General features: G+C 49.6%; 6 protein-coding genes across 6 annotated transcripts in view; 5 read left to right on the plus strand and 1 right to left on the minus strand.

The window, feature by feature from the left end:
- The window catches only part of LIG1 (DNA ligase 1), a gene marked incomplete at both ends in the record, with an annotated part of 6125 nt that extends 1550 nt beyond the window's left edge, over positions 1–4575 (minus strand). Inside the window, 16 exons of the mRNA XM_079547701.1 lie at positions 1–18; positions 120–215; positions 303–418; positions 493–578; positions 1053–1152; positions 1226–1317; positions 1407–1483; positions 1555–1721; positions 1799–1971; positions 2472–2528; positions 3247–3333; positions 3413–3627; positions 3959–4034; positions 4157–4198; positions 4291–4445; positions 4543–4575. The exon at positions 1–18 is cut by the window's left edge and continues 93 nt beyond it. Coding sequence (XP_079403827.1) covers positions 1–18; positions 120–215; positions 303–418; positions 493–578; positions 1053–1152; positions 1226–1317; positions 1407–1483; positions 1555–1721; positions 1799–1971; positions 2472–2528; positions 3247–3333; positions 3413–3627; positions 3959–4034; positions 4157–4198; positions 4291–4445; positions 4543–4575 — 1590 coding nt within the window. The remainder of the gene's footprint in view (positions 19–119; positions 216–302; positions 419–492; positions 579–1052; positions 1153–1225; positions 1318–1406; positions 1484–1554; positions 1722–1798; positions 1972–2471; positions 2529–3246; positions 3334–3412; positions 3628–3958; positions 4035–4156; positions 4199–4290; positions 4446–4542) is intronic.
- A 26873-nt stretch (positions 4576–31448) lies between these two features.
- SBK3 (SH3 domain binding kinase family member 3) lies at positions 31449–33342 on the plus strand (the record flags this gene model as incomplete). The annotated part of the gene is made up of 3 exons (XM_079547698.1): positions 31449–31620; positions 31847–32049; positions 32587–33342. 3 exons carry the CDS (start codon positions 31449–31451, stop codon positions 33340–33342), a joined length of 1131 nt encoding a protein of 376 aa, XP_079403824.1.
- A 20901-nt stretch (positions 33343–54243) lies between these two features.
- LOC306956431 (scavenger receptor cysteine-rich domain-containing protein DMBT1-like) lies at positions 54244–78567 on the plus strand (the record flags this gene model as incomplete). The annotated part of the gene is made up of 10 exons (XM_079547702.1): positions 54244–54298; positions 55999–56179; positions 57338–57422; positions 57543–57603; positions 58051–58365; positions 59462–59776; positions 61190–61438; positions 73683–74030; positions 74940–75272; positions 78227–78567. The coding sequence occupies 10 exons, from the start codon at positions 54244–54246 to the stop codon at positions 78565–78567; spliced, it is 2283 nt and encodes a 760-aa protein (XP_079403828.1).
- Positions 78568–84501: 5934 nt separating this feature from the next.
- On the plus strand, positions 84502–103892 carry LOC306956425 (scavenger receptor cysteine-rich domain-containing protein DMBT1-like; the record flags this gene model as incomplete). The annotated part of the gene is made up of 19 exons (XM_079547697.1): positions 84502–84616; positions 88035–88364; positions 88477–88806; positions 89578–89907; positions 90291–90605; positions 91154–91483; positions 91855–92184; positions 92715–93053; positions 94209–94538; positions 95270–95599; positions 96248–96571; positions 98002–98331; positions 98515–98844; positions 99555–99881; positions 100567–100899; positions 101781–102137; positions 102462–102791; positions 103508–103624; positions 103750–103892. The coding sequence occupies 19 exons, from the start codon at positions 84502–84504 to the stop codon at positions 103890–103892; spliced, it is 5670 nt and encodes a 1889-aa protein (XP_079403823.1).
- Positions 103893–130554: 26662 nt separating this feature from the next.
- On the plus strand, positions 130555–133093 carry LOC306956432 (sulfotransferase 2B1-like; the record flags this gene model as incomplete). Its single annotated transcript, XM_079547703.1, has 6 exons — positions 130555–130720; positions 131046–131254; positions 131671–131797; positions 132368–132462; positions 132546–132726; positions 132951–133093. Exons 1-6 carry the CDS (start codon positions 130585–130587, stop codon positions 133091–133093), a joined length of 891 nt encoding a protein of 296 aa, XP_079403829.1. The 5' UTR covers positions 130555–130584.
- Positions 133094–140272: 7179 nt separating this feature from the next.
- LOC306956433 (scavenger receptor cysteine-rich domain-containing protein DMBT1-like) overlaps positions 140273–142680 on the plus strand; it is a gene marked incomplete at both ends in the record, with an annotated part of 18163 nt that continues 15755 nt past the window's right edge. Inside the window, 2 exons of the mRNA XM_079547704.1 lie at positions 140273–140351; positions 140920–141243. Of these exons, the coding sequence (XP_079403830.1) occupies positions 140273–140351; positions 140920–141243 (403 nt within the window). The remainder of the gene's footprint in view (positions 140352–140919; positions 141244–142680) is intronic.

Here is a 142680-nt window from a genome sequence, read left to right on the forward strand (position 1 = left end):
CACACCGGGCTTCAGCACCTTTGAGGCAATCCCAGAGCTCAGTACTGCATCACCACTGTCCCCAAGTCCCCCATGTTTTCCTTGGTACCCTCACACTGCCCCTGGAGACCCCAGCTTGCCTTGGGGATGCGCTCAACGAGGTCAGGGTATTTGGCTGTTGTGTTCTCCTGGTTGCGGCTGTAGATGAAGACGGCCCCACTATCCAGGACATGGATCTAGGGGTAGACACAGAGGTGACAGGAGGGTGACAAAGAGGGTGACAAAGGGTGAAAGGGTACCCTGTGACTCCCCCAAAACTCTACCTGGGTTCGTTCTCCATCATATTTGTACTCGCAGGTGAATGCAGCCTCCTCAAAGCGCTTCAGCAGCTCACTGACACAGCGAGCAGGTTGGGCCAGCATGGGCTTCAAGGGAACACCTGGGGACAAAAGGATATTGAGGATGATGGGGACAGGATGGGGCTGGGACCACCCACCTCTGGCCTCATGGTACCTGGAGTGATGCCGCAGTGCTTGGGGAGCTGCTCCAGGCCGTGCTCCAGCAGCACTGGGACAATGGCAGCATAGTCTGGCAGCTCACTGCAGGGACAAGGGGACAGACCTAGCACGCCCCTCTGTCAACATGTTGCCAAGATAGGAGATGACTTGGCTCTAATGAGCTCATGGGGTGGTTATTAGACCCAGGGAGTTCAGTGAGTTGGTAACATCACCCAGCACCACCCACAAGGAGCAGGGACTTCTTAAAACTAAAAGGTACCAATGTGGACACCAAGAACGCAGAGACACTTAAGAAACAAGGATCAAGGGGAAGCATGCAGAGAAAGGGGGATATAAAGGCAACTGAGATGAGCAAAAGGAGGATGTTGGGGGACAAAAAGAGACTCCAGGAGAAGGAACAGGGACCCCAAAAGAATCAAAGGAGACTCCAGGTGACACAAGAGGATGGGAATCTCAGGAGAACAGCCTATCCAAAGAGCAGGTACCCCAAATAAACAAAGAGGACCCAGGGGACCCAAGGGGGACCTACAGGAATCCATAGGGCACAGGCCTCACCAGAAAGTCTGCTTGAGGATGCGGCTCTGCTCCTCCAACCAAGTTCTGCGTGCATCAGGTGCCATGCTCTGCCCAGCATCCACCACAGCCAGCGGCCACTCTGCCATGTGACACAGCCCCAGCGTCACCACCCCATATCCCCACACAGCCCCCAGCATCCTCACGGCTCTCACCTTGCCCTGGCGGGGTGAGAGCAACGGCGTGTGCCAGCGCAGTGAGCACCGACTGCTCGGCCAGCCCAATGCGTAGCTTCCCACTGAGCGATCTGCATTAGGGGACACCAAGGGACACCAGTGTCACTACGTCACTATCAGGTGATCCTACAGCACTCCAATGGCCCCTTCTTGTCCTCACCGGACGAGGTATCGTGCCTCCGAGTGCCGGCAGGCAACAAACAGCCCCTTGATGATGTCAATCTTCTTGCTAGCAGACTGCAAAAAACACAGCAACGTCGGCACAAAAGGAAGGTGACAAGTGCCACCCGCGTGGTCCCCAAACTCACTGCATTGCCTGACATGGCGGCCATCTCCCGCAGCTTGCCAAGGACACCGCTGGCACTCAGCGGGGCCGGTGGCACCACCGTGCGTTGGGTGCAGCGGCTGCTTTCGGCCACCAACCCCAAATCCCCTTTGTCCTGTGCTTCACTGCGAATCTGAGCCAGCTGGCGGCCTGTGGGGATGTCAGTGCCATCATCAGCACCTATGCCATTGTCAACGCCATTGGGCATCCCCACCCCTGGGTCCTACCAGTGGCCTGAGCGAGGGCACGGGTCAGCAGGGTCTCGCCGATGCCCAGCTCCAGCCCCTCAGAGGCGGCTCCGGGACGGTTGAGGCACAAAAGAAGGCAGGGGAGCAGCTCGGAGGGGGACAGGGCCACCACAGAGCGCAGGAAGTTGGTGAGGATTTCAATGATCTTCAGCCTAGAGGGGGGATTGAGGGCGGGGACACCAAAACTCAAATCATTGGGGTTTGGGGTAAGGGTTGGGGAAGGAGGGGAAACGAAGCTGTCTCCATAAATCCCAAGACCTTTGTAGTTTGTGGTAGGAGTGGAGAAGGTGTCATGCCCCCCAGCCTAAACTTATTGGGGTTTGGAGTGAAGGTGAAATGGGGTCATCCTCCCCATCTAAAAACACTGGGGTGAGGAGTCAATGTTAGGATTAGGTGCAGATGAGGTCATTCTCAACCCAACCCAACCCAAAATCACTGGGGTTTGGGGTAGTGTAGATTATTTGGGTTTGGGGTAGGGGGGAGGTGGGGTCATTGTCTCAACCCAAAATTATCAGCGTTTGGGACAGAAGGAGGAAATGAGATCATCCCACAGACCCAAAATCATTGGCCTTTTGGGTATGGGGTCAATGTTGAGGTCTGGGGAAAGATGGGGCTGTGCCTTCCCAGATTAAAAAAAAAAGTGGGGTCTTACCGGGATGAGGCCTCCTCGATACGCTCAAAGGTGCGAGCCACCGCCAGGTAGGGGACACTGAAGGGGAGGGGTTGTGACCTCTAGATCCACCCCAACCCCCACACCCTGTCCCCCCATCACTCATCACGATCCCAATGTCCCCACTATGTCCTCCATCATTCCCAACCATGAATCACCCCAAAGTCCCCTATCACCCCACCAAAAGCCCACATCCTACTCCAACGTCCCCCACGTCACATCCTGATGTCTCCCATGACCCAACATCCCCCATCACTGCACATCCCACCCTGTGAGCCTATCACCCCCAATGTCACATGAGTCCCTTATTACCCCACATGACTCCATGTCCCACCTCGATGTCCCCCCACCAAAGCCCCCTGACCCCATATCCCATCCCAAAGTCCCCCGTCATCCCATCAACCTAAGTCCCATCCGAATGACCTCCCACGACCCAATGTTTCCCACCATCACTCATCACACCCTGTGACCCCAACATCCCCCATGATCCTCCCAAGGCTCCCAGCACCCACAATGACCCCACATCTTCCATCTCCCCCCTCGAACCACCCCACATTCCCCAGTAACCTCATTTCCTACCCTAGGTCCCACCCTATTACGAACAACCCTATGTTGCACCCCAGTGTCCCTCATAATCCCCCATGATCCCACATCTCTCATCACCCCACATCCTGACCTGTGACGAACCCCCCCCCCCCCATGACCCACCCCACATCCTCCACCATTCCCACTTGAGGTTCCTCCCCAAAGCCCCCACCTGTGTCCATGCCCCCAGCACGCATCCTGCACTGGGTGGTACCCACTCCTGCTGGGGTCATACTGGGATGGCTCCACTGGTATACAGCTGCGGGGACAACAACAGGAGGACACAGTGGTGGCACCACCAGGGACCCCTGTGTCATCCCACCAACACTGTCACCCACCTGTTGGAGGCCGGAGCTTTGTGGGGACGGGGAGGTTCCTTGTCCTGGTTGCTGGATGACTGACGGCAGCGCTTGGATGCGGGGGGAGCACTGTCCCTATCCCCATCACTGTCTCCATCCCTGTCCCCTGGCTGCTGTGGGGATGGAGGACAGCAGGGGGCACGAGGGGACGTGGGGGGTACAGGGGCAGAGCTGTTGCCAGGGAATGTGGGATCCTGTGGGCAAATATGGAGCATTAAGAGGGACAGTGATCACCAGCACAGGACTGGGAGGCACAAGAATGAGGCTGATGCAGGACCAGGGGGCACCGTAGCGACACTGCGAGATACTGGGTGACAGAGCAGGACCACAGCTAGACTGGAAAGCACTGGGAAAGCAATGGGACAGGAGAGGGAGACAAAGGGATGGGACTGAAGGACTGGGAAGGAGCGGGCGGAGCACTGGGAGATACTGGGGTAGGACTGGGAGATACTGGTGTGACAGAGCAGGACTGGGGCTGGACTGATAGGCACTGGGAGGAACCGGGCAGGCACTGGGGGCTCTCACCGTGCTCCCATCGGGGTCCCGACGTTCCTTGGGGGTCTCTTCGGGGGGGCTCAGCTCCAACTTCTGCACATGTGCTCTGCGAGGGGAGGAAGCTCAGGGCGGGGGTGTGCGACGAGGGGGGCGGGGAAGCACCCCTGATCCCCCCCCCAAGTAAAAAAAACTTCCCAATCCCCCCCAGCTCATCCCCGCCCCACTCACGGGACGGCGCCATCTGCAGCCCTGGGAGGGGCGAAGAAAGACCTGTGGGGAGGGAGGGGGGAAGAAAGAGAAGAGGGGCGTCACTATGGGGGGACATGTGGGGGTAGGGGGGGTCCCGGTGCCGCGCTGCTCACGTGATCCGCCGCTGCATCGCTCCGCCGCCGTTTTCGCGGGGAAAAATCCGAGTGGGTGACGTCACTGTCGGCGGCCGGAAGCTGGGAGGGGTGCGAGGCGCGGGGGGTGATGGGAAGTGTAGTTCGGCTGAGACCCGCTCCTGCGCGGTGGAGTCCTAAAATACACACACACACCTGCATTAACAGCTGCACACACACACAACTACGCACACATACAGCCACGCACATCCGCATACATGCACACACGCCTACATATGCGCGCCCAGCTCCACACATACCTGTCATGGCGCCAGCGTCGCGGCGTGATGACGTTACGGCGCAATGGCGTCACCTTCCCTTCAGACTCCAAGATGGCGGCGGACCGGACTCTATTTCCCAGGCGGCTCCGCGCGGCGGCCGCGCCCAATGGCGTTGCGCGGAGGGGGCGGGGCCGGAGCCGTGCGCTCGGCGCGGCCGTTGCCGTGCGCGCCGCCGCCGGGGGCGGGCGCGGGCGTCGGGGCCGCCGGGAGGGCCGGAGCGGGGTCGGGCCCGTGCGGGAGGGGCCGGGCCGGACCGGGCCGGGCCGTGGAGGCGCGGGCCCTCCCCGCCCAGGTGAGCGGCGGAGCGGGGAGGGGGGGGACCGGGTCGGGCTGGGCCGCGGCGGCGGAGCCTGCGCCGGAGGGGGCGGGGCGTTAAAGGGCGCGCGGCGGTGCGTGAGTGGGGAGGGCCGGGGTCTGCGCGGAGCGGTGGCCACGCCTCCTTTAGGCCACGCCCCCCTTTGGCCACGCCCACACCGCTGGTCGCGCCCCCTGGGCCACGGCCCCGTCCTCTGCGCTCCGTCCATCATTCAGGCCCGGGCCCTGACCTCCTCCCCCGGGCTCCTTCCGTGGGTCCGTCCCCATCCGTTGTGAACCGCCCCAGGCTCTGACCTTCTCCCCGTTCCTCAGGGTCAATCCTTGTAGCCCAGCTGGGCCCTGTTCCTGCCCCTTGGGTTCAGTCCTTCTGTTAAGGTCAGGCCTTGTTCCGTTCCCATCCTCCCGGTGTCCGGGACAGGTCTTGTCCCCATCCCCAGCCTCCACGTGTTGGTCCTCGTGGCCGTGCTCTATCTCCATTTCCATTACTTTGGGGCTCTGTCCGCAGTCCCTTATCTGTGATCTTGTTCCCATATCCCAGAGGCAGGCCCTGTTGTTCAAATAGACCCTGTTCCCATCGCCTGGGCTCCATCCTTCTATCAGGACTGGCCTTGTCCCCAACCCTATTACCTTGGGGTCCTTTCCTGCATCTTGTTCCCATCTCCTCTGTCCAGTCCCCCTCTCCTGGCCTTCATTCTCTGTCTCCTACCAGGCTCTTGGTTGTGCTCACTCCTCTCTGTCCCCTGGGTTCCTTCCTGTGTCCAGTTGTGCCTCCTGTCCACATCCCTTGGCTTCCATCTTTCTATTTGGGCCAGGCCTTGATCCCATCCCTCTCCTCCTGGAGAGTCTTTCCTTGTATTTTGTCACCAGCCCCTTTATTTTGGGGTCCTCCCCTGGGTTCTTTCCCCCACCTTATGGACCTCCCTCTCTTGGCCAGTCCCCCTCTCCTGGGTCTTGTGCCCATCCTCCTGCATCTTGTCCCCATCTGCTGGGCTCTGTCCTTCTATCAGGACCAGTCCTTGTCTGCATCCCCATTAACCTGGGGTTCTCTCCTGGGTCGTGTCCCTGGGGTCAGCCCTTGTCTCATGTATGCGCGTGTCCCCATCACACCCTGTGTCCCTGCAGGGCAGCAGCTATGGTGGGTGCTCAGCAGCTGGAGCTGGCTGCGGGCCGAGCAGCGCCAAGCACCGGGGAACACCCTTACGAGTGCTTGGAGTGTGGCAAAGCCTTCAGATGGTCCTCACGCCTCGTCCACCACCAGCGAACCCACACAGGCGAACGGCCCTACAAGTGCTCCGAGTGCCCCAAAGCCTTCAAGGGCTCCTCAGCACTGCTCTACCACCAGCGCAGCCACACAGGTGAGCGGCCCTACAAATGCTCCGAGTGTCCCAAAGCCTTCAAGCGCTCGTCGCTGCTGCAGATCCACCAGAGCGTGCACACGGGGCTGCGCGCCTTCAAGTGCGCGCTGTGTGGTCTGGCCTTCAAGTGGTCCTCGCACTACCAGTACCACCTGCGGCAGCATACGGGTGAGCGGCCCTACAAGTGCACCTCCTGCCCCAAAGCCTTCAAGAACTCCTCCAGCCTCCGCCGCCACCGCCACATCCACACAGGCGAGCGGCCCTACGTCTGCTCCGCCTGCGGCAAGGCCTTCACCCAATCCACTAACCTCCGCCAACACCAGCGCACCCACACAGGAGAGCGGCCCTACGCCTGTTCCCATTGCTCCAAGACCTTCACTCATTCTTCCAACCTCCTCCTCCATCAGCGAACCCACTCCAGCACCCGGTCCCACAAGTGCCCGACTTGCCCCAAAGCCTTTGTCTCAGATGCCTGCTTGCAGAAGCATCTGCAGAGCCATGCCGCATCCCCGTTGTTGCCATCCCCGTTGTCCCCGTCCCAGCTGTCCCCACCACCACTGCTCCTGGAGGCGGTGGAGATGCTGTGGAAGTGCGCTGAGTGCCACCTGGCTTTCCCCAGCCAGGAGCAGTTGCTGGGCCACCAACGCAGCCACCCACAGCCAGCAACACCAGGGGACGTCACCACAACGGCCACCCATCGCTGCCCCACCTGTGGCAAGACCTTCAAGAACAGCTCAGGGTTGGCGCGGCACCGGCACAGCCACGGTGCTGAACGGCCCTACAAGTGCTCGCAGTGCCACAGGAGCTTTGGGCAGCTGGCTGGGTTGCTGGGCCACCAGCGGGGTCACTCGGCGGAAACACCGCATCCCCCTCCAGCGACCCCAACCCCGACCTCCGTACCGTCGGAGCGTCCCTACCAATGCACCGAGTGTGGCAAAGCCTTCAAGGGCTCCTCGGGGTTGCGTTACCACATGCGGGACCACACAGGCGAACGGCCCTACAAGTGCTCCGAGTGCCCCAAGGCCTTCAAGCGCTCTTCACTGCTCGCCATCCACCAGCGGGTGCACACGGGGCTGCGTGCCTTCAAGTGTGCCGAGTGCGGCCTCACCTTCAAGTGGTCCTCGCACTACCAGTACCACCTGCGGCTGCACACTGGCGAGCGGCCCTACGCCTGTCCCGACTGCCCCAAGGCCTTCAAGAACACCTCCTGCCTCCGCCGCCACCGGCAGCTGCACACAGGCGAGCGGCCTCACGCCTGCCCCATCTGCGGCAAGGCCTTCACCCAGACCTCCAACCTCCGCCAACACCAGCGCACCCACACGGGCGAGCGGCCCTATGCCTGTTCCCACTGTGGCAAAACCTTCACCCATTCCTCCAACCTCCAGCTCCACCAACGCACCCACTCCAGTGCCCGGCCCCACCAGTGTCCCCTCTGCCCCAAAGCCTTCGTCATGGCCTCCTACCTCCAGCGGCATCTCCGCACCCATGCAGCTGGCCCCAAAGGGTCCCCTCGCCCTGTCCCGGCACCGCAGCGTGACGGCCCCGTCCTGCAGGCTGCCCTCAGTCTGGAGGTGACGGCTCCTGATGCCCACACCTTCCTGCTGCTGCAGACGCCACAGGGCCTCCAGCTCATCCCCAGCCCTCCACCGGCCCCACAGAAGCTCATCCTGCTCCCCACAGCTTCCCAGCCTCCCCCCAAACACCAAGGGGAGACCCCGACCCCTGGGCAGAGCCTTCTGCTTGTGCCCAGCACGGGGACCACGCTGCCCACATTGCGGCTACAGGCAGTCACGGCTGTCCCACAGGGGACGGGGACCGGTATCCTCGTTCTGCAGGGCCTCCCCGAGCAGCCCCTGCACCCAGCAGGCATCCCGCAGGGACAGGCAGCTGTGGGGGGGGCGGCTGTGAGGCTGCAGGCCAATGAGGTGACAAATGTCCAGTTGCAGGCGCTGCCACAACCCACAGATGTCACCAGCATTCCGCTCCAAGCTACTGATGTGACAAATGTCCAGCTGCAAGCCCTGCCACAACCCACAGATGTCACCAACATCCAGCTCCAAGCCACTGAAGTGACAAATGTCCAGCTGCAAGCCCTGCCACAACCCACAGATGTCACCAACATCCAGCTCCAAGCCACTGAGGTGACGAATGTCCAGCTGCAAGCCCTGCCACAACCCACAGATGTCACCAACATCCAGATGCAAGCTACTGAGGTAGCAAATGTCCAGATGCAAGCTCTTCCACAGCCCTCGGATGTCTCCAACATTGAGCTGCAGGCTGCCGAGGTGACAAATGTCCATCTCCAAGCTTTGTCACAACCCTCTGAGGTTGCCAACATCCAGCTGCAAGCTGGTGAGGTGACCAATGTCCAGCTCCAAGCCTTGCCGCATCCCTTGGAGGTCACAAACATCCAGCTGCAAGCCCTGCCACAGTCCACAGATGTCACCAATGTTGAGCTGCAAGCCACTGAAGTGACAAACGTTCAGCTGCAAACCTTGCCACAACCGTCGGAAGTGACCAGCATCCAACTGCAGGCCGCTGAGGTGCCCAACGTGCAGCTCCAGACCACAGAGGTGACCAGTGTTCAGCTGCAGGCCACTGAGGTGCCCAACATCCAGCTCCAAAACACGGACGTAACAAATGTCCGTCTTGAGACCACGGATGTACCCGATGTCCATCTTGAAACCATGGAGGTGCCCAGTGTCCATCTTGAAACCACGGAGGTGCCCAGCGTCCATCTCCAAGCCACTGAGATGGCCAACATCCAGCTCCAAGCCACTGAAATGGCCAGTGTTCATCTCCCAGCCAACGATGTGGCCAACACTCATCTCCAAGGCACAGAGGTGACCAATCTCCATGTTGAGTCCACCGAAGTGCCCAACATCAATCTCCAAGCCACTGATGTGGCCAGTGTCCATCTCCAAGCCACAGAGGTGACCAGTGTCCATCTGGAGACCTCAGAGGTGCCCAGCATCCACCTCCAAGCTTCTGATATGGCCAACGTCCATCTCCAAGCCACCGAGGTGCCCAGCGTCCACCTTGAGACCATGGAGGTACCTGATGTTCATCTTGAGACTGTGGAGGTGCCCGATGTCCATCTCCAGACCACTGAGGTGACCAGTGTCCAGCTTCAAGCTGTGGAGGTGCCCAACATCCATCTCCAGACCACCGAGGTGCCCAACATCCAGCTCCAGACCCTGGAGGTGCCCCCAGTCCACTTACAGCCCCCATCGGGAGCCCAATCAGCCCCTCTACCCTCCAGGGTGTCGCTTCCAGCGGGCCCAGAGGTGCTGCTGGTGCAGGGAGGGCCAGAACCGGCCATAGGGCTGGGTGTGCTGCAGACATCTGAAGGGCTTCGCAGTGTCCTGGTGCTGCAGGGCTCCAGTGACCAGTCCCCAGTGCCCACCCCAGCACCCCCAAAAGTCCTGGTCCTCCGTGGGGAGCCTCGGCAGGGGGGAGTTAGTGAGGGTCCTGCTGTGGTGCAGCTGCTCCCTGGCTCCCCGACCCCCCACCTGCCAGTTGTGCAGGGGGTGCAGGTGCTGCCAGGGGCGCAGCTTGTGCATACCTTCTGAGGAGGAACACAGACCCCACAGCCATGCCACCGGCTCCCATGGCCACCCTATGGCCCCCACAGTGACCACATGGCCTCTTCAGCGACACAGTGGCTGCCCCAGGGCCATCCAGAGGCCTCCACGTGGCCCCCACAGCTGCTAGAACCTCTATAGCTACCCCATGCTCTCCTCTAAGGATCCTACAGACACCTTAGGGCCATTGCAGCCACCCCATAACATCTCACGGCCCCCTACCGGCCACCTTGTAGCCATTGCAGCCATCTCCTAGCATCTCCTGTCCATCCCACGGCTGCCTCTTGGCCACCTTATGGCCACTGCGGCCATCCCACAATGGCCATCTGTTGGATGCTGTATGATCACTATAGACATCCCACAGCACCTGCTGGGCACCTTATGGCCACCGCAGACACTCTACAAGACTCCAGAGCCAACTGTTGGCCACCACAAACATCCCACAGCACCACATTACCATCTCATGGCCACCACAGACACCCCATAGCTATTTATGACCACTCCCTACTGGAATCCACAGCCACCTCCTGGACATTTTATGGCCACCCCTGCTACCCTACAGCCCACCAGAGACGATTTATTGTCCGTCTCATGGCCACCACTCCCATCCCATAGCCACCTTATGGCTACTGCAGCACCCCACGGCCACCCAGTGGCTGTCACACCAATCTTCTAGCACCTCATAGCCACGCCATATCCACCTCTTGGCCACCTTGTGACCACCACAGCACCTCATGGCCACCACACCCATCCCATAACCACCTCATGGCCACCACAGCACCCTACAGGACTCCACTGCCACTTATAGGCCACCCCCTTAGTCGCTTCATGGCCACAACAGCGTGGGGGCGAGCAGCACTGCGGGCCGGTGAGCAATGGGGTGCGGGAGCCGGGGGGGCGGAACAGATGTAGCACAGTTTCCGCCCGAGCCGGATTAATAAACGGAGCGTCCCGGCGCGCACTTCCTCCTTCCGACGCGGATGGAATGGGCGAACCCCATTGGTCGCCGCGGGGGGCGGGGCCTCGGCAGGGGCGGAAGCAGCGGAAGGCGCTTGCGCAGTAGGTGGTGGGCGGGTTGGGAGGGGGGAGGGAGCGGGGCGGGCCGCGGCTGCTCATCGGGAGGGGGAACGGGAGCGCCTGGTGTCGGCTGTACGACCCCGCTGGGTCCAGTATGCCCCCAGTACAACCCAGTGCAGCCCAGTACGGTACGTGTGACCCTCAGCGTGTTCCCAGTGTTACCGCTATACCCCAGTGTGGCCCCAGCACATCCCAGTATGGTCCCATTATAGTTCCGTCTGACCCCGCTGTCCCTCAGAACGCCCCTATTAAACACCAGTGTAGCCCCTAGTGCCTCCCAGTGTGCCCCCCATGTCTTTCAGGATGCCTGCAGCATGCCCCCAGTATGGCCTTTGGGCCTCCTCCGGTATGTTCCCAGTAAAAATCGATATAATCCCAGCATGCCCCAGAGTGCCTGCAGTATACCTCGTGTTCCTTGGTGTGGCCCAGTGTCCCCGTGTGTTTCCTCAGTGTGGTACCGGCATACCCCAGTATGGCCACTGTATATCCCATTATAGTCCCAGAATGCCCCCAGTCTGATCCCATTGTTCTTCGCAGTGCCCCCAGTATGGCCCCCAGTATACCCCAATAGGGGGTATACCCTCAGTGTCCCCTAGTATGGCTCCTGAATACCCCAGTGTGGTCCCAGTATATCCCCACTGTTCTCCAGAATGCCCCCAGTCTGATCTCACTGTCCCCCCAAAATGCTTCCAGTTTCCCCCATTATGGCCCCCAGTAGACCTCAGTGTCCCCTAGAATGCTCCCCACGTCTCCCAGTATGCTCCAGCTGTCCCCAATACATCTCCCAGTGTCTCCCAGTATGCTCCCAGTGCCCCCCTTCCCCCAGCAGACAGTGGCTGCCCGTGTGTGTGTGTGTATGTGTGTGTGTGCCCACAGACCTGCAGTGTCTCCCATGCACGTGTGCAGCTGCTCACACGCGGCCCTGACTCCATGGCCACGTGCAGCCCTGTTCCCCCCCACCCCCCCGCAGTGCCACGTGGGTGCGTGGGTGCCTGCACGTGTTAACCCAATCCCCCCCCCAGCATTAACCCTCATCTTCTGAGGACTCCCCTCTGTGCCTTGGTTAATGGGGGCAGTGCCCAGGAGACCCCACAGCAGGACCCCACACACAGACCAGATGTCCCACCGCAGGGCTATCCCGTGCCCCCCATCTCCAGCCCCCTCCATCCTAGCCAAGGGGGGGAGCGAGCGGCTGCACTGAGTCATCCCTGGCCTCGCCGCCTCCATCCGGGCCTCCTCCATCCTGCACCAGCACACGCCATGGCCCCGACCCTGCTGCTGCTGGGTGAGCACATGCTGCATGGCACTGCATGGCACTGCATGGCACTGCATGGAGATGGCATGGCTACGGCATGGGTATATCCTGCATACGGTGTGGGAACTGCAAGGGGAGCTGAGTGCTGTGCTGGGCACTGCATGGGCACTACGTGGGCATTGCTCTCAGCACTGCAAGGCACTGTGCTGGGCACTGCATGAGAACTGCGCTCAGCACTGCATGGACACTGCATTTGGCACTGCATGGGCACTCTGTGGGCCCTACATGGCACTGTGCTGGACAGTATTTGAGCACTGCATGGGCACTGCACTGTACGGGTGCTGCACTGTGCATTTCATGGGCACTGTTCTGAGCACTGCTTTGGGCACTGTGACACCGCGTGGGTACTGCATGGGCACTGCATTAGACATTGCATGGGCATTCCATTAGCTCTGCATGGGTGCTTCTCTGAGCACTGTGTAGGCACTGCACTGAGCATTGCATGATTACTGCATGGGCACTGCAATTGGAACTGCAGAGGTGTGCACTGGGCAGAGCGTGGGCACTGCTTTGAGCATTACATGGGCACGGCTCTACGTGTTTTGTGGGCACTGCACCGGGCATTGCATGGGGCTGCCCTCTACGGCAGACACCACGTGGACACTGCAGGCAAGCTGGACACTGCACTGGACACTGCACAGGCACTGAGCATGGTGTGGGCATTGTAAGGGTCTGGGCACTGCGACAGGCACTGCAAAGGGCAATGCAATGAGGCTGTGCACTGCAGGATTACTGCAAGGACACTGCACACACAGCAGGGAAATTGTGCTGTGTTGGGCACTGCAGGGGTGCTGCAAAGTTTCTGGGCACATCAGGGGTCTGGGCTCTGCATGGGGCACCGGGCAGTGCATGGGGTATTGTGGTAGTGCTGCAGTGGACATCAGGCAGTGCAGTGGGCGCTGCAGCAGAGTGGGTGCTGCAAGCTGTGCTGGGTGCTAGACACTGGGCTGTGGGTAGTGGGAAGGCTGTGGGTGCACTGGGCAGGGCACTGGGTATTCTGTGGTGTGCTGGGCACTGGAAAGGGAACTGAACACTGGGAAGGGAAATGGGCACTGGGCGTGGGGCAGTGCTTATGGGGCAGATAGCAGTGGTCTGTGATTGCTGAACACTGAAATGGTACTGGGCATTGAGCACTGGTCATGAGGAACTGAGAATGGGAGTGGGAATTGGGTGCTGAAAAATGCTTACTAGGAACTAGTCAAGGGTCACTGAGCAGTGGGAATGGGACAGTGGGACACTGGGAATGGCACTGGGAATGACGTTGGGATTGGGATGCTGGGAATGGCACTGAGCAAGGAACTGGTCATGGGGCACTGAGAATGGCGCTGGGATTGGGACACTGGGAGTGCACTGAGCATGGAATTCGTCATGGGGCATTGGGAATGGTACTGGGATTGGGACACTGAGAGTGGCAGTGGGCATGAAGCACTGGGAATGACGCTGGGACTGGGACACTGGGAAGGGAACTGGTTATGGGGCAGTGGGAATGGAACACTGGTCATGGAGCACAGGTCATGAAGCGCTGGGAATGGATCTGGTCTTGGGGAACTGGGAATGGCACTGGGAATGGAACTGGTCATGGGACAGTGGTTGTGGAGCATTGGGAATGGAATTGGTCATGTGGCATTGGGAATGGGACACTGGGAATGGAACTGGTTATGGGGCACTGGGAATGGCGCTGGGAATGGGACAGTGGGAATGGAACTGGGAATGGCACTGGGAATGGCACTGAGAGTGGAACTGGTCGTGGGGCACTGGGAATTGAATTGGTCATGAGGTGTGTGGAATGGCGTTGGGAATGGAACTAGTCCTGGTCACTGGGAATGGCACTGGGATGACGGTGGTCATGGGTCACTGGAATGGGGCACTGGTTGCTGGTTGCTGGACTCCGGGTGCTGAGTCCTGCACCCCGGGTAGGACCCCTGGCTCCAAGCTCCTTGTGGCTCCATGGCTCCATCCTGGGGGTCTTGGAGGAGCTTGGGCAGGTGCAGCATCCCCTCACTTCCTCTCTCGTCTCCAGTGGGGCTTCTGGCCTTCCCTGGCACAGGTACTGGCACGGGGCTGGGTTGAGGGTCCCTGCCCCACAGCATTCCTGTCACTGCCACTGCATCCCAATAGGTTCTAGTAGGTCCCAGTAGGCTCCGATGGGTCCCTCTAGGTCCCAGTAGGCCCTGGTGTATGCACATGATCCCAGTGCATCCCAAAGTACACAGCAGTCCCACATACTGAGGGTCCCATAAATCCCAGTAGATCCCAGCAGTTTCCAATAGATCCCAGCAGGTCCCAGTGGGTCCCTGAGCATGCAGGGGTCTTAGCAGGTCCCAGTGAGTCCCAGTAGATCCCAGTGGGTCTCAGAATGTCTCAGAGCACTCAGTGGTCCAAGTAGATCTCAGCAAGTCCCAGTGAGTTCCAGTGGCTCTCAATGGGTTTCAGAACATCTCAGTAGGTCCCAGCAAGTCCCACCCGCTTCCAGTAGATCTCAATGGGTCCCAGAGCACATAGTGGTGCCAGTGGCTCCCAGTGGTTCCCTGTGGGTCCCGCTAAATCTTGGTGGGTCCCAGAGCATGGGAGGGTACCAGTCATTCCCAGTAGGTCCCAGGCAGTCTCCACAGATCACAGAGCATGTGGGGGTCCCAGGAGGTCCCAGTAAGTCCCGAAGGGTCCCAGAGCACACACTGGTCCCAGCAGATACCAGTGGGTCCCAGAGCATGTAGGATTCCCAGTGGATCCCAGTAGATCCCAGCTGATCTTAATAGATCCCAGAGTATGTGGGGGTCCCAGGAATTCCCAGAGGGTCCCATCAGTTCCCAGTGCATCCCAGTTGATCCTAGAGTATGCAGGATCCCAGCAAGTCCCAATGGGTCCCAGAGCACACAGTGGGTCCCAGAGCAGATCCCAGTGGGTCCCAGCAGGTCCCAGGGTCCCAGAGCATGCAGGGTTGCCAGTAGGACCCAACAGTTCCTAGTAGGTCCCAGTCGGTCAGCTTAAAGTATCTCAGAGCACATGGGGATCCCAGAAATTCCCAGTGGGTCCCAACAGTTCCCAGTGGGTTCCAGTAGGTCCCAGAGCGTGTGGGGGTCCCAGAAATTCCTAGAGGGTCCCAACAGTTCCCAGTAGGTTCCAGTAGGTCCCAGAGCATGTGGTGGTCCCAGAAATTCCCGTAGGGTCCCGACAGTTCCCAATGGGAACCCAGAGGGAACCCCAGAGCACGCAGGTGTCCCTGTGGGTTTCAGCACATCCCAGACAGTCCCAGCAGATTCCCAATGGGTCCCAGCAAGTCCCAGAGCACACGGTGGGTGATGGTGGGTCCTGGTGGTGCTGGTGGCCCCATATCCAATGGCATTCCTCAGTCTCATTCCCGCTGCGTCTGGCTGGGGGCCCCGGGCGCTGTGCGGGGCGCGTGGAGCTGCTGCACGCCGGGAGCTGGGGCACGATCTGCGATGACGACTGGGGACTGCCGGACGCGGCGGTGGTCTGCAGGCAGCTGGGCTGCGGGACTGCGTTGGCTGCCCCATCGGGAGCCTGGTTTGGGGAAGGCTCCGGCCCCATTTGGCTCAACCACGTGCGGTGCAGCGGCGATGAGCAGCGCCTTGTCCAGTGCCGGCACCGGGGGTGGCACAGCCATGTCTGCGCCCACGAGGAGGATGCCAGCGTTGTGTGCTCGGGTGGGCAGCGGGCGTGAGGGTGAGGGAGGGGAGAAAAGAGGGAGCCCCCCCATCATGGCGTGCATCTCTACAGCTCATCCCCTGCTGTCGCCTGGAACCACGGAGCCCACTGGCACTGCTGGCAGCACCCCAACAGATGGTGAGTGTTGCATGGCCGTGAGTGTTGCACGGGGTTCAGGGTGCGGTATGGGATGCACAGATGCAGTATGGTAGGTGGGACTTGTGCAGGTATGATGTGCAGGGCTGCATATGGTGTGCAGACATGGTTATAGAGTGCATGGGTGCAGCATGCATTAGGATTGGGTGCAGGGTTTCAGGCTTCACAGCATGCACAGAGCATGCACGGGGATGTAGGGGTGCATTGGAACATATGGTATGGGGTGCACAGGTGACAGCATGCACAGGTATGGTTATGGGGATGGTGAGGGGATGGAGTGGGGGTAGAGTGGGGATGGCATGGATGGTGATAAAATAGTTTAATAGGACAGCAAAGGAGAATAGGAGGAGCTGGAATGGAGATAGGATGGGGATGAGATGGATTTGGGAAGGATCATGGAAGGAGAAGGGGTGGATGGGATGGAAAAGGGAAGGGGAAAAGGATGGAGTGGGAAAGGAGCATGGAAAGAGCAGGGATGGAGCCAGAAGAAATAGGGATGAAGATGGGATAGAACTGAGATAGAGAGGGGATAGAGCTGGAATCAGAAGGGCTGGAATCAGAAGATTCCATAGAATGAAAGACTCCAGAATGGAGAAAGATAGAGAAGGGAGTGGAGAAAGGAAGGGGGGTAGGAGGGAAGGAGTGGGGATCAAGCAGGGAGTGAGATGGGGTGGACGTGGAATCAAAAGAGATGGATGAAGATGAAGAGGGGATGGAGATGGGAAAGGCAGGAGCTAGGACGTATCAGGGAAGGAACTGGGGATGGAGCCAGGTGGGAGCAAGTATGGAGAGGGAATGCAGTGGGGATGGAGAGAGATGAATAGGGAATGGGTTGGAGGTGGATTAGAGATGGACTGGGGAAGGAGATGGGAAGGGAAGGAGAGTAGAAGTCTCTGGGATGGAGAAGACATGGAGAAGGGATGGAGTAGTGAAGAAATGGGGATGGGAATGGAGTTGGATAGGTGCAGATAGGTGGACAGAAGTGCAGAGGGAAGGAATGCAAATGCAATGGAGGTGGAGATGGGATACTGCAGGAAAGAAGCAGGGATGGGGAGGATTAGACAGGGAGACAGCTGGGACACATGCCTCATCCCCAAACGCAGCAGCAGAGTTGGTGCCAGCAGCAATGTGGGTGCCCTATTCCCCAGCCCCATACCCACTGCGTCTGGCTGGGGGCCCTGGGCGCTGCGCGGGGCGCGTGGAGCTGCTGCACACCGGGTGCTGGGGCACAGTCTGTGATGATGGCTGGGGGCTGCCGGACGCGGCCGTGGTCTGCAGGCAGCTGGGCTGTGGAGCTGCACTGGTTGCACCTGGTGGGGCGTTTTTTGGTGAGGGCACCGGCCCCATCTGGATGGACAATGTGAGGTGCTGGGGGAACGAGTCGGCATTGCTGCAGTGCCCAGCTGCACCATTGGGCATCACCGACTGCCACCACCGGGAGGATGCGTCTGTCATTTGTGCAGGTACACGCCCGTGCATCGTGCATGCAGCCTGGCGTGCTCCCTGCAGTGCATGCAGCTCTGCAGAGCTGTGCGGTGTGCTCCCAGTGTGCATGCAGTACATGCATTTCTATAGAGAAGTGCAGTATGCTCCTGGCATGCATGCAGTTCTATGCAGTCATGCATAACGTGCACACACCTCACTGTGCTCTTGTCCATGCATATGGCGTAGAGAAATGCAGTGTTTATACAGTCTGTATGAAGTCTCCATGCTCACACAGTGCTCCTGAGGCAGTGCATGTGCAGCTAAATTGCAAACAGGGTGGCAGCAGGGTGCGCTGCACGCAGCAGCATTAAAAGGTGCAGTGCATATGCTATGTGAACACATGCAGAGAGCAGTGACCATGTGAGCTCATGGGGTCAGGTGCATGCACAAGGCAGGTGAGCACAGTGCACCACCAGGCTCACGCTGCTCTCCTGCCTCCCCCAGATGAGCTGACTGGGGTAGACCCCATGCAGCCCCCTCCCGAACAGCTGCCCACCAGGTCACTGCTGGTGCCCCCTTCTGCTGTGCCACGTGTGAGTGTCCGGCCCCACAGCACCACCTCCCCTCAGCCTACACCAAGCAGCTGGCCCATAGCAGGGACGTCGCAGACAGGTAGGAGGAGAAGGGATGGAGTGGGAATGGAGATGGGATGGAGATGGGATGGGGTTGGGGATGGATTGTGAAAGGAGAGGGGATGGGGAAGGGATGGAGGAGGGTGGTGAGGGGAATGGGGATGAGGTGTGGTGGAAGAGACGTGATGGAGGGTTTGGAGACAGATGGAGAAGACATGGAGAGGGAATGGAATGGAGATGGAGAAAAGATAGAGTGGGTGTGGAGAGAGGATGGAGGAGGAATGGAGGTGGGCTGGAGGGGAGATGGAAAGAGGATGAAGATACATCAGGGATGCAGCAGGGAAGATGCAGGGATGCAGCCTCCATCTCCAAAAGCAGTAGCTGCGTTGGTGCTGGCGGTAATGCGGTGCTGGCTGTTCCCCAGCCCCGTTCCTGCTGCGTCTGGCTGGGGGCCCTGGGCGCTGTGCAGGGCGCGTGGAGCTGCTGCATGCTGGAAGCTGGGGCACGGTCTGTGATGATGGCTGGGGCCTGCTGGATGCGGCTGTGGTCTGCAGGCAGCTGGGCTGTGGGGCCGCACGCAAAGCCCTCCGCAGCGCCCACTTTGGCCCTGGCATTGGCCCCATATGGCTGGATGACGTGAAGTGCAGTGGGACAGAGGCTGCACTGTGGCACTGCCCAGCTGGGCCTTGGGGCAGGCACAACTGTGACCACCAAGAGGACGCCGCTGTCATCTGCACAGGTAAGGTGTACCTGGTAAAGGGCAGAGATCCTATATCCTGTACCCTGTCACTTCTGTGGGCGTAGACTACACGGTGCATGCCTCTTCCTGCTGGGGTCCCTTCCAGAGCTCCCAAAAACATGTCCCCAAGGGATGTCCCAGCCTCTTGGGTGCCTCTGGGGCTGGACACTGTCCCCAAGAATCACACTGGTGAGGGGAAAGGGAGGACTCCGACAAATAGAAAGGTTGTGGGAAGGGGACTGAATTTTTCCCACTGCTTTCAGGGCCAGAAGACTTGTCACCTGTGGCGACCTCCCCATCTCCCCCAGGATGGGGTCCAGCCAGTACCATCCCTCGACGTCCTCTAGGACAGATTCTGACCACAATCATTCCCATGCATCCCCAGAGACAGGATCCAACTGTGAGTGTCACTAGAACCACTGCAAGAGCCACAGGACAGGATCCACACACCAGTGTCCCCAGCACTACCTCACGATCCTCAGGAGAGTATCCTACCACCAGTGTCTCCAGCACCATGACACGATCTGCAGGACAGGGTCGAGTCAGTGCCACCTCAACCAAAGCAGGGAGAGATCCCATCCGTATCATCAGGATCACCCGACTCAAAGCAGAACAGGATCCAGCTGGCATCATCCAGAGCACCAAGCCCAAGGCAGTTGGCGTCACCAGGCTGAAGGCAGGACGGGAGACTGGTGGCCCCACCAGGTCCAAAGTGGGATGGGATCCAGCTGGCACCAATAGGTCCAAGGTGGGACGGGATTCAGTTGGCACCAACAAGACCAAAGTGGGACTGGATCCAGCTGGCACCAATAGGTCCAAGGTGGGACGGGATTCTGTTAGCATCAACAAGACCAAAGTGAGATTGGATCCAGTTGGTATCAACAGGTCCAGGGCAGGACAGGATTCTGTTGGCATCAACAAGACCAAAGTGAGATTGGATCCAGTTGGTACCAACAGGTCAAAGGTGGGACGGGATTCTGTTGGCATCAACAAAATCAAAGCAGGACAGCATCTGGTGGGCATCAACAAGACCAAAGCAGGACGGGATCCGGCTGGCATCAACAAGACCAAAGCAGGACAGGATCCAGCTGGCAGTAACAGGTCCAAGACAGGATGGGATCCAGCTGGCACCGTCCGCATCACTCGACCCAAAGTGGGACGGGATCCGCTTGGTACCGTGTGGATTGCCCATCCCAAAGCAGAGCGGGTTGTTGTGGGAGCCAACCAGAGCACCAGGCGTTGGGTTTTGGTGGGGATCACACCAGGCACCAAGCCTCAAGCAGGACAGGTTCCGGTTGGTTCCACCAGGAGCACCCAGGGGCTGGCAGGACGGGATGCTGTTAGTGCTACCCAACGCAATATGGGACAGGAGACTGTTGTTGTCACACAGAGCACCAGGTCTAATGCAGAGCAGGACTTAGCCCTTACCATGAGGCTCCAGGCAAGTGCTGCCATATGGAGTAACCACAGCCTGGGAGAGCCAGGTCCAGGGGATCCCATGGGGAGCACACTTCCTGTAGTAGTAGCAGCAGATCCAGAAGTTACCACGAAGAGTGAAGCTCCTACAGGAGAACCAAGTCTGGAAGGGACCTCTTGGGTTTCACATCCCTCAGCAGAACTGGGTTCTGAAGGTCCCGTAAGGAGTGCTCAACATGCAGCAGAACTAGGTCCTGAACGCACCATGTGGAGCATATATCCCACAGCAGAGCCAGCTCCAGAAGGTACCGTGAAAAGCACAGATCCTATGACAGAACTGAGTCCAGAAGGTACTGTGAGCATGCATCCTCTAACAGAACTGGACCCAGATGGTAACATGGGAGGTGCACATACTTCAGTAGAACCAGACCCTAGAGGTGGCATGAATAACACAGGTCCTACAGCAGGACTGAATCCAGATGGTATCACGGGGAGCACATATCCCACAGCAGAACTAGGTCCAGATCGTACCATGGGGAGCACACATCCTGCAACAGAACCAGGTCCAGAAGGTACCGTGGGGAGCACAGGTCCTACAGCAGGACTGGTTCCAGATGGTATAATGGGGAGCACATATCCCACAACAGAACTAGGTCCAGATCGTACCATGGGGAGCACACATCCTGCAACAGAACCAGGTCCAAGAGGTACCATGAGGAGCACAGGTCCTACAGCAGAATCAGTTCTAGAAGGGACCACACCAGAACTGGGTCCAGATGTTACCATGAGGAGTACAAGTCCTGCAGCAGAACTGGATCCAGATGTTACCATGAGGAGCACAAGTCCTGCAGCAGAACTTGATCCAGAAAATACTGTGTGGACCACACATCTTCTAGAAGAGCTGGGTCCAGATGTTACCATGAGGAGCACAAGTCCTGCAGCAGAACTGGGTCCAGATGTTACCACGAGGAGTGCACATCCTCTGGCAGAACTGGGTCCAGATGTTACCATGAGGAGCTCAAGTCCTGCAGCAGAACTGGATCCAGATGTTACCATGGGGAGCACAAGTCCTGCAGCAGAACTGGGTCCAGATGTTACCATGGGGAGCACAAGTCCTGCAGCAGAACTGGGTCCAGATGTTACCATGGGGAGCTCAAGTCCTGCAGCAGAACTGGGTCCAGATGTTACCATGAGGAGCTCAAGTCCTGCAGCAGAACTGGGTCCAGATGTTACCATGAGGAGCTCAAGTCCTGCAGCAGAACTGGGTCCAGATGTTACCATGAGGAGCACAACTCCTGCAGCAGAACTGGGTCCAGATGTTACCATGAGGAGCACAAGTCCTGCAGCAAAACTGGGTCCAGATGTTATCATGAGGAGCAGACATCCTGCAGCAGAACTGGGTCCAGAAAGTACTGTATGGACCAGACATCTTCCAGAAGAACTTGATCCAGATGGTACTATGCAGAGTGCACATTCTTCAGCAGAATTGAGCTTGGGTGTTAGCATATGGAGTGCATATCCCACAGCAGGTATTTCTACCTGGAGCACACGTTCTGCACCCAAATCTGATGCAGAAGGTACTGCATGGGACACTCATTCTTCAGCCGATTTTGATCTAGATGGTACCGTGAGAAGCAAACATCCTTCAGCAGAAAAAATTCTCAAAGGCACAATGGAGAGTAAATATATTGCAGCAGAAACAAGTCTAAGAGATCCCATGTGGAGGACTCATCCCACAGAAGAACTAGCATCAGATGGAATCAGGAGGAGAACACTTCCCACAGCAGAATCAGGTTCAGACTACTATATAGGGCTGCGAGATCTTGAAAGTAATGTTAAAGAAAAGAACAAAGTGTTGGAGGGTTGGGGTGGATGGACAGCAAGAAGTCTGCGTGGTTGGGCAGAAGGGGGAAGGAGAGTTTGAAATGACAGAAAAGGAGAAGGAAGAAAGAATAGAAAGTTTGGAGGGGGGTGACTGAGTGGATAGAAAGATATCAAGGAACAATAAATGGGGGAATGGATGGATGGATGGATGGATGGATGGATGGATGGATGGATGGATGGATGGATGGATGGATGGATGGACGGACGGCCGGCCGGACGAGTGGATGGATGGATGGACGGGTGGATGGATGAAGTGGCAACAATAGATTAGGAGGAGGAGGAAGGCCGAAGCAATGGGCTGGCTGTAGGTGGAAGTGTTTGAGAGGGAGAGGAGAAGCAGAAGGGGTGCAGGAGAGGAAGGAGGGGCAATGGATGGCTGAGGAGTGCTGGGGGGGATTTCATGGGCTGTGTCTCCTCCCCAGGTGCTGGTCCAATGGGAATCTCTGCTCTGCCCACTAGAGTTTCATCACCCTCTCCATCTCTGGGCTCCACCCAGGGACTAGCTGTCTCTCCTGCCATTGCTGTTCAACTGAGTCCAGGCTCTGGCACCCACTCACAGCACCTCACAGAGGCCCCCAGTACCCAGAGACCCTCAGAACCTACCCAGTACCCTGAGATCCCCAACACCCAGGGATACCCAGCATCCATCCAACACCCTCCAGAGAGCCCCACTGCCTCGACAGAGCTTGTGCTCTCCCAACCTTCCCCTGCAGAGCCCTCTGGTTTCTGGACACCCCCAGACCTCTTTATCCAGACACCATCAAGGAACCCCAGCCCTCAGAGCCCCCCAGTACTCACTGTGCGCCCCATAGATCCCACCAGCCCTTACATGAATGCTGCTAATTTCAAGCACATCATGGATATCCCCAGACCCCAGAGCCTCCCAGCACCCTCTGAGGACTCTGTTAAAACCCTCAGTACCCAGAAACCCCCAGTATCTGCCCAGCATCCCACAGAGACCCTCAGCTCCAAGAGTCCCTCAGCACTCTCCCAATATCTAACAGAGATCTTCAGCACACAGGTCCCCCCAGCACCCACCCAACACCCCATGGAGACCTCTGATAGTCAGCCCCCTGTAGCACCCACTGAACAATCCACTGAGATCTTCAGCACCCGGAGGCCCCCTGCATTGCCCCAGCACTCCACAGAGCCCCCCAGCACCCAGAGGCCCCCATCAACACTACAATACCCTATGAATACCTTTGGCACCCAGAGCCCTCCAGCATCCCTTAAGCATCCCATGAAGTTGCTCAGCACTCAGACCTCCCCCATATCCCACCAACACCCCAAAGAGCCCCGCAGCACCCAGACACCCCCAGGATCCTTTAAGCACCTCACAGATCCCCCCAGCACCCAGATTCCCTCAGCACCTGTCCAGCATCCACTGGAGACTTTCAGCACTCAGACTCCCCAAGCACCCCTCCGGCACCCCATGAAGTTATTCAGCACCCAGACCCCCCCAGCACCCACAGAGACCCTCCGCACCCATTCTGCAAGCTCTGTACTGCCTGGACCCCCATGTGCAGGTAGGTCTTGGGGTTGTGGGTGAGGCTTGGACCCATGAGATGCAGGGCTTGCACATGCTGAGACCACTGGCTTGGAGAGAGGAGGGATGGGTGCTGGGGGGGGTCCCTTGCTCTGAGAGTGGTTGCCCTGGGGGAGCAAACATACGCACACAGAGGATTTAGGGGGTCTCTGCTTCTCGCCCCACAGGTCCAGCCCAACCAGCACCACCGGTGCCAACACTCTCTGCACTATGGGATCGGGGGGGATCCTGTGTGGCCCCTGCCCTGAGGGCACTGCTGTGGGAGGTGCGGGAGCTGCGGGGGCAACTGCGGGCCCTGGCCCGCAACCAGCGGCGGGGAGCTCAGCGCCTGGAGGCCGTCACCCGCCGCCTGGGCAGGCTGGCTGCTGTGGGGCAGCACATCCTGGAGGACCCCCCGAGGCTGTACGGGGGTGTGGGCATCCAGAGAGGGGCCTTGCACAGGAGGCAAGGGAAATAAAGCTGGGCTGGTTCACCAATCTTGAGTGTTGAAGAGGGAGAGGGAGGGGGAAGGGGAGAGGGAGGGAGAAGATAGAGGGGGAGGGGGAGAGAGGAGGTGAAGGAGAGGGAGGAGATGGTGAAAGAGGGGTGGGGAGGTGAGAGAGAGGGAGAGAAGGACTCATCCCATCCTGGCGCCTGCTTGGCTGCTGCGGGGTTCCTGCTCTCAGCTTTCGATTCCTCCCCTTGCCCCCCCTCTGAGGCCACCTTGTTAAAAGGGTGGCCCCAGTGGCTGGGGAGGCCCTGCTGCCAGCATGGGGGGGCTGCGTAGCCTTGGACTGTGCCTGGGTGAGGACATGGGGGATGCAGAGCTGGGGGAAATGGAAGGTGTAGCGATGGGAGGCAAATGAGGGGCACAGAGGTGGAGGCACATGGGGAGGCAAAGCTGGGATGCGTGGTGGGCGGAACTGAAGGAAAAGGAGGGGTACAGAGCTGGGGGCACACAGAACTGGGGGGAAAACATTTTATGTTGTGTGTCAGTGGGCTGGGGTGTCCTGAGGGTCTTGGATGGTCTGTGGATGTCTCTGTCTCTTTCCAACTCCTACTTCTCTCCCCCTCAGCTTTGTGCTGCGGTGCCGTGATTGGTTCTGGTATGTTGGGTGTCACTGGGTGTCAGTGGGGTTCACTTGGGTGTTACTTGGGGTCATTGAGTGTCCTGGATGTCAGCAGGGGTCACTGGGCATCACGGGGGGTCACTGGGTGTCCTGGGATGTCCCCACATATACCATTTGGGTGCCCGGGGGACAGCAGTTGCTGGATGGGCAGGCACGAGGGCGTGGGCAACAGGTGGGATGGTTTGAACTGGGCAGACTGGAACAGTACTGGGCAGTCTACTGGGCAGACTAGAACTGTACAGGACAGACAGGCTACACAGGGACTATGCTGGGTCACCATAGTGGGACTGTGCTGGGCTGACTGGGGCTGTGTTGCAGCTGTGATGGGGCTGTTCTGGGCACACCGGGACTAAGCTAGGCACACTGGAGCTGTAGTGGGGCTGTTCTGGGTAGACTGGGCCATGCTGGTGCTGTACTTGACAGACTGAGACCAAATTGGACAGACAAGGGCCAAGATAGGAAGACCGGGGCTGTGCTGATGCCGAGCTGGGGCCAAATGAGGCAGATTGGGAGTGAGACCCAGAGACCCAGACAAGAGCTGTGCTGTGGCTGTGCTGAGCACACCGAGAGTGTGGTGGGAATACTGAGACTGAGCAGGGCAAACTGGGACTGAACTATGCAGTCTTGGGCTGAGCTGGGTGGAGTGGGGCTGTGCTGGGACCATGCTGAACAGACTGGGGCTGAACTGGGCAGAGTGGGGCTGTGCTTGGGCTTTGCTGTGACTGAGCTGAGCAGACTGAGACTGAACTGGGCAGTGTGGGGCTGAACTGGGCATGCTGGAGCTGGGCTGGGGCTTCGCTATGACTGTGCTGAGCAGACTGGGTGCTGTACTAAACAAACTGGTGCTGCACTGGGCAGACTGGGGCTGTGCTGGTCAGGCTGGGGCAGCACTGGGAAGGCCACACTTCACTCTCCTGCTCTCCCCACCAGTGCCTGCCCAGCTCTCCGGTGGCCATTCCCGATGCCAGGGCCGTGTGGAGCTGCTGCAGGCTGGCTCCTGGGCCTCGGTCTGTGCCGTGGGCTGGGACCTTGCAGCTGCCCGCGTCCTGTGCCGCCAGCTGGGCTGCGGCCGCCCCCGTGCCGTCCCGGTGCCCTGCAGCCCACCCATGGCTGAGGGGAACGCGGTGGGTCTGCGTCAGGTGCTGTGTGCAGGGCAGGAGCTGGACTTGGAGCACTGCGAGCTGCAGCCAGGTGACGCTGCATCCTGTCCGTCCAACCACGTGGCTGCTGTCAACTGTGAGGGTGAGCATGGGGCAGGACCGGGCTTCGCAGCCTAGCGGGGATGTGGTGGGGCCTGGGGTCATGGCAGGGCATGGCGTGGGCACAGCGAGGCCTTATGGGGTTACAGTGAGGCCTGGTGTCATGGTGGGAGGGAGACAGTGAGGTCTGGTGAGGACACAGGGAGGCCTGGGGTCACAGCAGGGCCTGGTGGGGACACAGTGAGGCCTGGTGAGGACATCAAGGCCTGGGGTCATGGTGGGGCCTAATAGGGACACACTGAGGCCTGGTGAGAACACAGTGAGGCCTGGTGTCATGGCAGGGCCTGGTGTCTACACACTGAGGCCTGGCATCATGGTAGGGCCTGGAGGGGACATGATGAAGCCTGGTGTCACGGCAGGGCCTGGAGGGGACACAGTGAGGCCCACATCACATCAAGACCTTGTGTCACTGCTGTGTCCCCGCAGAGCCCTTCAGGCTGCGGCTGGCCGGGGGGCCCAGGCGCTGTGCGGGGCGGCTGGAGGTGCAGCGAGCCGGGCGCTGGGGCACGGTGTGCGATGACGGATGGAGAGGGGCCAACACGGCTGTGGTGTGCCGGGAGCTGGGCTGCGGTGAGGCGCAGGGCATGGATGGGAAGCGGCCACGTTTCGGGCCCGGCGTTGGACACATCTGGCTGGATGACGTCCGATGCCGAGGGCAGGAGAAGAGCCTGCAGGACTGTGCACACCGTGCGTGGGGATATCATGACTGCACCCATCGCGAGGATGTCGGAGTTGTATGCCAGGTGTGGGGCTGCCGCCACAGCTTGGTGATGGCCGCGGGGCCCTGTGGAGCAGGGTTCAGCCATGCTCAGTCTTCTCTCCTTACAGGATCCCTGAGCATCATGGCGCTGTCCCCACTAGTGTCAGGAACTGCATCTGTCCCTCCTGCAGCGTCTGTGTGAGGAACCCAAACGGGACCCCGAGCCCAAGCAGGACTGCAACTCAAACAAATCCTGAGTGCAAACAGGATCTAAAGCCAAACAGAACTCTGAGCCTGAGCCGAACTCTCTGCCCAAACAGGACCCAAAATACAAACAGGACTCCCAAAACCAGACAAGATCCACAATCAAAAAGGACCCAGAGCCCAAACGAAACCGTACATCCAGCCAAGACCCAGAGTCTAAACAGAACCCAAACCCAAGCAGAATCCAGAGCCCAAACAATATCCTCTGCCCAAAAAGGATCCTGAGTCCAAACAGAACCCAAAACCAAACAGGTCCCCAAGACTAACCAGGACTCAAAATATAAACAGGATCCCTGAACTCAGGACCCAAAACAGAACAGGTCCTTAAGCCCAAACAAGATCCCACATCCAGACAAGACCCAGAGCCCCAAAAGAGTCCTGAGCCCAAACAGGACCCGAAACCAAACAGGCCTTCATCCCAAACAGAACCCAAAATACAAACTCCCAAACCTAGATAGGACCCAAAAGCAAAAAGGACCCAGAGCCCAAACAAGACCCCACATCCAGACAGGATCCAGAGCCAAACAGAACCCCAAACCAAATAGGAGAGCACAAATAGAGGAGCACAATCATGATTCCCTGTCCAAAGAGAACTCCCAGCCCAAAAAAGACTCAAAATGCAAGCAAGACCCCCCAAATCCAGGCAGGGTCAAAAATCAAAAAGGATCCAGGTCCTCAGCCCCATCCGCTGCCACCCCCCACCCCAGCCCTATTCCTTTAATAGTGTCATTAAAAGCGAGCAGCATCCATGAACATGGAACCTGCCTAGGGCTGCAGGGATTAGGGCAGTGGGGTGACACCGGGATGGAGTGCCGCACTGGGTGCTGGGGTCCTGGCAGGCCCAGGTGTGCTGCTGAAGTCCCCCTGTCTCCCCCTCCCCCCCGTGGCCTCTTGACCCCATTATGAAACTACTCGTTAGTGCTAATCCTACCAGCCACCTGTCTGCTGCCGGCACCTGCTGCCAGGGCATGGGTTCGGCACCCAGCCAGCAGCTCTGGGATGTGGGGCTGGGGCCAGTCCCTGCTGGGGGGGCTGCTGGGGGGGGCAGCCAGAGGGGAGATGGGGTGCGAGTGGGTGGATATGGGGCAATGGGAGACCATGAGGTGGGTTATGGGGTGAAGGAAGCCGTTGGTTTGTGGAAGGGCAAGGAGTGGGGGTATTGGGAGCTGTGGGAAAGGAAGGGAGTGAGGCAATGGGGCTGGGAGGGCACATAATTGGACAGTGGGGGTAACGGGGGCAGGGTTTACAGATGTCACAGCATGGAGGAGTGGGCAGCAGTGCAGCAGCTCAGCAATGGGGGCATTGGGGTTTATGGAAGGGGGAGTGGAGTTTGCCCCCAGCAGAAAAGGGATGTGGGGGTCAAGCCCAGGGGCACTGGGCTGGCCTCAACTACTGAGACTCGGCACGAGGCCAGGTCCTGGCTGCATCCCCAAGGCTGAGCTCTGCCACCTGGCCCTGGCTATTTCTGTGTCCCAGCAGCTGTCGGTGCCCCCGCCCCCAGCCACCCCCGCAGGGCTGGATGCCATGGGGTTGGCGCTGGGCCTCGTCTCTGCTTTGGGCTCTGTTGATGCTTTTCAATGGGGCAGGATGGTGACGGAGCAGTCAGCCCCACACCCGCTGCCCCATAGCAAGGGGACACCCCCACCATCAGCATCTGCTCTCTGTAATGGGGTTGGAGAGGACAGGGTGAGAGGTGCAGCTCAGTGACCTTTCTACGTGCCAGCAGGGCCTGCTAATGTGCTGTCAGGTGTTAATTATGTGTCAGGGGTTAATTATGGCCCAGACAGCTGGGGTCAGGGCAAGCAGCTGGGATAGGGGAAAGAGCAGGTGGGGAGGGAGAGGGAACAGCTATGGGGAGAGAGGGAAGGATGGGGCTGTGGGAAATGGGCTGGGATGTGGTCTTGGGAAAAAGAGGGTGTGGGAAAAGGGGAGAGAGTGGCAAAAAGTTGAAGGAAGGGAGGGGAGAGAGAGTGATACAGTCATGGGGACTGGGGAGAGGCAGGAATATGGCTGTGGGAAAAAGGAGAGGGAGAGATGGCACAGTGGGAAATAGGGAAGAGGGAGGGATAAGGATGTGAGGAAAGGGCATAGGAAATGGGGAAAGAGTAGGATATGGTCATGGGAAATGGGAAGAGGAGGGATGAGACTGTGGGAAGGAAGGAAGGATATAGGGATGGGAAAGATAAGGATGTGAGGAATCATAGAATGGCACAGAATGGACTGTAAAGCCCATCTAGTTCCACTTCCACTACCACAGGATTAAAAGGAGAGGAAAGGATGTGGGCATGGGAAAGGATGAAAGAAAAGGGGTGGGAGAGAGATGTGGATATGGGAAATGGAAGAGGAAGGCATAAGGATGTAGGAAAAGAGAAAAGGAGGAGAGATATGGGTGTGGGAAGTGGGGAGGAGGAGGGATATGCCCATGGGATAGGGGGAGAGGAAGAGATAGGACTGTGGAAAAGAGAGGGATTATGGAAAGTGGGGAGAGGGAAGGCATAAGGATGTGGGGAAAAGGGGAGAGAGAGAGATGGGGCTGTGGGAAATGGGGAAAAGGGAAGGGTATGGATGAAAGAAAGAGGCAAAGAGATATGGGCATGGGAAAAGAGAGGAATGTGGATATGGAAAATGGGGAAAGGGAAGCATAGGGATATGGAAAAAGAGGGCGAAGAAGGTAAATGAGTGTGGAAAAAAAGGGAGAAGGGTGATACAAGGATGTGGGAAAACGGAGAGGGAAAAGTATGGATGTAAGAATTGGGGCTGTGGGAAATGAGAGATGGGGGATATGGAAGACTGGAAGAAGGAGGTATAGGGATATGGGAAATGAGGAAGAGGAAGGGATATGATAGAGAAAAGATAGAGGAAGGGATATGGATGTGGAAAAGAGGGAAAAGGGAGGCATAAGGATATGGGGAAGTGGGGAGAGAAGGATATAGAGGAAGGGATATGGATGTGGAAAAGAGGGAAAAGGGAGGCATAAGGATATGGGGAAGTGGGGAGAGAAGGATGTGGATGGGGGAAGTGAGAAGAAGGAAGGATATAGGGATGGGAAAAGGGGGAGAGAGAGACATGAGGATGTGTAAATTTGGGGAGAGGGATGTGGTCGTGGCAACTGGAAAGATGTGGTGGTGGGAAACAGGGAGATGAGGGAGGAAAGCCTGGGAATTCGAGGGGGAAAAATGGATGTGGGAAAAGGGGGAGAGACAGAAATGGGCTCTGAAGCAGACGGTGCAGCTCCACACCTTTTCGTGGAGCAGGGGCAAGTTTGATTTTGGGACACCAGGCAGCCCACACTAAGAGCAGAATAAGGGGGGACACGCAGCTGCATCCTCTATGTTCCCCTCACCCTGAGCCTGAGTAAATCACTAAAACTTATAGAACAATGATCAGTATTAATAAAGGTAATCCAATGTTTAATAATATTGAGTTTAATCTAATTAGCCTTTCTTTAACCTTTAGAACACTGGGACATACAACCTCCTTATCTGTGGACTTAGGAGAAGCTAAATTTTCACTCCATGCTGTTTCATGCTCTGGCTGTCTGTTTGTCTGCCCCACGCTGCATGCTCTCCGTCTGTCCCCACACAGTGCCCTCGCTCTCTTTGCATCTCATGCTGTCTCTCTGTCCCCGTGCAATGCTCTATCTCTTTTTGCATCCTGTCTGTCTGTCCACACACCGTGCCCTGTCTGTCCTGCCCCTTCCTATCTTTGGCTCTCGGCACGCCTTGTGCCTTGCACATGTTCCCAATCCATTGGGACAGATTAACACGGCCCAGCGCTGCCCTGGGTCCGGCGGTGTTGGAGTGCGCAGGAAAATCTGAGTCACGGCCACGGGCGCCGTGGGGCTGGTGGCACAAAGCTGTGCTGCAGGGACGCTTCAGGGACTCAGGTGAGGCTGCTTGCTTGTCCCTGTGCAACCCTGACCTGTGTTTTGCTTGTGGCTTCCTTACAGCCCTGCAGCAGGGCTATGGGGGAGCACAGGGTTCTTGTTGCTGTCCCGTATATCTGGTAGTGGCAGTAGGTCAAAGATCCTGCTGCACAGCTGGGGATGGAGGAACGTGGAAGTGGCAGAGCTGACCCACTGCCATGCGGTGACATGGGGTGAGATGTGGGGCTGATATGGGGCAGTGTCACAACTCTGCTTGTTCCCCTTTGGGATGCTCCCTACATCTGGACAGGGATTGGACTGGGCTGGGGTGCACTGATCTGAGTTAGACTAGGCTGAATTGGGCTCAAGTGGGATGAACTGGACAACGCTGGGCTGAATGGGCTCAACTGGGCTGGACTGGGCTGTTTTAGACAAGATTGGTCTGAGCTGCACTAGGCTGGGCCAAACTGGTGTGCACTGGGCAGTGCCATCTGGGTACTCCCTCTGCATGCCCTGGGGCCATTGCAGCATGGTGTTGGTCTCTGCAGGGCCATGGCAGAGCCGGAAGAGGATGAGGAGGACAATGCGGCAGCTTTGGAGCAGCTAATGGTGCAGGCAGGCCGGGCACTGCAGTGGCAGGAGCTGGAGGAGCAGTTCTGCGTGCTGGGCGAGCTGGGCAGCGGAACCTATGGCCATGTGGTGCTCACTGAGCCCCGGGATGGTGGTGAGCAGCTGTGGGGTCTTTGCCCCAATGCTGCACCTCATGCTTGTGTAGTGCATGAGGACATCTTTTGCATTGGAGTTGCATGCTCACAGTGTGTGTGGGAACACATTTCACAGCAGGGTTGCATGCTTGTGATGTGAATGGGGACACCCTTTGCATTGGAGTTGCATGTTCATGATGTACGTGGTCCCGAAACCTTGGTGCTGACCCTCTCCCTGCATCCCAGGCTCGCCAGTGGTCCTCAAGCTGATGCTGAAGGAACGGACAGAACGACGGGCTTTCCTGCGGGAGTATTGCATAGCCCGGTGCCTCTCTGGTCACGCTGCCTGCATCCATGCCCTCCCCCTTGCCTTTGAGAACTCCACGCATTTTGCCTTTGGGCAGGAGCTGGCTCCCGCTGGGGACTTGTGCAACCTTCTCACACCAGGGGTGTGTGTGCCTCAGGGCTGGGGGGCACAACAGTGTGCTGGGGAGGAGAAGGGGCTGGGAGGGTGTTGCAGTGGGTACAGGGAGGGGGTGGGGAGCAAAGCGGACCTTGCGGTGGTGTGAAATCGTGGGGAGGATGTGTGTGCATGGGGGGGCTCTTTACCATAGGGAGCATGTTTGTGTGATGCATGGGGACATCGTTTGCAGTGGGGTGTGTATCTATGGTGTTCACGGGGAGGCCTTCTGCAATGGGGCAGATGCTCATGCAGTGCACGGGGACACCCTTTGCAGCAGTGTGCATGCCTCTGGTATTCCTGAGGAGATCCTTTGCAGTGGGTTCCACAGCCACGTATTTTTCAGTATGGTGCATGCCCACATTGTGCATGGGAACACGCAGCGCATGCAGAGTGTTGCATGGACACCCTTTGCAGTGCAGTGCAATCTCATGTGGTGCACCAGGAGCCCCTTTGTGGTGCAAGGGTACCTCTGGGGGCTGCTATGGAGTGTGTCCCATGCTGGTGACATTGCTGCCTTTCCCAGGAGGGCCTGCCTGAGGTGCTGGTAAAGCGCTGTGCCTCTCAGCTGGCCGAGGCACTGGATTTCATGCACAGCCGGGCCCTGGTGCACCGGGATGTCAAGCTGGACAACGTGCTGCTCTTCGACCACGAGTGCCGCCGTGTGAAGCTGGCTGACTTTGGGCTCACCCGCCTGCAGGGTTCGGAAATTGGTGCCATGTCTGGCGCGCTGCCCTACGCTCCGCCGGAGCTCTGCTTGCTGCAGGGCTCTGACACACTGGAGCTGGACTCCAGCCTGGATGTTTGGGCTTTCGCTGTGCTGCTCTTCTGCCTCTGCACTGGCTGCTTCCCTTGGGCTGTAGCTGCCAGCCCTGACCCCCAGTTTGAAGCCTTCAGTGCTTGGCAGGGTGACACGGTGGGACGGGAGGCACCAAAGTCTTGGGGTGGCTTTGAGTGTGGGGCACAGGAGATGTTGCAGCGCCTGCTGCGGCTCGACCCTGACCGCCGCAGCCCAGCCATCGAGGTGCACAAGTACCTGGCCGTGCCCTGGCTGACAGCACCCAGCAGCAGGGATAGGACCGATGGCGCTGATGGGCCGGGGGCGGTGGATGGTGATGGACGTGGAGGGGGGGATGGTGATTCACACGGAGTGGTGGATGGTGACCCTCAGTCACCCCTTGCTAGGGGTTCAGGGGATGATGGGGAGTGCAGTGACAGCAGTTATGGGGAGGGGAACAGCGTGCCCACAACACCCGCCAGCGCCATGGCCCTGTGCCACTAGCTGGCATTTCCAACATGGCAGGAAGGTGTCCTTGGGGTGTGGGTCTTCTTCTTCTTGGAATGCAGCACAGAATGGAAGTGGAGCTGGATCCAAATGCACGTGGAGAAGATCCAAAGGAGGCCACAAGGATGCCCGGAGGGCTGGAGCATCTCTTCTAAGGAAAGAGGCTGAGAGAATTGGGCTTGTTCAGTCTGGAGAAGACGCCAGGGAGATCTCATTGCAACCTTCCAGTACTTCAAGGGAGCTTATAAACAGGAGAGGGAATGACTTTTTGCACAGTCTGATTGTGACAGGACAAGGGAGAATGATATTTAACTAAAGAGGGAAGATTTAGGTTAGATGTTAGGAGGGATTTCTTTGCTCAGAGGGTGGTGAGGTGTTGGAACAGGTTGCACACAGAAGCTGCAGTTACTCTATCCCTAGAGGTGCTCAAGGCCTGTTGGATGTATTCCTGAGCAACCTGGGAGGCAACCAGCTTGTGGCAGGGAGTTGGAAGTAGATGGGCTTTAAGGTCCCTTCCTAGCCAAGCCATTCTATGATTCTGTGTTTCTTGTGAGCTGGAAGCCTTGGACTCCACTTGGTCCCCTGGGTGAGAATATCAGGGGCAGGAAGCCAAACCAGGAGCATGCTGTGGCAGGGGGAGGAGAAGAAACACCTCAGGCTGTATTTGGAAGAGGTCAGGGACCCCAACCCCACACTTTGCACCCTATTAACACATACAATGGCAAAGCACCCGAGCAACAAATGAGCAAGAGAAAGCCAAGTAAAGAGCAGCCAACAGGACACAGAGAAATGGGAGGAGAGCAGTCAGTTAAAATTGTTAAGGCTGGTGCAACAGCTTGGTGGAGGTGGGTGGTAAAACTGCTCATCAGTTCTGCAGGGGAACCCAGAAATGGATCTGACATTCACTCCTTTCATACGTGTGTGAGGAGGATGTCAGCCTGCTGTGATTAGTTAAGATGCCAAAGGATTTCCTTGGGATTAATGAGGTGAGGAGACAAATGTAAGCACTCCAGGCACACAGATAGGTTGGGAAGAGCTGTGGGGCAAATTCCTAGTGCTTGAGGGAGAGATCAACCTGGAATACAGCTCCCTCTGAACAATTCATGGCTCTGCCAAAAGTGGAAAATTTGCACTGAGAGGATGGGATGTGGATATACAAAAGAGATAGAGGGAGAGCATATTGGATTGGCTCTGCATGTGAAAGATGCTGGCATGTGAATGAACTTCAGGGTCCTGAAGGGATTAAGATGTTCTTAGCACTCCTTTACCAGGGAATATAGCGATGGGACAAGGTGTAATGGCTTTGAATGGAAAGAGGTGAGATTTAGGTTAGATATTAAGAAGAAAGTTTTTGGGATGAGGGTGATGAGGCACTGGAACAGGTTGTCCAGAGGAATTGTAGATGCCCCTTCCATGGAATTTCTCAAGGCCAGAATGGATAAGGCTTTGGGAAATCTAGTGGGAGGTGTCCATGCCCATGAATGGGCTTAGAACTGGATGGTCTTTAAGGTCTCTTCCAACCCAAACCTTTCCATCATCTCTGTGATTCTATGGCTAGAATTTCATGACTAAGCTTTATGATCTCAGGCTAAGCAAGAAGAACACTGTTGCACAGTGGAAGGGGAGCTGGAAATCAGCTGAAATGCTGAAGCTTAATAAAACTCTCTGTGTTTTGCCTTTTTTTATAACTGTTTTCCCACAAGACAGTGGCAGGACAAAGAGGATTGATTTTAAAATAAAAGAGGGAAAATTTAGGCAATATATTAGGAAGTTTTTTTTTTTTTTTTTTTTTTAAAGTCAGAGGGTGGTGAGGCAATGGCACAGGTTGCCCAGAGAAGCTGTGGGTGTCCCATTCCTGGAGGTGTTCAAGGCCACATTGGACGGCGCCCTGGACAGCCTCATCTAGTGGGTGGCAACCCTGCCCATGGAAGGGGGGTTGGAATTGAATGGGCTTTTAAGGTCCCCTCCAACCCAAGCCATTTTACGGTTCTACGATCTTTAATGTTCCTTCCAATATAAACCTTTGTGTAATCCCATTACCTTTAAGATCCCTTCCGACTCAAGCCATTCTGTGATATTTACTGTCCTTTCTAACAAAAGCCATTCCACAGTTCTATGAAGGAAGGGGACAGAGGAGGCACAGGGACGCGGAGGCAGAGCCCAGCAGCTGGGCTGCACGCCAGGCGCCTGAGATCGGTAGCCGAAATGCGTGCGGATGCTTTTCATTTACACCTGCCTCTCCTAAATCACAGCCTGAGGGCTCTTGGCCTGCAGGCAGTGACGCCAGGCTGCAGGAAAATCTCTCATCCTGCAGAAAAGCTTATTAATTTGAGGCTTCACAGGCTGAGATTTCACCTCTGCAAATTTCAGTGCCCAAATCCCGGTGAGGTGCCCACAAACCATCTGCAGCCAAAGGGATGGGGTGGATTCCTGCAATCTGTTTCTGAGTTCATCCCATGCAGCTTGGCTTTGCAGGTGCAGAATCCCCCCTGAGCATCATGGCTCATCATGCTGCAGCCTGCATGGGAAGTGACATCTCCTTAAGTTCTTTACAAGGAGAGTGGTGAGGCCCTGGAACGGGCTGCCCAGGGAGGTTGTGGATGCCCCGTCCTTGGACGTGTTCAAGGCCAGGTTGGACGGGGTCCTGGGCAACCTGATCTAAATGTGTATGTTTGGTGGCCCTGCTAGGCAGGGGGGTTGGAACTACATGATCCTTGAAGTCCCTTCCAACCCGGGTGATTCTGTGATTCTGTGATTCCGTGACATTCAGTGGGCAAGGGAATGTTTGCAACAAGTATTGCATGGAGGAGTCTGCAGCACAAAGACAGACCTACCAAAAGAGATCTATGACCTGGGTTGAATGGGGCCCTGGCCAGCCTGGTCTAGTATCAGATATGGAGGTTAGCGGCCCTACTTGCAGAAGGGGGGTTGGAGCTTGATGGTCCTTGAGGTCCCTTCCAACCTAAGCCATTCTATGATCTGCATGAATGTGAGTGCCAAGCAAAATACACATGAATGTCAAGCACAAAGATGTGACCTACTGCTCCTCAGTCACTGAGGCGGAACCAGCAGGAGGCTGCTGATGCTACGTGCAACGGAGGTGCAGGATGCTGCAGGTGATGATTCCTTGAGCCACCTCCTAGATTGTGCTGATCAGTTCCTTTCGCTGGGATTTGCTCCCTTATGTGCAAAAAGGAGTAAGAGGGGGTGATGCAGCCGGGCTGCAGAGCTGCAGGATTAAAGGAGAGCTCCACAAGGGATGGATGTGCCCCACGTGATCCAAAGGAGGGTCCTGAGGACCTCTGGGGGAATGCAACTGTGCAAGAACACCTGGCATCAGCTGCAGGTTGGAATGGTTGTAAATGGTGAAAGCAGCACTGACCTTATGGGGCCAGGATAGGGAAAGCCTCACGGACCCCTAGACTCAGCTCTAGGGTTCCTGTTTTAGGGTGGGCTGTAATAGCAGAAAGAAGATAGGAATAAAACTGGGATAGATCAGGTGGAGAGCTACAGCTGGAAGGACCACAGCATTACCAAGACACAGTGCAACATAAATTCAAGCTTTTAAGTGTTCCCAAATCACCCACAGAGAGTTCTGCTCCCTGAATGTCCCCAGTCAAAGACCAGACCTCTGGGCAAAGACAAAGCATCCACTTTTCTTTGTCCCTCTATGAGGTGAGGCACGCAGGGATACAATCATCCCTTTTGGAAAGCTGCTTTTTGGAAAAAATGTGCCTTGAGGAATGAAAGTTATTTACAAGCTTTGCTCAGCTTCCAGACCTTCGTGTTTGGAAGAAATAGCTGATTTCCCTGCCCATTGCCAGGGAAACGAGCAGACATGTTGGATTCCAAGCTCGCTTTTCTCAGCAGGAGAAAGTTCTCAGACCTCAGATATTAATGGTAAAATTAATACTTAATATTTTCACTGCATGAAAATGCTGAAAAGAAAGTCTTTCACCACATGTTTATTGCCATTCAGGCTGCCCTTATGGGATCCTTATGGGACGGTGCAGAGTTACAGAGCTGCTCTTTGTGCCCTCAGAATTTCTTGAATGGGTTACTGGCAAGGCCAGTGATTCAGTGCCATTTTTCTCGATTATTTTTTATTAATCCTAATCTATTCATAGTGTTTCTCCTCCTCAAAGGATGTGAGTGGTGCAGATAGAGCAGTGTAATGCCTCCTGAAAACAGAGACTCTTCTTCAGAATGGCAGTGGGTTACTGCAAAATCCTATTATATCAATATATTAAGTTATATGAAGTTATTATAATTTAGTATTGTAATATACATAATATTATACATATATAATATTATTATATTAAGAGTTATATTAAGGATCTGGTGATTCAGGTCTCTGGGACTGTTTTATGGGATCATGTTGAAACCAGCCCTGCTCTGACCGTCTTCTTGGTGCTTTTCAGATTCTGAACAATATCCTTAAACCCAGCTGTGAGCCATCTCCTTGTCATCAGTGACAACCAGGAATGGCTTATTTTAAAAATCTCATCATTCATTAAAATATCTATCAAAATATTTTATCAAAATGTTATTTTTTTAATCACTGCAGGGGGGGGTTGGATAAAGACAGTGTCCTTTCTGTTTCCTTTGGTGTTACACAGGCTCCCCCAAGAAGCACAATGTCCCAACAAGTTCTAAGAAAAGGAGCTTTGGTGCTCAGCATCCCTGTCTCTTCCAGGCTTGGAGATGGAAAGAAAGCAGTTGTGCATGGTGTGGAGTGCAATTGTAGGGAAAACACGCTGACTTTTGCAATTTTCATCCTTGCTAAACAAAATTGTGAGAGACAGAGATGTTATGATTACTGCTGAAAGCCACGAAGGCGATATTCTACAATTTCTCCATATTACTGTGTTCTTCCTTATGTTTTCAAGCTTCAGGCTATGAAAGTGCATGAAAAAAAGCTGATTAATTTCCCTCATAAGCCTTCTTCTTTCCCCGAAGGAGAGAAGAAGCCAAAACTATGAACTGACTGCTGACTAAAAGGTAGTGAAACTGCTGATTTCTTATTTTCATTGCTCGTGGGTGCTTAGTGACCAAGTTACAGAGAGAGACCTGGAAGAGCAGAGACACCTTCTGTGCCTTTATTTACCCCTCCTGGTGAATTCAAAGGGCTCTTTTTGAATCTGGATCCAAGGAGAGCTCACCACCACTAACTGCAGTTCACAGTGCTGAGATGCATTTTACACTTGCATTTCTTTCACTGTAACATAACTCTTCCATTTTAACAATTTCACTGTGCAGAAAGGAGGAAAAAATTAGGGGTCTATTTAGAGGACTCACATCAGGACTGTGAATAACAAACTCTGCTGTCAACTGTGGGAGACTGGGTATTGCATCTACTGGGCTATGTTGCAATCTGGTGAGAAAAGCAACGCAGCAAATGAGTACAAAGGTTGCCAAGCTGTGCTGAAATTTAATTTCTTGTCTTCTTAAAGCTGGAAAGTTCTCTTTCTCATTTCCTCACAAATATCACAGTTATGGAATCACAGAACAGCTTGGAAGGGTTTGGAAGGGACCTAAAATGTGATCCAGTTCCAATCCAAGTTGATATGCATTAGACCAGGCTTCCTGGGCCCCCAGTCAACCTTGAAGGTCTCAAGGGATGGAGCATCCACAGCTTCTCTGGGCATCCTGTGCCAGGGCCTGTCCCTTCTGATTAATGCACCATAGAATTCTTTCTTTTTTTCCACATCCCTCACCAATTTCCACTATCTGTACGTGTCCTTATCCCCCAGTTTGACCAGCAGGTCTTAGCCCAGCCATGCAGATTTCCTGCCTCCTCTGTTAGTTTTCCTATACTGGGGACAGAGAGCTCTTGTGCTCTCAGACAGGCATCTTTAAAGAGTTGCCAGCTTTCCCCTGCTCCTTTGTTTATAAGGACAGCTTCCCAGGGGATCCAACTCAGTAATCCATTAAATAGTCTGAAGCTTTCACTCTAAGGTCCTGACTTTATTTTTTTCCCAGGACCATCCTCCTCAAGATCACAAACTCCATCAGAGCATGGTCACTACAGCCCAGAGAGGCCTCCAATCTTAACGTCCTTAATGAGCTCCTCTCTGTCAATGAGTACCAAGTTCAGAAACACTGCTCATCTCTCCTTATCATCAAAGCACTCCAGGAGTCTTTGGGATTGCTTAAAGACTGCTACACTGCTTTCCCAGCCACTGAAGTGCTTGAAATCCCCATCAGGATGAGGGTCTGCAGGCACATTTCCTGCAGCTGAAGCAATAAGCCCTCATCCACAGGCTCCTCTGATCAGACAGCTGTAGTAGAGCCCCAGATGTCCTTTATTGGTCTGGTCCCTGATTTTCACTCACCAGCTCTCAACCTGATCATGGCTGTTTCTCAGAGGCAGCTCTTTGCACTCTATTCCACTCTATCCACTCTGTCCAGCTCTTAACACAGAAGTGGATATGTCCCCCTAGTCTGTACAGTGTGTTTGAATTGAACATGCTGTAATGACAAAAATTGGCATGCAATATTGGTTTGCAAAATTGGCATAGATGTCCAAGAATCTCTTCCTCAAAATGTGGCTACACATGAACTGAGCAAGAGATGGTGATACAAGATCTAAAAAATAACATATATTCAAGGAAACTACATGGAGCCTGGGAGAGCTTGTACAGTGTCCTTTCAGAGCTGGTGAAGATGCATAACCACCACCGTGGTTTGAGTAGGCCAACATCCACTAATTGTGAGGTGCCAGAACTTGTGGATGTAGTCCTGAGTCTCTGTGTCGTGGGGCTCACTCCTGGACTGCGTTCCTTTTTACCAGGTTATAAAGTTATATTAGAGCTGTTATATTAGAACCTACAATATGTACCTTCCAAATCTCCAATGCCCTTTACACAGCACGTAACTCCTATTTAATTCTCATATTCGGGTGCCTGTTGGATTCCTTGGAGTACTTCAGCGTCTGTTTTTCTCCCACCTTTCCATCTGATTCCCTCCAAACTTTCTTCCTGAGCAGATCCCTGTTTCCTTCCCTGAAGAACCCAGACCCAAAGTACTGCAGATGTGTTGTGACCTTGTGCACAGACTGTTTGCAAGTTTTGCACAGAGGTCACCCAGGAGGACATGGTCCACAGGTAGCACAACAGCGACCTCCTCTGCTAATTTTAATGTTCCCACCTATTTAGCCGGTGCAGTATGAGGCAGTACCGGAGCATTGCAGCAGGCATGAGAGATACTGTAGGTTTGGATTTCTCCTCAGGATGCTCTTTTTCACACTCTCTGGCTCTCCTGCCTTTACTTTCTTAAGTCACCGAGTGTCACTCCCATTCCCTGATGCAGATCCCACAGGACTATGAAGAGATAATGAAGAAACTGTGCACCATTGCTGTACAACAGAAGTTGCCAGCCCATTTCAGTAACTCGAAGACAGGCATGTATGTAAACATTTTCCATCATCTCTTACATTCAGCAGTGACTGACAGTGCTCCCCAGTTTCCTCATTTTGCTCTCTCCTTTTGCATAGAGACAGGTTGTCTCTTTTCCATTGCGTTCACTTCAGCTGAGACTCTCCCCTGGCTTTCATCTTTCGTGATGCTTATTCACTAGGAGGATAAACCTCTTGGATACCAATGCTATGTAAACCTTAATGGCTAAGACTAATGAACGCAATACTGTGCTCCACAGCCTCTCTGGCAACCTGTTCTACCACTCCCTCACCTGCACAGTAAAGAAATACTTCCTGATATTTTGTTTTGTTCCAGTTTGTGCCCATTGCCTCTTCTTGTGGCCTGTTGCACTAAAAAAATCCTGGCTCCATCCCCTTCCCACTATCCACTTAGGTATTTACGCACACTGGTAAGATACCCCCTGAGCAGTCCCAGCTCCCCTACCTTCTCCTCATAGGAGAGGCGTTCCAGTTCTTTCATCATCTTGGAGGCCAGGTCTCTCTTGTATCAGGGGGGGCAAGAATTGGACCCAGAACACCAGGTACAGCCTCACCAGTGCTGTGGAGAGGGAATCGTTCAACTCTCTTGACCCGCTGGTGATACTTTGCCTAATAAAGCCAATAAGATCATTGGCCTTCTTAACAACAAGGGCATGTTGCTAACTCATGACTAACTTGGTGTCCACCAGGACTTCCTTGATTCTGTTCTGCCATCTGCTTCCAGTTGGGTGCCCTTGCATGTCATCATGTGCTGGGATTGTTCCTTCTCAGGTTCAGGACTATGCATTTCTCCTTGGTGAACTTCGTGAGATTTTTGTCTGCCCACATCTCCAGCCTCTTATGGAGCAACAGAACCACAGAATCGCTTGGGTTGGGAGGGACCTTACGTCCCACTTGGGCTGGCTGCTACCCACTAGATCAAGTTGCCCAGGACCCCCTCCAGCCAGGCCTTGCACACCTCCAGGGATGGGGCATCTACAGCTTTTCTGGGTCACCTTGTCTGAAAAGCCTGGTATGCAATACAATCATCACACACTCAGGAGAGGCACTGCATACTTATTTCAGGATTGTGCTAGCCTGAGTGCTCGGTGGTTTCTCACAGATGAAGCACATGTCAGGCTGATCTAGTGACTGGCAATCCTGCCCACGGCAGGGAACTTAGAACTAGATGATTTTTGAGGTCCCTTCCAACCCAATCCATTCTGTGATTCCATGAATGTTCCTTTCAAGGCCTACTGCCACCAGGAAGTCCCTGAGGTACCCTGTTCATCACTGACCTCCAGGTAGACTTTGCACCACTCACCGCTATCCTCTGGGTCCAGCTGTTCAGACAACTTTTGATCCACCTCTCTGTTTGCTCGTCCTGTCCCTACCAACACCTTCCCTCTTAGGGTCTTATGGGTGAGAGTGTCAAAGGCTTTCCTGAAAAACAACATTCACATAACCCACGTCATCCATTGGAGAAGGCTGGAGGTTTCATCATAAAAGTGTCATAGGGCAGACATGACTTCCCTTGGTTAATCCAGGCTGATAACTCTTGATGTTTTTCTCTGTTCTGCAATGGTGCAGCATTGCCTCGAGCACTGTGTGCAGTTTGGGTCCTACAACATCAAAAGGACATAAAACTATTCGAGAACATCCAAAGGAGGGTTATGGAGTTGGGGAAGGGTCTGGAGCATTAAGTGTGTGAGGAGATGCTGAGGGCACTTGGTTTGTTTGTCCCGGAGAACTGGAGATGGAGGAGAGGCCTCAAGGTGGCCTGTAATTCCATGACTCTGACTCTGTGACTATTATTTATTGACTCTGGGACTCTATAGTTCTATGGTTGTCTGAATCTATGATTTTATTATAACTTCATTGCTTTACAACACCGCTGTAGGGCCACAGCTCCAAGGTGCTGAGCTACATCTACCATATTCCTTGTTCCTCCCACCAGGAGCATGCCCCCACCAAGTACCAGTGCTGAGGGGCCCTGATGGGAATGCAGTGAGAGCCCACAGTGCCTTTCAGCCTAGCCCTGAACATGCTTGCTCACCCCAGTGTCTTCCAGTCCTACCCCAGTATCTCCCAGTGTCCCCCTGGTCCTGCCTGTCGGGTGCCAGCCCCATCTCACTGCCTCTCAAGCCTATCCCAGTACCCCTACAACTCCTCCATTTCTCCCCACAGGACTCCACACCCCCTGTCAGCAAGGTGTGATGGCAAGAGTGAAAGGAGGACAGAGCGAGGGGACTGAGGAGGCTCTAGAATGTCACAATGCCCACTCTGTACTCCCACAGTGTCTGCTACCTGGTGGTGGCTTCCATCTTTGTGTGCACCGAAGAAGCCTCAGCCCAATGAGACCCCACTAGATTTCTTTTTAGGGGAGCACAACCCCATCAATCCCCATGACCCAACACTGATCCCACTCAGCCTCCCATCCCAAACCCCAATTATTTTGAATTAGGTCATGCAACCCCAAACCCCAAATCTCCCCCACAAGTTGAAGATCATTGAGAGCCTCACAAACCTCCTGGACTCCATGATGGCCCCATCACTCTATAAGCAGCTCTCCTGCCTTCTTCTGTGCCTTAGTCACCATGGTGTCACCTCTGAGGAGCTGGAGCAGGGCATCTGTGATATCCTGCTCACCTATACCCTTGCCCAGGTCACCAGTAGAACCCAGGGTTTGAAGATGACACGATGATGTTTATGTTGATGATGATGTTGACAATGAGACAGAATCAGAGTTGAAGGGGTCAAAAGGGACATCTGGAAATCATCTAGTCCAGAATTCCCTTGATTAGTTTGCACTGGAAAGCAACTAAGCAGGTTTTGTTTATCTCCAGAGGAGACTCCAAAACCTCTCTGGTTGCTCCAGAGCTTGCTCCACTGTTCAATCACAGTGAAGAATTTTTTCCTTATGTTCATATGGAACTTTCTGTGTTCCAGTTTTTGCTCACCACCCCTAGTTCTGCTGCTGAGGCAGAAAAGAGCCTGGCTCCATTCACTTGACTCCTGTCCTTTACTTATTTACAAGTACTGACCAGGTCTCCTCTCAAGCCTTCTCTTCTCCATGCTGAACAGTCCCAGGTTTTTCAGCCTCATCCAGGGCCCTCATCATCTTTATTAGCCCTCCCAACCCTACTCCTACCCCTAACGCTACTCCTACCCCTAAACCTACCCCTAGCTCTACCTTTAGCCGTTATCCTAACCCTAATTTTAACTTTCACATCCCACTGGAGCTGCTCTCCACCAACATTTATGCTGACCTAAGACATCCCAAGCAGAGCCAGGACACCAGAACAGAGAAGGACACAGCAACACCATGGTGTCACTGTGTCTTGCCATGATGCTGGCTGTCAGAGTTTTCTCCATGCACTGAGTCATTCTGAAAGAATATATGCAACTTGTGAGGGTTAGAATATGTTTATTGTTTATCATATGTAATCATGAGTTAGTTTGCAAGCTATAGAACACTGTTGGCCCTGCAGCAAAGCCATGAGGTGGTGATTCCATTTCCCATGGGATCCATCATCACCATCCACCTCCATCCAAAACCACTGGAGAAGCCTTGCTGCATCCTTGCTGAATATCTCCCAGGGGATCCTTTTGGCAGCAGTGGTGCCCTCACATGACTTTGTTGTAGGGTGGTGGATTCATGTCTTCAACCTGGACTTTCAGGATGGCTTTCTGGTTGTTGGACATCTTGGCTTGAACACGAATGTACTCGTTGGAGACTTCCAGGGTTCCATGCTCATACCCCAGCGCGGCTCGCTGGAAGAGCGAGGAGCCGCAGTATGGTTTACTCTTCATCGTCTTGGAGAAGATATCACTGAGGATTCCCAGGTGGTTCTCCTCTGTGAAGATCTCCAAGGCAAACTCAATTTTGTAAAGGATGTAGTCAAAGGGGTTGGAGAATGTGATGGCCAAAAAGAAACCGTCAGCCTTGCAGACCACAATGCCCACGCTCCCTCGCAGGCTGTAGGGAGTTTTTGCAAAGGCACATATTCCTTTGGAGTTCGGGCCAATTTGAAAGGGTAGCGTGGTCTGGATCTTGCCACTGAAGCAATAACTCCTGTAGAAGGAGGGTTGGTGAGAAAGGGCAGCTGGAGCCCAGCGGATGGAGGCACAAGGGCAACTCATTTGCAGAGGTGCTGAGTGGGACTCAGAGTTCTCTAGAGAGCAGGCAAGCATTGCCAATGCCAAGCATCCCTGAGTCAGAATTACCACTCCCAGAATCACCAGTGCACAGCACCACCAGAGCAGGCATGACAGAAAGGGAGCTCAGTGTCCCTACCAAGCCTCTTTGCCCTTTACCTTGTTGGACCCAAGCTGTGCCCTCTGTGCACATGAACCTCATGCAGTCCTACAAGAAGTGCAGGTGCAGCAGCTGGGCAGGAGTAACTCCAGCACTGGGTTATGCTGGGGGCACCCAGCTGGAAGCAGTGGCAGAAAAGGACATGATCTGCAATGTGCCCTTGATGCCTATGGGGCTGAGAGTGCTGTGGGCTGCATCAGGCAAAGCACTGCCCAAAGCAGGAAGAGATCCTGCCCTTCTGCTTAGCACAGCTGAGCTCACACCTGGAGTGCTGTGTCCAGTTCTTGCCCCCAGGAGAAGGGAGACAGCGTAAAGAGTTCTATAGAGGTCTGCTGAGATGGTGAAGGGATAGGAGAATCTGTCCCCTTGGGAGAGCTGGGACCACTGACACAGAAGAGGAGTGGCTCAAAGGATTCTTATATAGGTATCTGATGGGGGGGAAACAGCAAAAGAGAAAGGAGCCTTAATGCTTGCATGGTTTGAATGTGTGCTCATGACTGGCTGCTCCAAGCTGGAAGGGACAAGAGCTCACTCTGATGACAGCAGGGAATCTAAGCAAGGCCTTCAAGGGAACAAGGGAAGAATATAGACAAAGAAAGAATTGGATAAGGATGGGGACAAGGAAGGAATTTCTTGAAGTGTGTGCAGCTGTACAGTGCAAACTGAGGACGGTCCACCACAAGATGGAGGAACATGCTGGAAATTGCTCCAGCACTTGGCACTGAGCCTCTCCATTGTTCTTCTAATGCCAAAGGTATTTCAGGGATGTCCCTGATCCTTCCCAGGGATGTCATAGGCAGGGTGGCAGAAAGCAGCAGGGGACAGAGGGGTACCCACCTGAACTCCTTCAGTGTCACTGTCTTGGTCCTGTTGATGATCTCCAGGCCCACGCTGCGGCACACATCAATGTTCTTCATCAGGCTCTCCACACTCTCCCCCAGTTGCCCAGGGTTACAGTTGTCATTGCAAGGCTTCTCCTTTTCTTTTTTCTCCTTTAGTGGCATCTTCCCCACTCAGTCCTGGGAGCAACACTGTGGAGCTCCAAAAGCGCTGCAGTGGTGCAAAAACAGCGAAAACAAAAGTGGTGGCTTCCTATGGGAGCTCAGAGCAGGGCATGCAGTGCTCCTCCCCCACATCCTGTCGGGCTTTGCAGGTCTCTCAAAGGACAGCTTTTACACAAGGAAGTCCTGGGGGGAGCGATGCAGAGGGCTGTGTTCTCCTGCTCCATCCCCAGCTCTGGTTCTGGAAGGATCCAGCTGGAAAATATCCAGAATTCCAGGGCTGAGGTTTTGCTGATGCTCAGAAAACAATAAATGCTCCTCCCACATCCTGCCCATGGTGGAGTTATTCAGGGTATCTGCTAAATACAAATGTAGTTATCCTGTCCTTGGTTAGTCCTGATACTTTTTGTCCCAGTGTTATTTGTTGCACAGCTCACATTAAGCTATAGGTTTACACGTGGAAGTGGAAGGGTCACAAGCAGCTGTGAATTCAACTGCTCCATGCAAATTTATTGCTGAGCAGCTGTGTAGCACTGCAACAACACGTTTGCAATGCAACAGTGTGTTTGCAATGCAGTGCAACCCAAAACTCATTCAGAGTGATTCTGTGTGATCTCTGTGCACTGTGGGAAGAAGTGGGCTCCAAAGCTTTGCAAGGATGAAGATAAAGTGCTGAATTAGACATCACTTATACAGGAGATGCCCCAGGCCACTCATCATCTTTGGGCCCAGTTCCTTCTCTGCCTTGAGCTGCGGTGCCCAGAATTGGACTCAGCACTCCAGATGTGCTCTCCCCAGGGCAGGGTAGAGAGGGAGGGTCCCCTCCCTTGACCTGCTGACCTTGCTCTTTGTAATGGCCCCCAGGATCCCTCTGGCTCCTGGTCAACCCATTGTCTGTCATTCAGAGTCAGTCTGGGTTTGTGAAGGGAAAAGTCCAGCCTTGGTAATTTGATCTGCTTCAATGACAAGGTTGAGCCTCTTGTTTAGCAATGCTTTTGCCTTCTGAAAATAAGTATTAGAAGTGGAGTGTTGCAGGAAAGCTTCCAGTTTCCGAGGTAAAAGAGAAGCAGGAGCCACTGCTGAAATGGCATTTCTCATGGGAATGCATCTAAAATGGGGATCCATTGCTCCTGTGTTCCAGCAGCAGCTGCCATTGCAGAAGGGTAACACATTAAGCAGCTGAATTGCCCCAGTCAGTCTGCTGGACATTCCTTCTCCTAAGCTTAGGTGGTTTGCTTTTAAGATATGGCCAGATATTATGACTATCAGCCGTTCATCTTACCCCACAAATAGTGAGCAGACCGTGAGCCCCATGAGCTCTAATACTCATAACAGGAAAGCAGAGGATCTCTGCAGTTGCTACTAAATATTGTGATGCTTGAGTGACTTTCATCCCTGGAGGGATTATGTGGAATATTTACTGGAGGTGACTTACTGAAATGTCCACCCCTTGAGAGAAGGAAACCTCTCAGGTGGAATGAAGCTCATCAGTTCTGTGATAGCTCCCTAGGCAATCTAAGACCTGCAAACCTTAGATTATCAGCAGCACCTGAAGAGTGCAGGCTCTAAGAGATACAGCACGGAGGGTGGGGTGGAGTGGAAACACCACGTCCAAGCACTGTAATAACACTGTGGGGATGGAAATTTCTTGATACTACAGGACTGATAAATTGTTCTCACCCTATGCTGGCAGCTTTCCACCTTTCTGTGAAAAACATGTTCAGTGAGTAAACTTTTTAAAAAAATAGACTGTGTGTGTCTAGAGTCACTCAAGCTCCACCCAAAAGTAAGAAAATACTATGAAGAGAGCTTAGAAGAGAAGGACTTTTGGGGAAGGTATCATTGCAGACCAGTCAGGAGGATGCTGCTGGGACCAGTCGTTGAGCTGAACCTCTCTTCCCACACAGGAACACCTCCTGGGTGAAATTTGCATATTCAGTTGTACAGCCTTTAACAAAGCCTCTTGAAACAAGCACGCATCCCCTGTGCAACACCTCAACCTGCACAACTGCATGATTCTTGCACTGATTTTCTGCTCTTCAACCCCTCTGCAGCATTTTGGATTCATCTTTTCCTCATAGCTTCTCCCCCAGCAAATGCAGTGGCTGTGCTGTTACCAAGCATTCTCCCTTGCTATCCTGATGTATTTTGGCTCCAGCACTGAGGGCTGTGTTATGCACTAGGAAGGAAACTCATCTGCTAGAGAAGGAGAAATGACGCCCCTGTGCTTCCTAGGGAGGGCAGTTTAGCTGTTATTCCAGCAGCCTCTGCAGTGATTGGTGCAAGAATGAAAACTTTTTTCCATTTTTTTTTTTCCCCCAAAAATATTTGACTCAGCTCCCTCCCTTTCTGCACTCAACAGAAATCTCCATGGGGTTTCCTGCTGCAGGCTGCAAGCACTGAGCTGTGCAATGGGCTCATGGAAGGGCTGAGATTTTCCCCTCTGCATGCTGAGCAGCTGTGGGTAATTTTATTTAATTTTGCTTTTATGATTTTTATTATTATTTTTATAATTATATACTTACCTGTCTATCAATTTAATTTAATTCAATTCCAATATGTATTTTTAAAGTTTTGTTACCAAACTGTAGCACTGTTCTTTAGTTTCATTTTTCAGCCACCTGTCCCTGATCTTCCATGCAGAGAGTGTGGACTTTCTGATCCCAACATTAAAAGAGAGTAATCCCAAATTTACAAAAAAATGTGTTGAAATCCCCTCCAGCAGCAGCAGCAGAAAACAAGCAACAAAGGTGCAAAAGATCATTGGAGCTTTTGGGGTCATCTTCTGTGGCTGTGTCTCCACAAGTGCTGCAGCACGATAAGCTGAAGAGTCGTGGCTCTGAGCAAACACTGCTCTGCAACAACAGCATCTGCGTGCCTTCATTGTTTTCCTCATAAATCCAAACTTCAGCGTGACAGCAGTTGCTAGGAAGGAAATTAACTCTGTCCCCACCAGAAGCAGTGCAGGGTGCATCTCCCAGCTTGGGCAACAACTCATGCTTCACCCTGCCTCCCTGCCCTGGGTATGAAATGTGAATTCAGGGTGGAGCAGGGTAGACTCAGGAAACCACAACCGTAGCCCTGGGGCTCCAGGAGACAACAGGTTTCTTCTCTACACAATTTGGGCACACCAGGTCGAGGTTCCTCTTTGTCATTTTGTGTCTCCCAGGAGAGATCTAACTTTAATTTACTTACTTGCTGTTTCTCTCTCCTGCTGACCTCTGCTTTCAGACTCCACATCCATGCCAAGCCATCTCATTTTCATTCAAGTTTCTAGCTTTGTCTCCCCTAACCAACCCACACCAGACTCTTTTGTTCCTCTGAGATGCCCTGGGATATACCATCCACCAGCACATCCTATGGGATATGACGTGAGACAGAGGATTCCCCTCTGGACCAAGCTCCTTGGGTCATCTCCCATCAGTGGAGGGTTGGGTTGTCTCATCAACTTCTCCCACTGCTCCAGTGAGAAATCAGCAAACTGGGTCTCCTTCTGCTGCCCATCTCAGCTTGTCCCATCTGTTGTGATTTTGGAAGGCTGATGTGACAGCTGGCTTCAGTGGGGCTTGGCTCCAAGCTGCTCTCTGCCCAAACGTCCCCATCACAAAAGCAGGATAAACCTATAAAAGACTGAAAAGCAAAAAGGGTCATGTCCCAAACACTTGGTGAAAGAGTAGAAGGATGTCACCTCACTGACAGAGCAAAGCACTGTCGGAGGAAGCGGCCTTGTGAAGGTGAGACAGTACTTTTTGGGACTTATCTCCCTAACTTGTGAGGCCACTCTGCCCAAAGCCTGCAGCATTGCCTGGAGTTGTTGTGGCCAAAGTGCAGGACCCAGCAATTGGCCTTGTTGAACCTCATCCCATCAGCGTCAGCCCAGCATTCCAGCCTGTCCAGGTCCCTCTGTAGGGCCTTGCTACCCCCAGGCAGATCCACACTTCCTGCCAACTTGGTGTCATCTGCAGACTTACTGAGTGCGCACTCAATGCTCTCGTCCAGATCATCAATAAAGATATTAAACAGAGCCAGCTCCAATACCAACTCCTGGGGAGCAACACTTGTGACTGTTCGCCAGCTGGATTTAACTCCATTCATCACCACCTCCTGGGCCCAGCCATCCAGCCAGGTTTTCAGCCAGTGAAAAGGACTCCAGTTCAAGCCACAGGCTGCCAACTTCTCCAGGAGAGTGGTGGGAAATAGTCTTGAAGGCTTTGCTGAAGTCTAGGTAGATCACATCTACAGCCTTTTCCTCCACCACTAGGTGAGCCACCTGGTCACAGAAGAATTAGGCCAGATGTTAGGAGGAAGTTCTTTACTCTGTGGTAGTGAGGCACTGGAACTGGCAGCCGAGAGAAATTATGGATGCTGGATTCCTAGAAGTGTGGCCTCACCTTGAGCGCTGGTTTGGGTGCCACAGTTTTACAGGGACATGAAAGTATTTGAAAGCATCCTGAGGAGAGTTATGAAGGTGGGGAAGGGTCTGGAGAGCAAGGCGTGTGAGAAATGGCTGATATCTCTTGGTTTGTTCAGCCTGTACTCCCTGCAAAATCCCCAACATCTGGCAATATCCATCAGCAGCGCTTATGTGGATTGATGGAGTGATGACAGAATTGGAAAAAAGAGCCATGGCTAAAAAGACTCATTTGCCTTACCATTCAGCTGCGTGGCCAGTGAAAAACTAACTAGGTAATGGTGTTTCACAGTAGAATATCAACAGTCAGATGCTAAAACTGCACCTTTAACTGCCTCAGTTGCAAACACTGGAGTGGTAGTGACACTGATACAGGGAGCTGCTCACTGCTCATTGGCTGCCTTGGAGGCTAATAAGTTTCTCACTATTTCTCTCCTTGAGCGGGATAAGTTTGCTTGTATCTGGAGGAAGACCAAGTATACATTTAAGAGGCTTCAGAGAGGATGTAAACATTCTCTAATACTCATAATGCTTTGGCTAAGTTTTCAGCAAAGATTCCTGTTCCACCTGACCATGCTGTGTATCAGTATATTGATAACATCCTGATAAGGGGAAAGAGATGAGAAAATGTAAAAGACACAATGGAAGACATTCAGGGAATGCTAATCAAATTAGGATTGGAAATTCCAGACTCAAAATGCCAGGGACCAGCACAGGAGGTTGAATTCCTGGGAGGCTTGTGAATTAAAGGGGCTGCTGTTATGTCCCAGGACACCCTAGAGAAAGTAGAAAAAGTGGAAGTCCATCTAGTGTATAAGACTTACAGTAGTTCTGGGGAGCATCAGGCTACTGGTGCAAACGTATTCTTGGCTTCACCATTATTTCACATCCCTTGTATAATTTGCTCAGAAATGGAAAATGACGGGAATGGACTGAACAGCATACAAATGTATTGGAACTGTTAATAAAAGAAAGAAGGCTATTCCATCAGCTTGTCATTATAATTCTGTCTGACCCTATCCATGTTCAATGGGGGTATAGTGAACGTGTTTCCACAGCAATCTATGGCAAAAGTGGCCAAAAGGGCTGAAAAGACCATCAAATTAGCACTTGGTGGATTTCACCTTGTTTTTAATACAACTGAGCAGGTTTTCTTTCCTTTTGTGTTCACAGGAGTCCCAAATGACCCACACATGGATGGAGGGACCTAGGTCTAAGGATGACCCACCAGGTTGAATTAATCATACTACGTTTCACTCCAACCCTAATACAATCCCCTTTGATTTGTCACCAAGTGTAACATCCATGGTATCTCTGGCTTAGAAATGATGATGTATTGTGCCACCAGAAGGTGGCATTGTTGGTATAACTTTACTCTGCTGGAAGTCACTCTTGTGACTTGCCTTGGGCGACAACGGCAAAGGCAAATAGGGCTTATGTTTAAATTCATAGTTGCATTGACCAAAGCACAAGACCCTTGTGCTGCAGAAATACACTGCAAGTGTTGGAACACCCCAAAGCCTATTTTAGACCTAAATCCATCTACTTTAGCTTTCCACGGGAATGAAGTCTGCTTAAAGGGTTGGAGACACTCTCTTTGGGTGTCTAGGCTCCATGTCATCCCAGGGAAGGAAGTACAGATTGGCTGCTGGGTAATTGATGTGTCTGCTTACCAAAGACCCACCAGAGGTAGAGTAGCATACATTGCTACTTTCAAACCAGAAAACTGTGAAAATTATTGTTATAAAATAACAGAACCAAATTTAGATTGCTGGGATAATTTCACTTTTACCAAACCTACAACTGCATGTTGTATGTGAGCCCTTCCCCTTCTTATTCCCCTTGCCCTTGCCTTTCCCCTTTTGCCTTTCCCTCCCCCTTTCCCCTTCACCTTCCCCTTCCCCTCCCCCTTCCCCTTCCCCTCCCTCTTCTTTCTCTTCTTCCTATTCTTCTTCCTATTCTTTTTCCTATTCTTCTTGCTTTTCTTTTTCTTCTTTTTCCTCAGGGCATGTTTCCTGGTGGCTTTGTTGTTTTCAGTGTGTTAAATGAGCACAAAGCACAGCCCGTCCCCTACGAAAGCAGCATGCAAAACCAGAGGAAGGGTGCCTGTGTTCTGTGAATCTCCAAAACTGGAACAACCCCATATTTCCCCATTTCCATCCAGCCCATGCTCTTTCTCGGCTATCATCTTGCATCCCTTCCTATCTCCATCACCCCCTACAACCATCGACCAAATGCCACAGTATTACTGGAGAGTAAACAGATGAGAATAGTTTTCAAAATAGTTTTCAAAACCTTTATACCACTACAAGAACTGCATGCTATCATAAAACCTGCATCCCTTTACAGGACCTGCATTTCATTATGCAGCATTCCTCTCCTCTTTAATTATTCCCCATTACTTCCAATGCAATTTCCCCTCAAGTAGATCATTTCTCTGTGCATCACTCAAACCCATTTCTTTCCACATAGGATATTCCCTGCCTCCGGTGGTGTCTGCTGTGTTTTGCAAGAAGAAGGTTATCAAGAGTAGACAACATAGATTCACCAAGGGGAAAACATGCTTTATCAGTCTGGAAGCCTTCTCCAATGCCATAATTTGCTGGGTAGATGAGAGGAGAGCAGTGGATGTTATGTACCATGACTTCAGCAAGGCTTTTGACACTGCCTCCCACAACACCCTTGTAATGAATCTTAGGAAGTATGGACTAGATGAGTGGACAGTGATGTGGGCTGAGAACTGGCTGAGTAGCAGAGCTCAGAGGGCTGTGATTAATGGCACTGAGTCTGGTTGGAGCTCTGAAGCCAGCAGTGTTCCCCAGGGGCCAGTTCTGGGTCTGATCTTGTTCAACATCTTAATCAGTGATCTGGATGAAGGGATAGAGCCCACCCTCAGCAAGTTTGCTGATGACACAAAGCTGGGAGGAGTGGCTGATCCACCTGAAGGCTTCATTAGCTGGGAGTTAGACTACATGATCTCCAGAGGTTTCTTCAACCTCCACAATTCTGTGATTTTCTGTGACATAAATCTACAGATTATCTGCATGAAAATGCAAGAGGCCTCAATTTGAGAGTTTGGAATCTGGAGAATTAATAGAACAAGCAGATGAAGCCAAAATATTCTCTGGAACTGGATTGTTTCCCCAGAAATCAAACAGAGCTCTAAGCAAGGAAAGAGTTAACTAGCCTGTCTAGCCTGTCTAACAGAAGACAGGTCTTGTAAGGCGTTTCTCTAATTTAAAGCACATTTTTTTTCCCCTGAATAGTGAGTGCCCTCTTCAGAAATGCATTGCATGAAATTTTTATGCACAAACAGGAAACATGCTGCATGAAAAAAAATAATAAATAAAGTAATGCACAAGTATGTGAAAGTCTGTGAGCTTCAGAGATTGGTTGGTCTGTTATTGGCACAAGGAGCCATGGGGCAGGTGCTTGATCCCAAAGAAATTGGGGAAATTGCAAAAAGATGCTGAACAAAACCAATGTCCTGTGCATGGGAAACAGCTGGAAACTGAAGTAAAGTGGTTACAGCAAATTTTAATTTAATTTCTTTGTACCTTAGTAAGTATGAAGAAATCATATCCTGTTAAGACTGTGGACTCCATTTTTCATTAAACAAAGACCAAAAACTGAATTTGGAGTCTGAGATTTGCTGGCAGGAAGAAAGCCAATCTCTATTCCAGAGGTTGAATCCTAAAAAGAATCCAAAGCTGGTATCTACCTGAAAATCTGCCATTTTCAACCTGTCCCTTATGATACATGGTTGAAGGCCATGGACCATGGAGAGTCCTATAGCAGGGGAGGAATAACTGCATGCATTTGTACAGGTGAGAGGTTGAGCTGCTTAAAGGAGCTCTGTGCATAAAGACCCAGGCGTCCTGGTCGTCAACATACTGGACCTGGATAAGCCAAAGCAGAAGTAGAGTCACTGGGGCTGATGATACCATGGGTTTTTTACATGGTTTTGTGCCTACTGGTTGCTGCATTTCCTCCGTCTATCTCTTAAGAGAGAAAGGAGAAGAGCTGGGCAGGATGATGTGCCTTCCAGCCTTGCAACCCTCCTACTCTCTCTCTGCTGTCCTCTTACAATATTCACCCAGGGGACTGACCCCAGATGCCCACAGTGTTCCCAGAACACACTTGCTCATCACCATGGATAAAGCTGAAAGTGGAAGATTCAGTTCCCCTTCAGAAACTCAGCTTGGTGTTACGCAAGCACAAGCAGCAAGCCAGGGAGCAAGTGGAATGCATTCTCCTGCAGCTGCCTCCATGGAGTTTTGCTGAATTTCCTCTCCATTTGCTGATGGTGGACTTGAGCTCAGTTTTTACAGAGCCTGTCTCCTCCATCCCACCAGGCGGGGAGCAGCTTTTCCAAAAGTCTTCTACTGCTGGCTGGGCAACCCATGGGGCAGAGGCTGCTTGCATATACTTGGCTGGGAACTGGAGGGATCCTCTTTATCCTTACAGGGATGTGTGGTGAGTGCCTTGTGTTCCCACGTTTTGGGAAAGACCATGCTGGAATGATGTTCTCTTCTTCATTTCTATGCAGCTTAATTACTATTGCTCCAAGTTCATAAGATGCATGCTTAGAGCAACCTGTGTGGGTTTCTTGGGAACTGGTGGAAGTAGGGTGAAGAAACTCCAAATGCAGCTGTAGAAGAGTTGAGTTTTTCTCAGAGGTGCTGGTACCTTCTAGAAGGTGAATGTTGCAAAAAGGTACAGCAGTAGAATAATGTTGCAAATTAAGAATGAGCAAACAGCTTACAGGGATTGAAGAGGAGTTCAACCCAGTTGTCCCAAATATAGATTTATGGTCAAAAGAAACCAGAGTGAATTACTAAGGGTGGATAGAGATAATGAAGTGAAAAGTGCGGAATCAAGTGTGCCAAGTGAATATATTGCTGCCATTTTGATAGACTCAGCTACGTGTTGTAGAGCGTGAATGGCTGAAAAAAAAGGAGGAATGGGAATTACCTGCTCTGTAATGGGTGTTGTTATTGGGCTGATGTGGTTGGACCAGGCTGATCTGAGATAGCTGAGTAGGTGTTTGCTGAAAATAAAGGAGCCCTTATGTTCCTTGTGCTGTGGTCAAGGCTGTTCATCCAACAAAGCCAGGTGTGATCATTGAGTGCAGCATGTGAGTGCACAGTGTTGCTCAAAATTGCTCCCACAAAGAGCCTGCAAATCATCCATTTAATTGCTAAATTATATTTAGGCATGTAAGTTCATCCCTGAAGCACACATGCTTAAAAAGCAATTGGCAAGATGTCATGTTTTGGCATTTCCTGCTTTGAAGAACTATATTCTCGTCTGCAGGTGGAAAATCTGGGCTTTGCTCAAGGGCCAGCTGGCACGTGTCCTTGTTGAAATTATAATAAAATTATAATTGTTTGTGTCTTCCTCTTGCTTATTCCTGCAGAATAGGGATGAAGGTAGACACTGTAAAGATTCCTTTCCATCAGCTCCTCAGTTTCTTTTTCCCTATGATTTCTCACTAACTTCTCCTTCCCTTTTTTCTCTTTGTCAGTGTCGGGTCCTCTCCAGATCAGGCTGGTGAATGGCCCTGACTCCTGCACGGGGCGGCTGGAGGTGTTCTACAACAGCACCTGGGGGACGGTGTGCGATGACCACTGGGACCTAGCAGGAGCCCATGTGGTGTGCCGGCAGCTGGGCTGCGGGATGGGGCTGTCTGCCATTGGTGGGGCTCGGTACGGCCGAGGAAAAGATCCCATCTGGTTGGACAACGTTCAGTGCACTGGGATGGAAGCTGCTCTTTCCGAGTGCCGGGCACGGCCCTGGGGAACCCACAACTGTGGGCATGGAGAGGATGTCAGTGTTGTGTGCTCAGGTGAGTCTTGCTCTGGACTTGCTTGGATCAGATGACCTCCAGAGGTCCCTTCCAACCATTCATTGATTTTGTCTTGCACCGACTGCTGGAGACAGCCAAAGGATTAAATGGTGGGCAGAACTGTCCCTCCTTCGTAGTGGCTGAGCTTTGGGAATGCACGGAGCATGAGGATGGGAAAAGGTCCTGCTAATGTTGTAGAACCGCAGAGTCACTGAATCAGAATCACAGAATCAAAAGATCACAGAAGTCATAGAATCACAGAATCAAATAATGGCTTCTGTTGGAAAGGACCTTAAAGAACATCTATTTTCAAAACTCCTGTTGATTTTCACTAGATCAGGCTGCCCAGGGTCCCAATCATCCCTTGGACACTTCCAGGGATGGCACATCCACTGTCTCTCTGGTCAATCACCACCCTCATAGTAAAGAATTTCTTCCTTATATCTCTTTCACCTCTTTGAATATCCACGTTCACAGTCATTGTCTCCTTTTGAACCAAGTGCAGGACATTGCAAGGTCTAGACATTATGGCTAAGAGCATCGGAGACATGAGTCATCCAACAGCAGCCTTTGCTGGAGCATGCAGTTCTCCATTAGCACCTCCTTTAGGATGAGATAAACCATTTGTCACCCAAAGATGTTTCAGATGAATGCCCAGCAAAGTTCCTGATCAGTTACTGCTAGGCATTGCAGATAACTGCATGCTCAGCAAAGATTCTGATCATTTGCTCCTAAACATTACAGTTGAATGTTTGCCCAAGAATGTCTCTAATCATTTGCTCCTAAACAAAGCACTGTAGGTGTTTGCATGCCCAGTAAAGCTTTTAATCACTTGCTCTGAAGCATTGTAGGTGACTGCATGCCCAGAAAAGTTTGTGACCATTTGATCCTAAGCACTGTAGGTGTCTGCATGCCCAGAAAGACTCTGATTCTTTGCTTTCTGGGGTTTTTCAGGGGCACCCACTCCAGGTGAGATCCAGGTCAGGCTGATAAATGGCTCAAGCTCTTGCTCTGGCAGAGTGGAAATCTTCCACAACGACAGCTGGGGCACCGTGTGTGATGATGGCTGGAACATGATGGCTGCTGAAGTGGTGTGCAGAGAAGTAGGCTGTGGCTCAGCTCTGTCAGCCCCCACTGAGGCTACTTTTGGGCAAGGGGAAGGACAAATCTGGATAGATGACGTGACCTGCGTTGGAACAGAGGCTTCCCTTTCTCTGTGCCAGGTCACTGCCTGGGGAAGCCACAATTGTGGCCACAGAGAGGATGCTGGTGTTGAATGCTTAGGTAAGTCTAACTTCTTCCCTATCAGGGCTGGCATCCACGCTTTTAAAACATTTGTTATTTATTTTTATTTTCATTTTTCTATTTTTTATTTTCTATTTTTGGTGAAGGAATGGGTGGAGACAAGAACAGAAGAGCTTTAAAATGGTCCTAGGTGTAGATATCGACAGCCCTGTAAATGGAGGCGGTAGGAACTCCTTGATGGGCTGTGTGTGATAGGGAAAGGAAAAGAACAGGGAGCTTCAGAGGGGACATTCATCCAGGTGTTACGCTGGGTGATGAGTTCTGGGAGATGAGTAACTATGGGGAGTCTGCTCATTTCAGTTCACATCTGCAGCATTTCAACCTTCAGCTGTGGGATTCACTTAAGCACTGGACTCCTTGGTTCCAGGGCAGTTCTGGTCCCTTCCTGGGCCATCACCCAGGTTTTTGGCACTTGTGTCTTTCCAGAACCAACACAAGTACGTCTGGTGAATGGCTCCAGCCGCTGCTCAGGGAGAATTGAGGTACACCACAACCAACGCTGGGGGACAGTGTGCGATGACGGCTGGGACTTGGCTGATGCAGAGGTGGTGTGCAGGCAGCTGGGCTGTGGGACGGCAGTGTCAGCTCCTGGCAAAGCTCTGTTTGGGCAGGGACACGATCCTGTGTGGCTGGATGAGGTGAACTGCATGGGGACAGAAGGGGCCATCACTGAGTGTCGCTTGAAGCGCTGGGGAGACCATAACTGCAAACACGATGAAGATGCTAGTGTTGTGTGTTCAGGTAAGTGCCTGGCTCATGGATTCACGGAGAAGTTTTTCTGCAGGTACTCTAGCATCTAATTTTACTTTACTTCCCTCCATACACAATTTTCCTTTGTCTGTGATGCTACTGCAAGCAGTAATGTTTGAGAGATAACTCTGTTCTTGTAGGCAATCTATAGACAGATTATACGGGTATGAATTTGTGCTAATCCTCTTTCTGACACCTTAACATAGCAGTTCACAAGTGGCTCACCACATCCATCATGCAGGGCTGCTCTGAATGTTTCAATTTGTGCACTCAGAGGATTCATTTGACCAACAATGTTGTCCCAAGTTTCTTCTGGATTTCTAGAGGTGATCCAAGATTGAAAGATATTTCCCCTTTCCTCCAGCTTGCAATGAGATGCCATCCTTGTGAACAAGAAGAGAAAATCTGGGTGCCTTCAGCCAGCATTTGCAAAGAGCTTTAGTAGATGAGACTAAATAGCATGGAAGGACACAGTGACACCACGTTCCCACAAAATCTTCTTTTTGCTTGAGTAAACAAATGTTATTTAAAAAATATCTTTCCTAATTAAATGTGTTTTCAGAGAGAGATGTGGTCACATTAGCAGCACTTTGAAACTTGTTCTGGTGTTTATGATTTGAACATGGATGTTCAGGAGTCTTGCAGCTGCTGCCCATAGGAAACATTCCAAGGCATCCTGTTGTTAACTTCTTCTCAATGTGATCATTGTCTCCCAGATGAAGATACTGATTCAGATGGGGAAACACGGTTGTCAAAAATCATTTCTGAGTGCTGACAGGGCAACACCTAACCAAAGTCCCTCCTCTTATTTTTAAACCATTCCCCCTTGTCCTATCACTATCTGCCCACATAAAAAGTCAGTCTTCTTGTTTTGTAAGCTCCCTTTAAGTAGTGGAAGGCTGCAAGGCTCTCTGGAGCCTTCTTATCTCCAGGCTGAATAAGACCAACTCCCTCAGCTTTTCTCCACAGGAGAGGTGTTCCACCACTTGTACATTGTATGGTTGCACCTAGCTGCAAGCCTCAGAAAAACATCTACTTCAGAAGACTGAATGTCCCTGTTAACTCATTTTTCTTACCCTACCTTTAGATCCCACAGAGTTACGGCTGGTGAATGGCCCAAGTCGCTGTGCTGGGCGAGTCGAGGTGCTTCATCACGAGCAGTGGGGAACTGTCTGTGACAACGAGTGGGGCATGGAGCATGCGAAAGTGGTGTGCCGGCAGCTGGGTTGTGGCACTCCAGTATATGCTCCAGGCTGGGCTAGGTTTGGCAGAGGCTATGACCCCATCTGGCTGGAGAAAGTGACCTGCTCAGGGATGGAGTCTGCCCTTAGTGAGTGCACAGTCCAGTCATGGGGACAACACAGCTGCCACCATGGGGAAGATGCCAGTGTGGTGTGCACAGGTAAGTCTATGCCACATCTTTTTTGTCTGTGTATATGGAGAGCCACACTGCCACTGAGAATAAAGGTGTTCAGAATGCAAAGGGGTTATGATACCGTTCCTCCTGCCAAGAAATGATGCAGGGAGGACATTATCTCTGCCACTTTTCCCATTTTTCCTGGCTCATTTTTTTTAACTCAAGTGAACAGACACATGGCTTCTCACTGGACTTCCACCTTGCTGAGTCCCAAGAGATTTCCTGTCTAAAAAAAACATTACATGGTGGAGCTAAGAGTCATGGTCCTTCACAAGATCTCCTGTTTCCAGGGTTTCCCTTCCTCCTTGTCCTATCATTATTTGCCCAAGTAAAAAGTCAGTCTCCTTCCTCTTTATAAGCTCCTTTTAAATACTGGAAGGCTGCAAAGTGGTCTCTCTGGAGTCTTCTCATCTCAAGGCTGAGCACCCCCAGCTCCCTCAGTCTTTCATCATAGGAGAGAAACTCCAGTCCTATAAGCATTTTCACATCCTCCTCTGGACCAGCTCCAACAACTCCACATCATCTCCAGCAGCTCTTTCAGAATTTTTTTTTTCTTTTCTTTTTTTTTTTTCTTTTTTCTATTCTTCATTTCAGATCCAATGGCAGTCCAGCTGGTGAATGGCCCAAGTCGCTGCGCTGGGAGAGTCGAGGTGCTGGAGCAATACCAATGGGGGACAGTGTGCGATGACAGCTGGGACATGAGAGATGCCAACGTTGTGTGCTGGCAGCTAGGCTGTGGTGTGGCCATTGCAGCTCCTGGCTTGGCTCACTTTGGACGGGGAAGTGGTCCCATCTGGCTGTCTGAGGTCAACTGCACAGGGACAGAAGATAGCCTCTCCAAATGCAGGGCCAGGCCTAAAGGAGTCACCGGTTGTCACCATGGAGAAGATGCCAGTGTGGTGTGCTCAGGTAGCTGCTGTTCATAGCTGATGAGCTTATGGGTACTAACATTGCAGGAGCTCAATGGATTGGTTCTCCTTTCTCACCTATGACAGTGCCCTTCCCATATGTGGGTCTTTGAATCTCTGTGGCAGTCATAGAATCATAAAATCATGAAGGTTGGAAAAGACTTCTAAGGTCTTCAAGTGCAACCATCCACCTATTACCAATATTGCTGATTAAACAATATCCCTAAGTACCAGATCTACACATTTCTTGAACGCTTCCATCAGAACAGTTTCCCAGAGCAGCTGTGGCTGCTCCATCCTGGAGAAGTTCAAGGCCAGACAGGATGTGGCCCCGGAGAGAATGATCTACTGGGTTGCAGCACTTTAAGAGCCCTTCCAACCAAGACCATTAGAAGATTCTGATTCACTCTCCGTGTCATATCAAGTACTTGGTCTCTGATCACAAGGTCTACAGCCATGAGTTGATACTCTCTGCCTCTTTCTATTTCAGACCCCACCGAGGTCCGGCTGGTGAATGGCTCAAATCACTGCTCTGGGAGAGTTGAGGTGCTGCATAACCAGCGATGGGGAAGTGTGTGTGATGATGGCTGGGACTTGAATGATGCAGAAGTGGTGTGCCGGCAACTGGGCTGCGGTACAGCCATATGGGCTCCATCTGCAGCTCAGTTTGGGCAGGGCTATGAACCCATCTGGCTGGATGATGTGAACTGCACAGGATCAGAGGCTGCCCTCTCTGAGTGTAGGGCCAGACCATGGGGAGTGAGTAATTGCAACCACAAAGAAGATGCTGGTGTGGTGTGTATAGGTAAGAGACTCGCATTCCTTTGTGGTGCAGCTCTGGAAGGAGTGATGCTGGAAGGAATTATGGACTCTGTACTTTGCTATGTTCCTTAAGGGAAGCATGCTGGTAGAGTAATGGAGAGACAACTTTATTTTGCTCATGTTAAATCTCTTGCCTCTATGTAGGTACCTATTTCAGGTTGTCTGCTAACTGTGAAGGTTTTATCCTAGAAGAATGAGTGTCAGTTTCCAACCACCAGTTTGCTATCCTCCATAGCCCACTGACTGGTCTGTTGGGCTCTGAACATCCTTTCCCTTTTCATAATGCATGATGCTGTAGTGATGCATGTTTACACCGTACCATAAAGTCCCTTTGCACATTGAACCTCCCCTCTACCATGAGTCCATGTAGTCTGCTTGGACTGCCAAGGCATCCTCTCACTTTGTGTTTCCATAGCACAAAACTTACGTGTTTACACTCAAATTCCTCCATGTAAACCAGGTGGCTGAACCACCTCCATTAAAGTCTTGGGTGACCTAGGCAATGCAGCTAATTAATACCCAACACAGATCAGCCCACTGTAAAACAGTCACAAATATTTGCCCACATGAACCATGCTATTTTTGAATGCCTGAGGATACCCTGAATGGGATTAAATGTCTGCGTTTATTCCAGTGGTAGTCTCCATGTCACATTGCATCTGACTGTGGTGTGAGTTTCCCATCTTCCACATTTATGTGTTTGACCCGCATGTGTCTTTCTCCAGGACCAACCCAGCTCCGGCTGGTGAACGGCTCTAACCGCTGCTCTGGGAGGGTCGAGGTCCTTCACAACCAGCAATGGGGAACGGTGTGTGACAATGGCTGGGACCTGAATGATGCAGAGGTGGTGTGCCAGCAGCTGGGCTGTGGGGCAGCCATGTCAGCTCCGGGCTCAGCGCACTTTGGGCAAGGATCCAACCCTATTTGGCTGGAGGATGTTGAGTGCACAGGGATGGAAGGTGCCCTCTCTGAATGCAGGTCCAGGAAAGGGGAACTGAGTAAATGCAATCACGGTGAAGATGCTGGTGTAGTGTGCTCAGGTAGTATTTTCTTGAATAGCATTACTCACTATTCTAACTAAAAGAGGGAAGATTTAGATTAGATGTTAGTAGGAAGTTCCTTACTCAGAGGGTTGTGAGGCAGTGGCATGAACTGCCCCAGGAAGCAGAGGATGCCCTGTTTCTGTAGGTGCTCAAGACCAGGCTCAATGGAGCCCTGGGCATCCTGATGTAGTGGGTGGCCCCGTGGGAGGGGGTTAGAACTAGATGGACCTTAAAGTCATTTCCAGCATGAAGTCTTTTATGATTCAGGAGAGTACTGAGCTGTGCTGGAGGAAGGAAGTGTGTGACAATGCTGGATAGCACAAAACCCATAGAATTCAGGGCCCTATTCTGCAGAGGCTTGTTCATTCAGTGGCCTGGATTTCCAGTGAAGCCTTCGGGAGGTGGGAGACGAGAGCAACCCAAGAGGTGCTGAGCTGGTGATGGGCAGAAGGATCTGAGCAAAGCAGTGAGAGACATACAACAAAATCCTTGAATGATGGGAAGAAAGAAGCTTTTCTTAGAGACTTAGAGAGAACTGAAGTGTGATGCAATCAAGAGCTGCTAAACTGAGAGCAGCATAGAAGGGAAGGGCTTGTTGCGCAAGGACACAGCAATCAGAAAGAGATTTTTCCAAAATCTATTGTATTCTTTGCCAGTAAGTATGGACAAATTTTATCAGAAATTTCTTGTTCTGGATGATGATAAAAACCTCACTTTAAATATTCAACATTTCTATGATATTTAAGTATAAGAACAGAAGCACGCACTTCCTTCCCAAAGGTTCAGGTGATTCAACACTCCTGATCATCATGACTGCATAGCGTGTGGGCACAGAGGCCTACTGGTGTTTTGGTGCTAAAGCTGTCTAGACTGCAAGGTCTGTGGCCATTGCAGAGGCTTTCAAGCACGTCATTTTTAATGGCTCGAAATACATAGAAAAGTTTCTTGGTTATAAGTGTCAGAAAAGGAGAAAAAATCAGTGACAAACTTTAGTATGTGATTAATATGACAATGGAAGAAAGCTTCCAAAAACCACGTCAATCTTGTTTCAGATCCCACATCATTGCGACTGGTGAATGGCTCAAATTCCTGTGCTGGGAGAGTGGAAGTGCTCCACAAGCAGCTGTGGGGATCTGTGTGTGATGATGGCTGGGACGTGGAGGATGCTGCAGTTGTGTGCCGGCAGTTGGGCTGTGGGACGGTCCTCTCGGCCCCTGGCAAAGCTTGGTTTGGGCGAGGGCATGGTGCCATCTGGCTGGATGATGTGAACTGCACAGGGACGGAAAACAACCTCCTGGAGTGCTTGGCCAGGCCACGGGGAGAACACAACTGTAATCACGGTGAAGATGCTGGTGTGGTGTGTTCAGGTAATGCGGCCCCATTGGTTTAGAAAAGGGGTTGGGCATGGTAATGTGATCTCTGTTCAGAATTGAAAGACTAACGGAGAATGAAGATGGAATTTTCTTCAAGGCAAACTGAGTCCTATATTTCCAGACTCCACCTGGCCCACTAGAGTAATTTGCCCATGATTATCATGATCAACTCATGGGAGATTAGACGTGGGCTCCCCAGAGATCCCTTCCAATCAACACCATGGTGTCCCACAGTTGCCATTCACCTTGGTCAACACAATCATCCCAGAATGTGAATTCCTGAGTTCCAGACAGGACTCTGGCCAAGTCTATGGCTGTGGTGTTATATGGAGGAGTGTTTAAGGTTTGTAGAAGCATTTTTTGAGTAGCAATACTGTGTTAATCTTATCATTGCATGAACAGTTAATTCTCCAATTGATACTGGTGTAAGGAATATTTGATTAATGCCTGCAGGGATGTGTGTCCTGGTCTCTATTATAGGAGGGAAAAAAGACTTACTCAGGGTAGCTTATTTACACACACCCTGGTTTCTTCACTTTGTTCATCTTCCCACTCTTCACTCCATCTAAAGATCAATGGCATTGATACAAGGAAGCTTGGCAGTGGGTTGTCACTTATCAAAGCATATTTCCTAAGTAAGTGCAAGGTTCATGGAGTTCCTTCTGCCTCCTGCTTCCTTCCTTTTTTGTACTCACCTATTTTAACAAATTTCTAACATACTGTTTGGTCTTTCCTTATCTGTCTGCAAGCCAATCTTGCATCCAAATGGGCTGCATACTCCACTTGCCTCTGCTCTGGGTCCTTGTTCCTTATTGTCTTTGTTCTCTGGACTGCTTTTGTCCAGATCCAGGTCTGCATGCTGACAATTGTTGAGTTGCTTGTGGCCTCGAGTTTTCCAGTGTGCATCATCTCTTATCATCCCATGCTGTACATGCTTCTCAAGGTCTCTGCTGGCATACCAAGTTTAGGTCCTGTAACTCTGCATCCCACCAGGGAAAGAGAGGTGATGGTGATTCCTGCCTGTCTTCTGCAGCATGTATCAGAGAAATAAAATTAGAAGGTGAAGCCTGAACTGCAAATTGAAAGATACTGATGTCCAAGGTTGAACATTGCACATCATCTTACACTTACACAACTTACACAACTTACACATCATCTTGCTCCTCCGTTCCAATCAGTGGTATCTCTCAAATGAAACTATATACAGTTTGGAAGATAATACAGTCCATGGGCTGCTTATGAAGGGTGGGAAAGCCTACAGAAAAGCTGGAACGTTCTCCCTTTTTCATTACCCTTAAGGCCCAGAAACACTAAAAAGGACATGGTAATGAAGAGATCCCTCTCTAGAACACAGACAGGCTTTGCAGAGTTTGCTTTTGTTGTTGTTCTTGTTGCTAAAGCTGTGGTTCTCATCTTGACATGGAGTTATTCTCTAAGCAGGAAGCACAGTTCCCTTTTCATCATTTTCCTGTCACGGTTTGGAAGAGCTCAGCTCCAGCATGGCTGGGCAGTGACCTTGTGCTTCCAGTCCTTCAGCTAATCAGCAAAAGAGCAATTCTGGAATCTTAGAATCATAGACTCTTTTGAGTTGGAGGAGAGTCTTAAAGGCCATCTGGTCCAACTCTCCTGCAATGAACAGGGACATCTACAGTTTGATCAGGTGCTCATAGCCCCATCAGTCTGACTTTGAATGTCTCCAGGGATGGGGCATCCAACATCTCTCTGTGCAATCTGTGCAAGTGCCTCACCACCCTCATTGTAAAAAACATCTTCATATCCAATCTAAATCTCACTTCTTGTAGTCTGAAACCATTTCCCCTTGTCCTGTCACAACAGACTCTGGTAAAGAGTCTATTTGTACTAAAAAAATTTAAAGCTATGAGCTTCCTATATCCCTGTTATTTGTGAGATGGTTATCTACAGCCATCTCAAATTATCCCTGAGCTCTCTTCTTTACCTTTATTCTAGAGACAGTTTGCAATAGCTTAGCTCATCATTGAAAGAGGTTCAGAGATTTTGTGTGCTGCATATCAGGAAAGATACTGAGATGCAAAGACTTCTCTTGTCTTGTCTCCCAATCTTGAAGAGAACCGTTCTCATTACTCAATGTGTGTTCTTGCAAGTAAATTTGGAGACTGCAATGTAGCCATAGGATAGTGTTTCTGAAAGTGCTTGTCTTTGAATAACAAAATAATAGTACATAATTAATTAAATAATAAAGCAATTTCCTGCCATCTAGCTATGTATCCATGAAATGCAATGAAAATAGATTTCATTGTACAATATATATCTGGCTTTTAATGTTTTATTTTTCTGGTCTATCATAGAATCAGGGAATATCTCAAGCCTGACAGGATCACAAGGACCATCAAGTTCAACTCCCACCCCCTCACCAGGTACAGCTATTAACAAGTTATCTGAAATTGTTATCTCTGTGTATTTTAGTAGCCAAGACAATCCGACAAAAAATTGTATGCTTTAAGGGAGGTGCTGAGGAGAAGACAGGGGGGTTTAACTTTGTTGTGAAGTAAAACTCTAGATCTTCCATTTCTTTTATAGTGTATATAGCGCTGATCACCATGCATCAGGAACAACAGCTGGTTCATAGAGTGCACCAAGGGCTGTGAGCTTCTGTAAGGTGCTATTGGCGGGCATTTGCTCTCACTTTGCTTTGCGTCCCCAGCTCCACTGTCCTTCTGCTGCATCCTTGCTGTTGGGGCTGGCAGGTTTGAGCAGGATCGTGATGAAGAAAAGATCATGACTAAGGCTCTCCTCCCTTTCGCTTACTTTCTCCTCTACACTTTCCTATTCTGTTTTGTTTTCTTCTGTTCTGCTGTTTTTCTGAGGCTCCTAATGAGAAAGTAACTTTCTCAGGACATAGTTCACCACACCTTAGCATAAAGGACTCAAAGTGAATTTACTCTTTCTTCCATCTAGCTCCAAATGGCATCTCAAAGGACAATCTTGAATGGAGTCACAGGTACATGATTCACAATCATTTCAAACAAGTCAAATTGCATGTTTTGCAGGAGCTAAGCTGGTTGTTTACGGGAATTTACTACGAGCGGGAAGGTTTGGCTTCTCCCAAGTCCATAAACTTCCATAGACGAGAGCTGTGAGTTCTGTTGTAGGACCAGAGCTGGCTGCAAGTCAGGAGACAAAGACAGCAGGGGGAGCCTCCGAGCTATAGCAGGAAGGCTACCCCAACTCCTTCCAACTGAAGGGACAAGTCCAGGGACATAAGAGAGGAGGGATTAGTGCATGAGGAGTCCTGTGCATGAAAGCATGATTCAGGTCATCAGCAGAAGTCATCTTGTGCTGTACCCATGGCACAGCAGGACCACGGAGATGCCCTTGGGGCTGGCACGTAGAACACGGGACCAGGGTGCAGAGAGGGTTGTGTTTGCTCTGTACGTTCCTGGAACAGCTCTCCATTTCACAACCTGGAGATAGGAGCAGGCTGTGGCATGGAGCAGAGGGTCACCTGCTGGAACAGATTCACACAGAGCCCAAGTGACCAAGGGGCAGAGGAAGCTGGGCTGGCAAAGCAGGGAAAAGCCCAGAGCAAAGGAGGGAACAGGAAGAGGGCTTGCTGCTGAAATGCCTGTCACTCCCATCTGCCCCAGTTCCTCTCTGTCCCTCCCAGCTGGCTGGTGGGACCTGGCACTCCGCTGCTGGCCCTCAGCAGGGTGTGCTGCTCCAGCTTCCAGCCCATGGATGTGTGAACATGGGGCTGCCTGGTGCACTCCATCCCTCACCCAGGTTCCCCTGGGGCAGAAACCAACCCACCTGCACTGGAGCCAAGAGTGTGGGGGTCCTCCTCCTGATGGTGTGCCTTTGGGGTGAGTGATGCTTTGCTTCTGACCACAGGGATCCCATGCGCAATGTGTGCTCCTGTAGTGCGAGTGGAGTGGGAGTGGGGATCCAGGGTTTCTTGGAGTACAGCACAGGCTGGTCAAGGGTACTGGGATTCACGCTGGAACAGCTGCCCAGAGAGGCTGTGGATACCACATCCCTGGAGGTGTTCAAGGCCAGGTTGGATGGGACCCTGCGCAGCCTGGTCTGGTATTAAGTGTGGAGGTTGGTGGCCCTGCATGTGGCAGGGGCTTGGAGATTCATGATCCTTGAGGTCGCTTCCAACCCTGGCCATTCTGTGATTCTGTGATTTCTTGAGGGGATAGCTCACTGAGTCTTTTCAGTACATAAAGGGAGCTGATAAACATGAAGGAGACCACTTTTTGTCATGTTCTGACAGTGATAGAAGAAGACTGAATGGCTTTAAACTAATTGAGGGGAGATTCAGGTGAGGTGTTAGGAGGAAATAGGATAGCTAGTATTGGCACAGGCTGTGCAGAGTACCTTTGACTGTCCCATCCCTGGGGCCTTGAAGGTTGGATGGGTGTGATATGTGATATAGTGGGGGGCAACCAGCCCATGGCTGGGCAGTTGGGACTACATGGGCTTTAATGGCTCTTCCAACCAAGGCATACTGTGATGCTATGACTGTATGATTTTATGATCCTATGTTTTTGTGGTTCTATTCGAGGCAAGAAGGAATATCTTGTGATGGTTTTGGAGTCAGGAGAGATGTTTTTATGTGAGGCCAGCCCTGCAGACTGAACTCCCAAAGCTGTGTGTCATCTCCCTACATCTTCACATGTGATTTTGCCTGAGGATTAGAGACTTGGGACTTAGCAGTGTTACAAGAGCAGAGGGAAATATGCCCTGTTTTTATCCTGAATCGGTCCCATAGACACTTGCGGTTGGTCTTTTATCCTGCCAAATCTTCTGAGTGCAGCCAACTGCTGGTGTAGCAGAATAAAGGGGGCTCGGGTGAACTCTGCTCCCATGTGCATGGAGTAGGAGAGGCAAGAGCTATTTCATGGTGCAGCCTTTGTTATAGGATTGGTTAAGAAGGGGCCTTGGGCTTTGTTCAAGTTGCCACAATTCAGAGCAGAAGTGGGTTATTTGATCTGGGCACTATTTAAGTTCTTTTTCAGCTCTCCCCTCTTTTTCAGATCATGTTTGGAGGAAATGAAACTAGGAATGTACTTTCTCTGCCAGTACAAGCTTAATTTCCTAACTGATTGTTACTAAACCAGCTTGTATCACTTCCTCATGAAAGAAAAAAATACTATAACATGCTTGGGTTATCTTCCTCTCTGGTGATCAATTCATGAGCAGTGAAAACTTTCTTTCTTTCTGGAAATCCTACTACTGGAAGTTTCAGAATGGTGACTGCTCTTCCAGAGTCAGCATCTCCTGGCTTGCTGGAGTCATCTGCCCAAGGCAATGAAAGAAAAATACCAAGCAATACACCAGCTCTGCAAAGTCTAGGCTGTGAGGTTGATTTGTTATTGCTTTTGAGAGGGTAGTTTTTAGTAAAAATGAGGAAAGGGAGCACAATGCCCATGTGCATGGGGAATGGAGAGCATGAGTCTGGGAAGTGAGTGCCTGCAGTGCATCCATTTTAGACTCATCTTCAAAGTTAATTTTAGCGGTGTCTTTGCAAAGACATTTTCTTACTCCCTGCCCTAATAAATTAAAGAGCTGAGCTAATCCAGCCTACACATAGAAGGACAGTTTGTCCTTTTCAGGAAGCCTACGGCTCCCTACTTCTGGCTCGTGTCTAAGAATGATGCAGGGATTTGATTTCTACACTGCTTCTTCCTCCTTCTGGCCTCTGTGACCTCCCACGTGTTATATCTGACTCTCTACTAATCTGGGGAAATACTTGCACTTTCCCAACCGGAATTGATTGGTCTTCCTTGAGTGTTCTAACTCAGGCATGCGATAGAGAACCAGCAGATGAAAGCAAACAGCAGAGTGATGTGCCCCTGCAGAAGGCAGGTTCCATTTTAGGTGGACAGTGTTACCCCTTTCTCTCTGTGCTGGTAGAAGAAGGATAAAAGGAGGACGAGGCGTTCAGCTGCTCAGATTTCAGCAGTTGTGGAGGATGGGGTACCTGGGTGAGGGAACATGCAGGCACCAGATCCCAACACAGCTTATGACTCAGCTCTGGGAACAGCAGTACTGTGCTGGAGCTGAGCACAGGTTGGTGCCCCAGTTCTTTGGAAATCATCATCCATGGTCAAAAATCTCTTTACAGAATGCAAGCACATTGCTCTTCAGCACTTATTTTTATGCTGACTGTTAGGCTCTCTGCATTAGTCACTTCCAGTTAGCTTATTGCTCTACTTTGTTACTGCTTGTGCTAAGCACGCATAAGGAACTAGAGGCAATGTTTTGCTGCAGGTCTTGCAGAGTGAGGAAACCTTCCCATGAATAAGAATTCTTCCACTTCTCCAAACTCGGTGTGTATCTGCACTGCATGCAGTTGTTGTATGGTTATACAGCCACAGAACGGCATGAGCCAGAAGAGAACTCCTGGGGTGTGGGATCCATTTTGAGATTATGAGGAGTAAATTCAGGCATTTAGATACAGATGGCACTCAGCAGCTTATGAACTCTAAGGGCTGTTAGAGCTGCTTGTTCCACGCCTACTTCTCTTTAGTGCAGAATGTTTTCCTAACATCCAGCCTGATCCTCCCCTCCTCTGATGCAGTTCCATGATGTTCGCTTGGATCTTGTTGATGTCACCAGAAAGCAGAGGTCAGTGTCTGCCCCTGTGCTCCCCTCATGTGTAAGCTGTAGCACAGGGCAAACACAGGGCAGGGCTTTGCAGAGCAGGGAACCAATCATATAACTTCTGACTTTGGCATCACTCCGCTTAGCTTGCAGCTCTTGCTAGTAGGATCACCTGCCCTAGAAGCAGTGGCATGGGGCGTTCAGGACATTTTCTGCCTGTCCAGCGCACCCTGGCTAGTTATGCTTTATCAGGGCTCCTCATCTACCTGGCATGTCTCATTGGTGAGTAGCATTTGCATGGGAGAAGGTGCATCCCACTAGAACATGTGTATAGGGAAAGAGGGATCTGTGATCTGCAAGAATGGGGAGATTGGGCTTGCAGACAGGCTTGGCAAAGCCTCCTTTTGCCTGTCAGCCTTTAAAAAGGAAGGGAAAATGGTGGATGGGGCAGGAGGCCTTACTAGCTGGATAATTACTTTGGCCTCTGCACTGTTTTCCTCGCACAGAGTAGTTGGGAAATATTTGGAGCCTTACCAGTCTTTTGCTGTTAAGATCACAAACAGCATATTTGTGTTGGCCACTTCTTCAGGGCCAGGCTGTTCATTTACAAAGATGGGGCCTAAAGTTCTCTTTCCTCTAACGCAAACGAGAGCAGGCACTTCTGCTGCTCTTCACACCATAGATGGCTGATTGTGCTTTAAATCCTCTGATAGCTGAGGTGCTGAGGTGTTATTTCCTGTTCATGCCTACTTAATTTTATGTTCTCTTCTTTCCAAATAATGTCTCTTTGCTTTTCAGACCATCAAAATTCATTATTTTTGTGCACAGCTGGAACACCACCCACTGGCTCTTGGCTTCATACAGTATCATGCAAATCACTAATTAAAATACAAGACTACACACCAAACAACTCCCTTCACTGTCTTAGCATAGAACAACAGAATTACAGAACGAAAGAGTAGTTGAGATTGGAAGGGACCTCTGAATCCATCTGGCCCAGTCCCTTACTCAAGCAGAGACACTGCCCAGGACCATGTCCAGACTGCTTTTCAAATTCTCAAAGGAGGAGAATCCACAATCTCCCTGGGAAAACTGTGCCAGCGCTCCATCACCCAAAAAGTGAAGAATTGCTTCCTGATATTTAGACTCCTTTATGTTCTAGTCTTGCCCATTGCCTCTTGTCCTGTTCATGGACACCACAGAGAAGAGCCTAGATCCATCCTCTTTCCACCCTCCTTTTAGATTTATACATGTTGATAAGATTCCCCTGAGCCTTCTTTTCTCCAAGCTGGGCAGTCCCAGCTCTCCCAACTGCTCCTCACAGGAGATGTGCTCCAATTCCTTCATCATCTTTGTAGCCCTCCACTGGACGTTTCCCAGCACGTCCATGTCTCTGCTGTGCTGAGGAGTCCAGAATTGAACCCATAGCACCCTCACCAGTGCTGAACAGAGGTGAAGGATCACCTCTCTTGACCTGCTGGTGGTACTTCACCTAATGCAACAGCTGACTGGTAGCTACTCCATACATCCAGAATTTTCCATCCACTCACTGCAGTGTTTTCATTTTGTTCCTGAAAATATTCAGGAAAAAAAACATCCAAATCCCCTTTAAAGGCAACTGTCTTTTATTAGGAAAATGCAGAGCATTTTCTCTCCTAGATCTGGATTTTTTTTTTTTTATTTGCCTACCAAAGGAAAAGTGCTTCACGTTGCTGGTTGCAGAGACCATGTAAAGCTAGCACATGTGGTATAGGCATTCCCAGCTCTTCTGCGCAGGACCCTTTGTGAGTGCTGTGTCCCTTGCAGAGCAGCTCACTCCCCACTGGGTTCCCCTCCAGCTGTCAGATGGATCACACTGCTGTGCTGGCCACATCAAGGTGTTCTACAGCAACAGGTTGGGAGTGGTGTGCAATGACCACTTGGACCTGGGCAATTTTTAGTGCCAGCAGCTGGGCTGCAGCAGTGCACTGCCAGCCACTGTGGGTGGAGGTTTGCAACAGCCATCAGAGACAGGCAATTCAGGGCAATTCTGGACCTATCTGGTTGGATGGTGTCAAACACATGGGGACAGAGGCTGCATTTTCTTACTGCAGAGCAAATGACTGGGGGAAGAACAATTGCCACCATGGTGAAGACGCTGGTGTGGTTTGCTCAGGTAACACCTGAGGAATTCATAGGGTGGGAGGATACAGTTGGATATTTTGTGGTTCATCCCATATGAAGACCAGTAGGCAAAAGAGCAAATTGGAAACCAGTTTCGGAAACTGGATTATCAGGAAATCAGTGCTCATTTCACCTTGCAAAAGTCCTGAGATGCGGAGCCACTTCTGTGGGAGGTGCCTTTTGCGCATCACACTTCTCCATGATCGGAAGGATCCTTGCATTGGTTGAATTTCTGGGGAAAAAAGAAAAAGGCAACATTAGAGATGAAGCCACCCATTATACTTTTCAGGCACTGTAAGACAACTTTAGGCAGGAGAGAGGGACCAAAAGGAGGCATTCAGATACTGCCTCACTGTTTCCAATAGCAGGGACACCAGATTGTTCCTGTACTTTAACCGCTGTCATTGTGAAATCAGCTTGAGAAATCTTTTGCAACCACAAAATATGTCAGAGTTGGAGATTTGGTGGCTTATCGAGGTACAGGAAATTGGTGGGTATCGTACGTCCCTGTGCCAAAATTGTCCCAATAGATAATCATGATCTGATAGTGACAGGACAAGGGAAGCAGTCTTAAACTAAAAGAGAGAAGATTAAGGTTGGATGTTAGGAGAAAATTATTTACTCAGAGGGCAGTGAGGCATTGGAACAGATTGCCCAGAGAAGCTGCGGATGCCTGATACCTGGAGGTGCTCAAGAACTGGTTGGATGGCACCCTGTGCAGCCTGATCTAGTGGGTAGCAACCCTGCCCCATGGCAGTGGCTTTGGAACTGGATGCACTTCAAGGTCCTGTCCAATCCAAGCCATTCTGTTATTCTGTGATCATGTGGGGAGCTTTTCAGCTGCTGAGAGCATGAATGGCATACAGATGTGCTTGTAGCAAGGGTCTGATGCTACCAACTCAAGCCATTTTATGAGTCTATGATTCTGTGATCCTATAATTCTATGAAATGAGAGGCAAGGGGTTTTCACGGTGCACCTCTTTACTTCTTGCAGGCTCAGACAGCCACAACCTGGATCCTAGCACTGGTTCTGCAGAGCTGCGCCTGGTGAATGGCTCGAACCGCTGTTCTGGGAGAGTGGAGATACTGTATTATCACCAGTGGGGAACTGTGTGTGATGACGACTGGAGCTTTACTAATGCCAAAGTGGTGTGCCGGCAGCTGGGCTGTGGGGAAGCAGTATCATCCCATAACTCGGCATACTTTGGCCAGGGGTCAGGTCCCATTTGGCTGGACAACGTTCAGTGCACTGGGACAGAAACTGCCCTGTCTCAATGTCAAGCCAGGCCGCTGGGATTCAATAACTGTGACCATGGAGAAGATGCTGGAGTTGTGTGTGCAGGTAAGCTCTGATAACATCATGCTGGCATACCAGAAGTTCAGAGGAGGATGCGTTTCTCCAGGGCTTAATACCATTTTCAAAGCTCCAACAAAGTGATGGATGGCAGACACCTTGATAGAACGGTGACATTGTCCTCTCTTCTCTAGTGCAAAGTGTCATGTTGGACTTCTTAGCAGAACTCCTTGGGGTGTAACAGAAAGCCTCTTCCTTTGGAGATTGCTGAGATCTCCAAGCCATTACAGCAGGTTCTGGACCTGTTAGAAATAGATTGCAGAAGTTTATGGGGACAGTTCAGTGTTCACACATTTAATGTGGATGGGCTCTGAGGCTACACTGCTTTGTGTGCACCTACTCAACAGCTCTGAATCTTCCTGTATTAATACACTGGCAGCATCATTGTAGAGATGATCAGAGGCATGAAGCACCTCCCCTGAGAAGACAGGCTGAGAGGGCTGGGCTCAGTCAGCCCAGGGAGATCATACTGACACACGTCAGTACTTAAAAGGGGCTTAGAAGAAAGACAGAGAAAGTCTTTTTACACAGTCTAATATTCCCAGAATAAGGGAGAATTGTTTTAAAGTAAAATAGGAGAGATTTAGGTTAGATTTTTGGTGGAAACTCTTTACTCAGAGAGTAGTGAAGCCTTGGCTGACCAGAAAAGCTGTGGATGCCCCAACCCTGAAGGCCAGGCTGGATGGGGCCCTGGGCAGCCTGATGTGCTGGGTGACAACCAGCCCACAGCAGGCATTTAGAACTGGATGATCTTCAAGATGTCTTCCAATATAAGCCATTCTATGATTCTATGATCTTTAAGGTCTTTTCCAAACTAAGCCATCCCATTATCCTACGATCATTAAGGTACCTTTTAACCAAAGGCATTCTATGTTTCTCTCTCCCTTTTGCCACCAGAAGGCACAGTCACTGAAAAACCAGCTCAGCTGCGCCTGGCGAATGGCCCCAGCCACTGCGCAGGGCGCGTGGAGGTGCTGCACGACCACCAGTGGGGCACAGTGTGCGATGATGACTGGAGTCTGAGCGAGGCCACAGTGGTGTGCCGGCAACTGGGCTGTGGGACAGCTGTCTCAGCCCCAGGATCCGCTCACTTTGGGCAAGGCTCTGGCCGTGTTTGGCTGGATAACGTGAACTGCACGGGGGCAGAAGCTGCGCTCTCTCAGTGCCAGAGGAGGCCATGGGGATCCAACGACTGCACCCACAGGGAGGATGCCGGTGTGGTGTGCTCAGGTGAGCCCTATCTATAAATACTGGCTGAAATTAGGTGATCTTTAAGGTCCCTTCCAACTCAGGCCATGCCGTGTTACTATGCAGGGTTGGTGCAGCAACAATCAAATCACATCTTTTTGTTCAGACAATTGCCTTTGCCACACATGGTGAAGAATAAAATAGAATCAGAGAATATTGTGAATGCCACACCAGGTTACGCCCTTCCTTCTACAAGACCTCAGCAAGCTGTAAGAAAGACCATGTGCAGAAAGATCCACCCAAAGAGAATTATTCTCCTTTCTGATAACTCTAGCTGCATAAACTTGTCTCCAGTGCCTCCTACCATTTTGCACAATTACTACTGATCCTAGAACCCTTTGCCAGGCACTGAGCTCCAAGCTCTGGAGCTGTGGCCTCTTTTTATGTGAGTAGATGAGAGGAAAATCCCAAGATATCTTTGACAATGTGTTCCCTAGGCATCTTGAAGGATGTAGTACTAGTTTTCCCATGGTTTAATCCCTTGGAGCTTTAGCTGTTGAGCAAGCATGAATGTACACTTTATTCCCTATACAGACATAAAGACTTCAGAGCACCGTCTGGTGAGGCTGATGAATGGATCAAACAACTGCGTTGGGAGAGTTGAGATTTTTCATGACCAGAAGTGGGGGACCGTGTGTGATGACACTTGGGACCTACAGGATGCTGCAGTCGTGTGCCGGGAGCTGGGCTGCGGGATGGCAATGTCAGCACCAGGCTCAGCTCATTTTGGGCAAGGTTCAGACCCCATCTGGCAGGACAACGTTCACTGTATAGGAACAGAGTCCACCCTAGAGGAGTGTACACTGAGCAACTGGGGAGAACACAACTGTGGTCACAGTGAGGATGCTGGTGTGGTGTGCACAGGTAACACTATGGGCACAAGAGTGGGATATCCAGAAGTGTCCCCATCCAATGGGTATTCTATGGGCTATGGGCTTGGACACAGAGACATCGTTCTGCCCAAGGGTTGTGGCAGACTTTCCTTTTTCCTTCTTTCCTCTTTTGGAGTGCAGCAGAAATACTGCCATTCCTTTTATAGCATTCATTTGCTTTGGTGTAGATGCTTCCTACCAGGTATATCCTGACTGAGGCAGGAGCATGAGGTTGATTGCACGTCCTGAGTCATGTCTGAGAGCCATATGCAATCCAAGACAATGTAGGGTATTGCAAGCAACCTAACTCCATCTCCATGCCAGGAGACCCTGAGCAATGTCACATCTTCACATCTTACAATGTTTCCTAAATTAGTTAGAGATCAAGATACCAAGTGTAGGTGTCTATCTGTAGGACTACTCATGGGATTAGCTGGCCAGACTTCGGACACTGTCAGAGTTTATCCAGCCAATTGAGTCAAAAGTGGCTGGAGAGATGCTCAGGCTGGAGACACTGCAAAGCAGATGACATTTGCTTACCTGAGTTGCTAGTTAGGCCCTACTGCCTGCACATGGACAGGACCACATTCCTCAGTTATCAATGCTTCATTCTCCTTTAGATGCCTTAAGGTACCAAAACATGTGCACAAGACTGGAAGATGTTGCTTGCCAGTTTGTAGATTTCATGTTACGGAGAGATGAATTCTGCTCCTGAAGTGCCTTGAGGGACTTTTAGGAGCCTGGTCCTGTCTCTCTCCCATGTAGGGAATATTCTGCGCTGAAGACTCCAACTGTTGGTTAGATGAACCCACCTCAGAGGTGGATCAGGAGCAGCTTGCACTGTCCCACCTTTTCTGTTCCAGCACTAAGGAAACTGTGTTGTTATTTTTTGGATGGGGGAAAGTTCTGCAGGTGAACATATTTAAGACTGACAGGCTAGGAAGTCTTATCTTCAGTCATAACTTTGCACATAGCAGGCTGGGATCTTCATGACCCACATCAGTTTTTGGCAGACTTTTGGGACAGCTATTCAACTTAAGTTTTAAGTCAGATGGTAGGGAATCCATCGCGTCTACAGGGAAATTGGCCTGATAAGAAATTAACTTCACTGCTGGTATTTTCTTCAATTTTTTTTTGTTTGTTTAGTTTATCTGAATTGAACTGTTAATTCCATTTCACCTTTGCCTGTAGAATTAAAATGCCTTGTGCTATCAGACACCTTCAACTATAGGTACACACAGGGCAGAAATGAGCCTCCCCATCCCACTTTTTGATTCAGCTCTGTATGTAGGAAATTCCACGTTTTTTTCCTTGGAAAGGAAGATTTCAGTGTATGTGTGTTTGAGAGAAAGGTGCCATAAACACCTTGAGAATGATGCAGTATTGTAATAGGTGACTTCTGAGAAGTTTCTTTGATTGTGAGCCATTTATGCATGCTTTATAATGCCTTTGCACATTCAGAAGGTGTTTAATAATATGCCTTTGCAAGGAGTTGTGCATCCAACTTATACTGACTCAACCTACAGTCACTCTAGCTATGACAGAACCTTGTGATGGGCAAAGCCCTGTTAAAAATCAAGATGCACATTTCCCAGACGGGAGAGTTCAGTGTCTGACTGCCCTAGAACAGTGTGGATCTCCCATGATTCCCATTTTGCATCTACTAGTCCTCGAGTGATGTGTCTTATAGAGGAATCTCATGCAAGGCATTGGAGTAGGTCAGTAAGCCTAACTCTAAGCAACAGGTGCTGCTGAATTGTTGCTTGCCTGTAGCAGAACACTGAAAAAAATGACCAAGAGCAAGTCAGAAAGCATGTCTCTAGTTGAATACTCGTATGAAATGTGAGCCAATGTGTGTGTGCAAGATAGTGTGCTGGCATACATGTTGTATGCGTGCTATTCCTCACAAGCCTCTGCTTCCATGCAACTGTCAATAACGCACAAACCTGACCTGTCAGCATTTTTTCTGTGCTAGCGCCCATGTCACTCTCCTTCCAAACTCTCCATCTCCAGGAGTGTGGAGGGTCCAAGGACATCACCTCCCCTCTCTGCTCTCCATTGCAGGCACCAACCCCTTGCAGCTGCGGGTGCAGGATGGTCCTGGTCCTTGTGCGGGGCGTGTGGAGGTTCTGTACAATTCTACCTGGTATGGCGTCTGTGACAGCAGCTGGACCATGCTGGAGGCCAAGGTAGTCTGCAAGCAGCTGGGCTGTGGACCAGCAGAGTCTGCACCCATTGGAGGCCAGTTCAGCCAAGGGCATGACCTTACCTTGCTGGAGGGGCTCAGCTGCCGTGGCACAGAATCGCTCTTCCTGGAGTGCCAGCAGAGAAATATGGGCCCAGGACTGTGCAGACACGGCATGGCAGCCGGTGTGGTGTGCACAGAGATGAAAGGTGAGTGCTAGGAACCTCCATCATCCTACTGCAGTTGGCACCAGTCTGAACTATTGTCTGAACTAGTGTCGAATTAGGTCTCTAGGACAGATAGAGGTCCCACTTAGCCATGGTACAGAAGACATGGGGTGATAGCCATTCTCCCTAAACCTCAAACCTCCTGCCCTAGTTTTATCTCCTTTCCAGACGGGCAAAAGTACTTCCAGAAACCATTAGATAGGGTAGACGCACCTGAAGGAAGTAGTTGTAGACATTAATGTGGTATTAATTAGGAGAATGCATTTCAGCAGATGTGGCTGAGACTAGGCAAGACAATTTCCAGTGGGCTTTGATTTCTGCAAATGTGTAGTCTCCTATTTGTAACAGGGCTCTGTAATGCCTTGCTGTCTCCCATGGGTGTCTGAGAATGCAGAGATCTCCCCTGGTTTCATTAGTCCAAGGTAGGGTTCCATGCACTCAGCAAAGATAAGCTGACAGGGTGGAGCCTGAGCCCCAGGGAAAGTTGTGATGGAAGATACTGAAATTTCCCAAAAATGTGCAGAAAAAATGAAGGGTAAGAAGAAACTCTAAAAGAGAGCATGGGTCCAACTATCTAACCAAACTCCTCCACGCTGAACTCTTTCTGCAGACATTACGCATTCCTGCACAGTGTTGTCAGGTCTTCTTGGCGTGGTGGCGATGTTCTGTGGGATCCTGTTGGTCATGTACTTGGGAGTGAGATGTAGAAGACAGGCTGGACGTATCCTGGGTAAGAGCAGGACCACCATGCGTGATGCCCCTGGTCTCCCTGCAGGGCTCATTGTGCTTTTGAATGCATTTCTGGGATTGGGGTTTGTACCTTCTATGCACTATCCTGCTCCTTTATTTTGCAGACAAGTCACGTGTAAGGAAAATGGAGAATGCTGGGATGTCTTAGTTAGCCACACTTCTGATATTGAAGGCAAGACTCTCAGGACCTCAGAAAGCAGCAGAGACACTGTTCTGTGGAATCAGAGGAGCAGAACCGCCCTAAGAGGAGAGCAAAGAAGATCTCCTCTAGCAATCCCATCACGTGTGCCCATAGCCCTGGCTCACAGTACAGAGCCTCTTGGGGTCCCAGTTTCACCCTTGACCACACACAGCACCATAAGTCCTTCAGTCTCCAAAAAAGATCTTCTCAAAATGATAAACCTTGGATGATCCTCCAGGTAGACTCCAGCATCCCAACACCATTTGCCTGCACAGAACCCTCATTCCCAGCCCTACAATCCTGCTCGTTCCGTCACCCCAACAGGGATAACACCTTTTCCTCTAATCTCCCGTGGAAATCATTTCCTGAACCAGGAAGAAGTGAGCAGGATGCTCTACTGAACTGTACGTAGCTAATGTTGCAAAATGAACAATGCGCTTCAAAGCCTCTCCAGAATGAAGTACCTCACCCATTGTATTTATTCAATCCAATTTTTGAATTCTAGTAAAAAATCCTGAAACCTGGAAGAGCAAGAATGCAATGTTATTTATGTATTCTGGGATACGTTGAGACTTAACCTGAAGTCTGCGCATGGTGAACGTGATGGAAAAATGGGTCCTTTGTCTATGGAAGGGTAATAGATAGTCAGGTCATCAGATATAGGAGTCTGAAAATTACTGATGTTGGGTAAGATATTGTGCTAGCCACAACGAATGGCTTGTGTGTGATTCCATTCCTAATGGATCAACCAATGGAGCCAATTCTGATCCCAAAACCATTGACCATAGGGTCCATGGCTGGGAGAGAGGAATGTCCCAGTGCCAAAAGGGAGAGAAGAAATGACCACAAGCTGCACCAGTTTATGGTGAAGATTTGCCAAGCCAAAGAAAAAATGATCTTTATGGCCTCTTCCAATCCCAGACATTCTGTCTGGGGAGTCTATGTTCTCTGGAAGAAGGGACAGGCTACTTGGGGCGATTACAAGCAAGTTGCTAAGGAATACAGGGAGGAAGTCAGGAAGGCAAAAGCCCAACTTGAACTCAGATTGCCCACTGCGGTAAAAGAGAACAAGAAATCCTTTTACAAACATGTAGACGGTAAGAACAGATCCAAGGATAATTTCCATCCTTTACTTGATGCAGCAGGGAATGTGACCACTGAGGATAAGGAATAAGCTGAGGTCCTCAATGCCTTTGTTACATCTGCCTTTAACAGGCAGATCAGTTATCCTCAGGGCACTTTACGCCCTGTAAGTCTGGGATGCTACGCAGAATACGCCCCCCGTGATTCATGCGGAGACTGATAGAGAGCAATAAGGTCTCCCCTGAGCCTTTTCTTCTGCAGACTAAACAATCCCAGCTCCCTCAGCTACTCCCCATAACATTCGTGCTCCAGTCCCCTCACAGCTTTGTTGCCCTTCTCTGGACACGCTCCAGGGCCTCAATGTCTTTCTTGTAGTGAGGGGCCCAAAACTGAACACAGCACTCGAGGTGCGGCCTCACCAGTGCTGAATACAGAAGGATCATCACCTCCTGCTCCTGCTGGCTGCACTACTGCTGATACAAACCAGGATGCCATTGGCCTTCTTGGTCACCTGGGCACACTGCTGGCTCATGCTCAGCCGAGTATCAACCAACCCCCCCAGGTCTATTTCTTCCACACAGTCTTCCAGCTACTCTGCCCCATGCCTGTAGTATTGCCTGGAGTTGTTGTGGCCAAAGTGCAGTACTCACAGAATCACAGAATGTCAGGGAAGAGACCTCAAAATATCATCTAGTCCAGTTCCCCTGCTGGAGCAGGCACACTCAGATCAGGACACACAGGAATGCATGCAGGTAGGTTTTGAATGTCTCCAGAGAAGGAGACCCCACAACCTCTCTTGGCAGCCTGTTCCAGTGTTCTGTTACCGTTACCGTGAAGAAGTTTTTTCTAATATTTATGCGGAACTTTCTATGATCCAGCTTGTACCCATTATCCTATCATTGGATGTCACTGAGAAGAGCCTAGCTCCATCCTCCTGATACTCACCCTTTATATATTTACAAATATTAAGGAGGTCACCTCTCAGTCTCCTTCAAGCTAAAGAGACCCAGCTTCCTCAGCCTTTCCTCGTAAGGGAGATGCTCCACTCCCTTCATCATATCTGTGGCTCTGCGCTCTACTCTCTAAAGCAGTTCCCTGCCCTTCTTCAACTGAGGGGCCCAGAACTGAACACAGTATTTCAGTCTCATCAGAGTAGAGGGAGAACAGAACCTCTCTCGACCTCCTATCACAGCCCTTCTAATGCACCTCAGGATGCCACTGTTCTTCTTGGCCACACGGGCACAGTGCTGGCTTGTGGTCATCCTGCTGTCCACCAGGACTCCCACGTCCCTTTCCCTTACACTGCTCTCCAAAAGATTAGTCCCCAGACTATACTGGTACCTGGTTCTTGCCCAGATGCAAGACTCTACATTTGCCCTTGTTCTATTTCATTGAATTTCTCCCAACCCAACTCTCCAGCCCGTCTAGGTCTTGCTGGATGGCAGCACAGCCTTGGTCAGCACTTGGTCTTGTTGAACCTCATCCCATTGGCCTCAGCTCAGCAATCAGCCTGTCCAGGCCCCTCTGTAGGGCCTTCCTACCTCCAGGCAGATTGACACTTCCTGCCAACATGGCGTCATCTGCAAACTTACTGAGCATACATTCGTTGCCCTCATCTAGATCATCAACAAAGATGGGCCAGCTCCAATACCAACCCATTTTTTTGTGTTTTTATTTTCCCCTAAATAAATTTCCGCCCCAAAGACTTTTCTTCCTCAACAGGGAAAGGGTTCACGCATGTTCCTAGCAAGTCTCTGAGGTTCACAGTTTGATGGCAGAAATGTGAACACAGGGTTGGGGAAGAAAAACATCCCCTGCTAACATATGAGCCTTTTATTTATTTTTTTTCTGGCTGCCTAGGAAGACCTAGTCCTCCAGCCTTGCTTGTCCCAAAGTTTAGGGGAAAATGGAAGGCTCAGTCTCAGTAACTGCCTGAGAAAAGGACTGGAGCCTGTGTATGAGGAAAGAATCAACTATCAGCATCATTCTGTGTGTGTATATGTTCACAGTTTAGAAAATGTCTTTATAATAGGAACATGATTGCATTCCTCAAGGCAGAAGATGTATCGAAGAACCCATGAATCATGCCCTGCTATTACTAAGGGAAGTTCAGATCAGATAGCTTGGATTACTGAGGGTTCTTCACGTCTCCAATGTGTAGAATCAGCACCTCCTAGATCTGAGCTTGGGCAAGGACCTCAGTATCTCAGGAAGGATTTTCAGTATTCCCATAGGACACAGCACACAAATTCAAAAGGGACAGAAGGGACACAGAAGCACAACTCACTTTCAGAGCAGCTATTTGCCTAAGCTACGAAAACAGAAGCACTCTCGCTCACAGCTGCACTGGCCGTGTCAGGCTAGGACAGTTCATAGCATTTTTGAGATGGTCAGTGTCGGGAATTTCTTTGTTGCTGTCCTGTTTGTTGACAGAGCAGGGGAACAAAGTCCTTGGGCACACTGAGCTTTGTTACAACAGAAAGCAGTTGCCTTTCTCAACTACTCTTCTTTTTATGAGCTTGGATTCATTTCTAGCTTTTCACCACCATTCTTATACTAGTGTTTTACTTTTGTTTCATATACATCTTTTTCCTTTTGCTCTGCAGCCCTACCTCTGCATGCTCTCAGCATGTCCCTGCAGTTCATGTTTCTCTTATTTATTCGTCCTACTATCTTCTCTACAACTCTGTTGGTTTTTGCCAGGCTGAACATTTCAATTCAGCCTGAGATCATCCTGGTCATGCTAGATCCTTCTCCCATAACTGGCTTTGGTTTCATTTCTTATTTCTGTACATACAGGGCAAGAACTCTCCACCCTGTTCCTACTGGAGTCACATCCTTCCTCATCCCTATCTTCAGTGCACCACTAGCACAGCACCCACCACAATCTTAACATCCCCATTTGGAACAACAAGAGGCATTAATTTAACGATTTTGCAAGCTCTTTTTTTTTCTTCTTTTTTTTTTTCTTTTTCTTTTTTTCTTTTCTCCCAGTAGCATGCTTCTGACCCCCTCCTTGCAAAATTGCATGCCAAGAGGTTGTGCACTTTGCAAGGGATGGGAGACAAAAAAAAACCCAGAAAATTCCTGCGCCTCGCCTGATTCTTCTATTGAGTAAAAGAATAATTTTGTCCATTTTCTTTTAAACTGAACCTGAATGTCAGTGAACTTATACAAATGCCTTAGCCATTGGCCATGTTGATTGTTCTAGTGGGAACCCACACTGGTTAGGGGAAATTTATGGAGCAGAATACAAGTTTTCTTCAAGTGTATTTATATGTATATTTATTTCCCCCTTTCCCTCTGGCATGAGTGTGTTTTTTCTGGCCAGCTCAGTGTCATGCAGTATCCAGACTCCATCTAAAAGGCATTTTCAGCATTTCACAGTTCATTTTCTTGCAGTTGATGCACTCTTATCCCCCAAAATCTAGTCAGATACATTTAATTTCCCCAACTCCTGTACATGAAAGCATGATTCAGGTCATCAGCAGAAGTCATCTTGTGCTGTACCCATGGCACAGCAGGACCACGAAGATGCCCTTGGGGCTGGCACGTAGAACACGGGACCAGGGTGCAGAGAGGGTTGTGTTTGCTCTGTACGTTCCTGGAACAGCTCTCCATTTCACAACCTGGAGATAGGAGCAGGCTGTGGCATGGAGCAGAGGGTCACCTGCTGGAACAGATTCACACAGAGCCCAAGTGACCAAGGGGCAGAGGAAGCTGGGCTGGCAAAGCAGGGAAAAGCCCAGAGCAAAGGAGGGAACAGGAAGAGGGCTTGCTGCTGAAATGCCTGTCACTCCCATCTGCCCCAGTTCCTCTCTGTCCCTCCCAGCTGGCTGGTGGGACCTGGCACTCCGCTGCTGGCCCTCAGCAGGGTGTGCTGCTCCAGCTTCCAGCCCATGGATGTGTGAACATGGGGCTGCCTGGTGCACTCCATCCCTCACCCAGGTTCCCCTGGGGCAGAAACCAACCCACCTGCACTGGAGCCAAGAGTGTGGGGGTCCTCCTCCTGATGGTGTGCCTTTGGGGTGAGTGATGCTTTGCTTCTGACCACAGGGATCCCATGCGCAATGTGTGCTCCTGTAGTGCGAGTGGAGTGGGAGTGGGGATCCAGGGTTTCTTGGAGTACAGCACAGGCTGGTCAAGGGTACTGGGATTCATTTCTTGAGGGGACAACTCACGGAGTCTTTCCAGTACATAAGGGGAGCTGATAAACATGAAGGAGACCACTTTTTGTCATGTTCTGACAGTGATAGAAGAAGAGTGAATGGCTTTAAACTAATTGAGGGGAGATTCAGGTGAGGTGTTAGGAGGAAATAGGATAGCTAGCATTGGCACGGGCTGTGCAGAGTACCTCTGACTGTCCCATCCCTGGGGCCTTGAAGGTTGGATGGGTGTGATATGTGATATGGTGGGGGGCAACCAGCCCATGGCTGGGCAGTTGGGACTACATGGGCTTTAATGGCTCTTCCAACCCAAGGAATAATGTGATAGTATGACTGCATGATTTTATGATCCTATGTTTCTTGTGGGGCAAGAAGGAATATCTTGTGATGGTTTTGGAGACAGGAGAGATGTTTTTATCTATCCTGTTTAACCTTGGTTTATTCAGGGCTGAATGCAACCAATTACTGGTATAGCAGAATACAGGGGGCTCAGGTGAACTCAGCTCTCATTTGCATGGGGTAGGGTGGGTAAGAGCAATGTCCCCATGCAGGCTTTGTTATGGGATTGGTTAAGAAGGGGCCTAGGGTTTTGTTCAAGTTGCCACAACTCAGAGCAGAAGTGGGTTATTTGATCTGGGCACTACTTAAGTGCTTTTTCAGCTCATCCCTCTTTTTTTCGGATCATGTTTAGAGGAAATGAAACTTGGAAGATGCTTTCTCTGTCAGTACAGGCAGCTAGGCATATAGGAGTCATCTGGGCTGGGACTGCCTAGGGTAGCCATGACCTCTCATTCTCTGCCCAAGGCAATGAAAGAAAAATACCAAGCAATACACCAGCTCTGCAAAGTCTAGGCTGGGAGGTTGATTTGTTATTGCTTTTGAGAGGGTAGTTTTTAGTAAAAATGAGGAAAGGGAGCACAATGCCCATGTGCATGGGGAACGGAGAGCATGAGTCTGGGAAGTGAGTGCCTGTAGTGCATCCATTTCAGACTCATCTTCAAAGTTAATTTTAGTGGTGTCTTTGCAAAGACATTTTCTTACTCTCTGCCCTTATAAATTAAAGAGCTGAGCTAATCCAGCCTACACATGCAAGGACAGTTTCTCCTTTTCAGGAAGCCTACGGATCCCTACTTCTGGCTCGTGTCTAAGAATGATGCAGGGATTTGATTTCTACACTGCTTCTTCCTCCTTCTGGCCTCTGTGACCTCCCACGTGTTATATCTGACTCTCTACTAATCTGGGGAAATACTTGCACTTTCCCAACCGGAATTGATTGGTCTTCCTTGAGTGTTCTAACTCAGGCATGAGACAGAGAACCAGCAGATAAAAGCAAACAGCAGAGTGATGTGCCCCTGCAGAAGGCAGGTTCCATTTTAGGTGGACAGTGTTACCCCTTTCTCTCTGTGCTGGTAGAAGAAGGATAAAAGGAGGACGAGGCGTTCAGCTGCTCAGATTTCAGCAGTTGTGGAGGATGGGGTACCTGAGTGAGGGAACATGCAGGCACCAGATCCCAACACAGCTTATGACTCAGCTCTGGGAACAGCAGTACTGTGCTGGAGCTGAGCACAGGTTGGTGCCCCAGTTCTTTGGAAATCATCATCCATGGTCAAAAATCTCTTTACAGAATGCAAGCACATTGCTCTTCAGCACTTATTTTTATGCTGACTGTTAGGCTCTCTGCATTAGTCACTTCCAGTTAGCTTATTGCTCTACTTTGTTACTGCTTGTGCTAAGCACGCATAAGGAACTAGAGGCAATGTTTTGCTGCAGGTCTTGCAGAGTGAGGAAACCTTCCCATGAATAAGAATTCTTCCACTTCTCCAAACTCGGTGTGTAGCTGTTATACAACCGTTTATCTATTGCATGAGCCGCAAGAGAACTCCTGGGGAGTGGGATCCATGTTGGCATTAAGGGGAGGAAATTCAGGCATTTAGATACACAGATGGCATTTAAAAGCTCACAAACGCTCAGGACTGTTAGTGTTGCCTCAGGGAGCCCAGGGCATGTACAGGAATACAATCACCAGTTATAGTCATAGATTATCCTGAGTTGGAAGGAACTCACTCCTCACTCAGTACTGGTCAGGCTAAGAGTTAAACCATATATCGAAGACTGCTGTTCAAACACTACTTGTGCTTCCTCAGCTCAGGGCTGTGATCACTGCTCGTTCCAAGCCCTCCTCACTCTAGTGCAGAACCTTTTCCTAAACACCCAGCCTAATTCTCCCCTGATGTATTTCCATGCCTTCCCTCGGGTTCTGTTGATATCAACAAAATTATCCGCATCTGTTGATCTCCCTGATGAGAAATCTGCTGGCCACCATGCTTCCCCCAGTATTCTCTGGGCTGAACAAACCAAACGGCTTCAGCTGCTCCTCATACATATTGACCTCTACACCCTTTACCATCTTTGCTGCCTTTCTCTGGACACACTCTAGTAATGAGAGAAATCATAGAATCATATATCACAGAATCACAGAATGGTTTTCATTGGAAGGGACCCTTTAAGATCATCTAGTTCCAATCCCCCTGCTATAGTCAGAGATACCTCTCACTAGTCCAGGTTGCTCACAGCCTCATGCAGCCTGGCCTTGAATTCTTCTAGCAAGAGAGCATCCACAACCTCTCTGGGCAAACTGTTCCAGTGTCTGACTACCCTCACAGTAAAGAATTTCTTTCTAATATCTAGTCTAAATCACCTCCCAACGCTTTTCTTGATGCAGCCCAGGATATAGTATCTTTCCGGGCTGCAAGAGCACATTGATGGTTCATGCTGATACTTTCAACAACTGACACCACCAAATCCTTCTCCTTAGGGCTACTCTCAAGCCATTCTCCACTCAACCTGTATCTGTGCTTGGAATTACCCCAACCTAGCAGTAGGATGGGACTCAGATGTATATAAACAGATACACAGGGCCATCTCAGTTTTCCTTGGCCATGTAGGATCAGAATATTCTGAGCTGGAAAGGACCTGCAAGGACCTGAATTCTAGCTCTATCCAGGACAACTGAAGTTAAACCATATATCTAAAGAGTGTTGTCCAAGCTCTTCTTGAATACTGACAAGATTGGAGCTATGACCACTTCCCTCAGGCTACAAAGAGGTCTTTCTTCAGACTCCTCTAAGCTGAAGATAAGTAGTAGTATAGTCAGCAGTTTCTCTGAAACCTCTCCTCTGACCAACACCAGGGGGCAGAGGCATCTCAAATAAGTGAGCAGCTGAGCCCCATCTACCCTAGGACGACACCTCCAGACCTCTTTTCCCTCTTGATTCTGCAGGTTCAGCGTCCTCAGACTTGGCAGAACTCCGCCTGGTCAGTGACCATGGCCGCTGTGCTGGGCGAGTGGAGGTGCTCCACAACGGGATATGGGGGACGGTGTGTGGTGACAACTGGGATGCCCATGATGGCCAGGTTGTGTGCCGGCAGCTAAGCTGTGGAACGGTGCTGTCGGTGTCACGAGGGGCTCGGCATGGAGAAGGAACAGGACCAATCTGGTTGGATGATGTCAACTGCACAGGGACAGAAGCTGCCCTTTCCGAATGCCAGGCCAAGCCTTGGGGACATCACAATTGTGTCCATATGGAGGATGCCAGCGTGGAGTGCTCAGGTAGACACAACCAGCCCGTTGTATGGGACCTCCATGCCATGCCTGTCCCCCTTCCTGCTGTACCTCATTGTACACAAGTGGCCCACAACCATTCCTCTTGTGTTGTCTACAGAATCCCACATCTCCAAGATCGGTCGGCTCCAGCTGCTCGATGGTCCCAGCCGCTGTGCAGGAAGAGTGGAGGTCCTCCATGACCAAAGATGGGGCACCATCTGTGATGATGGCTGGGACCTCGCTGATGCTAATGTGGTGTGCCGGCAGCTGGGCTGCGGAACAGCAGTGCTGGCCACTAAAGCGGCTCACTACGGGAGAGGCCAAGATACTATCTGGTTGGATGAGGTGAACTGCACTGGTACAGAGGAATCCATCTTTGACTGCAAGGCAAGTGCATGGGGAGTCAACAACTGCTACCATGGAGAGGATGCTGGAGTGCTATGTTCAGGTAACTCTCACTCAGATCTAAAGGTTAAATGACAGCATACAGAATATTTCAGAGTTTTGTGGGGGATCTTGTAAATGCTCAACAGCACTGAGCATGTTCTCAGAGCGCTCATTACAGTGTCACTTTTTGGTGCTGCATGCAGGCAAGTTACCATGGAATGTCTGCTGCCTCTCACTGTTGCTGACTTGCAAGACAAGTGAGCTGTCTGGGATTCCCCAGATTCAAATGGGCATTTGCAGTCACATACATGGATTACCACGCGCCTACACATATTTGTCTTGGGGACAACTAACCTATACCATGCAAAGCTTTCTGCAGGTGTTCATAGAATTTTAGAATGGTTTGGTCTGGAAGGGACCTTCCAACATCATCTAGTCCAACATCTCTGTCATGGGCAGGGAGAATTTTCAGGTTGCTTGAAGTCCTGTCTAACTTAACTTTGATCACTTTCAATGATGGTTTATCCACATCATCACTGGGCATCCTGTTCTTCTGTCACACCTTCCTCACAGTGAAGAATTTCTTGTTTACATCTAATTGAAGTCTGCCCTGTTTTGGTTTAAAGCTGTTACCTCTTCTCTCATAGCACGCCCTGTAAATAGTATTATTTCTTCTTTCTTACAAGCCATCCTTAAATATTGAATTCCCATGTCTGTCTCAACCATTTTCTGTGCCATAAAAGGTGCTAAAGAAGTTTTTGGTGCAAGCTCACCACGCACAGAGGATGCACAACTCCATCAAACAGTCATGTCTCTCTCTTTTCATTTACAGATTCAGGGATTTCTATTTCAATGGAGCTTCGCCTGGTCAACGGTTCAACTCGCTGCAGAGGCAGGGTCGAGGTCTTTCACAACAACACTTGGGCAGCTTTGTGTGACGATGGCTGGGGGATGGCTGAGGCTCAAGTGGTGTGTAGGCAGCTGGGCTGTGGTGAAGCACTGTTGGCTCCTGTTGGGTCTCATTTTGGTCAAGGATCCGGACAGATGTGGCCAGGCAACATAAACTGCACAGGCTCAGAAAATGCCCTCTTTACATGCAAGACAAGACAATGGAGCAACAGCACATGTCATCCTTGGACATCAGCTGGTGTGGTGTGTTCAGGTAACCAACTTGCGAGTGACATGGGAGGAATGATGCTTGGTTTATCACCTTAATTCTCTGCCTCTGCAGCAGATAATATGCCATCTGTGGCTTCCTTATTGTCGAGGGACACCTGCGGGTTGGAGATACTCTTGCTGTTTCCCTTGGCATGGTTGCAATGGGAAGTTTCAGGTTCCATATTCTTGCCCCTCTGCCAGAAGGTGCTGGGGTCCACTGGTCTCAGGCATCCTTTCCATGGTTATGAAATGAGCCTAATGCCCATAAGCCTGATGTCATTAAATGAAATGATCAGCTCCAGTGTCATGATAATCTTGCCGTGCTGCGAAACCACTTGTGGATTGCAGGGTGCCAACTCCCATTTTTTGCTCTTTCGTTTAATGCAGAGGGTGACCAGATCCGGCTGGTGAACTACAGGAGCCGCTGTGCTGGCAGGGTTGAAATCTTACACAACAAGCATTGGGGAACCGTGTGTGACAAGAACTGGGATTTGCTGGACGCCAATGTGGTGTGCAGGCAGCTGGGCTGTGGGAGAGCACTGTCAGCCCCTGGACAGGCTCAGTTTGGCCAAGGGTCTGAAATCGTGTGGCTGGATGGTGTGAATTGCACAGGGTTTGAGTACTCACTATCTGCCTGCTTGGCCAAGCCATGGGGAATCACTAATTGTGACCACTGGGAAGATGCTGGCGTGGTATGCTCAGGTGAGTGCTGCTCCTCTTGCATTTCACTTCTGAAGGAAGTCAGGGAGCTTGCTAGAAGATGTGGGTACATGTGGTCCATGCGTCATGGAAAGCTGAGCTGGGACCTGGTTTCAGCATCAGTAGTCAGTGTGGTCACCCTAAACTTGTCCTGCAGCTGGTGAATGAAGAGGGTCCCTTGCTTCCACGCCAAAGTATTTATTTAGGAAGATGGGAGGAATTCCAGCAGACAACCTTCCCCGTGAACCTTTGAGACTGACCATGTCCAACAACAGGAAGAATAACACTGAGGGGGAAAGTCTGGTGCAAATAAACTCTCCAGTGAGCTTTTCGTGGTGGGAGTGGGGATTAGAAACTTGCGTAGTGCAAGCGGTGGCAGCAGTATTGTGTTATAGAGAGAAACCCTCCTACTCTCCCCTCCTCCTTGCCTTTTAGTGACTGGAAGAGGAGCCAGAAGCTTAAGTGTAAGCAGATAAGCATGGAAGGAATTATGTAGAAGGGATTTACGGAAGGAAATTTCCAGCATTTATAACACTCTTGGATATTTGCAGACTCGATCATCCCAGAGCCTGCTCATCTCCGACTGGTGAATGGCTCACATCGCTGTGCTGGCCAAGTTGAAGTGTTTCACGAGGAGATGTGGGGAGCTGTGTGTGACCATGGCTGGGATAAAAAGGATGCCGAGGTTGTGTGCCGTCAGCTGGGCTGTGGGACAGCACTGTCAGCCTCAGGTGAAGCACACTTGGATGCTGGATCTCTGCGCGTGTGGTTGGACAACGTGAGCTGCGAGGGAACGGAACCGTCTCTTACGAAATGCAGAGCGAGCCCATGGGGAAAGAGCAGCTGCAGCCGTGGAAAGCACGCTAGTGTTGTGTGCTCAGGTGGGTTTCAGTGCATAGGACTGGGTTGGGATATACTAGCTGCTCCGATATGGCCAGGTCCTCTTCCACCATCCCACTGGATGGAAGATGGCTACTGTTGGAAGAAGATAATCTTCAAGGTCCCTTTCAACTCAAGCCATTCTCTGATTCTGTGATTCTCTGATTCTGTGATTCTATGATTTATCCAACTTTCTGCTGGAGCAAATATTCTCAGATCCTTCAACGAGTGTCTCCACAGTGCTGTGGATTCAGAGGCAATGTAACCACAACGCTCTGTGAAGCACTGCCAATGAAAATGAACATTCCTCATCTTTCTCCACAGAAACTGAATGGATGTTCAGGGTTTGACTGAGTTGCTTCTCTGCTTGCAGGCTCAGTTGTTTCCAGTTTTGCTCCAATTCGACTGGTGGACGGCCCAGGTCGCTGTGCTGGGAGACTGGAAGTGTTTCACAATGGGCAATGGGGAACGGTGTGTGATGACAGCTGGGAGTTCTTGGATGCTGCAGTGGTGTGCCGGCAGCTGGACTGTGGGGCGGTAATATCAACTCCACCGAGGGCTTACTTTGGGCAAGGACAGGGACCCATGTGGCTGGATGACGTCAACTGCACAGGGACAGAAGCTGCCCTCTCTGAATGCAAGTTCAAGGGATGGGGTATCCACAACTGTTATCATCATGAAGTTGTCAGTGTGGTGTGCTCAGGTAAACATCACACAGCAGCAAGCATTCCTGAAGCTTGAATTGGTGATTCCATGTGGTTGTAAGGGCTTGTGATTCAAGAACAATTTGCAGCCAGTATGGAGACTTTTGAAATCAATCCCTTGGATGGAGGACAGCACCTATACTCTGATAAAGCTCAAGAAAATTAAATGGCTATAGCCCATTTGTGCTGGCATCTCCACAATGAGATCTCTGGCATGCTTTTGACTGGTGTTATTTAGCACAAATCCTGGCAGCTTCTCATCAGTCAAATAGCCTAAACTATATTGAATTTTAGTCCAATCAAGCCCAAGCCCATTCTGAACAAGCCTCGGGCACCAACTCCTCTTTTTTTTCTTTTTTTTTTCCAGCTAATTGGTGTCACATCTAAAAGTCGTCCCTATCTTTCACTGTCAGTGCATCCTTGACCCTCAAAGCTGTTCAGCCTCTTGTGCAAATGCATTTCTGGTAGCTCAAGGTTTCACAGAACAGAAGGTGTCCTCTTACATGTTTATTTTTTTCTGATGTTGCAGGATCAGGCATTTCTGACTTAGCAGATCTCCGCCTTGTGAATGGCTCTGATAAATGTTCTGGAAGGCTTGAAGTTTTTCATGACCAGCGCTGGGGAACTGTTTGTGCTGATGGCTGGGACCTGGCTGAAGCTTATGTGGTTTGCAGGCAGCTGGGCTGTGGGACAGCACGTTCTGCCTCAAGCTCTTCCAGATTTGGGGAAGGACCTCATCTGACCTGGGTTGATGCCGTGGAGTGCATAGGGATGGAGCGAGCTCTCTTTGAATGCAAAGTCAAGCTCTGGGGAGCCCAGAGCTGCAAGTCCAAGGGATATGCAAGTGTCGTGTGCTCTGAGGCTGTAGGTCAGTGTTGGTGAGTCAGGTATCAGCCCTCTCCTTGGGAGGTCATGCCTCTTGTCCCTGTAAATTCACCATTCAACTCTTCCTTATCTTGTCTGAACTGGGAGAAAACACAAGTAGTCCTGATGCTGCAGGGCTGTATGTCCAGGCAGCTACTCTGCTTATGTTTTTCCAGTCACTATTCCTCAGCCATGCTACTTACAGTTCCTGGGAAGTCCCTTCTCTCTACCACACTATTCCTTGCAATTACCTTCAGTAATTAATGTCTTTCTCCTTTCTCCCATGCAGCACACTCGCTCTTGGCAAAAATGAAGTAGGGAAAGGGTGCATGTATTGCGGGCAGGCAGAGGGCTGCTTTTATGCAATACCTTTATCTGAGTGATTAGTGGCTCTCTGCATTGATCAGCTGTGTTTGCCTTTGCGCTACCTGCTGCAGTTTACTTTGGATAAAGATATGGCCCCGTCTGGCAAACTGGGACAGAAACTGTCCTCTTTGAGCACCATGTCAGGAATGCAGGAATTTCTGTGTTTCTATCAGGGTAGTACACTCAATAATACCCAGCCTTTCTCATTGGTAGATTCAGAAACAGGAGAGGGGAAGCATGAAAAAAAACATGTGCCAGCTTGCACCTTGTACATGGACCCTCCATAAAGGGTGGTGGAGAATTAGCTGGAGTGAAGCTACCAGTGAAGCAGACACTTCATGTGGCATAAGCAGATTGTTTCACTACAGTCCTCACCTGTCTGCTGTGATTGACACTGACATCTCAGCATGCATGCTGAGAAGATGATGAACATTCTTTTCATGCTGCTAAGACTGTGTGTGCTGCTGGTGCATAAGGTGATGTGGATGTAGCACTCTCAAGCATCTCAGCACCTGTGTATCTACAGTCTAGAGACTCCAGATTTGATCTTTTCCCATAAAGCATGACTTCAGTTTCAAATACGTGGCAAGGACTTGGCCAGTATGTAGGGCATGGGCAAAACACTCTTGATCTAAAGATTGTTAATGCGTGCATGTGTGGCATTAGCAAAAGCACAATGCAAGAAGTACAATACTTGCTAAATTGCAGGATGGAGAGATCCACAATGTTACTGGCAACCAGACAGGCAGGAATTTCTGGCCATGATCTATTCTCACACTGATTATATTTTCAGATGCAGACCTGCGGAGCCCAGAAGCCCTACGGCTGGTGAATGGCCCACACCGCTGCTCTGGACGGGTGGAGGTGTTTCACAGTCAGCAGTGGGGGACGGTGTGCCATGATGACTGGGATCTGAACGATGCCAATGTGGTGTGCCGGCAGCTGGACTGTGGGACGGCGGTGTCAGCTCCAAGGATGTCTTCATTTGGGCGAGGGTCTGGCCCCATCTGGCTAGAAGGGGTGAGATGTCTTGGGACAGAAACTACCCTCACTGAATGCCCAGTCAAGCCTAAAGGACTCTATAGTTGCAGCCATTTGGAAGATGCTGGTGTTGTGTGCTCAGGTAATCATCACTGAGTGCTTTCTTTGCAGATGGATCAAGCCCCAGCTTGTAAGCTGAGGGTTGGGAACAGTATGAGGGCAAGCTGGCCTATAGTTCTTGTGTCCAGGACCTCTCAGACTGGTGGAAACTGTGTTAAAAAAGACAGCTACTGGACACATAGACAAATGTGGAGAATGGGACATGGGCAGTAGGAAAAAGCAGCACCTTAAGACACACCTTAATATCTGAAGATGTCCAGGGGTGTTCAATTTTTCCTGGGGAAAAGCATCTGCAGTCTTCCTGGAGTGGTAGCAGGAGAGTAAAACAATGCTTCTTTGGTTGGCAGCAGATGCAGCACCTCCTTACCCTGGGTTAAGAACATGCAGAGTGACTTCCAATGCTGCTAAATGCCAGGTCATGAGGATAAATATGGAAAGATGCATTGGAATATGCCAGGATAATATGATACACACATTGTAGCTATTTAATACTTGTCTTGGTAGAGAAACCTCCATGGATAGATCAGTGTGATGGTCAGCAGTGAGGAAAGCACAAACAACAAATAGAAAAATGTCCTTTGCCATTTCCTCTAGTCCAAGAAGTAGGTAACTATCAAGTAAACCTAGATCATGCAGCTTACTGCAGCAACACCCCCTAGACAAACTACAGGGATGTTCATCCTTCTCCAGCTCATTAGATTTTATGCCCTATGAGCATAACCTTTATAATGCCTATTCCTGTGTGTTTTTCAGGCTCGGGGACTTCCAATATTTCCACACTTCGGCTGGTGGATGGTTTGAGTGAGTGCGCTGGGAGGGTAGAGGTGTTTTACAACAATGAGTGGGGGACAGTCTGCGATGACAACTGGGACATGAATGACGCGGCGGTGGTGTGTCGGCAGCTGGGATGTGGGACTGCGCTGTCAGCCCCGGGATCGGCTCGATTCGGGTGGGGACACAGCCACATCTGGCTGGATGAAGTACGCTGCACAGGGGAGGAAAATGATATCTCACAGTGCGCAGCTAAGACTTGGGGTGTCCACAATTGCCATCATGGAGAAGATGCTGGTGTGGTGTGCTCAGGTGAGACTTGGGGTCATCAGGAGACAGGGCTTATAAGAAAGACTGAGAAAGACATTTTACCAGGGCTTGTAATGATGGGACAAGGGGCAATGGTTCTAAACTAATAGAGAGTAGATTTAGGTGGGATAAAAGGAAGAAATTTTGTTATGTTGAGGGTGGTGAGACACTGGAACAAGTTGCCCAGTGAAGTTGTGGATGCCCCATCATTAGAAATGTCCAGTTGGGTTGGATTCAGCTTTGAGCAAATTGCTCCAGAGAAAGATGTCCCTGCAGGAACTAGATGATGTTTACAGGTCTCCTCTAAGCCAGAACAATCTTATGGCTCTCTCCAGAGGGAATGCGGTGCATGGGGCAGGCTTAGGCATGCTCCTTTTGCAGACCTCTCCTATTTGCATCTCCTGCTCTTGAAACCCCCATGCAGCATCTCTCAGCCAAATTTCACACCTGGCAAAATCTGAGGTTTACTCCTGTGATTAATCCGCAGTGCCTAGCCCTTTCTGGGGGGGAAATCCTTTTGTCTTTAATGTTCTAATGCAGGTGCTACCCTGATGTTTATGTGGGATGCATGTGGATGAGATGGGATGGGACTGAAGGAGGTTTTCTGCAATCATGCATGCATGAATTTCCTTGGGGTGTCTGCAAATGCAGGAAACTTGAGCTCAGCTGATGTACGGCTGGTGAATGGTCCCAGCCGCTGCGCCGGGAGAGTGGAGGTCCTGCACAACGGGCAGTGGGGGACGGTGTGCGATGATGGCTGGGACCTGAACGATGCCAAGGTGGTGTGCAGGCAGTTGGGCTGTGGAACAGTGATGTCGGCCCCGGGCAGGGCTTACTTTGGGCAAGGCACTGGGCACATCTGGCTGGATGACGTGAGCTGCACTGGGATCGAGGATGCACTCCCACGTTGCCAAGCCCGTCCATGGGGACAGAATAACTGCAACCACAGAGAAGATGCTGGTGTGGTCTGCTTAGGTAAGTCCTGCAACACATGGAATTACAGGGGCCAGCACTGTGTTCAAGGATCTTGGAGTTCATAGAAGGCTCTGCACTCCTGGAGGCAATGCGGGGGCCCTCTTGCTCTACTGCCAGGATTCACAGGACTGCTCCCTAAAGGGGCAGGACCTGCTCTGGATTTGAGCTAGCAGTGTGTGCTTGTAGCTCAGATAGGCAGTTGTATCCTGGTCTGCATAACAAGAAATGTGGTCAGCAGGGCGAGGGAAGGGATTGTCCCCCGCTACTATGCTCCTGTGAGACTACCTACAGTGCTGCATCCATGTCTGGAGTCCCCAGCACAAGAAGCACGTGGACCTGATAGAGTCTAGAGAAGATCACAAGGATGCTCAGAGGGCTAGTGCCTAGCCTACAACAAAAGAATTGACAGAATTGAGGTTGTTCAGCCTGGAGAAAGGCTCCATGGCAACCCCCATGCAGCCTACCAATACATAAAGGAGGCTTAGAAGACAAACTTTTTTTTCCAGGGCCTGCAGTGGCAGGACAAGTAGCAATGGATTTAAACTAAGAGGGGAGATTTAGATGGGATATAAGGAAGACATTCTTCATGATGGGAGTGGTGAGGCACTGGAACAGGTTGCCCAGAGAAGCTGTGGATGCCCTATCCCTGGAAATGTTTGAAGTCAGTTTGGATGGGGCTTTGAGCAACTTGCTCTAGTGAGATATGTTCCTGTTTATGGCAAGCATGTTGGATTACATGACATTTGAGGGTCCCCTCCAACCCCAAACATCCAGTGGTTCTATGATTCTATAATTCTATCACTATGAATCATGAGTCTACAATTCTTATGGTTCTATGATTCTTATGGTTCTATGATTCTATGATTCTTATGGTTCTATGATTCTTGTGATTTTGTGGTGCTACGATTCTTATGGTTCTACAGTTCTTGTGGTTCTATGATTCTATGATTCTTATGCTTCTGTGATTCTTGTGGTTTTGTGATTCTATGATTCTTATGGTTCTATGATTCTTGTGGTTTTGTGGTTCTACGATTCTTATGGTTCTACAATTCTTACGGTTCTATGATTCTATGATTCTTATGGTTCTATGACACTATGATCCCATGATTCTACAGTCCTATTATCCAATGATCATCACTATGCCGAACATCATGACTAACTCCAAACCTGGGTTGTAATTAACTCCAAGCCCAACATCTTTGCCCCTAAAGGATGGATTCATCTTAAAGGACAGGACCTATTATTCCAGCTGAGCAGCACATGATGCAGCCCAGAAATAGCTGTCTGGACTGTCCTACTGCTGTGTACATCCATGGAGTGAACTGCTCAACAAGTTCACTTTTCCCTACATGAAAAGACAAAGGTGGAAATCATGGAGGTAGGGACAGGCATGAATTTCTCCAAGGGCTTATCCCAGATTGTGTTTTCAGTGACAGACACCTCAAAAACCAACTCCCTGCGGCTAGTGAGTGGCCCCAACCGCTGTGCTGGGAGAGTGGAGGTGCTGCACGATGGGCAGTGGGGCACGGTGTGCGACGATGGCTGGAACCTCCAGGCTGCCACTGTGGTGTGTCGACAGCTGAACTGCGGCAGGGCTGAGTCAGCCCCCAGCGGCGCTCGCTTTGGGCAAGGCACTGGGCTTATCTGGCTGGATGATGTGAACTGTGCTGGGACTGAGGATGCCCTTCACCAGTGCCGGGCCCGTCCGTGGGGACTGAATAACTGCAATCACAGAGAAGATGCTGGCGTGGTTTGCTCAGGTCAGTTGAGTTCTGTAAAACAGGGCACCACTGGGGTCAAGTTGGTGATGGGTTCTGTCCTGCATCTTACTGCCTTCATGGTGATGCTGCAGTAGGCCAGTCCTGGATCTGTGTATTTTTGAGGGGTTGAGAGAGGAGTGCAGGATTTTCCTGGAGGGTTTATCACTCCTATCACATTTTCAGACTCACAATTAGAGATTACAGCCAAAGTGCGGCTGGTGAATGGTCCACACCGCTGCGCCGGGAGGTTGGAGGTGTTTCAGAACGAGAGATGGGGGACCGTGTGTGGCAACGGCTGGGACATGAATGACGCCATAGTGGTGTGCCGGCAGTTGGGCTGTGGCATTGCTCTCTCGGCTCCTGTCCAGGCTCACTTCGGCCAAGGGTCAGATCCCATCTGGATGAACAGAGTATCCTGCATCGGGACAGAAAGTTCCATTTCAGAATGCTTGTCGTCTCCATGGGGAATCCAACTGTGCACCCACATGGATGATGCCGGTGTGGAATGCTCAGGTGAGCTATGGATGCCACATTGTTGGAGACAGGTTGATACGCAACATACCTAGGGAGGACTAGAGCAGGATGGTGCAAGAAAAGTACAGTTCTGTGACAGTGAGAAGAGCTTTTTTCCATTATGATACCTATAACAATGTAAATAATGTAAAGAGAGTGTCTTAGGGTGAACTCCCTCTCTAAGTTGTCCTTGCACACCCGACAAGGCAGCAAGATCTCAAGGGGCACTGAATCACAGAATCACACATAATGGTTGAGGTTGGAAGAGACTCTGGAAGTTATGTGGTCTGACTGGACCACTCAGGTAGATCCACTAAGAGTAGGTTGCCCATATTCTGGAGGCTTTTCATGGAATCATAGAATCACAGAACTGCTTGAGTTAGAATGGATGTTGGACCACCCAGTTCCAGCCCTCTACCATGGGTAGGGTTGTCACCCACTAATCAGGCTGCCCAGGACCCTGTACAACCTGGCCTTCAAATCCTCAAGGGATGGAATATCCACAAACACTCTGGGCAACCTGTTTCAGAGCTCAGCCACCTGAATGATTCCAAAGGATCATCCTTTAAACATGAAGGTGTCCGCATACTACAAACAGGTGGACACCTCACTCTTGCAGATGCTCAGGCAGATGGTGGTCAAGCTCTCCCTTGGATGTTTTTCTCCACCTCACTGGTGTTGATGCATGGTCTCCCCGCCACATTTTGCAGTGTTGTCAGATGACACATCAACTCTTCGCCTGGTGAATGGCCCTCATTGCTGTTCTGGTAGAGTCGAGGTGTTTCACAACCAGCAGTGGGGAACTGTTTGCGATGATGGCTGGGACATGAATGATGCCATGGTGGTGTGCAGACAGTTGGGCTGTGGGGAAGCGGTGTCAGCCACAACACAAGCTTCCTTTGGACGAGGGGTGGATCCCATCTGGCTGGACAGAGTTGCTTGCACTGGGAGAGAAAATGCTCTCGTACAGTGCAGGGCCAGACCCTGGGGAGTCAACGTCTGCACACATGAAGAAGATGCTGGTGTTGTGTGCTCAGGTGATGCTTATACTCACAGATATGGGGCTCCTGAATAGCATGGGTTGGATTTCCCTTACCCAAAAGCCATGTGCTCATGAGCCTCTGGTGAAGAACCTTTTCCTAGCGCCCAACCTGACCCTCCCCCAGATGCAGCTCCATGCCATTCCCTCAGGTCCTGTCACTGTCACCGGAGAGCAGAGATCAGCATCTGTCCCTGCTCTTCTTTCATGAGGAAGCTGCAGGCAGCCATGAGGCCTTTCCTCAGTCTACTCGTGGCTTAACAAACCAAGGGAACTCATATGTTTTGCCCTTTAGACCTTTCACCTGTTTTATTCCCCACCTTGGCACACATCTATTAATTTTATATTTGTTCTAACTTCAGTTTTTGTGGCTAAATGTGTAGGAGGTTGATATCCTTTTGTGCTTTGCTCTGCACTGAGACTGTGTGGGACCTGCAGGACCCTAGAGGAAGAGTAAGGCACAATGAAAGGAATTTATTTCCATCCCTACAGGGTACTGAGTCAAAATGCTGAAGATGGGCATTGGTGCATGTCACTGCAAACATGCCTTCTGCCAAGGCCAGGCATCTGCCCTAAGTTTATGCTCTGGTTACTATTCACCTTGCCCTTGCCCTTGCTACTGCCAGAAAGTTTCCCTGGATAGCTATTCCTCTAAACACTGCATTACCCACCTCTGCTTGTAGACAAAAATAACACAGTGGAGGCAGCAGAGATCCGCCTAGTGAATGGCCCCAGCCGCTGTGCTGGGAGAGTGGAGGTGCTGCATGATGGACAATGGGGCACAGTGTGCGACGATGGCTGGAACCTCCAGGCTGCCACTGTGGTGTGTCGACAGCTGAACTGCGGCAGGGCTGAGTCAGCCTCCAGGGGGGCTCACTTTGGGCAAGGCACTGGCCTTATCTGGCTGGATGATGTGAACTGTGCTGGGACTGAAGATGCTCTTCACCAGTGCCGGGCCCGTCCGTGGGGACAGAATAACTGCAACCACAGAGAAGATGCTGGCGTGGTTTGCTCAGGTCAGTTGAGTTCTGCAAAATAGGGCAACCTCTTCTTTGGCTGGATTCATCTCCAGTTTAGCCCAGGCCACCATGCAAAGCAGGCAATGAACCCTGTGCCAAGCTGAGGAAGCCCAGATGCTCAGTTCATAACCAACAAATAGGAATCGCACATGGCACCAAGTGAATCTAGCACTGGTCTTGGCTCCCAGGAGGGTCTGACTCCCCCTACTAACCAGCCAGGTCCCCACTGGCACTTTTGTCTGCTTCACATAATTACATGGAGATTATACCAACACCGTAGGGTCTGAAGCTGGAACTGAGCCCTATTTCCATAGCCAGGTGAGATGAATTCCTCAGAAAGAGTTGAGAGGTTGAACCTTGTCTTATTTTGAGCCAAGACAGAGCAGGTTTTCTTCATAGTGTCTGCTACGGTGGTGACTTTTTGAGGGAGAAATACTGATAACACACAGACATTTCTAGTTGTTGCTGAGTAGTTCTCTACAGAGTCAAGGATGTTTTAGTTTTCTCAGCTTCTTGTACTCTCCTGCCAGTGAAGAGCTGGAAGGGCACAAGGAGCTGGCAGGGAGTAGAATCAGGACAGCTGACCTCAACTGGCCAAAGGGATAATCCATACTGTATGGAATATATATATATTTTTTTCCCCTCTACTTTTTTTCTACCTTTGTAAATAGTTCTTACCTCAAACCACAAGTTCTACTTTGTTTTTTCCCCAATTCTCTCCCTCATCCCACTGAGAAGGGGGGGAGGGGAGAGTGAGCATGTGTGGTGCTTAGCTAAACCACAACACACCTCTAGTCAGGGGGAACCTTAGCAACTCTTAGCACTTTTTTTATTTTCAGTGATGCATAGTGACAGATTCCTCATTTTCTCTTCAACAGAAAACCGCACATCTCCCCTTGCAGAAGACTCCAACACCACGGAAGAAATGCAGATCCGATTGGTGAATGGCCCGAATCGCTGTGCTGGCAGAGTGGAGGTGTTTCACAACAGGCAGTGGGGAACAGTGTGTGATGACAGCTGGAATTTAAGGAGTGCTAAGGTGGTGTGCCGGCAGCTGGGCTGTGGGACAGCGGCATCAGCTCCAGGCAAGGCTCACTTCGGAGGAGGGTCTGATCCCATCTGGCTGGACGATGTGGAGTGCAGTGGCACTGAAGCCAGCCTCTCCCAGTGCAGACTGAATAACTGGGGAAACCATAACTGCAACCACGAGGAAGATGCGGCAGTGGTGTGCTCAGGTGATTACAGGGATGACGCTGGAAGCACGCGCGGGAACACAGAGGTTCTGCACAAGTTTTCCTCGCGCTGGGATGTAGTCAGCTCTGACTTGATCCCACAGCATCACATTATGTGCAGATGCGTAAGATGATGGGGATGCTTTTGCAAGGGGAAATTCATGCATGGTAAAGATGCAAAGAGCACATAGGCAGCATCTTGCATTCCTATCCATACCTGCTAGAGTGCATGGGCATGCAAAGCACATGTATCTTGCACATCCCTTAGTCTCTCAGGCCTCCTGCTGCTTAAGGAGCCTACATCACACCCTCTGCTCTTCCCTACAGGCACCAACCCCTTGCAAGTGCGGCTGCGGGACAGCTCAAGCCCCTGTGCAGGGCGTGTGGAGGTTCGGTACAACTCCACCTGGTACAGCATCTGCGACAAAAGCTGGAGCTCATTGGAGGCAGAGGTGGTTTGCAAGCAGCTGGGCTGTGGACCAGCACAGGCTGAAAGCACAGGAACCAGGGTCAGCCAGGATCAAAACTACATCTTTCTGGAGGGGTTGCAATGCCGCGGTGGCGAGTCACTCCTCCTGGAGTGTCAGCAGAGCAAGATTGGCCCAGGGCTGTGCCAGCACCGCGTGGCAGCCAGTGTGGTATGCACGGAGCCAAGAGGTGAGTGCATAAAGCCCACCAGCAGAGGGGGTGGGTGGGGGAGAAGCCGAAAGGGTGGATGCAGCCCTTTCACTTCAAAAGGAGAGGTATAAAGGTTGTGGCACATCCTTGTCAGAACAAGCTTTTCCTTGGTGGACACTTTGTTTTCTACAAACAATGAAGCCAAATTTCACTGGTTGGAGCATCAGAGATGCTTTTCTGATCTTAGAAGAAGCTGGTTTGTCCAGTTTCCTCTTGCAGCTCAGATTTCTCAGCCCTCAAGGACTCTCTGGGCACCCCTGACAGCTTTCCTGAAATAGGCTAGAGAAGGAATGATGGATGGGGGTCAGAAGTATGCCTTTCTTATCTATCCATAGTCTTGGATACCATATAATAAAGAGGACAACACCAGTGAGGTGATGGCAGCCTTGCAAGGTTATCAGCACAGCAGGACTGAGGAATGTGAAAGCTTTCTCAAAGCCTACTGCCTATCAGATACCCAGGGAGATGATTTTAGGTGGGGCACAAACCACACAAAGGTGCAGTGTTGCAGGCACCACAGCATCACAGGCAGCACAAACTGGATCAGAAAGGGATTAGTTGTGCGTTAATACAAAGTCTAAGGAAAGCCTTTCTTGGTCACTGAAATGCTGAGGTATGAGGCTGTTTGGTGTCAGATTTTCTCCCATCTCTGTTGCTGGCTGGAAGTGGGATCCTGACCTGGGTTCTCCCTACAGGTTCTCCATCGTCCTGCTCTGCGCTGGTAGCGCTGCTCATCCTGATGGTGATGGTGAGCGGGGTCCTGCTGTGGCTCTACCTGAAGAGCAGGTGCACTGGAGCAGGCCAAGCTGCAGGTGGGTCCCCTAACCTTAGTTCAAGGCCCCTATCCCTGTACATCAACCGCTGATGCAGCACAGGCTAGGGGTTCAGTGGCTGCCAAACCAACAGCTGTATGTTCTTACCTTTATTTGCTCTGCAGCCCTTAAATGTCCCAGGGAGCGAGGTGCCTCTGCAATGCCCTTCCAGACTGCAGGAGCCATCTACCATCCAGCTGAAGGACAATTCCACAAGGATGCTGATACAGAGACAACTGAGCTCATCAGAGAAGATGCTCTCTTGTGATGCTGGTACAATCCCTTCTGCAGAAGCAGCACTATCAGCCCACGTTGTGGGGTCATCAGCCAAGCTCATTCCTCTTTTCCTCCTGCATCTCATTTTTCAGAGCAAATGCTTTTTCCCTTAAGCTTCTGCAGAACTGCAGGAAGCCCTCACATGCTTTCGAGGAGACTGCAAAGCACAGCTTATGGGCTGGACATTTATAAAACAGTCTGTACCAATGACTTATACTCAGGAGCCCCAAAACAGCTATCCAAAGTCTTCTGAAGGTTGTTTGATCCAGGTCAATTTCAGAGGTTTTCCGATGGCATGTACCAGACAGTAGGACAGCCTGGTGGCCGTGCAGCCTGACATCAGGCTGAGCAGAGTAGCAGGGAATCTGAAACAGGACTAAAACTGCTAACAAATTAAAGGAGAAGTGTGTCCCCAACCCTTCCAGCTGTGGTGAGCATTAATGCTGTGACATGTAACGCTCTGCGCCCCCCTGCGGGGGAGCCAGCCAGGGCTGCCTGGTGCCTCCTGCATTGGGTGGCTTCCCTCAACCTAGCAAACACAGGCAAGCCCCTATTTCTTGTCTATACCAGGCATAAGATTGTATTCTTGGCTGAGCTAACAGTGTTGCCAGCAGGTCAAGAAACAACTCCTCCCCTCTATTTAGCACTGGTGGGGGTGCAACTGTAATGCTGGATCCAGTTCTGGATCCGCCAATACAAGAAAGACATGGACACACCGGAAGGAGTCTAATGGCATTCAAAAGGAAGATGTATGAACACATCCAGGTGCGTATCCACAAAGGTGCTTTCACAGACACAGAGTGCCCAATGAGAAAGAAATTCATCTCCAGAAGACATTTAGGAAGACCAAGGATAGCATCTCAAACACAACAGATAAATGCTTCCAAGCAATGGTCTACTGAGTGTGAGTTGTTTAGAGCACTGTCTCAAGTGTTTCAGATAGACAGAACAAACACACTGAACGATGGCAGACAGCGCCGTCTGTGAGATCCTCAGTGACTACTGTGCCTCGTGGAATGTTAAATGGTGTCAGGTTACCAAGGGGGACTGGGTACAGAGAGGGAGACAGCATGGCAACATTCTGCCTCTTTCAGTCTTGCCAGCTCAAGGCAGTATGGGTAGGTTATGCCTGAACATGTCCAGTCCTATCTCCAACTCTGGAGGGGCTGGTTTCTTTCCAATACTCATCAGTGCTAATCTATGTATCAGCTATATTCATTATTTACAATAGATTACAAACCATATACAGCAAAATAAATTCCTCTTGCCTTACTGCCTTCATTACTTAGCCATGTGATAAAGATCTGGAGCAGAATGCAGCCAGCAGCCAGCTACACAGACATGCTATGGGTGCTGCATCTGCAAATACAGTGACTCATTAAGGGACTGAGATACATTAATCAACTGCATCTAGAGGAGGATAGTTCATGGATAAACTGTCCTTCTTAAATCAAAGTCTTGACATGAGGAGCAATAATAAAAAAATAAACCCCATGCAAACCTTCTGACTCTGGCTTCTCACTCCAGGTAACCTGTCCTCGAGATCTCACATGAAAGCAAACATGAGGTCATCCTGAGCGTTCTGCAGGATATCCAGGTGGCAGAAAACCAGAAATAATTTCCTTCAGCAGTGAGGCCATTCATTTCCCTGCTAACTACTGAACTGTTAGTCATATTGTCATCACCAGGTGACACATGAATGCAGCATATGAGAAAAACTAGTTCAAAACAGGTGTCTGATAATAGCCATTCTGAAGATTAAATAACCAGAAAAAAAAAAAAATCTTTCTGAGTTCCCTTGAGAGCACAGCGCAGTGAGCACCAAATCAGTGACACCTGAGATGCTTTCATTGACCCCAGACACTGGCATTTGGGATAGTCTGTAAGAAAAAAAGGAGCTGGATACCCCAGCTCATCTTTAACGGCCTTAGCAGTTAATTCAACTTCAGGTCTCCATTGACTGCTAATAAGGCTTGATGTGCTTGATTCAGCTCCACCTACCCAGGCAGCAAGTGGCAGCGGAGTTATTTTTAGGTATCTGACGCAGAAGAGATCTGGCATATAATGCAGTTACAGATGCAGAAACATTACAGGCAGCTCCACAGCACGTGCACCCTGATGCAGGTGCCACAAGAAGTGGCTGTAATGGGACATCTGGGCTGAATCCTGGGGAAATGTGGATACAGCATAAAGATATGGGGTCTGCACTGGCACTTCATTAGCATCTATTCCTAGGAAGATGTGTTCCCACTTTAATGCAACAACTGGGTGCAGGTTGTTGGAGCAAGTCTCATCTTCGTCCTCCAATCTCCACCTCAGTACTTGGAAAATGCACAGGTGATCTGGGTTGTGAATGCTGATGTGTAAAGCACTGAGTATGTTGCACACAGGCTTAGTAGCAACTGGTGAACTAGCCACCAGGATCACCTAAAAACCCCACAAGCAAGCAGGGATTTAAAAGTGGCCTCAAACCAGCAATGATACAAGAGACAGCATTAAATAACCATCCTTTAATTAGTGTGCAGAGTGCTGAGGAGTGTACACCTGCTTTCAAACCGTACAAAATGGGGACAGGGTAGGACTGGGACCATGAGGAGTCTGAGGGTTGGCACCTCCAGTCCCACAGACCCAGTGTGCAAGAAGGTGACCATGACACCAGGTCCCTCCAAAGCGGCTCAGATGTGAGGACGGGACTCTGATGGTGCCCCAAGGGACTTGGGTCTTGCTTTTACAAGAAAAGGTCTACATGCCACCCTCTGCCCAGCAGCAGCTATCAGTCAAAGAGAACAAATTCAGATTTCAGCAGCAGCTCAGGTGGCTCTAGATCTGGTGCTGCCACTAGGGATGCACTGTATGGAAACAAAGAGGACCCAAGGCTGGTTTTCTGCTCTCCGCTTCCTCATACAGATCCTGCAAACACTTTGTGTATTCCCCCTTTTCTGCTTCCTAACAGCCTCACAAGCACCATGGCACAGAAAAGAGGGTAAGTTTTTCCAACTTGAGATGCCAGGCTTTTTCCTCCAGAGTGGGAGAGGTGAGGTGGCTATTGTGTGGCTCAGCACCTCTCCCCCATCAACTCCACCAGCATTCCACCAGCGACATAATAGGGACCAGCACCCCCTCTTCCCTACTCTGGCTCCCCATGGTCACCCAAATCTTCCCTTGTGCCTCGAGGCCAAATCTTAAGAACACACAACTTGCAGCCAGTGGAATGCTGGAACACTGGAAGCAGCCTTCTGTACCAGCAAAATGCCAGCGTGGACCCTGCACAGCAGGGGAAAGGGCGTTATCGTCATCAACCTGATCATCAGCAGCAGAGTGAAATATGGACGGGACATTTACACTCTAAAATAAATGTGAGGTGCTCAAGCATTGCTATTCCCAATCATACTTTACACCAATGCACTTATTCTCCTCAAAAATTGACAGCTCTGTCTCCTTCTGCTGCAAGACTCAGTGTACCCCTACAATAAGGGCATATCCAGGAGCTCCCAGCCCATGTCTCGCACTCAAGGAGAACAGCAATGTAACTCCAAGCTTAATGCAGACATGCTGATGGGGCCTGTTGCAGGGCAAGGCTGAGTTATGGGAACTTACAGGGATGACTGGGCAGCTCTTCTTGAAACACTGAGGAGAGGAGAAGCATTCCTTAGTATCAACTAAATACAGGACTTCCTACAGTGCTGTCAGAGCTCTGGATATCATCTCTCAGCTGCACTGCAGCCTTGGTCAAAGCAGCTTGCCTCTGCAAGCCACTATAGCACAAGACTCACAGTACCACAAGCTTCAGCTTGTACCAGCAAGTCTGCACCAGCAAGTCTGCAGCCAGCAGTGCTTGAGAACAGCACGTTACCTTCCTGCAGGTCAGGGGACAGGAGTCTGCAGCAGCCCCAGCCTGAGGGCTCAGCGACCATCCCTGTGAGATCATTTTGTTGGAAGCAGGAGAGAGCAACGTATGTCAGGGTTTGGCAGAGAGAAGCCATGCGGCAGAGGCCCCAGTGGGATGGGGGTCAGGAGAAGACCTGCAGCAGCACCCACATTTTGGCCTCCTCTCCAGGTCCTCTACACATGGCTTGCTTGTGTAAGTGGGCCAGCCTGGGGCTGCACGCATGCTTGTAGCATGCTCACTTCTTGCTTCAGGCTTCTTGGCCTCAAAACACTCATGCTGTGCACGCTGCTCTGGTTCAGCCATCACGGTGCACGCGCTGGTGCTGCAGCAGGTTGGAGGGGTGAGCAAAGCCCTTGTCGCAGACACTGCACTTGTAGGGGGTCTCGCCTGTGTGCACCTTCTCATGCACTGCCAGGTAGGCCAAGTCCTTGAAGAACTTGTGGCAGAAGCTGCATTTGTAGGGCCGCTCCTGGCTGTGCACGCGGTGGTGCTGCAGCAGCAAGGAGGGGCGGGCAAAGGCTTTCCCACACGCTTCGCATTTGTAGGGTCGCTCCCCAGTGTGTGCCCGCTCATGGATCACGAGGTAGGACGACTGCTTGAAGGCCTTCCCGCAGGTTTTGCAGACAAAGGGCCGCTCACCTGTGTGCACACGTTCATGAGAGGAAAGCGCATTGGACTGCTTGAAACCTTTTCCACAGAGCGGGCAGACGAAGGGCCGGTCACCCGTGTGCACACGCTCATGAACCTTAAGGCTGTGGCCGTAGGTGAATTTCTTACCACAGACACCGCAGACGTGGGGCTTGTCGTCGCAGTGCTGCCTCTGGTGCAGGAGGAGAGCATTGGAAGTGGGGAAATCCTTCCCACAATCTGCGCACTTGAAGGGTTTCTCGGTGCAGTGGGTCAGGGTATGACGCTGCAGCTCGTAGGGTGTCTTGAAGCTCTTGTCACAGCAGGCGCAGTGGAAGGGACGTTCACCCGTATGGATGCGCCGGTGCTCCTGGAGGTTAGAAGAACGTTTGAAACGCTTCCCACAGAGCTCGCATCGGAAGGGACGCTCCTCTGTGTGCACCAAGCGGTGGCTCTTGAAGTCCGAGTGTCGCTTGAAAGAAGCCTCGCAGAGATCGCAGCGGAAAGGCCGCTCCTCATTGTGCACAACCTCATGGCTGAAGAGCTCCCAAGCACGTTTGAAGGCTTTCTCACACACACCACACTGGAAGGGTTTCTCGTCCACAATCACCTCACGGATCTCAAACTCAGTGGCCCCGCTTGCTCCACGCTTCAGGTGTGGGGGCAGCACCACTGCTGCCTCCTCCAGCTCACCCGCCGCGCTGCCCAATACCAGCTTGGCCGTGGAGTAAATGCCGTGCTCATCAATCAGCTGCACAAAATCTGGCTTGGGACGAGCATCACCGTGAAGAGGTGGCTCAGGGGAGCAAGACCGAGAAGCTTTTCCCTCCTCTTCCTCCTCTTCGCTGCTCTGTGGCAACATGGGAGCTTCCTCCAACCCATTCTCCCCAAGGTTCTTCTTCCGTCGGAAGTCACTGGACTGGCCCCAGATCAAGCGCAGCCTCTTTCCCCTTGAGGGCCCTGGCTCTTCAGCTCTTTCTCCCTCTCCTGGAGATGTTGGGACCAGGCTTGTTTTGGGCTTCAGGTTCAGCCGGTGCTTCCTGCATGGCTGCAGCTCCTCAGGTTCCTCTCCCACCCTTTGGCCTGGGCTTTCCATGCCCTGTGGGATAAGAGAACCTCGTCCTTGCCAGCACCGTGCTGAACATCGAGGAGAACCAATCCTGTCTTGCTTCAGGGAGTCTTTTTCCATCTGTACTTGGGTTGTATCCTCCTCCGGAGTTTCTTCCTGCTCTTCATCTTCAGGTTCATCTTCAGAAATGCAGACCCGCCGCAGAGAAAAGGGAGAATCAGAAGCAGGAGAAGCTGGCTGCTCTTCCATGGCTCCAGATGCTGGATGCCAACCCCGACAGGAATCTCTGCAAGAATAAGGAAAGGATAAGATGAAAGCCATCGGGGAGCAGAACAACAAAACAAGGGCTATGAAGACAGTGTGGAGGAAGGCAGGTCAGAGATAAGCCCACATGTAAGGAGTACAGAGAGTCTGCAAAATCTGTCAGCCATTTCAGGTTGGCAGGCAGGTGCTAGTGGTGAACCATCAAAAATACTTCTTGGAAACCTTATAACTCATTAACCTATTATTAGACACTGAATCAGTTCACCCACACAGACCACTTGCAAGGTTATCCGTGTCTAATTGGTTGGAGCAGTGGTTGAAAGCCTCACTACTATACCTACAAGCTGGGAGTTGTATCAGCTACCAGCAGCTGCCAGGCAGGGTATGCAAAGCTCTTCAGTTTGTGCTTGGTCTCACTGGGTGTCTGCACAACCCTGCACGCTGTCTGCCACGAGAAGCTACTGTTCTGGATGCATTCAGAGGATACCAACATGTGCTGGTGCCCTTAGACAAAGTCAACCCTGAGTTTATCAGCTTCTGTGGATTCAACAACAACAGCTTGTCTACTTCCACAAGTTTGTCGGCCAGTTTTCAGACTTTATCTTTCTTTGTACATCTCTTTCTGGTCCTTGTTTCTCTGGGCTCCATCCAAACCCTCCACTACCTCCTGTTAAAGGAACTCAGGCAGAATGGCGTTTGTGACATCAGTGTGCGGCTTGTACAGAGAGCTAGTGTCTCCAGTAAGGACAAAGTGACCTTCAGCCTCTGCAACAGCTAATGCAGCTGCCAGAGTTGGGGCTCAAAGTCATTGTCTCAAAGGCTCTATCAGGAAGAAAGCCTGGGGATGCAGTCACAGACACGCAGGCTGGCTTTGCTGTCCCAATCTAGATGCCACACAGAGATCAGTTTAGACCTGACTGATAAGTCAGGGAGGAAAACAAGGATGAAACATGATCGATCTCCTTGTACAGCTGTAACAACACATGAAATCACACCCTGCAAGTGCATAATGAGCAGCTGTCTAAAGTGAAAAGCAATCTGCAAATAGCCAAATTTGAAAGACCCAGTTTCACCTTTGAAGTCATGAGATATCACGATAAGAGGAAGCAGTGGAGAGGATTTCAGGAGCAATCACAGGGATCGACATCCAGAGACTGTCGGTGGTGTTGAATCTGCAAGAACTGATAAACTCTGGGCACAAAGATGGAACTTCAGGCAGGGTGAGCTGTGAGCGAACACAATGTTATTAATAACAGAGTGGTTCCATTAATAGTAAGAGCTTAAATGAATAAAAAGTGTTCCAGGGAAAAGTACTTATTGTCTGCTCCTCCCACCCCTGCTGGAGCTCAAGTTACAAGAAAAAACAAAATAAAACAATTCACAACAGAGCTGAGTTTCAGTGCAAGATTTGGTTTCACTGCCACAGAGAAAGAATGATCAGCGTGAAGCTTTGTCCCTCATACACACTGCAAACCAGAGTGCCATAAAAAGGGGAACTCGGGAAGAAGTGGGGGACAAATGAGACAGGAAATCCTAAAAGACAAAGTGAAGGAAATCTGGGTTAGTTTATGAAGGTAGCAAGTTGAAATTAGGAGAGAAGGTAATTGTTAATTATATGATGAAGGGAAAATAGGGACAGAGATGGGAGAAAAAGGTATTTGTTAAAGATACTATGAACAGAAAAGGGTAAAGGAGATGTGAGTTTGAGTAAATCAGATTAGGAGCAAAGGAAACCAGTGAAGAATAAAATGAGAAGAAATCTGAATCCAGACAGTCACTTGCTGAGATAGCATCTTCCCATCGGATAACACCTCCAAGGCATTTCAAATTTCTTCTTCAAAAAAGAAGGGACGTGAAGTGTGACATTAATGGGGAACGGAGCTAAGAGAAGTGCTGATTTATTCCAGGCCACCATGAATGCACTGCCACTGTTAGGCTTCAAACACACAGTTTTGGGACTGTTCACTCTTGGCAATACATGTGGATGTTCATGGTGGGAAATTTATGTGGCCACATCAAGCAGGTGGCCACACACTTTTGTTTTGGTCATGTACACAGTTAAAGTGGCTGTGGTTTTATTGAAGGGGTAAAACAAAGCACCAGGGGCAAAGTGAAAAATAGAAAGGGTTTGTTGAAGCAGAACTACTAAAGCAGAGAACCTCTAGGAAGAGTCAGGTGAGCACAGGTGAGGAAAAGCATCGAAACGCAGTTGGAGAGGTGTTCCCAATGCAGGAAGCAAGCAAAAAAACAAAAGTGAAAAGCACTTTTTAAGAAAATGGTGCAAAGCTGATTTTCTGTATAAGAGGTGGTGAAGAAACAGAGAGAATCATGAGGGTGGGTCAGGTAACCCATGGAACAAGAGCTTGGGCTGCTGCAGGCACTAGCCATGGGTCAAACGTGTCCCAGAACAGCTCACAGTGCCCCATGACATCATGGTGGTGGCTCTTCCCCACCAAGTGGCTGAACATGTATTCATTGCTTGGCATCAACCAAACTGTTAATGCTGCCTGGGGCTGAAAACACAGCACAGGGGGTTGTATTTTATATATATAATATAGTGCATATATGAGTTATATAAAATATTTGCAGTACCATATTCAGTCAACATAAATATATTTCTCAAATGGAATATATAGAGTTGCAATCAGATATTCAACTCAAAAATCTGACTGCATCTCTTCACCAGACTGTTAGAAAAATATTCCCTGCTTCACAGCCATGCCTTATTCATGCCATTGCTTTTGGCAGTCCCCACACTTGTGAGCAGCCGTTATCAAGGATGAAGCACAGGAAGAGTAACATTTCATAAAAAATCTCTGGTGAACACCTGAAAAAGAAGTTTTGTTACTTGTATACATTACCCAACTATATTCAAATTTTACGAATGCTACTCCAAAAGTAAAACCTCCTGTTTTAGTATGTTGGCCCACGAAGTCAAAGGTGGATGTAGGTGAGATGGATGCAGAGGTTGAACCTTCCCACCAATATTCCATTACATGCTCTTGCCAGATGGCAGCAGGATGGCATATGACAAAGAACTGCATAAAAAGCAAAAGTGCATCACTGAATTCCTCCATGTGGAAAAAAAAATGCACCCACTGACATTCATCAAATCTTGCTGAATATTTATGGAGACCAAATAGTGGATGTGAGGGCAGCAAGTCACTGGGTGGCAATTTTCAGCAATGACAACAGCTATGGCAGATCATCTCCGCTAGTACAGGTTTTAACAAGTATGGCATGCAGGCTCTTGTTCATTGCTGGCCAAAATGCATCCCTAATGGTGGTGACTGTGTTGAAAAATATTGTTCAATAGCTGAGAATTTGCTTTATCAGGTAGTTACTGTGCTCGCTGTATCTGCCATATGGACATAAGTAGGAGGCATTACTTTTGGAGCGACCTACATATAAGCATCCCAAAACAATTCCCTTTTACTCAGCATGGTCCAGGCAAGCCAAAAAGTTGGGCGCCCACGGGCTACTAGATGTAATCTGAAGCTGAGAAGGAATGACCAGTCTATAGATATAATCAAGGGTATATATCAGAGAAAGAATATGTAATAGAGAAAGAAAAGAATAATTCAAGGACGTTGCTAGGACACATGTCTGAAATGGAGAATAGCTTATGTTAAAGGACAGTGCTGGAGTAAGTGCAGAGCAAAACAAAGCAGTGATGGACAAAATGTTGAAGATGAATTAGTTCCCACTACAACTTGGAAGGAACAGCTGTTTTTGTTGTTGTTGTCGCTGTCGTTTTTTGTTTTCATTTTCCTCCTCAGTGCAAATGGATCATTTCAGTCCAAACTCTCCAGTATGTTCCTGTTTTCTTCAATACCAACAGAGATCTTTCATCACAGTACTCCTAAAGGAACACCATAAGCCCAGTCACCATATGTCCCAGTCCCACCATCAACACAATCTCCCCCTGACCTGCTCTTCTCCTCCTCGCTTTACAGCCAATACACCCCAATCAATCCCAGCATCACTCAGACCCACCCATCTCACTGCACTTCCCCATCTCATTACAACCAGTCCTTTCCTATATGTCTGAGTCCAGCCCCTGCACAAGAAAGATGTGGAACTCTTGGAGCAGGTCCAGAGGAGGCCACTAAGATGATGAGAGGGCTGGAGCACCTCTCCTATGAAAAAAGGTTGAGGGAACTGGGCGGGTTTAGCTTAGAGAAGGCTCTGGGGAAACCTCATTGTGGCCTTCCAATATTTGAAGGGAGCATATAAACAGGAGGGGGTATGACTGTTTAAGAGGGTGGATAGTGACACAACAAGGGGGAATGGTTTTAAACTAAGATGGGAGGTTTAGGTTGGATATTAGGAGGAAGTTTTTCACACAGAGGGTGGTGAAGCACTGGAACAGGTTGCCCAAGGAGGTTGTGGATGCCCCATCCCTGCAGGCATTCAAGGCCAGGCTGGATGTGGCTCTGGGCAGCCTGGGCTGCTGGTTGGTGACCCTGCACACAGCAGAGGGGTTGAAACTAGATGAGCACTGTGGTCCTTTTCAACCCAGGCCATTCTATGATTCTATGATGATTCTTGCTACAAAAAGCAACCTGTCCCAGTATGCCCCAGTGCCGCTCAGTACCAAAATGGGCCCTCATCTCATTCTCATCCTCATTACAACCAGACCCTCCCAGTACTTCCCAATCTTTCCTTCATATTCCTGTGGAAAATCTCTGTAATTATTTAAATGTTCCAACCCTTAGTGCAGTGCTTAGCAAGGAAGCACGAACGGAAATGGCGTGCTTAGTTTGCAGTTTATAAAGGTCTGCAGAAAACCTCCAGAACTGTTTCAGTGTCTCAACTACTGACACACTGCTTAGCTGCGAAGAAGGAACAGAAATTGTGTGCTGAATTCGCAGCCTGAATTAGGGAACCAAAAATGCTTGTCAAAGAGAGAGCAGAATACATCAGAGCATGGACAGTCCTACCCACATGTTTAGGCAAGTTCCCTTGTTGCAAGAGATGCCAAAGTGACCAATGTGACAAGGGACAGTTTCTCTGCCTTCATATCCAATGAGAGGGAAGGACACTGCCCTTCCCCCCCACATATTCGCAAATGCTGAATCCCACCTACTCCCATCTTACATACCAATTATGGATACACACGTGAAACATCCCCTTTTTGCAACAAACAAAAAGGATTACAACTCAGTGGTCAAGTATGCATCTGCCACCTGAATATTACCAGACCAGAGACTATGCTGGAAGCAAAGGTGGTGATCCAAATCCAAATTCCTTCCCTGCCTATCTAGTCCTTCTTTCCCTCTCCACTCTCTCTCTTTTCATCTTGCATTAGAATGTAATGCAAGACATATCATCACAGCTTATCACCGATAAGCTATAGACATATGAATACATACACACTCTGTTTTGTGTGTCTTGTGCAAAGTATAGCAGGGCGATATAAATATAATTTAATCAATATTTAGTGTCACTTTGCTTTAATTTAGCCTGAGGGAAGGGAAAAGGGGAAGCCATAGTTTGTGCAGCACTGGGAGCAGCGTTAGTGGCAGCCCAACAGGAAAAACGTGGTACAACAAGCAGAGGCATTGGTATTTTAAAGACCTTGGCATCAGGTCTTTCGGTTCAAACATCTGATCCTGCAAAATTAATAATGTGCCACAATATCCAATTTCTGCTGTGGCATGAGGTGGGATTTGTGAAGTTATAGTGGATTTGGAAAACAATAAACCATCTCTCTCACCCACAACTGTTTACTCTGCACACACTCAACTTTTACAGTTTAACTCGAAATATGTGAAATTGCACCAATGTAAAATAAGATCCAATTAAAGCAACTTCCCCTAAAAAAGTGAAGGAAGTGGCAGCAGTACTGTGGCTACTTACTTTCTAACTTAACAGAATTTAAAGAAACAGAATAATGATATTCTGAAGAGAAGTGACTTTTGTCTTTAGTCCGAACAGCTAAGCAAGTTGAGAAAATATATGAGGGTCATCCTGTGCCACCTGGAAGATCTTTTAATTTGCTAGAAGCAATTCTAAAGAGGACTGACTGCTCTCTATAAAGGAGTTGCACAAAAACAGAAAATCATATGCCTATCTAACAGGAATAAAAATATACTGTTAATTGAAGAACACTCTAGATGCCACATACCTCGTGTTTGTGGGGAATCTGGTGCTAAATCACTGGCCGATGTCCTGATTATGGGTGAGGGTTTCATAGGCAGTAAAGCAGCTCCCTCACTGTGAGCTACTGAGACTCAGCCCCCAGCAGCACCCCCTACAAACACACTGCAGGTACTCCAACAGCCTCAGTATAGGCTGAAATGGTGAAGAGAGAATGCTGCTAGAGCACAAACTGATGAAGGGAGAAGTCTACAGTTTACATGGTAAATGGGTTATACTGGACTATGTAAATGATCTGGGAGATTTTTATGCACACTCACAGAAGTGGAAGTAGTCTTTGGCTTGCTTAAGGGACTAAGTATCATAAAACCAGCAGGTGAGGACTATTCTCAAGCCCAACTACTGATTAGCTGAAGGGATAATAGGTCACATTCCTTGCACAAGGAAGTGCAAAACTGAGCAATACAAGAAGGAATTAAATCACTATATTAAATCCCATATTATCCCCAATCAAAAGGATTGGTAGAAATAGAAAATAGTTTATTTCACAAAATGAGTTTAGCTTCACCTACAGAAAATGTCTGACACCACAGCTATACAAAACTGTGCTGGGCAAATTACCATCTCCTTATGCTATGCTTGTGACTTTTAACTAAATCCAGCAGTCCGCTTACCTGAACAGTAGTGGTACTAAGCATAAAATTAAGGTATAAGGAATTTATCCTTCTTTTTAATGGGATAACCTGTTTGGAATTCTTCACCAAAGTGATTCTCTGTTTTCTTTTACAGCATCCTGCAGCATGACAAATAGAAAAGCCGTGCTCATGCTGCCATTCCAGTCACTAATGTCACCAGCACTGTCCCAAAGCCTGAGTTCTGTAGTTTGGTGTGCAAGGAGCTCACATCCACACAAGCACAAGACAATTATTTCATTTCTGCAGAGATGAATGCTAAGTGGTTCATCTACAAGGCTAGTGTGTCTTTGCTGTAGTACCAATTTCTTTTGTGGGACACAGAGTCACCTCAACTGACTCTACTGATAGCATTTACCTGCTAATTTTCATTTCAATTTCAAGTGGTAGTGCTTTCTACTATCGATTCCATTTAGAATCACAAAAGTTGGAAAAGTGCTCTAAGATATCTACTCCAACTGTAAATCCAACACCACCCTGCCCACTAACCCTTGTCCCTGAGTACCATATCTACCTTACTAATGCAAGTCATTCTATGATTTTATGACTCTGTGATTCTACGATCTTCTAAACGTTCTTTTAAACCAAGCCATTCTGGGATTCAGTGATTCTATAACGCGATTATACACACAATTACCAACTTTAAGTGGCCTTGCAGGGTAAAGTAAGCAAATTTTACAGGTTTCCAGGTCTGGAATGGATGCATTTCTTCCTAGCTGGGATCTAAACATTACAGATGGTCCAGTGTGGAAAAGAGAGGTGACACTGCCAGCCAACATGTATATGACATTCATTCAGTCCAAACGAAAGTCATCTCTGATGACCAAAGAGCATGCAGACAGAAGCCCATCACTGACACACAGATCTATCTCTCTGAATTGCAAGCACCAAGCTGATGTGCCCAAATCAGAAGTGTGATGGTCCCCTTCAGCTAATGAAGAGAGACAGGCAGTTACACAGAACAAGTCAGTTTTTGCCTTGAATTGCTTCAGAAATTTCTCTCTCTATTGGCTGTAAATTAAGTTACTGTCTGCCTGCCACATGTTAAGTTTCAAGATATATTCTCTCTGGGATGGAGAGAATACTTGGAGGACATAAATGGGTACTTGAAGTCAGCTTGAATCTCTGTAACATCTCAAATCAGCCTTCTCTGCCTAAGAGGTCACAGAGTTCCCATTCCACTTCATCCTCTCCCTATGATATTGCCGATAGTCCATAAAGCTTTCTTGTTCTGTTGGTAGGGATATGTTATATATTGAGGTTCTCTTGTGTAGCCAGCACCCTCCTCCAGAAGAGGTTTAGCTGCTGTCACAAATTCCTCATGCAACCTTCCCTCTGAGCCTCTTGGCAACACTCCCTCCAAGCCTTAAACCATTTCTGTGCTGCTTCTCACCTTAATCCCCCTTGTAGATAAATGACATTTCTGTCCTGCTCCTGTGAATGTCTGATGCCCTGTGACGTGGTCGTATCACCATGAGCTTCACCTTGTTTCTGCTCTAACGATGAAAAGCCAGCCCCCAAACAGTGGTCAACCCACCAGCCAACCACCCCCTCAGTGTAATTGTTCATTGTGACACCGCGTGATGTATGATTGGACCCTTTTGTCCAATTTGGATCAGTTGTCTTGGTTCTGTCCTGTCCTCTCTCCCTATGCACCCCCAGCCTCTTGTCAAGGAGGTAAAGTATTTGGCATTGTATAAGCACAGTTCAGTGACACCTAAAACACTGGTGTGTGACCAACATTATTGTCATCCAAAATCCACAGCACAGCACAATGTAGCCACAATGAAGAAAGTTAACTCTATCCTAGCTGACATCAGTACAGGTTGTCATCTTGCCTGCCCACAAAAACAGCTTGACGTGGCTGACCAAATTAGAGACAGTGTCAATATTGAGATGAAGACTCTAGCACCCTGGTTTGATGGGATAAAGCACTCATGCTGTGTTAATGGGTACAAAGCACAACAAATCACAATAAAAATAATAATCTGTGTTAGACCCCAAGTCTTGATTAGACATCCTCAGCATGGGAAATGGTGGGTGAAAAAGAAATGTGTCTCTCCTCCAACACAGTTCCAGCTGTCCCCCTCCTGCCTTCCACAAATGCTTGTTGTTGCCTCAACCCCAGAAATCGCTCTGCTTTCCCTTTCTGGGAGGAGGGCTGACACACCAGATAAGCTGTGATGTCATTCAGTGACACTTGGATAGGCTGAAGAGTTGGACAGACAGGAACATTATGAGGTTTGACAAGTGCGGAGTCCTACACCTGGGCAGGAATAACAGCATACAGGCAAAAGTTAGGAGCTTACCAGCTGGAAAGGAGCTCAGCAGAGTAAGACCTGGGTGTCCTGGTGGCCATGAGTCAGCAGTGTACTTTTAAACCCAAGAAGGCCGATGGCTTCCTGGGCTGCATTAGACAGAGTTTAGCTAAAAGGGCAAGGGAGGTTCCCCTTCTCCTCTACTCTTCCCTGAACTACTGCAGAGAGTCCAGCAGAGATGACTGGGGCCTGGAGCACCTCACAGGGACACGACAAGGATCAACAGGCACAGACTGAATCCAGGAAGCTCCATATGAACACGAAGAAAAGATTCTTTACTTTGAGAGTGAAAGAGCACTGGAACAAGTTCAACAGAGAGGTGGTGGAGTCTCCTCCTCTGATGATATTCAAAATCTGCGTTACACTTTCAGTATACCTTGTGGAAGCTGCATTAGCAAAAAGGCTGGACTAGGTAATCTTTAGGGTCCCTCACAATACCTGTGATTCTGAGTGATACTGTGGGAGCCTCTTGCTTGCCTACCTGGCATCTCTAAGATCAGGAAAATTAACACTACCAGGAAAAAGGCTTCTTTGTGTGGTGCTGAGGGACCAAATTCCTTTTTCTAGCTACACCTACGAACTAGTACTCTATTTCAGCCACAAAATCACTGTGTGCCCAAATTCCCCCACTGACGGTCCAGAACCAGATGAGCTGAGAGGACTTGTTTGCGTATCAGATTCCCGAAACAGTTCAATTTCACAATCCTACAGCCTACATCACGTAGACTACTGCTAATGGCACAAGATTCCTGGCAGAGGTTTGGCTTCTGAGCCAGGTTTGGTTGCTGAGCCAGGAGAAACGAAGGGAGGTTTTGGGATAGAGAGGAGGAGCCAGGGCTGTAGGGAATTCTCAAATACCCGTTGCTTGTGTGCATGTCCTGCCTCCTCCCTGCAGTACTGTCTGCAATCAACATGACAATTATCCTCCTGCGAAGTCTTTGGGGTAAGTGGAGTTCTTTTCTCTTTGATTTTATCTTGGCATACCATTGCCAGTTGTTCTCTGCCATTGTTGCTTTTTTTTCTATGGCACAAAGCAAATGTGACATTGCAAGGAAATGAAATGCAGCTGGTGGTGTCTGCAGCGAGCTGAATCCTCCTTCTCTCAGTTAGATGCCTGCAATTAGTCATCCATATCTGACAGCTCAGTGTAGATGCTCAGATCCCCTCTCTGGAATCTCAGACATCCACAGCTGGACAGCTGGGAGCTGCCCCTACCAGTCACTTCCAAGGGCCTCATTCAGCACCTGAATGCCAACTCTTATGAGAAAACTGCACACGGCCGGGTTCCCTGCCCTTGTTTCTGTTATGTAGAGCCACAGCATCTGTAGGTTTCCATGTGTCAGAGACGGGAGCAGAAATAGAAATCTTAATAATATCTAAAAGAAAGCCAAGTGGAAAATGGACTACGCTAATGCCACTTGTGCTATGAGCAATGTTGCCCTTGCCTCAGGCTTTTAACCATTGCTTGGGACCTTGCCAGACTGCCACATTTAGGAGCAGAAACTGCTGTTTGCACTGAGCCCTTCTTTGCTGCTGACCTTCCACAACGCATACAAAGTTTCTTTCTCCTGACATCGCAGGACAAACAGATCCTTGCAAGTTCTGCTCTCCCTTCCAGGGTTTGCTTCAGCATCTATCCAATCTCCACATTAAGCAGTAGCCACATTGCACAGGCTTCCATCTCAAAAGCAATTCTTCGCAGAACCCCATAATCAGAGTTGTCCATGTTGCAATTCACCATATCTTGGATGGGAGGGGTATGCATCGTTCCACTGATCACTGCAGAAGCCTAGGTAATTTAATCAGCGTGGAGAACAACTTGCTGTTGTGAGTATGGATGAGAGGAGGAGGGAAATCCCAACTGTGCTGTTATATTTTGTCATTACTTGCCCAAATAATTATATTTTTCCCAGTACACACACCTATATATATGTGTTTGTGTATGTATACTCACTTTTTCTTCCTTTATCTCTTCCTTTATCTCTTGATCCCAGAAGCTGCATGCACTGAGAAAGGGAAAACCCACTGGCAGCAGGGCTTGGAAGGCTGACAACAATGATGAGCTGTAGCATTGCTCTCAGTGTGTCATCTCTTGTCTGATGTCTTGCTTTCCTGAATCCCCATACTTAGTGAACCAATTAGACTCACAATAACATCTTATATTTCTTCTATTCCAGCTTCCCTTGCAAGAGTTCTGCTGGTAGGTCAGTATTTGTATCAGTCAGTGGAACTGTGAGTGAGCATTCACTTCTGTCATAAAATGCCACACAAAACCATGCTGCGTATGATCAAAAGATTCAAGCGTGGTACTCAGACACCTTGGTCCTGTTACTGTGGCAAAGGATTTTTAGAATTATTGAGGTTGTAACAGACTTCTAAGATCAGCTAGTACAACCATCAACCCATCACCAACATATTCACTATACGTGTCCTTCAGTGCCATACCCTTTTCTTGAACATCTGGGACAGTGATTCCACCCCTCCCTGTGCAGCCTGTTCCAGTGCCTAACCACTGTTTCTGAGAATAATTTTTTCCTAATTTCCAACCTGAACCTCCTTTGGCACAACTCAAGGCTATTACTTCTTGCCCTATCACTACTTCCTGTGACTGATGCTCAGAATTCATGTCATTTGCACCGAGTGCATTTCATTCAATTCTTCTGTGTACCAGAAGAGTTGAATTTTTTATATATATACATGAAGTTAGCGTAAGTAAGCATCTATTTTTAGAATGTAGAGAGTACATCTTTTAACAGGACAAGGGGAAATGGCCTTAAGTTGCACCAGGAGAAGTTTAGGTTGGATATTGGTGTAGGGAACCTGCTTTGGCAGGGGGGTTGGACTCGATGATCTCTGGAGGTCCCTTCCAACCCCTACAATTCTGTGATTCTGTGATATCAGGAAAAACTTCTTTACAGAAAGGGTTGTTACGCATTGGAATGGGCTGCCCAGAATGACAGTTGAGTCACCATCCCTGGATGTGTTTAAAAATTGTTTGAATGTGATGCTCAGGGACATGACTTAGCAGAGGGTTGTAAGAGTTAGGGTAGTATGGTAAGGTCATGGTTGGACTCGATGATCTTTGAGGTCTTTTCCAACCTGAATGATTCTGTGATTCTAACAGTGACTCATATATGCCCATACAACCTCTGCATCTTGTGCTAAGTGTCACACTGGGATACAAATAAACATTTAACTGACTGCTTGCTGTCATTTCACCTCCGTTTAGCCAAGAGTGACTTTGAAATCTCACACATCCCGATCAGACAGAGCTGTGACAACCCACAGCACCAACACGGGTCCTCATCCCATCGTTACCCCCACCCCCATCTCATTACAATCATACCATCCCTGTATGTCCCACTCCCCCCCAGTATCACCACGGGCCCTCAGCTCAGCGCCATCCCCATCCCATTACAGCCAGATCGCCTCCGTACGCCCCAACCCCGCAGCAGCAACATGGACCCTCATCTCACCCCCTCCCCGTTACAACCAGACCCGCCCAGTTTCTACCTAATATCAACACTGCCCCTCTCACCTCACTGCTCCCACCCCGACGTTACAACCAGACCCTCCCAGTATAAATTTTATAGTTTAAAGCCGTTCCCTCAGGACTCACCCGGGGCCACCCCAGCCGGGCCCCTCCGCCGCCCCCCCCTCACATCCGCCCGGCGCCGCTGTACGGCGCCTTCTCCCCCGTGCCAACTTCCGGCCGCGCTGCGCCGAGCGTGACGCCACTTCCGGTAGCAGAGAGCGTAACGTAGCGTGAACCGATGTGGGTAGGGCGCATGCGTACGACTTGTGCGGTACGCGGGGCTGCGCATGCGCAAATAGCGGGCTGGCGGGGCGGGAGCAAACAGGTGAACCTCAGCAGCTGCGGTGTTGTGCCTTCCTGTCCTTTCACTGACTTTTTTCCCCTTCTTTGGCCACATTGTTCTTCTATCATCCCTGATCCAACTTTGCTTTGCGTGGCTGAGCGTGTGGCTTTGTGATTTGGAGACCTTGTGGGACTGGAATGGCCCCCAGAGGAAGAGTAAGGCACCGCAAAAGGGATTTCTTCCCATCCCTACGTGGTGCTGAGTCAGCAGGCTGAATGCAGGATCTGGAGGCTGTTAGAAAGACTCCAAGAACCATGCTGGAAGTTGTAGACCATGAGGTCTCTGTTAGGCTCCCCTTCTTTGAGCCAAGCAAACCAAGACACCTCAATGGCTCCTTGTACTTCTCCAGACCCTTCCCCAACTTCATAGCCCACCTTTGAGCACTCTTTAACAGTTTTATATCCTTATATGGTGGAAACCAAAACAGTACAAACAGTGCTTGAGGTGAGTCTGCACCTCCAGGGTTGGGGCATCCACAGCTTCTCTGGGCAGCCTGATCCTGTGCCTCATAAATAAAGAATTTGCTCCTAATGTCTAACCAAAATTTCTCTTCTTTTACTTAAAATCCATTCCTCTTTGCCCTAGACAAAAAGTTCCTTTCAGTCTTAAACCTGTAATTCAGTGATCCCAGACACTACAGCAAGAAGTACGGTGGGAGCTTATAGAGTCTCCCTTTTCTGAGTAAATAAGCCTTGAAGAACCATGGCGTCTGTCCAGCCCAGCCCTCCCCTCCCTTCCCCTCCCCTCCCCAGAAGTGAGAGAAGTAGATGAGACAATCCAGCCCTCTATTAACCATAGATACCCTAAGGAGCTTGGTCCGAGGGGGAATTCTCTAAATCCCAGACACGTCCCATAGGATGTGCTGGTGGCTGGGAAATCCCAGGGCATCTCAGCCTGCTATGGCTGGAGTTTCCTGGGTCTGCCCTGCTCTGCACTGAGCATCCAATCACACTCAGGACAGGCAGACAGGGTGAAGCAGGAGGTGTTGCCCAAACTGTGAAATGCACCCTGCACTGCTTCTGGTGGGGACAGAGTTAATTTCCTCCCCAGCAGCTGCTGTCATGCTAGTGTTTGGATTTATGATGAAAACAATGAAATGAAAGCACTCAGATGCCGTTGTTGCAGAGCGATGCTTGCACAGAGCCAAGGACTCTTCAACCTCTGATACTGCAGGAACTGGGTGGGACAGGTGACCCCAAATGGTTCAAGAAGGTACTATGATGAGCTCAGCAATGAACGATGAAGAAAAGAAGGAAGGGAGGAACATTTAAAATTACGGTGTTTGTCTTCTCCATTAACCATTATGCAGGATGGAAATAACTGAAAATCTGCCTGCTGATGAGAAGGAATGAACTAATTCCATATTGTGCTTTGCTTGCACAAAGCAGCTTTGGTTTTACCTGTTAACTTCTATTTCAGCTGGCGAGTTTTCTTGCCCATTCCTATTCATTTCTCTTCCCCATCCTTGCCAGATGTGATGTTAGGGCAACAGACCTGTACAGGTCCTACGATGAAAAAGCAGGAGAACAAAGCAGCTGCAGCCACCCAAGGCAGGGGGGCTGGATTTCCAAGTCCGGTTTCTGACTACTTTCCCTGCAAGAAGTGAATGAGGAAACCAGTTCTTGTGTTTGCTTTCAAACAAAGAGTCAATGTTTGCACAGCTCTGATGAAGCTGCTCAGGTTACCATCAGCTGTCCTTGCAAATCTCCATCTATCACTGCCTCAGTATGAGCATTTTAGCATTATGTATATATATATATGTATATATATATATAAACTGCTATATATATATATATATATTTACAAACAGCTACTTGCACTCCTTTTTTTGAGAGGGTGGAGAGATCACTTGAATATTTTCCTTTTTCCTTCTCTATTCCCTTAAAAATTTAGGTGCCAATTTAACTCTTACTGAGAGTACTCTTTCTCCCATAGTTTTCTACCGATGGGGCACAACACACTTTCAATGGAAACCTTCCCCTTGGCTATCAGACAATGCAAAAGGAAGGGAAAGGGATGAAACCTGGATGCCTCTTCTTTTCACCTTTGCTGCTGGAGGGCTCTGAAATGCATTTCCTGCATATTTGGGAAATGATATTGAAGATAGAAACCTCACGTTCCCTGTGAAGAACATCAGGGTGAAGTGGGGGAAAAAAGTAACAAGACTTAACAAAGGGTAAGAGAACATATATATATACATACCTAAAAATATGTATGTAGGTATATATATATATGCGTGTATAATATATATCTGTACACTTATCCATAAGAATCAAAGCAAAATTAAGTATAATTACTCACGACTGCTCAGCATGCATGGGAGCATCTCAGCCATTTCACAAGCCCACTGCACAGCTCAGTGCTTGCAGCACGCAGCTGGAAACCTCGGGGTGTTTTCTATTATGTGTAGGATGGGAAGGAACCATGCCAAGCTTTAAAAAAATGAATAATTTAAAAAAAAAAATGTAGAAAACAGTTTCCATTCTTGGACCAATCACTGCAGAGACTGCTGGAGTCACAGCTCAATAGCTCTCTCTAAAAGCATTGTGTTCCCTAGTAGATGAGTTTTCCTTTCACTATGTAACACAGCCTTCAATGCTGGAGCCAAAATACATCAAGATACCAAGGGATAATACTTCATAACAGCACTGCTGTTCATTTGCTGGGGCGAAACTCCTGAAGCTTTGAGGAAAGGATGAATCCAAGACGTTTTCAGAGGGGATGAGAAGCAGAAAATCACTGCAAGAGCCATGCAGTTCATAGAATCATAGAATCATAGAATCACCAAAGTTGGAAAAGACCTAAAAGCTCATCCAGTCCAACCGTTCACCTCTTACCAACAGCTCCCACTAAACCATGTCCCTCAACACAACATCCAGCCTTTCCTTGAACACCCCCAGGATCAGTGACTCCACCACCTCCCTGGGCATCCATTCCAGTGCCTGACCACCCTTTCTGAAAAGTAATACTTCCTCATGTCCAGCCTAATGTCCAGTTGTGCTGGTAAGGTGTTGCACAGGGGCTGTGTGCTTGTTTCAAGATGCTTTGCTTCACACACATGCATGTCCAACTTTTGGCTTGCCTGGGCCACACTGAGTGAAGAGGAATTGTCTTGGGCTGCATGTACCTGAGTAGCTCTGAAAGTAATGCTTCTTACCTGTATTTACCTGGAAATGACCACTGGTACAAAAATCATAATAGCGCTATTTGTCAACTTCTCAGCTACAAATCACTACTTTTTAATACAGTCAACACCATGGGGAGGAACTCCTGAAGTTTTGAGGAAAGGATGAATCCAAAACATAGAGGTCGAAGAGCAGAAAATCAGTGCAAGAATTGCAGAGTTGTGCAGGTTGAGATGTGCAGTTGATGTGTTGCACAGGGGATGTGTGCTTTACATGAACGTGTCCAACCTTTTAACTTGCCTGGGCCATGTTGAGTGAAGAGGAATTGTACTGGACCTCATAAACAAAGGCTGCTCTCACAGTAATGCTCCCTATATATTTCCGTGGAAATGACAACTGATACAAAGTGCATAACAACACTGTTTGGTAGGGCAAGTTCTCAGTTAAAAGTGACTATTTTTCAAGATAGCCACCACCATTAGCTATGCATTTTCACCAATGATCAACAAGAGCCTGCATGCCGTGCTCATAAAAATCTGCACAAGTGGATGTGATCGCTGTCACTGTCATCACTGCTGAAAGACACCACCACCACCTCTCTGTGCTCACATCCACCAATTGTTCTCTATAAACGTTTGTTGAGTGTTGATGAATGTCAATGAGTGCCTTTTTTTTTTTTTTTTTCATGGAGGAATTGAATTTCACTCCTTTGCATGTCAGATGCCATTCTGTTGGACTCCCCTTCTGCTGCCATCTGTCACACAGCAACATTTAGCAGAATATTGGTGGGAAAGTTCAACCTCTATTGCCATCCCACCAACATCTGCTTTTGGCATCGTGGGCCAACGCACTAAAACAGGAGGCATTACTTTTGGAGTACTTCTCATGAAATATAGAATACAGTTAAAATATGTAAGTAACAAAACTTATTTTAATTTCTAATTTTTTTTCATTAAAACAGTAAAAAAAAACAAGACATGAAACCAGTGGGATATTTGACCTTGTATCTGTGACACAATCAGTGGTTCAATAGAAGCAGTATGCATTCTCAATGAATTCTCAAGGTTCTCATCTGAGATTTTTGGTGAAATGTTACTCTCCTTCATCCTTGACAGTAGTTCCTCACAAATGTGCATACTGCCAAAAGTGGTGGCACGAATAAAGCATTACAGTGAATCAGGGGATATTTCTCTCTTATGACAATCTGGTAAGAAGATGTGATCATATTTTTGAGTTGAATGCTGATTTCAGCTCTGCACAATCCATTAGGAAATACTCCTGTGATGTATTTATATCAACTGAAAATGGAGGTGCGAGTGTACCAAATACTGATGATTTTTTTTGGCAATCTTGAAACCCGTTTTCAAATTCTTTTGCCAGAACCTCCCTGTGCCCTGGTTTCAACCTTGACAGCCTTAATAGCACAGCACTGTTAGGTTGGTGCTGAGTGATGGGTGCCCGGGGTGGGAAAGATCCACTGCCATGATGGTGTGGGGCTGGGGGTGGCCCCAAAGTGTGTTGTGCTGGGCTGCAGGTTGGACCTGCCTGTCTGTGTCATGAGCAGGTTGGTCGTGCATTAATGTGCAGCAGGGCAGCATGGCCACTCTGTGTTTTCTTTGGAATTCTGTGCAATGTTGCATCCCTCATCTCTGCAAGCTGTGAGTCTGCTGCATGGCTTGGATAATTTAGGCAAAAAAATAAAAAAGTATTTGAGGCAAAAACAAGAAAATGACTTACAAGAATCAGAGTGGAGGGATTTAGAAGCAAACACTGCTCCTTATACTCCTTTCCTGGGAAGATCTTTGGTCCTAGATTGAGTCTGACCCCTTTTTCTCTTCCACAAAGAGCCCCAAGCCCCCTTGGCCAGGGGTTGTGGGGCTGGTGCCACAGTTCCCGAATCTCTTGAGCTACAGCAAGACAGCAGGACACATCCGTGCATCCCGTGTCCCTTATTGGGCTGATGGTGCCATCCTGTGGCTACAGCTTCTTTCAACAACCCATCTGACTACAGACATATCTGAAAAAGGGTTCTGATTCCTGACAGGTTTGTCTTGAACACAAACCACTTAAGGTTTGGATAAACAGCTGGCAAACCAAATGGGACAATTCAGCTGCTTAATGTGTTACTTTTCTGCAGTAGCAGCTGTTGCAGGAATACATGAGCAGTGGATCTCCATTTTAGATTCATCTCCATGAGAAATGACATTTCAGCAGAGGCTCCTGTTCTGTATGGGAAACTGGAAACTTGCTGCAACGCCCTGTTTCCAATTCTTATTTTTAGGTGAAGGCAAGGGCACTCCTAAACAACGGACTGAGCAGATTGCAGAAAGTTTCTTTTTGTAAGTTTTGAAAGCAGTTTGAGCTGCCTCCTGCATCTAAAACACATCCAGCAGCATGTACATGGGTAAGAAAGGATGTATTTGGTTCATAGACACCCACATGCCAAAGTGTCAAGATTTAGGATAAACCAGTAACACGCATAATCACCAAACTCATGTATGTCTTTGCAAATACAAATGTCAGTCTCCCCAGCACAAGAAAAAAATGTGAGCTTGACTGTTTGCAGGTGATTCTAAGGTTGACCTGGCTCTTTGTGTGGAGTTTGTCAGTAGGCAAAGCATAACTCAGGGGTCAGTACTGGGGCCTGTCTTGCTCAGTGTCTTTATTGATGCCCTGGATGAGGGCACTGGGTGCACCCTTAGTAAGCTTGCAGATGATACCATGTTGCCATGAGTGCACCCTTGGTAATTTTACAGATGACACCCAGGTGGAAGGAAGTGTCGGTCTGCCTGGGGATAGGAAGCCCTACAGAGGTACCTGGTCAGGTTGCATAGCTGGGCTGTGGCCAGTGGGATGACATTCAACAAGACCAAGTGCCAGGTCCTACACTTTGGCCACAGCAACCACAGGCAATGCTACAGGATTGGGGCAGAGTGGCTATAAGACTATGTGGAAGCAATGGGCCTGGGGGTGTTGGTCAACACTTAGCTGAACATGAGCCTGCAGTGTGCCAAGGTTGCCAAAAAGGCCAATGGCATCCTGGCTTGCCTCAGGAATAGTGTTTCCAGCAAGAGCAGGGAAGTGATCATCCCTCTGTACTCAGCCCTGGTGAGGCCACTCTTGAGTGCTGTGTTCAGTTTTGGGCCCCCCACTACAAGGACACTGAGGCCCTCCACTGAGGAACTGGATGATCATTGCAGTCCTTTTCAACCCAGGCCATTCAATGATTCTATGAATATTCTTACAAGCATACTAATTGCCCAATTTTTTAATGATCATTGAGACTAGCATAGTTTCTCTTTGGAAGTAGGCAAGCCTACAGTTGTTAATTAGCCACCAATTATAAAAGGACAGCCAGACCTTCAGGTGAAGATGTGGAGTCTCCCTTGGACTGCAAGACGAAAACAGTTCTTTGTAATGATTTGTGGCTTTCCTTGTAGCTTTTAGTTTAGTTGAACTTGTGTCTCAACTCTAAGCAACAAAGGGGTTAAGTGAATTTATTACTCCTACTGTACCTGTGGTTGGTTAACATTCCTCTTTGAAGTGATTGAAAATTTCTTAATCGCATTTTCCCCCGTTTGCTTCGAAAGCAAAACTACTCAAACATTTTAGATATGCATTATCTGTTTTATTTACTTTTTGATCTACTTAATCAGTGCACTGTGTTACACAAAATTGTCAAAGTACTTTTTTTTTTTCAAGGAAAGCCTTACTGTATCCCTTCCATTTAGAAAATACTTTTAATTTAACATATGACCACGTGGCTGCCTTTTTACAAGAAGTATTTCTTGCACTTTGCTTGCTTCTAATTAATGACATTAAACAGCACTGTCTGTTTAATGGTCTGCAGAGAACATAAATTGCTGCACTGAGGGAAGAATTTCTTCTCTTCTTCTCCCTTTGATGCTGTTCCAAAGGCTTCTCATTTGGCAAAAGAGAAAGGACCTTCAGCTCATGAGAATAGGGAGTCTCAAGTGCTTGTGGGCTTTTCTGAGCAGCTGTGGGATATATAAATGGTAAGAAATGCAGATACTGCAGGAGGAAGCCATTCATGGATTTTTTTACATATTTTTGAAGGAAAGTGGAGAGTTCTATGGGAAAACATAAGGGCACAGAAGAAAAGTGTGGCCTTGCAGTGGATTTGGGGCAGAGAACACACGGGACCAGCTCTGCTCACTGATTTGCAGGAAGGGGGTGGCTGTTGGACCTTGGATCTCGTTAATCATTGCTCCAGAATGGTGCAACAAGGAAACCATTTCCCTCCCCTTTTGATTCTCTCTCAGCTTCTGGAAGAAGAGCAAAGCTGTATTTTGTGTAGAAAACGAGAGCTTGGTGTTTCCAACTGCCTCTTGTCTCCCTGGTTGTCCAGGCTCTTACTAAGATAGCTGCTATGCACCCATCCCAGCTGTGAGGGCAGGTAAACACATGAGGCAGCAAGGGAGGGGGAGTTGAAGTTGACCCCTTAGCAGAGATTTAGCCTGAGGGCTCCTGAAATGCCTTATGTAGTTGTTCATTTGGATCCCCATAAGGAAGGATTGGAGAGTATCTGAGTGTGTTCTCGTGTAACACAGAGCTCTTCTGATGACTGGGAGATGGAATTGCTCCTCTTTGGGACTGGTTATGCGGGAAGACATTTCCTATCTGGAGTTCAGTGCTCTATCCCTTTCTCTCCCTGTTACAGGCCTGCAGAGCTGCAGCACCCAATTCCCATCCAAGCACGATGCGGGTGCACTACGTGACGTACAAAGGCATTAAATTCCCTCCAGCCTACAACTCCGTGCACAGCTTGAGTTTTGCCCACAACGAGTTCCTGGTGCGGGACAACGACGTCTTCAACATCACCTACCCTAAATCTGGTACCACGGGGATGTCCAAGGGAGGACAGAGAGTCTGGGAGAGTTGTTCTGGATAGATTTTGTGGGGAGGTCTATGGCAGAAGGTCTGTGGGGTTGTGGGAGAGTTCAGCTGTTGTTCAGAAGGTGAATCTGCTCTTGTGATGGGAACAGGAATGCTTTGGGTGAGAGATATATGTACGTATATATTTATAGCACTGTGGTTGTGCATGGGCAGGAGGCAGTTTCTTCAAGGCAAAAAGACTTGATGGTGACATTGTTGCTGAGGTCCAAGCATCCTGAAGCCCTGGGCAAATCCCTTGCTCTGTATTTCTGTTGTACCTGGTAGGTACCGTGTGGATGACTGAGATCCTGAGCCTCATTCGCAGCCAAGGCCACCCCAGCTGGAACCAAACTGTCCTCAATTCTGACCGCATGCCTTGGTTCTCAACCCGCCTGGGTCTGGAGGCAGCCCTCAGCTACCCCTCACCTCGCCTGCTGACCTGCCACCTCCCCAGGCACATCTTCCCCAAGTCTTTCTCCCATTCCACTGCCAAGGTGGGATCATAGAATCCAACGTATATCCAACATATCTGCTGTATATGCCCTTGTGGGGTGGGTGTGCATGCAGTGCCTGAAGGGGAGCCTGGGAGGACCGTTGCCCATCATCTGGGAAACGTTACAATGATGGACGTTGGATGAGGACCCTTGTAGGGCATCCTACACACCCTCTGAATGGAAATATGCAAGTCTCATCTCACATCTGCACCTTTGGATATTCTGGGGAACCTCCAGTGGCTCTAAGGAGCCTATGTGTTCCTCAACCCTTGCCTGAGGTCCACATTATTGTATCTTGCACTGAACTGATCCTCCTTTGACAGACCCTTCCATTTGCAGATCTACCCCAGTGCCGTTGCCTGCAATTTGTCTTTCCCTTCTCTGAGCATCTTACTCCTGTATGCACTCTCCCCCAGGTTATCTACACCCTACGGGATCCTCGAGACGTTGTTGTCTCCTACTTCTACTTCTGCCGGATGTGCAACAGCTATGAGGACCCTGTGTCCTTTGAGCAGTTCTTAAGGGACTTTCTCAGTGGAGAGTGTGAGTGTGGTTTGTGCTCTCTCAGGGCATGCTGGGGGTTCCCTATCACCTCTATCTCTACAATCTTTTCGTATGGTCCACTGGTGATGCCTGTGAAACAGAACTTCCTCTATGAGAGAGGTGAAGTGCCTAGCAAGGCACAAAAAAGCACACAAATTTGATTTTTAATTTGCCTGCCTTCTACAGATTTCATTTTTCTCTTGGAAATCTTGACCAGCAGACCCCTTCCATTCGCAGGTCTACCCCAGTATCATTCCTTGCTATTTGTCTCTCCCTTCTCTGAGCACGGTCTGTGTCTGTTCCTACTCCTGTGCTTACAGGATGAGGAAGCAGCACTGTCTCAACAACATATGTTTGAACAAGGAAACAGCAGCAGAAAGGTGGCTGGAGAAGACCCCACTGCTCATCTGCAACAGCTGAACCTCCCAGTCACACCTGATTTCAGGATGCTGTTGCTCAGTTTTGCATCTTGTCAACTTCCTGCTGCCTAATGAGGCTCCTCCTCTTCCCTGCACACCTCATGCCATGCCATGATCACCCCATAGACTTGTGCCTTCTGTCTCCCATCAGTGCCCCATGGCTCCTGGTTTGAACATGTCCGAGGCTGGATGGAGATGAAGGACAGGGAGAATTTCTTCTTCATCACCTACGAAGAGCTGAAACAGGTAGTGATCTTGGCAGACCCACCTGCTCCAAATGTGCTGATGTGTCGCCCTAGGTGGTAACAGGCTTATTCTGTGTCCCTAAGGACCTGCAAGGCAGTGTGAGACGCCTCTGCCGTTTTCTGGGACAGAATTTGGATGACGATGCTATCTCCTCAGTAGTCCAAAATGCCTCTTTCACGGCCATGAGGCAAAACCCTATGTGCAGCTCCATCTTGCTCCCTGCAGACATCATGGACCAGACCAAAGGCCAGTTCCTGAGGAAAGGTGAGTAGCGAGGTCCCCATCGAAGTTCTGGGTTTTGTTGTCCCTTTGGCAGCACTAGAGAATGAGGAGGACACATCGCAGGCACTTAGGTTAAGAGAACTGGGTTTGTGGGGATGGCTATTCATTTTGGACAGCTCTCAGTGTAGTAATTGCACTCAAAGACTGTGCAGGAAGGAGTATTGTACAGTGGTGTGTGCTCTGAAACAGAAATATTCTTTCCTCAGGCATCTGTGGGGACTGGAAGAGCCATTTCACAGTGGCACAGAGTGAGACCTTCAACAGAATCTACCAGGAGAAGATGAGGGGTTTGGACGTGGCCTTTCCTTGGGACAGAGACCAGGATCCAGACTTAACTGAGACCATCTAAGTAATGGAGTATCAGCCATCTATTGGCAACAGGGGTAATGGGTTGCTGTTGGATACAGGGAGTTGGATCCATGAGTACAAATGGCTGCAACATGTTGGGGTACAGTTTGCTGCCAAGCCAACTGTGTGCTTTATCATGGGGATTTAACAGCTCAGCCTTGTCAGTGAATGGGAAAAATGTGCTGCAGAACAGGAACTACCTAGAGATCATAGCCAAGTGCATCAGAGACAGTCAGACTTGTAAAGACTTTTTAATGTCAAACACTAAAGAATGACTTAGGGATATCAAAGAAGGGGAAGACCTTTTGTGCATTTTGGCTCAGGCACGGTTCTGTGATGTGTGAATCTCCAAGCCTCCACAGAGCATACAGGGAAATCCAGCTCTTTGTAAGTGCCAAAATACAGCTTGTATAATACCCACAGCTTTACTTCCTGGACATGCAGCCAGAGTTGCTTGGGCATGACTCCAGCCTTGGCCAGACACAACCTGATCTATTCAGCCATAGAAAGTTATCTTATGGACAGTGAGCAGTGTCTTCCATATTGGTCGGAATGGCATATCCATGTTGTGCAATGTCATAGCTAGAAGATGACCTGACTTAAGGAAAGACTACTAACGCTGTTGTAGACTAACTTGCCTTTATTGTGCACCCATTCAGGCCAATCACGTTCTAATTAATGATCATCCTTGTGGGAGCTTAGAAATAAAGGACATGTGGCACAGCATTAGACAGTGCCTACAAAATCATGGTCAAAATTGTTTCGTCTTACAAAGAGTACAGTTCAATTACCTAGTTCATGTGCTGATTGCCTTATTTATATGTTTGCATTCGAGCTATGTGCGATGCATTCTATACTAAGCATGATATTACTCTCCCACCAGCCTGCTAATACTGTGGGTTTGGGCCACTGCCTTAGCTGGACTTTGTAGAAGCTGATTATGAAGCAGCTTGTGGGGCAACAGGCCATGTTCATATCCCAATAAAGATGAGTTAAGCGCTGTGTGGTGTCTCCAACATCATTCAGTGCACATATGGCCCCCACTTGGACTTTGGAGATATTAAAGCATTCTTATCATACAAGGAGATCAAGTTAGTAAAATAGGACTTCACATGAACCTATGCTGGCTATGGTTGACTGGCTATGACTGAAAGGAAATCTTCTTCAACAGCAGCAAAACAATGTTCTCCATTACTTTTCCAAGGACTGAGGTTAGACGGACAGGTCTGTAGTTTCCCAGATCTTCCCTCATGCCACATTCCCACTTTGAATTTACTGGACTGTTGAGATAAATCCATCTATAACATCTGCTGATTCCTTTGGAACTCTGGAGTGGATCTCACCAAGCTCCATGGTCTTATGAACAACAGGACCCTTACAATTTCAGTGGCCACAGAAAGAAAATCACTGCTCCCTTAATCATGGACCTGAAACTCATAGACCATCGTTTGTATTTAATACCCCAATTCCCATTTATAATATATTTAATACTATAAATAGAAACAACAAAAAAATATCCTTCAGAACAAGCAAATCAGGCCACGGTTCTAAGACATAGTATGACAGCATGGCATGTGGGATCAAAATCAGAGAGGCTAAGGTGCAAAATGAGATAGGTAGAGCAAAGGGTACAGCAGGTAACAACATTCTGTTGCAAAACCACATTTACAAGATGGGAACAAGTAGGGAAAGAGTTTATCAGCAAAGCAGAAAGGACAGGAAGATAGTGAAAGCGTGTGCAAACTGTGCTGAAGTGCTGAATCTTTTCCACTTTCATTTTTTGTAGAAATTCTTCTTATTATGACGCTACTAAAATAATGAAAGAGATGTTAGACAGGTTGAAATACTGAACGTACACTTAGGAAAGACAGGTATTTTGACGTGAATTTAAAATCACAATCCTTTCCAAAATCACCATGAAATATTTGGGGAAAAGGCAGTGTTCATCCTTAACAGTGCTTGTGAGATGGGGAGGTGCCAGGTTCTGGTTGGTTTTATCTAATGTATGTGTTTAGAAATGAATGAATGAAAGTGAAAGAACATGCTACGAGTCATCAGCAAACATCAGTTTGTTGAATTTAACTATCAAGCAAGCAATCAACTCTACAAATACGAAGCAGGAATTACTGGCCAATCTCTCACAGGCAGGCAGAAGCTAAGGATCAGTATCAAAGCACAACTGAATCAATAAAATGTGGGGATTGTGAAAACAACAAACTTCACCTGAAACGTCTCTAACAAGAAGTCTCATTTATGTGTAAAATGTGTGACCCTCATCTTCTCAGCAGCTCTGAGACCTCTCCTGCACATCAGTGACTGGATGTAGGCATCAGCCTTCAAGAAAGGTGTTTGCCAGCTGTTGCCCAGCAGTTGGCCTGCTTGAGACCAACCATTCTGGAGGCAGAGCTCAGCTGCACTGAAGTGGTTGTGATGATACACAGACTTGCTGTGAAATGCAATATGAACATGAATGATGTGTTGTAAACAGTCCCTGGGTTGCACACTCTAAGCAGAGGAGTGCATCACGGATGAACTAATTCTTCAGCTTTTCCATCTAATGCACACTCTGGGTGAAGTTCATCTGTAGCTGTATTTTCTTGCTGGACATCTCCAGTACAGGGGTACTCTAAGGGTCTCCTCTAAGGGGTTATAGATGATGTCTGCTGAGCATGCAAGCTATCTAAATGCAATTTCCAGGTACAAAAAATTTGTCAAGAGGAAGATCCCACACGTGATAGTAGCATCATCATATCCCTGCAGCATCGTGTCTCTACCTGGCTATGGGTGATCCATCCCCATGGATGGACCTGGGAAAGGAACCTCATGAGGTTGGGCAGAGAGGATCCTTATGATTTTCAACATGGGCAAGGGGGGAGGAATAAGTGCACGCATCAGTACAGCGTAGTGGATGATCTGCTGGAAAGGAGCTCTGCAGAGAAGGACCTGGGCATCCAGGAGGCTATGAGCCAGCAGTGTGCCCTTGTGGCCAAGAAGGCCAATGGTATTCTGGGGTGCATTAAATTGAGTATGACCAGCAGGCGGAGGGAAATGATCCTCCCCCTCTACTCTGTCCTAAGAGACCCCATACAGAACGCTGTGTCTGATTCTGAGCTCCTCAGTTCAAGGCAAACTGGGAACTCCTGCAGAGAGTCCAGAAAAGTGCCACAACAATGAATGAAGGCTGGGGCATCTCCCCTAGGAAGAAAGGCTGAGTGCCCTGGGACTATTCAGCCTGAAGAAGACTGAGAGGGAATCTTACCAACATTAATTAATAGCTAAAGGGTGTCAAATCACTTGAGTGGATGGGGCCAGATTCTTTTGGTCATATCCAGATACATGACAATGGGTACAAACTGGATCCCAGAAATTTCCATCTGAACATGAGGAAAACTTCTTTATTTGAGGTCATGGTGCACAGGAACATGTTTCCCAGAGATGTGGAGGAGCTTTTTTCTATGGAGATATTCAAAACCAACCTTAACACTTTCATAGAATTGAAAGGGACCCTTAAAGATCCTCTCGTCCAACTCCCCTGCAATGAACAGGGACATCTACAGCTCAGTCAGGTTGCTCAGAGCCTGGCCCAGCCTGATTGTCACCAGGGATGCAGCATCCACCGCTTGCCTGGGCAATCTGCTCCAGTGCAATATTGTCCTTATTGTAAAAAAATTATTCTTGTCTTTATATCCAATTTGAATCTCCCCACTTTTAGTTTGAAACCATTTCTCCCTGTTCTGTCACAGAACACGCTGCTAAACTGTCTGTCCCCTCTTTTGCAATCTACTCTTGGAAGCCCACGTTATCAGGGAGGTTGGACAAGATGATCTTCAGAGTTCCCTTCCAACCTCTGTATTCTTTTATTCTGTGGGAACCTGCTGCTAGCCTCTTTAGCATCCCTAAGACCAGGAGAATGGACTGAACACTGAACACAGAGAAACAATACCACAGAATTTCACGAACATCACCCTCCTCTTGAGACAAATATGAGAGAGAAAATGGGAGCAAAGAAAAAACTCTTCTTAAAAGCTGCTGATTTTTCCACCAGAAAATGGTTCTTTCGTTTTTGAATTAGTGGCAAGGTATGAATTTCACTTTCTCATCTCTGCCTTGCCACTAGTACTGTATTCCTGCCTGGAAGGTTACTCAAAAATTCTGTGTGCCTCCATCCCTGCCATTGATGGCCCAGAATGAGCTGAGCTGAGCTGAGCTGAGCTGAGAGGACTTGTTTGCTCATCAGATTCCCGAAACAGTCCAATTTCACAATCTACAGCCTACATGATGCTTGTGGCACAAGATTGCTGGCAGAGTTTTGACTTCTGTTAATTGCTGAGCCAGCAGGAATGGAGGGAGTTTTTGGGATGGAGGGGAGGAGCCAGGGCTGTGGGGAATTCTCAAATATCCCATTACTTGGGCACACATCCCGCTACCTTCCTGCAGTGTTCTCTGTGACCAACATGAGGTTCATCCTCCTGCCATGTCTTTGGGGTAAGTGGAGTTCTTTTCTCTTTGATTTTTTCTTGGTATACCATTGCCAATTGTTCTCCTCTGCCATTGCTGCTTTTTTTTCTATGGCACAAGGCACATGTGACACTGCAAGTAAGTGAAATGCAGCTGGTGGTGGTGTCTGCAGTGAGCTGAATCCTCCTTCTCTCGGTTAGATGCCTGCAATTAGTCATCCATATCTGACAGCTCAGTGTAGATGCTCAGATCCCCTCTCTGGAATCTCAGACATCCACAGCTGGACAGCTGGGAGCTGCCCCTACCAGACAACTCAAGTGCCTCATTCAGCACCTGAATACCAACCCTTATGAGAAAACTGCACACGGCCGGGTTCCCTGCCCTTGTTTCTGTTATGTAGAGCCACAGCATCTGTAGGTTTCCATGTGTCAGAGATGGGAGCAGAACTAGAAATCTTAATAATATCTGAAAGAAAGCCAAGTGGAAAAATGGACTATAATGCTAATGCCACTTGTGGTGTCAGCAATGCTGCTCTTCCCTGAGGCTGCTAGGGACTTTGCCAGACTGCCACATTTAGGAGGAGAAACTGCTGTTTGCACTGAGCCCTTCTTCGCTGCTGACCTTCCACAATGCATACAAAGTTTCTCTCTCCTGATTTCGTAGGACAAACAGATCCTGGCAAGCTCTGCTCTCCCTTCCAGGGTTTGCTTCAGCATCTATCCAATCCCCATATGAAGCAGTAACCACTTTGCACAGGCTTCCATCTCAAAAACACTTATTTGCAGAACCATGTCAAGAGCTGTCCATGTTGCAATTCACCATATCTTGGATGGGAGGGGTATGCATCGTTCCACTCATTACTGCAGAAGCCTAGGTATTTTAGTCAGCCTGGAAATATGACTCACAGTCTTTGGACAATCCCATCTGCTCTGTTATTTACTCATTATTTACCCAAATAATTGTTTTTTTTTCCCTGTGCAAAAGTCACATGCACTGAGACAGGGAAAACCCATTGGCAACAAGATTTAAGGGGCTGAGAATAATGATGAGCTCTTGCTGTCTCAGATATTGCCTGATGTCTTGCTTTCCTGAATCACCATGCTTTGTGAACCAATTAGACTCACACTAACATCCTATATTTCTTTTATTTCAGCTTCCCTTGTTGGAGTCCTTCTGGCAGGTCAGTATTTGTATCAGTCAGAGGAACTGTGAGTGAGCATTCACTTCTGTCATAAAGTGTCTCACAGAATGATGCTGTGCATAGTGAGAGATTCAAATGTGGTGCTCAGAACAATGAGAAATTGGTCCGAATCCTGTTACTGTGGACAATAATTTGTGCGTATGCGACCTTTTTCCATTTGTATTTTGGCACAGTACTCCTGGTGGACACATTTATTCTCCATAATGACGCTGAAATGAGAGATTCAGTTCTGGGTCATTTGTCTCTGAGCCAGTACGGAACTGGATGTGACAGCATGATGTTGATGAATGCTGAGCAACAGAAACTGGATGGGGAAGACTTGATGGCTTTCATCATGATTAACCGGGAAATAAAACATAGTCAAGCAGCTCACAGGTTGCATATGGTTGAGAGGTGATTTGGACGTGGATGGGCTGCCCATTGCCCTCTTTCATGACACTGTCCCAAAGACTCTGCTCCATTTAACAGTGAACAACAAATAAGGTTTCCAAATGCACGTTTCTCGGTTGGATCTAAAACAAAATTCAGCTCCATATTAAGACCGAGACACACCTGTGGAATTGCCAGTGCTGCTGGTTACCTCTGGGTAGTTGAATCAAATCTCCATATTTGGCCAAATGAGAATCCATTAGCTAACTACGCTGCTAAGTGGGTTACTGTGAGAGTAATGCCTCCTATTTCTGTCCATGAAAAGTACGACAAAGAGCAAAGTAACAGAGATAAATCAAATTCTCAGCTACAAAACACTATTTTTCAACATAGTCACCGCCATTAGCTGTAGATTTTCAGCAGTGAAGAACAAGAGCCTTCATGCCATGCTTGTAAAAACTGTGAAATCATAGAAGAGTCATAGAATCATAGAATGGCTTGGATTAGAAGAGATCATCAAGTTTCAACTGCCCTATCACAGGCAGGGTTGCCAACCACTAGATCAAGTACTAGATCAGATTGCCCAGGGCCCCATCCAGCCAGGTCTTAAACACCTGCAGAGATGGGGCATCGACAGCCTCTCTGGGCATTCTGTTCCTCCACCTCACCAAATACTGTAGATAATTTACTCTTGACATCTAATTCTCCCTTTCTTTAGCTTAATACCATTCCCCCATGTCCCATCTATATAACAATTCAAAAAGTTGATTTCCCTCATGTTTATAGACTTCTTTTAAATACTGGAAGGTCACAACAGGTCTCTCCATAGCCTTCTCTTTTCCAGGCTGAACAAGCCCAGCTCCTTCAGCCTGTCTTCATAGGAAAGATGCTCCAGCCCTTAGATAATCTTGGCCCTCCTCTGAACCCTCTTCAACAGCTCCACATCTTTCCTGTACTGGTGGACCCAGACCTGGACACAGTACTCCTGCTGAGGCCTTACGAGGGAAGAATAGAGGGGGACAATCACCTCCCTTGCCCTGTTGGCCACCCCTCTTCTGATGGAGCCCACAGTACTGCTGGCCTTCTGTTCTTCATGTTAAAATCAGTGCCAGTGGAGATGACCCACTGTTTCACAGCTGCCACAAGGCCATCATGGCTGAAACGCACCACCCACCACCTGACTGTGCTGACATCACTGTTCTCCATAAACTTTCAGCAATGATGAATGTCAGTGGGTGCAATTGTTTCCACATGGAAGAATTCAAATGCTCCCCTTTGCTTCATACGCATTTTCATGACTAATGCCTTTTTGTCAGACTGACCTGCACTCATAAAGCAACAAAATACAATGTAATATTGATGAGAATGTTCAACCTTTACTTCAATACCACCACCATCAGTCTCTGTTGTTGTGGATCAACGTAAGAAAATAGGAGGTATTACTTTCAGAGCAGATGTCATAGAATTTCAGCATCCACCAGCAAGTGTGTAAGATGTATGGGTGACTTGTTCTGCTGTCAGTTGCCACCCTTGGTGTAACATTACAGTGTGGTTTTGCTCCTGCTTTATAAAGAATTCCAAGTCCAATCTGTTAATCTCTCTCACTGGGATGTCTGAGATCACAGAGAAAAAATCAGAATGTGTTCCTCATCATGTTTTCTAGTTCTGAACAATGATAGCGGAGAATTTTTCTTTCCTTCATTCCCTACATGCTATTTCCTTGTGCAAACCCTGATCCTGCTTTTTGGTGGTGGTGGTTGATTGATTTTTTTCTTGTTGTTTGTTACTTTTTAATGCAGGAAATAGTGAAGCTGTTCAACTGCGATTAGTGAATGGTACAAATCACTGCTCTGGGAGAGTGGAGGTGCTTTATGGCCACAAATGGGGAACGGTCTGTGACGACAACTGGGATCTAATTGATGCTGAAGTTGTGTGCCGTCAGCTGGGCTGTGGGACAGCCCTATCTGCTGCTTCCTCAGCTTATTTTGGCAGAGGATCTGACCCCATTTGGCTTGATGATGTTATGTGTAAAGGAACTGAAGCTGCCCTGTCTGAATGCACTGCAAAACCTTGGGGAAAACATGACTGTGGGCATGGAGAAGATGCTGGTGTTGTATGCTCAGGTAACTCTCATCCTGCATGACACAAGTGGGTTTAGGTAATGCTGTAGATGCTGTAGGGAGCTCTGTTCCTTTTGGAGAAAAAGCAGTGTTGGTGCAGGAATTATTTTTAGATTCCCAGGTTCTTGAAGACAACCATAACCAATATTTTCCCTACATGATTTATAAAGTCAGAATCATAGAATCACCAAGGTTACGAAAGACCTTCAACATCATCCAGTCCAACTGTCCACCTACCATCAATATTTCCTACTAAACCATGTCCCTCAGTGCAACATCTAAATGTTTACAAAATATCTCCAGGGATGCTGATTCCACCATCTCCCTAGGCAGCCTGTTCTATCACCTAACCAGTCTTTCAGAGAAGAAATTTTTCTTAATATCTCCTTTTGGGAAGTTGTAGAGAGTATAAGGTCTCCCCTGAGCCTCCTCTTCTCCAGGCTAAACAATCACAGCTCTCTCAACGGCTTCCCGTAAGGTTTGTCCTTCAGACCCCTCACAGCTTCAATTCCCTTCTCTGGACACGCTCTGGGGCCTCAGTGTCTTCCTTATAGTGGGAGGCCCAACACAGCACTCGAGGTATGGCCTCACCAGGGCTGAATACAGAGGGATGATCTCTGCTCCTGCTGACAATGCAATTTCTGATGCAAGCCAGGATGTCATTGGCTTTCTTGGCCACCTGAGCCCACTGGGTTATGTTCAGCCAAGCCTAGACCAACACTCCTAGGTCCATTTCCTCTACACAGCCTTCCAAGCCTGTAGTGTTGCCTAGGGCTGCTGTGGCTGAAGTGCAGGACCCAGTGCTTGGTCTTGTTGACCCTCATCCCATTGATCTCAACCCAGCTATCCAGCCTGTCCAGATCCTTCGGTAGGGCCTTTCTACCCCTGGGTATATCATCACTTCCCCCCAGCTTGGTGTCATTTGCAAACTTACTGAGAGTGAGTTCAATCCCCTCATCCAGGTCATCAATAAAGGACCAACCCCATTACCACCCATACTGTCTGGGCCTGGTCCCCCAGTTGTTTCACACATGCCGTGTGATCTCACTCAAGATGATCTGTTCTGTAAACTTTTCTGTCACTGAGGTCAGGCTTACAGGCCTGTAGTTCCCCAAATCCTCCTTACAACCCTTCTTGTAGATGGGACTCATATTGGCAAGCCTCCAGTCCTCTAGGACCTCTCTGAGCAGGAATACTGGTAGGTAGTGGAGAGTGGCTTGGCTATCACTTCTGCCAGATCCTTCAGCACCCTTAGGTGGATCCCATCTGTCCCCATCGACTTGTGACAGTCCAGGTGGAGTAGTAGGTCACTAACTCTTCCCACTTGTGATTCCCAATACTCCATCTGTCTGGCCGAGCAGAAGCAGGTGTTATATTCCATAACTCGTTAGCAATCTGCAGGTAGGTCACTGATGACCAGTATGATGATTGCTTGGACAT

The sequence above is a fragment of the Tetrao urogallus genome (genome assembly GCF_951394365.1).
Source record: "Tetrao urogallus genome assembly, chromosome: 30".
Taxonomy (NCBI): Eukaryota; Metazoa; Chordata; class Aves; order Galliformes; family Phasianidae; genus Tetrao; species Tetrao urogallus.